The following is a 103,220-nucleotide window of genomic DNA, read 5'->3' as shown; positions in this document are numbered from 1 at the left end:
TTGTTGAGTTGATATGATCTTACTTATCACAAATGTATTTTGATTCGTTTAAAACATCTTAACAACGTCAGTGTGCAGTATTGTGAGACGTTCCCACGATGGAAAACATGTCTTTTCAGCACAGCGTCCATCTGACTAATCATGGAACATACATAACAGAGGTCAAAGACGGACAACCGAGGGACATTAAAACACACAGACATGTTTATTCTGTGCAGGGTTCAGCGACCTGCACCCAACACTACGCGCGTGTAGATCGGGAACCGGTTTCTCTCCATGTGAACAGGCCTTGTCGCTTGGCTCTGGTCGAACCTGTTTTTCCACTCTGACGTCACGCAAGGCCCCCGTGAGGATCCTGTTACCCGGAAGTCACCGGGCTCGTTTACCTGGGCGGCTCCTCAGGTGAGCTCACACGGCTTTTACGGACAGAAACGTCGACACGGGGAACTAATTGTTGTGGAGCTATAACCGCGGCTCCCTGTTGTATATATTCGACGCAAGTAACTCAGGGATATCAGTGGCTTTTCCCCCTAGGAGTAAAGTTGAGAAGCGGCGTCTTCGTGTAGCAGGAACACATAAAAAAGAAAGGACTAAACTGGTGAAAATGCTCGTCGGCTGGTTGGTTTCGGTGCCTTTGTTCTTTTTCGCAGCGACGGGTGAGTGATTTCGGAGGTATTTTCTTTTTAAAAGTATAGAAAAAGTCCACGCTCGAGAGTATTTCCCGTAACCCCTTTCAGCTGAACGACCGCAGCAGCAGCTGTGTTGTTTCCAGCTGCCTCACCTGCTAATCAACCTTTGAAATGTAGCTCGGCAAAACACAACGTCGCTCCTGTTCTTCTCAGCTCGGCACCACAATGCGGAGAGGACGTCCGTGGCCGTGAAATGGGATTATCTTTTGAAGTACACATTTTACCCGGCGTTTTGTTGTTTTATTGGTATAATGTATCTTTTAAAACGTAAGTACTGCAACGGAGCAGACCGTGGAGGCCTCAGTGGAGTTAAGAATGCTCTACAAATACAACACGTTCTTCCACAGTCCTCTTCCTGTAACTGAAGGCCTTTTACAAATACAGGCCACGGATCATAGAATAAGATATTTTAACTATAACTTACTAAGAAGTATTCACGGTTTGGGCTTTATACGCACTTGTTAGTGCAGTTGCTCTGTACATTTGTGTCTAAATAATCGTATACTCGCACTTGATTTGTAAGATATTTAGTGTCCCCAAATTAAACTGCCACTCATTATATGATCAGAGTATTTACAATTTTATTTCTAGGACTATTATTTTCCAGTGAGTAACCTCAAAACAAGTCCTTGTCATTGATAACAATGCATTTTTTTTTACAGTGTCAGGTTTCCATGAACACCGTGGAATCTTCAACATAGGGTTAGACTCTATTTAACAACAAACATTTGCATTAGTGAATGACATCACAGGCCTCTTGTGGATGAGGCAGATTAGTTAACAGGCCTTTGGAGCATTCCTTCCATCACTCGATCATCTGATTGTGGGACTGAGCAGAGAGATTTGCTCTTGTGCTTAAATTCAGTTCTGAACCTGAAACTCCCAAAGTATGCAAACAAAGAAGTCGTGGAGTGCTCTGGTTTCGTTTTACACTGGCGGCTTATCTCAAAACCAAAACTTGAGTGCGTTGCCTAATCTCAGGTGAGACTCCCTTAAGGAAGTCTGAATGTCATTTAAGTAGAGACAATATTATGTAATGCAATGTGTCTTAACAGACAGACAATTCTTGCTGTTTGTATATTTTGATCTAGTAAATTTGGGTGACGTGTGCAATGAATGACTTCGCACAGTTAATTATTAACTGGCTCTCGGTTGTTCCTTGTAATTAAAGCTTCTCTGTACAGCACAGGCTGGTCAGACAACAATGTGGTAGTTGTGTAACTCCCAACACTTTACACAATAATTTCAGTGTGGTGGGACGTACAGCTTTGCCATAGATAGACGTATAATATGATGGTGTGTCTGCAAGCATTAATAACTTAGTCTATGGTGTCTCCGTGGTAACAGCGCTGCTGTGACTGAAATGAAATGCAGTTTCTGCCTGATCGGTGAGTTTCACCGGAAGTTTAATGGCTCAGCGGACAGGAATTAGACCTCCTTTTTTTATTTTCGGCCACACCCTTATGACAATCAATGTCATTCTGTTGTCATCTTTTCATTTGTTGTGCAACTCCATTTGTTTCCCCTTTTAAGAACAGTTATTTGATGTAGGGCTGCTGCTCAGTGTCATTTTAAAATGTATGAATCTGCCTGTTATTCTGTCAATCAAGAAAAGCTTATAAAACATCATATTACTAAAATTCTGACATTTTTGGCGAATTGATTTATTCAAATTAATATTTTTTATCCAAACTTTCCAAAACTAAAATGATAATTGTTCATTCAGATATTTACACTGCCATCATTAAAGGATAAAAATCTATTTATTGTTTAAGAGCTGGAACCAATACATCTTTTGATTATTTATTATCAAAACCGTTTAAAATTCAATTTCCAAATTTAATGGCCTTTAAAAAAAAAAAATCAACATTACTACATTTTCTCCTAACAACCATCTTTTGACTTTTGACTCCTTCCGTGTAGTTGACAAGTGTACCCAACTCCACTTCTTCAAAGCAGGGCTCTTATGTTGGATGTAATTCTCTTAATGAGTGGATCTGATGCTGAACCGAATCGGCCTCAGTCTTGAAGTGTTCAGGCTTGTGAATGTTCCAGCTCAGACTGCTGATCCTCAATCGGCCTTAACTTCAAATGAGAGGGATCTAGGCCACAAACTGTTTGCAGTTTGCCTTCTCGCGCAATATACATTAGTCTTTCATTTAATATAATTTCATAATTGATTTCTCAATTTCCACGTCCACAAGAACCCTGTAGCTACAACTAGACTGTGTAATCCTGCCCCCCCCCCCCCCTCTCCACTCCAGAGAAGACCGCACAGTCACTGACCTAATCATATCCATCAAGACTAAAAGCAATAGAACCTCCACGAAGGAAGTGGCAGTTTAAACTGCACCCTTTTTGTGGTGATAAACGTTGCTCTTGGAAGTCTTTGGAGGCAACATTACACGTAAACTAATCGATATACGCTCATTGGGTTTGTATAGCCCAATATCTGTTTACCAATGAAAATTAGATGGATGTGTTGAAGTGACAGCATGTTATGCCACTCCAAATCATCAGGTGTTTTCTTGTGCTTTCTGTACGTCCAGGTGTAAGTGGCTTTACAGTCAACACCGACAATGCAAATGTGCGGGTGGAAGAGAATAAAGGTGAGTCGTGAAAATCCCAAAAGTTTTGAGCGTAAAGAAGCTGTTGTGTGCCATCTTTCTTTATATTTCACAGTACCGTCGCGGTACAGTCATGTCTTCATTCTGGATGCAACGTGGACTCTGTCATTTCAGGGGCTGACCTTACATGCTCGTATTCGGCCGACTTTGGTTCCAACCCCCGAGTTGAGTGGAAATTTAAGAACCAGAAAGGTTCCCAGATGTATGTGTTCTTTGACAAGCAGCTAACAAGTAAGTAGACGCACAATCTTTTGTGGCATCCTTTTGAGTGTTGAGAGGTTTTCATTTTTGCGCCGTAACTGAGGTGTAGAAGAAAAATAAACATTTCTCCTGGATTGCTTTGCTGGTCCACACAGTAGCCACGCAGGCACTGCCCAAGCATACAGATACATATTTTGAATGATTAAAAAAAAGAAAATGTTAGTTCTTGTGGCCAGTACTGTATTGCATAACACAATGTGGCAAACAAGTCTGAAATGTGTGCTTGCAATGCTTTTGTCCGTCTATTCTTCAATGGTGCCGCTCCTCCACAGCGCCATACGCCGACCGAGTGACTATGTACGGCAGTAATCTGAGATTCTCCAGAGTAACCCGTGAGGATACTGGCGTGTACTCCTGCGAGGTGTCGGCAAACAGCCAGTTTGGGGAAGTCAAAGTGACGATGACCATTCTGGGTAAGGATACTTTTGTGACGAACCAACACGTCTCTCCCATCTGCAACCTGCCCAAACCTAAAATATTAACTGTGTGAATGCTATGGAGGCTGTGTGGCGCTTCACACGCTGAAAATGTAATGTCCTGTCCCGCAGTGCCACCAGGCGAGCCCGTGGTCAGGGTCCCCAGCTCGGTGACCACGGGCCGGGCCGTCACGCTCACTTGCCACGACCCCGTCGGCTCGCCTCCGTCCAAGTACAACTGGTTCAAAGATGGCGTCCTCATGCCTTCTGATCCCAGCACGATTGCTGCCTTCAAAAACGCAACCTACAAGCTGAACACTGAAAAAGGCACCCTGGTCCGCTGCAACCCATTACTGTGCACCATCTCTACTGAATCTAATTTTCAAAAATGTAATATTTATCCTGTCTGTCTCTTCAGGAGTTTCCCGCTGCTGTCAAGATGGACTCTGCTCAGTACAGTTGCGAGGCTTTCAACGGCGCTGGGCCTGCTCAGCGCTCGAAACCCTTTGAATTGCGAATCCGTAAGTACTGGTCTCCTTAACGAAAAAAACGCTTTAGGCTGAGCCTGCGATTCAAGATTCTTTGAGACGCAGCTTCTGCAACATAAAGAATAGCAAACAGGTTTGACTGCAGTGATTGTGCCAATAGAAACCGCAATGCTCTTCATTATCGTGATACTTTTTGTTTTCACATTTCCAGTTGTCAGTTGAGCGTTGCAGCAGTTTGAGTTGCATTCATTTGTTTACGCTACATGCCATGGTTTTTGACTGTAATTCAAGTAATGAACTTCAACTTGTGACGTTTCCTTCTAGAGGACCTTAACACTGGAGGAATTGTCGCCGGGGTGATAGTGGCTCTGCTGCTCGTGGTCTTGCTGGTATTTGGAATTTGGTATGCCAAGAAGAAAGGCTATTTGCCCAGTGAGTAAAACCATCGTGTTCGCTGTCATCGTCAATATTCTGATATTCAAAGTTGACATTACCGGAGACCTTTTGATGTTCTTTAAAAATTCAGAGAAGCTGCTCACAGATATTGTTGGAAAAAGGTTTTATTGAGAAAGCAACATTTGGGTCGTTAACTCGCTATGAGAGAACTTCTTTATACTCCTGCTTAAGAGCTGAAATGGCTGGAACTTGAGTCCAATCACAAACTTTTTAATCACACCATCTACTGTTGATGCATATGTAAAATTACCCACGATGTGTATCCCGAATATAATAAATACTAAATGGGCCATTACAAAATAATTAAGTGTTCCTAAGACTCAACACAACATATTGTGATTTTGTGAGTCAGTTGCTTTATATTTATATTTACCAAGTGCTTCATCCCTCTGACGTTGTTTCCTTTCTTACCTTTACAGAAAAGACCGAAAGGTGAGAGGATTTGAAATTTAAAAAATACTAGCAGATCATCTGTACAACATTCATCCGTGAAACGCAGGTTTAACAAGTCTATCTTATTGCCCCTGCAGCAAACCAAAGTCCAGCGTGGTCTACCAGCCGGCCTCCTCTGTGTATGGTGGTGGTGGTGAGAATAACGATGTGAGTATGAGTGTTGGTGGTTGTTGTTTTTCCGAGCTGTAGGAAACATGCGTTTGGTACTGATGTTGTCTTTTTGCTTCCAGGGGGAATTCAAGCAGACGTCATCGTTCGTGGTATAGTCTTCATAAACTGCAGGAGATAAATGTCTCAGCGTGTGGATTTTTGTTTTTGCTCCCAAGTTGCAGTTTTTTTATAGACCAGTGTGATTGTGGATCCTCTTTAGTGTCTCGGATGCATCAAGGCTAGACGATAAATGTACGACGTGCCGGTTATGAGACCTACTAGAGACTCCTTTTAGCCTCGGACGTGTTCCCATCTTTATTTTTACAAAGTGTGTTTGTTACCTTCTGATTTTCTGTTCTTCCAAATGCTGCGGAACTTTTAAAATTATTCTGATGATGCATCTGCATGTAACCATATCAAATAAAGCCCAGTATTTTAAGTTATTTGGAAGGAAAATGGACTCCTAAGTCCAACAAAGCTTGATAACTTTTTACCGCAAGATCCATTTACTGACCCATCACCTTAATCTAGGACTGTTCTTTTTATTAGTGACTCTGTCTGTAAGCTCAACTGTGAAAGGACCTTGTAAAGCGAATATGGAACATAGATTGAGTGTCTCTTATAGGTGTTTTTCTTTTATAAAAAAACACAATTTAAGTAATGTACAATTTTTTTTTATTTCTATTAAAGTTTCATGTCATTTTTGTAAATACAGTACTGTTTTTACGCTTGCCCGAGTGGACATTTTAGGTACACGCTTTCTGGTTGTTTTATTTATCCGGTAGTGTTTTCTGGATATAAGTTCAGTGTTTCCCCGGCTACCATTATAACAGGCCCCCCCTCCCTGAAATGTAATATGAATGAATCTAATTATTATTTTTTTAAATCTTCCCACGCACGGTTGTTCCGCCCCGACATGTGGGTGAATATCTCTGTATGCATGGCGGTGGTGCCAGCTGACCGCGGGGACAGACTTGACCCCTTGTAAACCTTGGGGGAACACTGAAGTTTGTAAACCTCAGAACCACATTGGCTAATACGATCTGTGTTTAACACAGTGATGGATGAAAGATTAACTTTGGTGTGGCGAGTGAATGACGATGCACTAATGCATAAACATTTTTAAATGATTATGTTCAGAAGGCTGTGTGTGTAGCCTTCATCCACAAATTAGCAGGGTGTCTAAGTGGTTTAATGAAGTCAGACATCAATCATGAGTTAATGTAATCTATGGGGTACAATATTTGACAACGGGGAAACACTTCTTCATTGCTTGACAATTCTTCTGCAATAAATAGAGCTGATGAATCAGATGGTCATTGTCACTTTTCCTTATGTATTGGTTAATAAAATGTAAAACTGAGTCTGCTGTTGTGACAAGTAATGTCCAGCTGTGCTGAGTCACAGTTAAGCTACAGTATGAAATGTTTGTCTCTGTCCCTTTTTCAATTTTTCTTTTTGTGACAGTGTATCAAGTGACACTTTTACTAACAAAATCCTGCCTGGAAATTATACTTTGAAGTGTAATTGTAATAGTAATTTGAAGAAGACTGATAGGATATTCTTAAAATAAAATAAGCAATGACACACACACACACACACACACACACACACACACACCAATCGTTTATGTCCATATAGCATATAGAGCACCATTATGATAATAACACAGTATGACACGTTTATTTGACATCTTCCTTGCAAATTGCTAGAGGACCCGGTTAACCCAGTTAATATCGACTGTTACGGGCACCCAATTGCATTATAACCCTTCCTCTACATAATGCTGTTTGAGACCGTACTTCTATATGACCAAGCAATGGTAAATGGATTGTACTTTTATAGTGCTTTTCCGTAACACTGGCATTCATCATTCAGGGCTTCACACCCATTCATATGATGGCAAGACTAATGTTATCAGTTAAGGTAAATTATGTATATATAATATTGTTTCAATCTATAAATTCAACTCCGAAAATGTCAAAATCAAATGTTATCAGTACAGTAATCGGGTGCAAGAATTATTTTTGATACACAATTAGGTTTCCTTTTTGTCTTGTGCCCAGTTCATATGAAACTGAAAACAAAGATTGAACAGTTTGTCCCTACTAATAATGGGCAATTTTCATAATAAAATAACCACTCAATTGAATGGGCGAAAGATTTCGACATGTTTCCAAAGTTTGCCACCCATGAGTTGCTGTGGCAACTGAGGACGGCGTGCTGCTCGCTCTGATTTGCACTACGCATGCGCAAAGGATGACACCCACTTCTCCAGACAGGAAGTGAGACTTTTTCCACCGCCTGGCGTTACCTCCTCGACGCTTTTCATCTCACTGCCTGGTTAGTTTCGGCTCACGAGTTCAACAACAATGATTCAAACCGAGAAAATGTCGATATTGCTCTCAGGTTAGCCCATATTCCGCGTGAAACAACTCACTTCCGGTTCTGTCACAAATCCGCGTCCTGCCTCTTTAACTAAAGGGGCCGCGCAGTAAGAGCTGCAACGTTTTAAAGGCTGATCATCCGCCCACTCGGGATCCATTCATAAATAACACACCGTGTGGGGAAGGAGGCTCGCGCAGCATCTGATATCTTTTATCAATTCGCGTCGATCGCGTGCGCGTGTGCGGCGGCAGGAAGCGGAACATGTTCACCGCGGTCGGGGACCGTGAATCGGGGGCACGGCTGGGAGGGCAGAAGTGACTTCCCATGGCTGACCCCCCCCACCCCCTGCTGATGGTTTTGACTTCATGTGCGACCCGTCTGGAGGCAGCTCGATCTAGCTGCGAGCGTTTCCTTCGGGAGGTTCGGCGTTGTGTACATACTTCTGCCTCACTCAAAGCCGCCCTCGTTTGAACAGTCTTGCGCTTCCATCCCTCTTCTTCGTCTTCTTCTTCTTTTTATTTTTTATTTTTGAATAAATGAAAACATACCCGAAGAGTCTGCGAGCCGCCCGACCGATGGAGCTGTGAGTTATGGCAGCTAAAGAGGAACTGTACGCCAAAGTGACGCCGCGGAGGCAGCGGCAGAGCCGGCCGAGCACCGTGAAACATGGGTCCACTCTGGACGTGCTGCTGTCCATGGGCTTCCCCAAGACCAGGGCGTGAGTACACAGCTGCACTGTCCCAACACACACACACACACACATGCACACACATGCACGCACACGATGTGACACAATCTTATTGTAATGTGGTAGGACCGGGCTCCTCAGCAGCAGCAGCCCTGCTTGCATGTCTCTCTTCGTGTCTCTTCGCTGTCATAATAAGCATCTCTGTAGCAGAGGAGAGGAGACGTGTCTCATGGGGCCATGCATGTCAAATGACCCCATTAAAAAGTGATTGAAGTGAAGTAGTGTAACGCCGTGGGGGAATCCACAACCATGCATGCATGTATTGTATGTTCCGTCTACGACTCGATGTGTTTGAATGTTGTGCAGTAGGAACCATTTTAGAGAAGCATGAAAAGCTCTGAAAATACTCAAATAAACAGCAGTACTACTTAGTAATAAGTATGTAATACATTTGCTCCACTAATGTTACTGTTCACACTTTCCACCACCAATGCAACGAAAACAGAGCATTTGCTCGAAAAGGTGCGATGCCTTGTGCGTCCATATGGGTCCAAACGTTTCTTTTCTTTTTGGACATATTTCTTACTGCAAAGGAAACATATGAGACATGCTGAGGGTTTTCTGAGTCACACTTTTACTTTGCTAGCTCTCCGTATTTTTCAATGAAAACCCGATCCAGTGGGCATTCCTGCATCTTCGTCTTCTCATTCATCCGGGAGGCAAGTGTTGCCAGGAAACAAGCTCTGGTTCGTGAATGTAGTGTACGGATGATGTAATTGCATGGAAAATATGTCACCTTATGAACGTGTGCTGAAGCATTTGGTTTACACTGTGGTAGATTGTTTCCAATAATGTGTCTATTATCCATGCATATGACTGTAACCTGATCTTAGCCTATTTATATCCTGTAGCTACACCTGTTTAGCACCAACCCCAATCCTTTTACACCTAAATCTCTGGCGCTGAAAGGATTTCAAATTCTAATAGAAGTTCTGCACGCCTCAGTTTTCATATGTCAGTCTCCTTCAAATGTATGAACTCTATCTAATCACATGATCTACTATCATAATGTTCATTCTCATAGTTTGTGTTATCAGTGACACATTATATATATGTCTAGCCCGAGTGCCATCTCACACAAAAGCCTTTCTGTGTGTGCAGCATGCCGCAAAATTGTGCCCCATGTAACAAAGAAGCTTCAATTTGAGCCTCGAGGCTCCGTGATTAACCACCAGATCTATTGCAGTGTTGAAAGTAAAAACCTAGTAAAAGTCCTCCAGCGTTATAAAATAACTAATTGTTGGCACTTTTTTTGCCTACGTAGCTCCAAAATGTATCTCCTGCAGAGCTGGCTATGGTCATCCTGCCTCCATCGCTCCAGACTGCAGCTCTCTTTCTCCTCCTAACCAGACAATATGAGTGACTGTCGTTGGTTTCATTTGCAGACTAACATCTATTACCGCTGACATCGTACACTACGATCAAAGTTATCAAATTAAAATGAAGCCGAATAATTCAGCGCCATCCTCTTTGAGTCCGTGGAAACACAAAAACCACAAGAGGACGTAAAGACGGAACCCCGTACAGAGGGCTACGTACGCGGCACAGGACGGGCTACGCAATGTTCACGCACATCACCCTGACGTGTGTGCTGTTGTTTTTGGCTGGAGCTTATAGTAAAGTAGTTATTACAGTAGTAATATACAGAATTGATTGGAGGATGTTTGAAAATTGTCCATATTTGCGTATCCACAGAGAGGCAGAGGCAGCAACTAGCTGGTGGTTGTAGTATTTGGAAGCTCGGAGAGCCTAAATGGGATTATGGGAGACTCACCAGGTGCAAAGAAACTCCAAATAAATGTATGTACGCAAGCTGTTGTGCAAGATTTCATATGGTTCTAATAAAGAATCCATATGATCAATGAATATGTAAACAAGGGTTGACTTGGCCGGACACTCTATGGCAACTCTCAGTACCTGACAGATTTTCATACTTCGTTCCACAAAATCTATTTCTGAATCCTCTCGCCGATTGTCCGGTGCTATTCTCTATTTCAGCCACCAAACCAGACACAATGCAGTGAAACTTTAAAAATCAGATTTGCATGTTTTGTTATCGGCCCCCTTCCCGAGAGGAGGAGGAGGAGGAGGAGAAGGAGGAGGAGAAGGAGGAGGAGGAGGAGGAGGAGGTGAAGGAATAAGAGATAAATCAGTTATCACTCATGACTCCAGGGAACAAGGGATTCATTTTGTTTGACGAGTTAGTTTAAACCGGTAGGGAGCATGAATCACACACACACACACACACACACAGAGAAGCAGCCCCTTTAATTCAATTCGGGGAATTTCTAGCTGAGTCATTCGGGAGCCGGATGGACAGTGATCTCTTTCCTCGTTCTGATCGTCACTGACGGTCAGAAGCAAGTTTGAGAGCTGGACAGAGAGTTTTAATGCTTTTGTTTTTCTTTCGTTTAGTTATAGAACGCTGGGATTGGGAAAGAAAGTAAAGAGAGACCTATTTTGGTTGGACGATGACTTGCTTTGGCCTTTTTCACTATCCTCCTTCCTCAAATACAAAACGCAGACCTGTAAAATAAAGCATTGCAGTTCAATCTGAACATGCTGTAAATTCAATACACGTATCAAACCGTTTATTTGTTTTGACTTTTATGATGTTATACATCCTATTTAATGATTACTAATCAGATTTTCCCTTTGAATGTGTAAACTATCTTGCTATCTGACATCTCTTAAACTGCACTTGTGTAATGGGTACGTCCTTCTAGGGTTAAATATCTTTTTTTGTTATTTGTTGTTATTTTTTCCTTCATCACCCCCGACCTTCAAACGAGAAACGCGCAGTATGATGTCGTTACACGTCGATGCTCGGGGCGTCACTGAGTCACGCCTTAAAAATGGCCAGCGACACTTGAAAGCCTGAAGAGCCCCTGTGCCGGTTGGCTGAACAAACGAACCCAAATTACAATTGTTGTATTTTTGTACTTTTTCGCCTCGCTTCGATTTTAGACGAACGACGTGCTCAGCGGTTTTGAAAAGCGAGCTGATAACACCCAAATAAACCGCCAGTGTTTCCGCGGCTCCTCTGAGTCACCTGCAGCTTTGTAGAATACAAAGAAATACACACCCATTTAGTTCATATTTTGCAGGATACAGATTTGTGTATGATGATTTGTTTGCGCTTTGTTTCTTTTGTTATACAGAGGAATAACGTGCCAATTGTGAGCAAGGGAAACAGGAAGTCGATGACCAAAACGTAACAACCTCGACTAGAATGAGACCAATCTCTAGATGAAGGCATACAACCAGAGACGTTTCCCGCTAGGCTGTGCGGCAATGTCGTGTGATGTTTTAGACCAATGAAATATGTTCTCACAGTGATGACTGTCTCTGGAAAATGTAACCCCTATACTTTGGTGCTCACTTTAACCGTAACATTTGAAATTGGGGCTGGTTTTAGATTTATTTTATATGTCGGCATGTTGACATTTACCAAAAATATTATTTTATTTCATACTTTTAAAGCAGAAAATAATTAGGCAATACTAGCTGAAGCATAATGGCTTGTCTGTCGTGTTCGACTGATTATTGTAATTACACGCAGTAATTACAGATCAATCTGTTATTTTGAAATTGAATTGAATTTGTTGGGTTATTTGAATTTCAGAACATTATAAAAAGAGCCCACTTTGACACTAGATGCTTTTACCCAACCAACACTCCAATTGACCATTTCACAAAAAAAAAGCAGTAAATCCTCACATCAGAGGTGCGCTGATTTTATCTTCTGATGATTGAATAATTGACACCAGACTGCACCAATGATGGGGTCCTGAGGGACTATACCTAAGGACTCTAACACAACTGTGCCTGAAAAGTCTTCAGTGGTTTCAAGTGGTTTTAAAGAAAGTTTCTGTGATGTTTACCCAGAATTTAATTTCTAGAAAACGAGATATATATTTTATTCAATACAACAGATTATGGCAGAGATCACTCTCACTTTACGTTTCTGTACTGTGCTTATTACGCACAGATCGCCACTAATCTCTTTCATGCTTATTGTCGGTTTCGTCGTGCTTCTCGACTGAAGACTTCAAAGCCCCGGGGTTTACTGAGCTGCAACACATCTACCTTTGTCTGCGTTGAAGAGGAAGTCTGTGTATATGCAAAGTTTTTTTTCCCATCAACACCAGTTTCACAACCCCTGCCTCAACTACAACAACCATATGTCTCGACCCCGCTTTCACACAGCATGCAAAAAAAGCATCACGAGACACCATTTTAGTTTATAAAAAGGACTTAACTCAATGGCTATATACTGTACATACGTCATGCATGAATGTGACACTTTGGGGTCTACACATGCATCTTGCCAGAACAGAAGCTTGTACCCGAGACAGCCAAGAGGAAGTCGCCCATTTCCGTAGTAGCTTGTGACCTTTGCTGAGCGCTCTGCGGAGACGGAGGTTTGAGGGGCGGCTTCAGCGGGAGATTCACATGTCGCTCGCAGATAGGAAAATAACTTTGGTTAATACTCTGAGTCATCAAAGTTGTTCTCTATTAAAAGGCCGGAAGACTATAAAGCTCATACTTTTTATTTATCGGACGTAAATCATTTACGATGTCTAATCAGAATGGGGGGGGGGGAAATGATTCGGGGGTCATAAGCGTTGTTTTTTTTGGCGCCCACGTGCCTACAAACCAAGGCCGTCCAGCATAAGCTGTTCCCTTCAAATGACACATCCTGGGACTTCAAAGAGCGCAGTGAGACACATCCTTATTCTTGGCACCGTGCCTCATTTATTCTCATGAAATATTTTCTTTGTGCACTTTGACTCGTCTCTGCTGACGTCACTTGTTCAGCGGTAAAAATAGCACCCTTTCTGCACTTCATCTTTCGTCGGAAACCGAAGCATTACTTTGTTTTTTGTTCAACCTAATAAGCTTGGCGGACACCTGGCGAGGAATGTTATCATAAGCATCTTTGGCCACACAAACGCGCACACAGTTCGATTAATGGTGTCAATCTCTTACTTCCTCTCTCCTGTCCCCTGTGGACTGCTCGGCCTCGCTTCTGCAGAAATGATGAAGTGAGAAGAGGAAAAGAAGATTCAGACAAAAGGCTGCACACGGCGAGCTTTGTTGAAGACGTGCTGCTGAAACGTTGCTCTGTCAGCTTATGAGAAAGTGTCACAGTGAGTGTCACACACCAAGAGCTGTAAGGGACCCTGAACAAAATGCTGTGGTACCAAAAATTCTCACAACATTTCCACCACTCACTCCCACAGTTAACGGGAGTAGTTTATATATATAAATATATATATATATATAAATATATATATATAAAATATATATATATATATTTCCTTTCTTGATGAGAATTCGTCAAAAATAATAAGTTACTGCTAGCTGCCTGTTAGCTCAGTGTAGCGCATTGCTGGAGCTAGCTAGCCGGTCTGACCTTGCTAACGGCGGCTAATCAGCTGTATTTGAGCTGCACTGCTGTTAGCCAGTTCAGTTTTACATACATGTATCTTCCAATTGTCAAACTACTCTTTTTAATATTCACTCTTACTTAAGTATTGTTAATTAACAGTGGCCACAAATACGTAAGAGAGCGGCGTAAGAAGGAAAAGCTGATTTGCCATTTGCCGCGCTCAAACTAAACTCACTTCACTTTAGTGTTTTTAGTTATTTCACATTAAAAACATTGGTGGAAAGTTTACTTTTTGCATCCGTTATTGCCAGTTTTAGCTGTCTGGATTCTTGGTGGTAGCTTGCACAGGAGTCTGAAGTGTGTCTGCGCCGCCCGGGGCCTTTTTGACAGATACGTTAGGCTGTTTGGGACAGTACTGTTTCTAGTTCCTTCTTTTATACAAATCTACTGTGACTGTGAAGTCACAGTGAATGTGGCAAATGACAGAAGGCCAAAGTCAAATTCCGGATTTGAATGTTTCCTTTTTTCCTAGAAACATGAACAAGTGGAAAAATAGGAAAAGGCTCAAATATAGACTACAATACAATTTAAATGTACTTTTGCCAGCACAGAACAAGGTGTACCAAACATATGTGCTCTAAAATATGTTAATGTATTATCCGCAGACATTCACCTGCTCCAATATCAAATTATCTTAACTTCTTTTTAAGTATACTGTGAATAATGGGAGTTTATTTATTTAGTGTTGATTACAAAAGTGTCCCAACTACCAACGCTGTGCCGTTTCCCGTTATTACGTGAGTCAGTGAATGTTGCTTTACCGCCATGACTCTGTTTAAAACATTACAACTTGGCACATCCCCCCCCCCCCCCCCCCCCCCATCCCCCTGGTCTTTGTGTCCTCTACGCACACCCCCCCGAACAGATCTGCTGTAAAGCCATGGGCTGTTGAAAAGGTGGAGGAAGGCCGTGACGTCTGGTGTTGGCCTCGGCGGGGGCTCACCACCGGGCCCACTTCAGGCCAAACGCCACGTAGGGAAGCAGGTTTTCCGCTTGCTGACGGAGCTCTTCTTAGGGTGCAGTCTCGCCGCTGTTTGAGCGATAAGTGGTTAGTGGTGAGTGTTCGCTGTCGGCTCGTAAACAGGAAGTGTTCGCCCGCCCATAGCGCCGCGTCGAGGAGGGGCCTGTGGGAATATGTAGATGTGTGTATGTTCAAGCAGGGTGACATGGTTTTGTTAGCGTCAGTTCTAGATGCTTGTTTCTTTTGGCTTCTTTTTCTGGTTTCTGTTTTTTCCTTCCTGGCTTATACTTAGCTGTTGCAATGTATTCGTCATTCTTACCACAGTAAAGTTGAAACACAAAGTTTTACAGGAATATGAAGTGCTCACGCTCATGAGAGACTATGAGAAGTGTTCATGTTTGCTCAATTTAAAGTGACAACTTTCTCTAGCAGCCTGAAAGAAAGTCAGCCGTAATAACATTTACATACATGAAAAAACATAAAAAGCATCGAGCACATCTTATCTCCAGTGGAGTAAGATGTGGAAACAGGAACTGAAAACACTTTAAAAAATGGTGAATGTGCAAAAGAGATGAAAGCCTCGGACAAGGTAATTCATACAAAGTCCAGCTGACGTGAAGCCAAATCCAGAGTGACTTCTCGCCCTAGCACTGTCAAACCGCTTTTTTATTATCTTTGTCTTGCTGCAAACAGGAAATACAGTTTATAAATAACTCTCTCGGTTCTGTCTTGCTAAGAGCAGAAGAACAAGAAGAGGCCTGCGGGTTCGCTGCAGGGATCGAGGAGAGTCTCAACAATTGTGGAACATGAATACTCAGTTAAAACACCAACTAAGAACTAATAAAGATAATTTTTTGAAGTGTCAAATGGCAGATGTTGTATACAAAGAGGGGGGGGGGTAAACATGGACCGGATGGCCCATAGGAGAGAGATGGCGCCTGTGGAACTGCTCCCCGAAGCTGTCGCACATGTCAATTCTCCTGCTTTCTTTTGCCTCGAGAAGAGTAATCCAACATCCAACATCCAAACAGATGTTATTCTTGACAGGGTAAAAAGACAACAAATACACACAGCTGTTTCTTTTATGTGTTTAACATTTTTATGAGTCATAAGTTAATTATTGTTGGTGGAACAATGAATGGCTGAGGTGTCTTTCCAAAAACAATTTCGTCTTTTGAAATGACTGTGACTGTCTGTGAAGGCCACAGGTCTCCCGTGTGATTAAATTGCTATGTAGCTGTATTTACTGCCTCCCAAATCGTTCACACGAACTCTCTCTTTCTAACCATATGAGTAACAGACAACTCTAAGGCTGCAGCAGCAGCCATGCAAAGCCACAGTTAACAGGTTCACAGGAACAATTTAAAAGCATAACAATCTTTCACCGGTTTCTCTGCAAGTGAAAATTGGTGGCCACATTTCAAAGGTCTCAGTCTGCTATCGGACTCCTAACCCCATTTTTATCTTCCTGGAGTCGAGCAGACAAAAACCTAAACCTGGTTTATTTTAAGACCACAACAACAGGGCTCACGCACAGATGCACACATGTCCATGGAGAGGGGTCTTGGTCTTGCCCTACATTGGTCTTGATCTTGATTTTAACCCCTCAAAATCTTGGTCAATGCTCACTTGTCTTGGTCATGACGCGGACTCTCTTAAAGTGCTCTTACCACTACAATAAGCCATATAATCTACTTACAGGAGCTAAACCCTCCACACTCCTGTATTGCATTTCGAATCAATGAGTAAAGAATCGCAAGCAACGTCACACTTTATCTCCCGTTTGATTGAAGTATTATTATTTATGCCTGGAACAGGGTCTCCAGTCATTTTGACAACCCAAAAGCCGATTTTAAATTCAAGTAAACCTCTGTCTGACCATTTTCTATTATTTTATTTCTCAAGAGTGCCCTCTCATAAAATAACAGAGATTAGAAGGAAGCAATCCAATATTCTAGCCTGGATTGGATTTTGTGACGTCTCAGTCACATCTGCTTGTAATCCCGTCATGCTTTCTGGGGAAAAATCCCTTTCTTTTTCCTCCTCCACTGAGCACCAGGTGGAACCTCTGAATAACAGCACTGTCTGTCTCCAGCCTTCCACATGCCACAGTGGTTTATATTGTAGGTAAGTTTAGGAAAAATGCTGTTGGAGTCGGTTAGCAATTGTAGGCCGGACCACGGTGAGCAAACAGGAGACTTGTATCCAAGTTCTGTCTACTTTTATCTACGCTGTCACTCATTCTCGGCCTGCATTTATTTGCATGAGCAGTTTACAGAAGAAGCTCTCTGTGAGCCATCTGCCGCGCCCCGGGGGTTCAGGGACTGTGAACGTATCTAGGACCCTCTCAGTGGGGCAAATGTAAAAATAGCTCATCGACATTCGAAAGCTAGAGGGACGCGATGAACGGCGTCAACGTCGACACACATAGAGAACCGGCAACACGTCTTTATCACGCCGCCACTGAAGGCCAGCCAGATGCATCTGCAGAGGGACAGCATGCACTTTTCGCCTGTTTGTTTTATTTGAATATGGTTTCTGTTCCATGTTTTTTTTAGTAGGACAGGGGCAATAAGTTTAAACCTTTTAAACAAGACATGATTTGTTTCCACACGACGCAGCAAGGACTAAAAGGAGCTGGGATTGCGCGGCATGTCGTCGAGGCCTAATGGCCAGATGCTGTGGACACATTGTGCAGTCACTCAATGCTTCATATCCTGTTGCTCAATAGTGAAACGAACTTGTTGATAAGGTATCAAAAAATACATCTTTGAAGCGAGGTGCTCCTGTATTATTTTCTCTCACTTATTTATACTTCGAGACTCTTTAAAATGAAAGAACAGACCACAACTGTGGCCACAACTTTACAATATTAAGTGGAAGATTTAGCTAATGTGTGCTTAATCTTTGCATACAAGGCTTTACATGTTTTGAATAAAGTCTCATCTAGATACTCCAGTTATTCCTCTGGAAACTGAAGGAAGCTGTTGGAATCAGTGAATCCCTTCAGAGGCGCCCCAAAATACCACAGGTTTTTATAAAAAGACACTAATTAGATTTTGAGCACTCAAGAGTAATCAGGCAATCAGCTCTTGTTTCAGAAATGTTATGGTTTATGAAGTGACGCGGATGAATAAAGCAGCTGGGCTTTTCTTTCCTTGTCAATGTCCATTACACCAAAAGACGAAGCAGTGTTGTATTCTTCTCATTTTCATATCTATGGTGTCTTAATATTTTGACATTCGGCTGCCGCGAAATTGAGTCGTCAAACAAGACTGAGTGGATTCCCACTGTCCTCTATAGAGCAGCACTCCTCTACCGAAGTTGCTCGTAATGAAATTGTAATATTCTTTGACATTTGTTGCAGAGAATATTTTTCAAATCAGCATCAATGCTAATTTCATGGAACTCTGGCATGAAAAATGAGGTCCTGTCCTAGATTATAACTCAGCCGCTCTCTCGGGATGTTTGCGCTTTTGTTCGTTGTCACGAGGGAGCACAGCAATCTCCTCCTAATAAGCACGGCCCGGAAGAGAAACTATTGATTTTGTGACTTTGCTTTGATCGATCTCTCTCTCTGTTTGCAGCTTGAAAGCTCTGGTTTCGACAGGAGGGAAAAATGTCCAGGCAGCTTGTGACTGGTGAGAGCGACACACACTTTATAGTTCCACACTTATTGATGTCCGGTGCAAATGCAAACAGAAACCGGACTCGGTAAATCAAACATCCCCTGACCCAGTGAAGTGCGTCATTGTGCAATTGCAACTGTGTCACCCCCCCACTCCTGGGGTCCACCTATCGCTCACCACTTTGGGGTCTCCCTGTGTGCCGCTTCAGGCTCTTCTCCCACGTGGACGACCCGTTCTTGGACGACCCTCTGCCCAGAGAGTACGTGTTGTATCTGCGGCCCAGCGGCCCGTTGCTCCAGCAGCTCTCGCACTTCTGGCAGCAGTCCCGCGTCTCCTGTGGCAAGAACAAGGCGCACAACATCTTCCCCCACATCACCCTCTGCCTGTTCTTCATGGTCAGTGTCTGCGTGCGTCGGCGCTCGGCGTTTTTCTTTTCGCCGTTATGCAGCCGATGACCTGTTGTTTCTGCTTCTCTCTGCCCTCAGTGCGCCGACGACAAGGTCGAGGCGCTGACCGAGGCGCTCGTGACCACCGTGGCCAAGTGGAAGGGTCGTATCCCCATGCCCCTCCCGCTGGAGCTCTACACCTCCTCCACCTTTATTGGCCTCTTCGTGGAGGAGCAGATGGCAGAGGTGCTGAAGAGTTTCGCGTCTGATTTTGCCACCGAAGCAACAGCCAAAGCAGGTTCGAGACCCCCTTTGGTCCCTTTGAATGGAACTCTGTTTACATGGTTATTGTTGCCAAACCTGCTTAAGATTTCCGATATTGATATTTGTGAGCAGTATAAGCATATTTTGGGATATTTTGGGAGCTGCAGTATCGGCAGACGATACGTTTGCATTTTACAACTAAATATGAATTGGTGCACATTTCTCGTTTTGTCCAGATGTCCATGTTGAGCCTCATAAGAAACAACTTCATGTCACTTTGGCATACCACTTCCAAACCAGTCACCTCCCAACCCTGGAGAAGTTGGCCAAATCGGTGGATGTGTCGTCAGGCTGCGACTGGCTGGCTGTGCTCTTGTCTCGCGATATTCGCTTCGCTAATCACGAGGTTTGTTTACTTTCCAAATGACCGCTTTCTCTCAGTTTGACATTACGGGAAGGAAATGTTCCAATCACTATCTCAATTTTCAGGATCTGACCTTTCAATGCCACACTGCCTTTTGTCTAATGGCTGTTGACCATCTGCCTGCCCCCCCCTCTTGCAGACACTGCAAGTCATGTACCCGTATGTGCCTCAGAATGAGGACGAGCTGGAGCTGATGCCGGGAGACTTCATCTTCATGGCCCCCGCGGAGCAGAGCAGTGCCAGCGAGGGCTGGGTGTACGGCACGTCGCTGGCCACCGGGTTGTCGGGGCTGCTGCCCGAGAACTACGTCAACCGCGCCGACGAGTCCGACACCTGGGTCCTCCACGGGTAAGGAGGTGTCCATCCCCATGTGATGATGAAAGCAAAATACTAATTCATGATGATCTAGGGGTCGTACTGGGAGGTTTTCAGTTTAAAGACAAAAGTACACAAATGCGGGAATGTTTTCAAGCTGAATGGGAAGATTTTTGGGAAAGAAAAGATAATGAATCATCTTCTTGGTCTGCTCAGCCCTTTGACTGGTCGACGCCCACATCACTACACTCCCTGTTCCCTCCTTCCTTCCTCTTCATTCTTCTCGATACTTGTTAATCCACTGTTACTCCCTGACTTTGAACTGCGCCCTACTTTCGCTCCTTCGTGCATTTCTCCGAGCTCACATAATGTATGCTGTGTGTCTACGGGAGTTTGCTGTATGTCCATCTCCTTGTCTGTCTTAGTCCGTGCCGTGACGGTGTCGTATTTAAAGTGTTACGTGACCAAAGTCTCTGTGCGTGTACCGATCCTCAGGTCTCACTCGATGACCACCTGCACCTCTCCGTCTAACTACGGCAGCACCGTGGCTGGGTCCTTATTTGATGGGCAGCTGGGCGACAGTCTGCTGGACAGTTTTACGGCTTCTCCGGGCCAGGCTGGCCAGTGTCCTCCTATGCAGGTACAGGGTTTTTTTTTTTCCCGTTGGCTGCAGAAAAACAAATGTGTCATTAGGCTGCATCGCTGCTTCCAGCTGTAGCTTACGATTTCATATTGGGAAGGTCTCTGTAATGCTCATCTCTGCCTCAGGTGCCGGGGCCAACCAGTCAGTCGTCCCCGTCCAAGATGAGGCTGTTTGTGTGTCGCCATGGCGAGAGGATGGATGTGGTGTTTGGGAAGCACTGGATCACTCAGTGCTTCGACGCTAAAGGTTTGCATGGATGAGAGATTAATGGCACTTTTTTGTAAGACTATAAGCTTACATTGGACACTTTCTATGTGTAGTATTTCCCAACGTCTGTAAGATCTTTATTTATTTTTGCGTAGGCCGATACATTCGCTCTAATCTCAACATGCCATCCAGCCTGCCAGCTAGAAGCGGAGGTCACCGGGATTATGACAAGGATTGTCCAATTACTGTGTTTGGATCCACCCAAGCCCGTCTAGTAGGTCAGTACATTTTTATGTTGTTAAAAAAAATACAGTAATCACTTTAGGATTTAGGTTTTTAAGGATTATCACAACACATTGTAATACAGTGGAGATAGTATTTACACAAGGATTAAAATGGTATGATACTGTGTTTTGGTCCACTTCAGGCGAAGCCCTGTCCGAAAGCAACACAAGAGTTGACTTTGTTTACTGCTCTCCTTCTCTACGCTGCGTGCAGACTGCTCAGCACATCCTGCAGGGTAGGACCTCAGCACAACAGACACGTTGCACAAAGTATATTCAGGTTCTTCAGCTGCCACGGTTTACAGATGCATACATTACAAAAAGTTGCCAGTGCATGATGGTATTTGACCCTTATTAGTGTTGGTTTTGGATCGTAAACCCTCAGTCTGGTTGTATCAAGATATCTCTGCAGTACCGGGAGGCATCATTCGGTAACCAAACATATATGACAATGAATAGTTTTAACCGAAGGTCTTCATGTGAAGATGTATATAGACAAATGACAAAATGGATGTGGAGATATCTTCTTCTGTTTCACTCTTGTCAGGTCTGCAGCTGGAGGGAAAGACAAAGATCCGTGTGGAGCCTGGATTGTTTGAATGGACCAAGTGGGTTTCAGGTACATGTTTACCTGTCTGGATCCCCCCAGCTGAGCTGGCTGCCGCTAACATGAGTGTGGACACAACTTACAGGTACGCAGCATCCCCGGTGCTATAGTATCTACACGCTTGCACATGTGATGCTCCAATTTATTTTGAGCTTTTCGATCTAATATTTTGTCCCCAGACCTCATTTTCCTATAAGTAAGCTGGCGATCTCAGAGACTTACGACAACTACATCAGCCGGAGCTTCCAAGTAACCCGAGAGATCCTGGTGGAGAGCAAAAACTTGGGTAACTGGGTGTTTTAAATAGATTTTCAAATGAAAACTTCTTTTTTTGGGATTATTACATTTGAATGCTTCTTCAGTTAACTGATGTTTTCCTGCTCTAAATTGAATCTCTCGTGGCTATACAGTACACCCAAAACTAACCAATAATACAAATCTGCATGGATCAGGATCCTGCTTCACACAAAGAACATATACCTGACTTTACACACAACAAGCCCATTGTTTTCAGCTTCCTTTGCATCTGAAATCAAAAATGTTTCATTCGGACGACTTCCTGATCTCTATGTGAAAGCAGATGGATGAAGGATCCTTTCAAGCTTCCTATTATCGACTACTGCGTGCCGATAGACAGTATAGAGAGCTAATGGTATTGGTGGAATGTGGTTCCGTGTTCTCTGTACCTCTTTCACACAGGAAACACGGTGCTGATTGTGGCCCACGCTTCCTCCTTGGAGGCTTGCACTCGCCAAATACAAGGCCTCAGCCCCCAAAGCGCCAAGGACTTTGTTCAAGTGGTCCGAAAGGTCCGTTTACTGCTGCGGTTTCACCTTCCTCCTCCTCCTCCTCCTCATCAATTTCTTTAACATGAACATCTTGTCTTGTTGCAGATTCCTTACTTGGGCTTCTGTGCTTGTGAAGAAATGGGAGAGACCGGGGTGTGGCAGCTGGTCGACCCACCCATCCTGCCTCTGACACATGGACCCAATCACAGTTTCAACTGGAGGGAAATGCTAATGCAAGACTGAAGGATTGGCTGGCTGGCTCTCTATCTTTTGGCACTGGAACTGCTGAAAAAATATTTATTTTTAACCCACCCTTCTGCTATAGATTCAGCCCAACTACCAAAAATAAGAAAAAACACACAAAAAAACACGCCTGGCTTCCGTCAAAGACATCGTGCAAAAAAATGTTGCAAATGTATTCAGATGCACTGCTCAGGAATGAGAAACAGTTTGTGTTGAGATGACAGCAAAAATGAGCTACAAATGGGGCGGCAGTCGCGTTTCCCTCAACGTTCCACTTCTTTACCCAAAATGTAGAGGGGCTGCAGGATATGTGGACATTTCTTGATGGTTGATGATGAGTCACGTTTTATGCCACAAGAAGCTGTCAACTGTCCGTGGCTCCTCCTCCTCAGGCGGCCGCGTTGAAGTGTTTGTGAACCGCTTCCTTTTCACACACTGTGACAAGAAATAGATGAGAAAGACTTATTAGAAATATTTTTTACATGTGTCAAAAAAATTACTATTTAACTTGTAGCTACGAGCCTCCTGCAAAAAAAGCACAAAAGAAATGTTGACAATCAGAACAGATCATTGTTTCTGGTGCTGAGGTGGGTAGTTTACGATGCCTGTTTCACTCCTGTAAATGTCATACCATTAGGTGATTCTCCTAAGTTAAAATGAATGTGCACACATGAATTGTTTTAATCTTCCTTTAATTGAGTTTTGCTTGCCACCATATAAGCAACAAAGTAAATATGACTTGAACAAATTAATATAATTAAATGCAGACTGCTGTTGGGTGCATTGACTAAAACGTGCGTTCTTCACCATGAGCCTAAGATTCTTTAAGCCTGATAACCACACTGCTTTTCAAATATTTGGTTCATTTTATTTCTTTGGTTACGTCAGATGATTTAAGTGCTTACTGTCTATACCAATTATTTGTTGTGCGACTCAAACATCCTATTAATACTGAATAAAGCCAGGTTGTGGAGTTATGAAGGCCTATAAATATCAGGTGGTAACATGTATTCTGTAAAAACATATGGGAATTAAGGTTGCTCTGAATAACAATAACATTTACACAACATGCTCAGCTTACATTTGAATTGAGCCCCACATTTCGTCTCGTTTAGGTCAGCAGTCCGTCTTGAAGTGTCGATGACAGTGGATGTGGATGACAGAAACATACTAACCAATATGTTTGATTGACTATAACTTTGTACTGTAGTGAGCACCAGTTTCTATATCTGTCACATGCTGAAGAGCAGTGTTGAATAAATAAACGAAGGACAAAGTAATAGACGTTTCTCTGTGCGGACATTCGGACTCATAAAATGCTCAGGGAAAATAAAAAATGTCACACTGGAAAAAAAATAAAAGTATATTATTAATATATGCCAAGTCCACTAAGGGAAAGGCAGCTAGCACTATTCATCCATTTTCAACAAATACACCTGTATTTATTTCTCACATTTGCAAAATGACCGCTGGGTCTGTCCGGCCTTCGATTAAGGGTCGTGGTGAATCCCGCGTGTTTCATTTGGCTCATTTCAGCTCTCTCGGGCGAAGCTTTATGTTCTCTCAAGTAACTTAATGTGTGTTTGTAGCTGCTGAAATGTCATCGTTATCTGTGGACGCGTCAGCATTCAATTAATTAGTAGCTAAGGTTAACGTTACCCACCGGCAGGGTTTCCTGTAAACGTATTTCGATGTTGTTATCGTTAATTTCGAGGTATTTGAAACACGTGTAAAGTAAAGCTAAGTGTTAGCATACAGGGTTTTGTATGCTAACACTTAGCCTCGCACTCTTAGCATGAGAAGTGCTCGTGCTGCTAACTGCAGTGTAATTAAATATAGTGGTTAAAAAAAGCATAGTTCGATAATATGTGAAAACTTAAACGTTTTTTATGGCATCTTTCTTGATTTTCCTACTCTGACTGGTGAGTGCTTCTTGCTGTATTTTGTTTTTTAAAATATAACTTAAGTTAAATTAAGCTGTTTCCCAGCTGATGTCAACAAAAATGTAATCCTTTAGAAATCGCTGATTGTGATTTAAAGATTTCAGATAACCACATTAATTATATAGTGTGATATTTGACATGTTTTAATGTGGCAAATCTCCCTTTTTTACGCTTAAAGTTGGCAGAATGGTAGCAACAAACAAATGACTAATTTCACTTTATCAATACATTTAATTTATAATCTAACGTACAGCCACATTTTATGCCACTCACAGCTCTCCTGAAATAACTATACATTGAAGGTTCAAAAAAGTTTAACTAAATTGACCTAAAATACGACAGTCTGTCTTGAATACTTTAAAGTGTTAATTCCTTTCAGAAATGATTAAGAAACCTTTAGTGCACTGAATTGTTCCAAACCGTAAATTCTGCACTGCACAACCATTTCTAAATGGTATGAAAAGAAAGGATAAATAATAAACTTGTCTCACTCACAAACAGACATTGTGAACCCCACTAGATGGTGCTGTTTGACGCCCAATAACAGAATCGATCCTTTACCTCCACAGACACACGTGAGCGAAGCCATCAATTTATAAACCTTTTTTATGTTTGTCATATACAGTAAATTCAAGAAGTTGTTTATTCTTTTTTTCAGAGGTCACCAGTAATAATATGATTTTAAGAGGGGTAAAAAAAAAAAAATCAACAAACAAAATTATTTGTTAATCTAATCTGATTTTCTTTTTTTTAAATTGGTTAAGTGAGTGTGCATGATTGTTTTGAGAACAGACACATAACAACCTGCTAACAGAACCCAATGACTGATTGTCACTTACCAAATATAGTCGCATCAATGTAAGTTATTTTGTATTAAACATATCTTGTAAAGCATGTGCATGCACTCCTCTAAATAGTATGTGTAAAATAAGTTGGCTTGATGCTAACTGTTTATGTTGGTTTACACTTCATAAGTGCATTTCCCTGCAGGGGTCAAAGGGCGGTGGCAGCAAAAAACAAAACCTCTGCAGGCAGCAGGTAGGTTTTCTTTTTTTTAATTGTAATTGAACTCCTTTATTGGGATTGGGTTTCTGTTTCCAGCGTTCAGGAACCATGAAAGTTAGAAAGTGTGAGAAAAAGGAGCAGCCGAGCTGGTGATTTTACAAATTGGACAATCGTCTTTTCTACATGGAATATATGTAGTGAGTTAATATGCTACTGTTACCGGTATTTAAATTCAATAGAGGGAAGTTATCCTAAATTGTTTAGTTAATTTTCAAAAATCTGTTTAACAATTGATTAATTGTAGTGTAATTTCCATTGGAATATTCTTCAAACAAAAGCATATTTTAAAATTCTGGGTACTCCTTTTTTTAATACTTAAATAAGTCAAAAACATTTCTCAAAAAATGATTTGACAAATTTGTCATAATTCCCCATTTACCGTTTCTAGTTTTCTGTTTATCGAAGTACAACAATGCAAATATATAGAAATGTTGTGCTTAAAATGTAACAAACCCTTGTAAAAGCAAACGGAGCAGGAGGAACCTGGTCCTCTGAGCCGGCGCAGTACCCTCTAGAATAGATAAAAACCGATGACTATCTGATGTGTTCTGACATGACAGAACACATCTGTCATTTTTACTTTCACCTGCAGTGACTCGTTTTTGGCCACTTGGCAGCAGCACAACAAGCCTTAATAACAACTCGCACATGTTTCAGCCAATAGTTGATGGTGGTTGTACATATTCTATTTACACACAACATAAAACTCGTCATTCACTCTGAATGAAATATTCACTCTTCCTCTTGGCTTTGAACCATCTCCTGTGGGAAACACCTGGCTCTTTAGTTGGTAGACGCTCCCTCGGTGCTTACTTTGTCTCCCACTGTACAGTTTATTTATCACAGCTTTTATGGCTGAAAACTGCTTATCAATGAGAATCAAAACAGTAGAATTTAATCGTAAAGTGGAATAATAATTGGATCCTTTTGTTAAGAAAAACAAATATTGATTAGTGTTGTGTTTTTATGTAAATTATTTTGTATGTGTTTTTGCACTTATTTCAACTTGAAAGTGTTGACATTTAATGAATGTCAATTAATGCAAAAATGAATAAAATAAAAATACAGGATTAAGATACTTTAGCTAAATTAAGTAATTGTTCTCATTCATTCAAAATGTTTTTTTTTAAGTGACAGGGCTACTTGCTTTAGTAGCAGTCAAATATATAAATATGTCTGGGGATGGCTCGGATTATTTTAAACCAAAGTTGTTTTCTTTTTTGTATGACAACGGATTTAGACGTTGTAACAACGGAGCCACTCATCCTGACCACTAATACGGTTTGACTCCGCTGTCACGAGTTAGTGAGGCCACTGCGTGTCCTCGGGATCCTTAACTGTCTTCAGAGGGACGCGAACGCATTGCAGCATCGAGACGTCTGTCTGATAGTTTGGCTCAAATAGCTCCACTTATTAAGAGGCATGTTTTGACCCGATTTACAGGCTGAACTAATTTAATACAAATATATAATTTACTTTTTCGATTTAGTGAAAAAGATTCCAGCTCTGCTCTGACCCCTGTGAGCAGTGTTTGGTCTTTCAGAGTATTTCAGTAAGTGAGAGTTAGCGGAATCCGTTTGAGGCCGGCCTCTGCCCAGGGGAGGCATTGAGTAATGTTTCCAAAAGCCTTCGCGGGCCCCCTTGCCTCTTTTTATAAAACAGAAATTTCAACACCGTCGTGATGGGCCCCCTCGCTTGCCTGCTGGTTACGCTCCTTATCACTGTCGCATTGTTCCTCAACGTCGCTTAAAGAATCCTTCTGGTGGGAGAGTACCGCATTAGTTAAATCACCGCAGCTGTTTACTGCATTTTGCATTTCAGCATATCGTGATAGCTCTGTTCAAAATGAGCGTTGTATGCTCAAGCAAACAATCTCTTTTGAGAGCAACATCTGATCCTTTTAAACAAGTTGAGTAACTTCTAGACCCACTTGTAGAGCATCACAGATTCAGTTTCACTTCTAGTCTACATAGTAGTGTGTACAAAAGTATTGGTAAGGAAGAGCTGAAGGTCTGGTTACAGGTCTTATTCCCTAGAGCGGTCGGAGTCCTTCTCCATTCTGTCCTGGAGCAGTTGGGGAGAGAGGGAGGAGAGGTGGAGGAGGAGGAGCAGGGAGGCTGGAGTCCCACATAAGGAGAACCACCGGCAAAGGAGCCGCTTCATACTGAGCCGCTCTGAGCTGTCTCTGCCTCTCTGTTTGTCTTCGCTAGCAGTCAGCATGCACCTGTGTGTGCGTGTGCGTGCGTGCGTGGGTGTGTGTGTTGCACTTACTGCTCTCTCCCACTCCCACGGGGTTGTTTATCAATGCGGCCGTGTTCGCAGCCTGTGCAGAAATCAGCTGGCGAGGAGCAGAGCCGACCCGGTGGACTCCGAGTAACATGAACTCAGAGCAAAGGAATTGTGCTTGGAGAGTTTCTGCCTCCATCTTAAGACGAAACAACTTGGAGGAACACACTCGCCCGGCTGGAATGAAGGACTGTGCACGGGCAGACAAGCGTGGAAAGAAGGGTAAGTCACTCAGAGACCGTTTGAGTAACTCTAGTTTGTGTGTGTGTTTTTTTTTTACCAGGATCAATGTAAAAGTTTGTACCTCCTGGTGCTGCTGCTGTGGGGCCCTTTAGCTGTAATATTCTGATGCACTCATACAGTTGAGCTGTTATTTATGTCTTATGTGAACGTGTGTGTGTGTGTGTGTGTGGGTGTGGGGGCGTGTGTTGTGTTTGTTGGATTTTTATGATGTGTTGGCCGGTCAGGGGCTCGTCTCTGGATTAGACCCAGCTGCTCCGGTTCTCTTGAGGGTACGTCTTGTTTTCTTTTGTTCATTTGTTCAGACATCTCTCATGTCCAGAAATAGACACACACTTTCACACACAGGAAGCAACAGGGCAGTGTGATGTCTTCAGAGCAGACAGGATGCACTCCTGTTGCTTCTGGTAACAGCAGCCTGCTCGTAATATAATAATCCATACCTCTGTTCCGTTTTTGATACCATTAGAAAGAATTCCTCCAGTAAGGATTGTTGGTGGTAGATTATCTCAGCCTGTGGAGAGCTGGACACTCTGCAAAATTTGCCAAAAAACATATGAATATTTTTAGCTATTTATTACCAGTAGCCATTTATTTCTTTTGTTCTTTGAAATTGTAGCTTTCTCCTTTTTTAATTTTTTGTTTTTTGAATGATCTCACTTGCCATTCTCACGTAAAATGAATGAATGAATGAATGAACGAACGCTTAAGGATGATCACGAGCCCAAATGACACGATGGATGATCGTGTGCAGTAGAGAAACTTTCATGGTTCAGAAGGGTCTTTTAACGGTTGATGTTGGAATCTAGAGTTGTGGTTGCAGATTGGAACCAACGGAAACTTTTTCCGTGTGTGTGTGTGTGTGTGTGTGTGTGTGTGGCATTGTCTTTTTGCCACCAGATCCAGCTGAATGCTACACACGGCTCCTTTAAAGGAAGCGGTGTGGCACATTAAACGGATGCTGACAGACGAGGGCAGAAGTGATCTTTCTGGCGGTAATGAACAAAGCAGGTGGCAAATACTAAAGGTTCAAATGAGTATCATAAGTTTTGGGTGCGTTTTGTTTTACAAATGTTTATTCGAGCGGAGAATGACGACATTTCTGTTAAGAAAAGACGGCCTTGAGGCATCCGGAAAAATTAAATGTTGGACTTGATCAGACAAAGAACAGTGGAAAACCCACCTGAGCTGGATGTGCAAATTAAAGAGCAGCTCCATCTAAATAAAATAGACACAACTTTTTTATTCTCCGTCTTACCTCAAAACAATACTTTTTGTCTGGCAGTTAACATGCAATACATTTTGATTTAACAAAAGAAAGTCTGTTCCTGATTCAGGTCTTTGGTAACATTTAGAGCTCCTCCCCTTCTTTTCATCCGTTTGGGTTAAATGCATGACGTAAAGACGATCATGGAACAGAAAGGTGACTAATGACAAATAACCTTTAAGCAGGATGATTTCATTTTAAACCCCGAGTGGGCAGAAAAAGAACAAAACAACCTTCCATAGACACAACTCTAATCTATAAATCAGCCGACATAGAGCAACATGAGCATTCTTTTGGAGCTTGCGGGGTGTACGATTTACTATCTCTCTTATCCAAGTTATTGTCTCCATGAACTAAAAGGATCTGGATTTTAAGGTAACTAGATATGTGATTTTCTGCACCAGACGTAGGAATTACCAGACTGTGTGTGTGTGTGTGTGTGTGTGTGTGTGTGCAGTGGGATCCTGGATTTAATGTAAATGCACGCCACTCTGAACCGTAAATCTATCACAAAGAGAAACACAGGTGGTGTACAGAAGAAGCCAACACATAAAGCATACGTGGCGGGGTTATTGGGGAGCGATTGGCATGTTTCGGGCTCTGCGTGCTTCACATTCTTAGCTGATGACCTCTGTGAAAAATAACAACAGCCGGGCTTGAAGGTCACGCTGTCATGGCCACCGCCTGAGGCTGGTTCCTGGTACCGAACTGGATGTTTCTGAGCCTCGTGCTGCTCTGTGCTGTAATCGTGTGATCTGGTGGGGGAGATGTTCGGCACGGTGATTGAGAAGACATCGATTTTTAGTTTATTTTATGAGATGAGATCAGATAAACACAAAATAGCCAAATGTACAGTAAACGTAGTAAGAATTACTCTACAGAGCTGTATAAAAGAAGTTCACAGTTACATGGTCACCTGCCCGTTCTCCATAAGTGAGACTGAATAACCTAGAATGTACACGAGGCTCAACCCAAACACGCACCTTATTGCCCGTCATAACTTTTACCTCACGTTTGTACCAACCTTTCCTCGCGTCTTCTTGATTCATTAATTCATCAAAGAACATCTGTCTTTCTGTATGTGGTAGAGAATGAAGAAGGTAACAGAAATGTGTCGCTGCGGTGTGTCACCGGGATCGCAGGATGGATTATTGCACTGGAGGGGAATGGAAGGCCTTGGGTCCAAAACGGGGCTCACGGCGGGTGGAAACGTGTGACCGAGCGACGTTTTCCCCTGTAGCAGCTGGCATGAAGAGACACGACTCATTGCAATGATCGCACACCATGTCACTGAGCCGTTTTGGGTAATCGCAACACAAACCAAAGGTCGACGCGTTGGAGGCAGTGAAGGCGTCTGCTTGGCTGACGTGTGGAAGAGTCATCCCGCACAGAAGATAACTCGTTCTTCTTCTTGGACAGAAGCTTTTTGTCCCTCTGTCATGACGACGCACCTATGTGATGAAGTCAGTTTGCTTGCTCAGTGCGACAGTATATGTTTACATTATTTCCACTTAGAATTCCTCCAACCTTTTTATGTGATTGTGCTGTTGACTGTTTGGATGTGAATAATATTAAGAGAAGAAGAACACTTCTGGTGGGTCAGTCCACGAATACGAATCACATGGAGCGGGTCCTGCTAAAACCTCTTCAGAAACTTCTAGCTTTCATTTGACGGATTAGAAGTGTAAACCACACGTTTATTTATTGTGGCGGCATTCCTTTGTTCTGATGTTCCTGAGACCTGAAACCCCACCTGCAGGTGTCAGGACGCCCTGTTATATATAATCGCTGCATGCGTCACATGTATCAGGAATAATGGGTGACGGCGCCCAGTGCACTTGTGAATCTCTGTTTACATACGGATGGGTTGTATTAGGAGGAATAATCAGTATAGTATGGAGCCGTATCCTTGTGTCAAGACAGAAGGTACAGATGACCGGCCTGAACCTGCTCATTTTCTTTTCTTTTTTTCAGGTAGGACAGCCCCTCGTAAAAGAAACGACTGTAATAAACTAACTCCCGGCGTGCCTGCCAGACCACACGCTCGCTGTCGGCTGTAAAATATGACCAAGCTGTTTCCCCCTTTTCTCTCCTCACTCTCTACCCTTTTGACCCGTCCTCATATCTTATTCCCCCCCGCCCGCCCCCTTCTCTCCATATCCAAGAACGTTTCTTCTTTCCTTTCCGTCTGTCCCTGTTAGGCCTCCGTCGGCCTGCGACAGCTCGCCTCGCTGAAGGCTGCTTCACTCTCTTCCCTCTGCCTGCTTGTGCAGCATGTGGTAGTTATGTCATAAGTAGATAACCGGCGAAGCGTAATCGTTTCCATACCTCGGCACACGGAGCCCAAATGTGGCTCAATGAGTAACACAGCGCTGCGTTCTTGAAGTCACTACTAATGTACTCATCTACATTTTACTCCGTCAAAATGGTAGCAAATGGCAATAGATGGTTGGACTCTCGCTGCTTTTTCAGCTCTCTAGTGACCTACTGCCTTTTTTACGCTTTCACTACACTTGTATTCATGCTGCAAAAGCTTGTACAGAGGATGTTGAACTGAATCTGAGCCCAGCCGCCTTTCCTGTGAATGAAACTAAACACTCACGATGCCACAAAGAGGAGATATGAATTGGACTTGTTGACTGGTTGTTGTAGGTGAGAAGTTCTTCCGTTCGGATCTCTTTCTGCCTCGGCGGGCCCCGCGGTGTCAGTCCCAGTGACCCGGTGGTTGCTTCTAAGAAATCTGGCTATTGACGACCAGAGAACAGGACCAAAATAAACAACATACTGTGAGGGGATTAAGGGCCTCTAGAATTACAGCCCTCAGAACATACCCAGATGTTGCCTTCCTGGTGCTCCTCAGGTAACGCACGTGACAGAGCGGTGGTGTGCGGAGGAGCGAGGTGGTGGGACTGGAGGCCGTAGAGCGCCCCTCCGAGGGAAGCTCTCCCAGCTGGGCTCCAGCTGGTGTGATCAACCTGCTGACAGCCAGAGGATCTTTAACTGTTTACTTTCTAATGCAGCGAACAAGGAGCAGGGAGGTTTGAAAAATTGCTTAAATCTTAACCAAGATAACGGCTGTACCTTTAGGGGCAAATGAGAACGGGTATAGAAATAGAGATTTTTATTTATATTTTTCATTACGTCTAAAATTTCCGGACTAAAGTGATATTTAATATAGGGTTACAGTGGGTTTCTGGTGCTCCACCAAAGTCATTCAACCCGTGTATTTATTACGTTTTAAGTTGGGACCATCTCAGTACCCTTCGCCATCGGCCTGACGACGGATAAGCCAAATGTAGCCGGCAACGACTTAATTTGCAACTTAAGATGCAAGACTAGAGGATGAGAGACCTCATGTACGACTAGACTGGCCACGTGTTGCTAGTTTAGAAGTTCCCTTTTTAAACCAATAAAATCAGACGAAAGCCGGTGGTTTTCGAGGTTACATTTCGGCCGATGCGTTTCGCCTCTTTTGCTCTCCAAAAAAAGAAAACATGGAGGAGGGTTTGGTTTTTCAACCGACTCCCAGAAAGCTGCAGGTTCGAGACTCTCAGCTGCTTAAAATCATAATAATAAAGTATTATGTTTGCTGCCCATCTAATTAACCATCCACTACAGTATTATATTTGCTCTGCAACCTTCATTCTATATTTAGCCTGTTTATTGTTTAAATGTCTGTATTTTCTTATCCTGTTGCCTTCTGTTTATAGAGATAAAGATGGAGGTTACATGGCTAATGTTAGTTGGGGTGAGCTCCCCACCATGACACCAAGATCCCTTTAAAAAATATAGGAAATAACGTTCATTTGAAATTCAATGTTTTTAAATGTTTTTTATATGTTAACATATTAACTAGAAAGCATCATCTTTTTAGTAACAAAATTTCAAAAAGTATATAGCGTTATAAAACCTTTTCACAGGAGACGTTTCCCAGTACGCCAGTGATGCACAAACCCAGAACCCTGCAACCAAATCATTCTCCTGCATATCTGCATTTTTCTTCTGCTTTACTCCTAAATATTCTTAATATTTCTGTATCTTGTTTAGAAAAAAATGTTTCAGGCGGTTTTGGATGACTTCTTTCTGTGTGTGTACTGTATTATAGCCCCACTAATACTAATACTCTGTCGGCAGATACCAGTGTCGATAGACCACCATCTATAAAAGCATGACATTTTCAAGTAGAAAAATAAACTTTAATTTAATGTAATTAATTATACATACATATTTTTGTCACATCTGCACTGCAATTTGTTTCCTGTTGGCTGACATACACCGATACAATGTATTTGTAATGCGTTTATTACAAAATATATTGGTCCTTTCGATCGATTAGTAAGGCTTCTTACTACAACAATAAGTCAATAGTTGAAGGTTAAGACGGAAGAATATTTATTGTCCAAGTGACGGAGAATCAGAGGAATGTGGAGTGTGGTCACCGTTAAACTGAGAGACAAAGGAGAGTTGAAGTGAAGCCCGTTGCACTTTTTACATCGGCCTCTAGGAAGACGGATAAGTAGTTTCTTTTAGCACGATGGTGTTTTTGGTTTTGGGGGGGGGGGGGCTGCGTTGTGTAAATGTAGGTGCATCTGTACCAAACCGGCACATGCAGAGAATGATTGTTGTCATCGTAATTTTATAAAAGGGTCCTGGAACAAGTTAAAACTGTATAACCTGTGTAAAGAACTCTGTCTTTAGGAGTTAATCTTTTTTCTATGAACGTCATATTTCAGTGTTCTAGGTTATGAAATGCAATTTTCTCGTCAGCGGTTTCCCCTCTATCCTCGTTCCATCCCTTAAGCTAAGACTGCATTATGGGTTCAAGCAGCATCGTGAGTGGAATATAAAGCCCCTTTGGTCCAGGGGGGGAAGCCTTATATCTGCTTTCAATATGTGGAATATCCCTGCTGAGTTTGCATTTCCTTAGCTGGCGAGAGGGTCAGAAGTGTACATTTCTAAAGTTTCTCCTAATCTTGGACCGCATCCATATATGTCGTCTGATTTGCTCTGAAATTTGCAACTCTTTGAAGATCTTGTGTCCGACTCAAAAGAAGCACAATGCGAGCGAATGAGCCGAAAGGGACAAAGCCAAACACTTTGTTCTGCTCATTTGTTGCCGTGGTCACGTGTCCGACCCATTTATCTGAACATGTCACCTACACTATCTGACGTTTATTCAGGCTGTTCTCGTTCATCACACTATTCACGCGTGCCACGCAGACCGGCTGGGGGCATTCCAACCAGCGGACGCGCTTGGCTTCCGTCGCTGGTCCCGCGTACGCCGCAGCACGCGGCTTATTCACTCCGCCACCGGGACGTCTCTTATGTCTGTTTTTGTTTTTTTCCTGGACGCATGCATTTTAATGTGAAAGGAGTATTTAGGTGGTGTCTTTACCACACATGTGAGGCGGGGGCCTTGCGATGAAGTAGATCTTGTTGGTGTTGTAAAGTTTTGAGCCGTTTCGAACTAAATGTTGACGGATAAAGACGTACAGCTGCCGCGAGGCATTTAGTCCAGCGGCCAACACCCAACTGCACTGTGTGTGTGTGTGTGTGTGTGTGTGTGTGTGTGGCAATGAGCACGTTTTGCGCGCAGCTTTTAAAAGGCATCCCAGCCGGGGAAGCGCGTATACTGATGTACACCTGATTGATTTGGATCGTATCAAAGTCACCACCATTGCTCCCTTACAGTCTCTGAAGATGACTGTAGAAGCTGATATGGAAAACTGCAGTGCGCTGTGTTTTCTACCAGTATCCCAAAAAAAAGAACAAAAAAAAGATTTGAAGGCAAATGCTCAACAACCTTCCACAGTCACTGCCTCAGGTCAATGTTCCACAGCTAAAAGTACACTGTGTCCCGCAGAGCACATTTCCCCCTCACTCTCTTTGTCCCGCTTCACCAGAGCTTGTGCCACGGACCCAGTCAGCTTCAGTCCATCTGGAAGCTCACGTTGTCATTACCTCTCGCAGAGTGCTGCTCTGACTGTTGCGGCGTCGAATGCGTCTGATGATTTTGGTTTACAGTGGTGTTATTGTTTATCCTCATTATCAGGTTGATATTCTCCCCGGTTCCATTGAAATATCTCAACAAATATTGGATGCGCTCGTATTGAATCTAGTGCATTTTTAAATGTATGCCCCCTCCCCCTTCTAGGACAAATTATAATAACAGATGAACCCATAACTTTTCTTTGAGGGCCGTTATCACATCAAACGTCTAATCAAATCTTTTTTTTTTCTTTGCCCAAATGCTCGTGAGCCTCATTTCTACTTTCTGTTAAATAAATGATTTGAAAATGCAACGTAGGATGGTGAATATGGTAAACGTTACAGCTGCTTAACATTAGCATTGTAATTCTGCCTGACGCATGCTGCAGCCTGGTGTGTCTGATCTATTGTCGTACACATATCTTTCCTTTTGCTGTGGATTGGTTTTGTCTACACGTTGTTGTCCGTCTATGAATTTTAATTCTGTTTCAGATTTTGTTATAGCTAGTTGGACATGTGAGCCTCTCTGGCTCACATGTCCAACTAGTGATTGGTGTGCATTGTCCTTGCAAAATAAATAAAGGAGTAAATAAATTAGGAGCAGGTAAATATACCAAAAGGAGCAATAATCAGTCTGCTCTTTCTACCTTTGCCTCCATCCTTTTTGTCTCTTCCTCCTCCTTCACCACTCAGACTTGAGAACCCTCCGTCTTCTTCACAGGGTCAGGCGTATAGCTGCGGACCCTAAAAAACGGGCAGCGTGACAAAATACCATATTTTTCCTTAAGCGGTTGGCCGGTGGGCCTCATCCCGTTAGCTCGCACTGTTAGCATTTAATTGGCTTCAGCTGTTTTCCCTCTTGGCCGACGATAAGTGCCTCTCATCACATTGTGTGTTTGCATACTGGATTTCTCCAGAAGTCTTGCAGATTTGTCCATCTGCTTTTTCCCCACACATGTATGAAAAAGAAAAAAAGGAAAAAAAGGAACAACTAACAAACACACACATGCGCGCTGTACCTACCCACCGGTGAAGGGAAACCCGGTTCCTGTGTGTTTGACAGAGATTGACTTTTAGGGCGAGCCTCGCTACTTGGTTAAACAAAAGGGCCTCCGTGTTAGTCCTCTAGGTAAACACACTTTCCTGGGAAAACACGGACACGGTTACACTTTAACCTGCCCAGGGAGGCCACAGCTTCGTCCGCCTGCACAGCTCAGGTCAGGCCGGGCTATAGTTCAGACCCGCGGCGAGAATCATGCGCAGCACGTGAAATAATGCAGGCCTGTCAAACAATGGAGCCTTTGAAAGCCGTGCAGCCCCTCTCAGCCCCTCCCCAGTCTTCAGTACAGTCAGGGCACTGTCTCTCTAGGCCTTGGGTGTCACTCCCCATCTCTGTTGTGCTCCCCTGGAGCTGACCAGCTGGCCTCTAGGCTGTGGGACGTGAGAGAGCGGCGGCACAGAGGAGCTACAGTCAAAGTTCAGCCCGGATTAGGCCCTCAGAGTCCAAGTCCGAGCTATTTCCGCATGAATAGCCCGACCACGAGCCCCTCTGCTCGAGAGGAGAGCGAGTCCGGCCCTCACTGTCGGACCCGCCGAAGACAATGTCACCTCGGGTCCGACCCCCCTCGGTCCTTCTCACGTCACAACACAAATGTGTTTACACACGTAAAAAAGGGGGTAAACACACGCAAACACACAGTGCAGTATTAAATCTATGTAGACACAATATGCACACGTGTCTGCATTGTGATTTCACCAGCACAAAGGTGTGTAGTCTAATCTCTACTGTAAGCTTGCGGTCATAACTGGATAGTACACTAGATTTATTTCCACTTTAAGCAGATTTATGTTCATATAATTATACATAAGCAGCAACCGAGAGGTTTTATTTGGCATGAAAACAGTTTTTTTTTTCACGCTTTGTCACATACTTGTGGACGAGGTTTCAGGCGACAGGTGCACCACACGTGCGGCCTGCTGCCTCTCGGTTGTATCGAGATTGAGTTCGCTCCGTAGAGCCGTGCGTTTCCTCGGTATCTCTGTGCACGCCGAGCACAAAGGCAAAAGGAGGAAGCGTGGAGTACATCGCCATGCCGATGTTGGAGGACAAACAATGAGTTGGCTGTCTACGTTACTTAGTGAAAAGGCTGCTGTGACTTAACGTACAGTAAGAAGGAAGGACTCAATCGCAGCTAAAAGGCCTGAACACTTTTCAGCTCTTTGAAACAATGGCTCTTATCTCCTCGGCAGATGACGAACATGAACTCACGCAAAACGCGTTATCTGATGGTGCAGTTATGCAGAGCCGCCACCCCTCCTCCCCCCCCCCCCCCATCCCCCCCCCTCCGGGCGCAGCGGCGGTCGTGTAAACAGACAGCGCTGCGGAGGAATGCTGGACTCAGCGACCCCGCGCCCCGAGTGCTGTTACGGTGCACCGGGTTCAGCTGGGACGGCCCGCCCCTCTGCTGCGCCTCACCCTGCCTGAGGCACTAAACACCCAACACCGCAGCCTCCTTGCGTACACTCACACAAACACGAACAGATGATTGCTCAACTTGTGCCGGAGCAGCAAGGCCTTGTAGTCTGAAAAGCCTTTTACTCCCTCGTTCATGTGATCTTTTAGATTAATTCTTTTACTAATGGTTTCAGAGGAGTTCAGACACCCTTTCTTTTCATTGGTTTTCTCTTCTTAGTTACAAGTAGTTGGAGCTTGATTTGTGGTTTGAAAATACAAAACATGAGTTTTTTTTAAAGCATGTTTTAATCCAAAAGCGGCCAGGTCAGCACATGTTTTTCTCTGAGAAATGAATCTGTCACTGCCTGGAAGCCACTTTCACTTGGTGTAGTTTGAGAGCGGCGGCGCGTCGAGCAGACACTGCCCTCTGCTGGAGTGCACGTGGAGGGGAAATGGGCAGCTCAAAATGGATGGAAAGCCTAAGATGTGGCTCTGTGAAGTCACCAAACGCACAGCAGCAAGGAGGCACGGGGAATTCTTCTCAAACAGTCCACGTGACGTGAACCCTGTTCAATGAGTCGAGTGAGCCATCACAAGGATTTGAAGCAGCGTGGCTTTGAGTTGCGGCCGCTCACCTGACATAGAATCTTGAATGGATGTTTTATCATAGATTGCAGTGAAAGCATAATAATCCACACACACACACTGATGATCATCACTTTGCTGCAACTCCTCACTCAAGGGGCCTTACACACGTTTACATTGATCGTGTACACAGACGGGTTGAGGCCCACACACACACACACACACACACACACACACACACACACACACACACACATGCTCAGTCACACACAGACACAATCATGGTTAGCTGTTGTCTGAAGAAAAGAAGAGCTGTCTGGTGCCATAGCAACCAATGCGGATATCCCACCCTTGTAGCGCAAGAGAGACAAAAAAAAACAAACAGAAGTGGCAATGACAGATTGACAAGACCCTAATGAGATCCTAGAGACAAAGATGAACCCTGTCTGTCTGTCTGACTGTCTGTCTGAGTGTCTGTTTGTCACAGCGAGACTAAAGGAGGAAGTGGAAGCATCAAAGTGTGGCAATGTGGCGACATCGGGGAATACGAGAAAACGGAATGTAAAAAGAGCGAATAACAGCGCGCGATCGAGGAAAGGGGAGAACACAAACTGATGGGGGAGAAATCAAAGGAGGCAAGAAGAAAAAGGCTGACTGCTCTCTAGGGCACGTCTGTCTGTTACGAGCAGAGGGGCACAGCCTGCATCGGCCCCTTCAACTACAATCTCACATGTAATACTGTTATTATGGCCCATTAACCAGGATGCTTAACACTCCGAGCCAAATCCTGACCCCAATCGGCAAAACAGCCTCTCTTGCTCTGGTTAAAATAAAAATGTTGAGCTCAACATAGAAAAACTGTCCCCCATTGAAGCGCTGCCTGTGACGGCACCGGTTTGGGCAGCTGTACGTGTACGGGGCATCTATTCATCCGTGTCGATCTCTCCCGTAGGTGTCCGTGTCAACTCCGGTCTTGGATAGAAAAGCACAACCCGCGTTCCCACCGGTGAGTTTGCGTCTCACTTCCCGGGCTGACCTGCAGATGGAGGTCAAACCCGCTGCCGTGTGCGCGCCACACACAACACGGTGTACCGGCACCAACGGCACAAAGTAACCCCCGCCCGCGTTTCGTCCCTGTCTGCCCAGTTTGGTGGGATGAGACAACGCAACAGATTTGTTAATGGCCACTTGTGTGCGAGTGATGATCTGTTGTTGCACTGTGCGTGTGTGTTGTTGATGCTATTTAAGCCAATGCTGTATGGCGTAGGACCGCATGAATTGACTCTCAGCGCCGACGTGACTTGATTCTTTTTTTTGGGGGGGTCTTTGTCCTTCGCCAATTCTGTTGAGCTTTGATTCGCTGCCCTGAAGTGAGCTCGACGCTTGAATGAGACCCGAGAGACGCTGTGACTTTGACTAAAATAAAAACACAGTAGTGGATAACGGATTTGAGTTGACACGTCTCTTGTCCTACCATGTAGTGGCAACACCATTTGTCATCACAAGGCAAATAACCACAATCCCTCCCATGCGTCGTCCCTCTTTGAAGGAAAACCTACCAAGGGCAGTGACAAGCTGCCCCCGCTGCCGCTGTTACCTGGGACGGCCCCGAGTGCCCCCCGCCGCCGCCTCCTCCTCCTCCTCTTCTTCTGTTGGAGTGCAGCACCACCTGATGCACACATCTGCTTGCCCACTCATCCACGCCTTGGCTTTGGGAGGTGGGTGGTTGGCGGGGGTGGAGCGGGGTTGGAGCACCAGCCAATAACACTCCTTATCCTGACGGCATTCGAGTGATTTGACACATGTTTCCAACCAATCACAGAGCACTGCAGCAAAGAAAGCAGCAGCAGAAGTAATACAGAAAAAAAATAAAGGTGGAAAAAAAGAGAAGGGTAAATAGAGGGACAATTTATTCAAAGGGGGCGTCTTTGCTGTACTTCTCAACCAGCGTCCCAGCGTCCTGTAAACGACCGGTTAAGACCGTTAAGAATAACAATGTTAAAACCATATCTTGAATTACCTAAAAACGTGTCCAGTCGACATTAGAGGATTCTGTGCTATGTCCATGTTTCAGCATTATAAACTTTACGTGGAATTGGCCTTATAAGCTGCAGTCAATCTACCGCCACCTGATCACGCTATTGCTCTTGAAAGCGATAGCTAATTGAAAGGTAGCCTTGAAATGTCATATCTGTTCCGTGTTGAGGAAGACTTTTAGTGTTGCCTTTGCATTGCCCCTCACCTTGATTCTGAAATACAATCCTATGATTACGGGTAGCATAATAGATATGCATGACAGCCATTCATTCCGACAAGGTCAATGCTCCTCGAGAAGAGGGAGTTTCGGCGGAATATCTTGAAAGGGGGGAGGGGAGGGTCGATATCTTTGTACTATAGAATTGAGCCATGATGAACTTCCAAATATGTCATTAGCTACATATTCATGTGGCCTCATGTGGAGAGCCTTGTTGTTGCTGTTCTGTACTCAGCTGCGGGCCTTGAAACACAAAGCATCAACCCGGCAGGCGGCTTGTCAGCTTCAGTGTTTGTCATATTTACACTGACAGAATTCCTATAAAATGAAGTACTGGATTTTTAATGCTATTTAGAGGGAAGTTTGCAAAGAAGGGATTTTGGTGATAGCCCCATGCATCCCCTCCCGCCCTGTCTCGTGTCAAGGTTGTATTCCCAAAGGATATCCCTAAAAACTACAAATCAAATATCAAATGCAGCATGTGAGTGCAATTCAACCTTTTTTTGTGTCTGGCTATGATGAACCACGTGGCAAAGTGCAAATGTTGCCTTTGCACCAAGGATGCAGTGGTGGGCAGTACAATGGCAGACATTAAAGCTGCAGGTCCTGGCCAAAGAGATGCAGATGTATTCCACAAAACTACAGGCAAGGAATTCAAACCTGACCGAGAGAAGACTGGTGAGGAGGTTTTTATAGATGCGCTTCAGGTAGCACTGATGCTCTTTGCTCTGCGTGAGGAGATCATCGCGGCTCTCTGCGAATTGGACAGCTTTTGCAATCAGGCTCATTTGCATAGAAAAGAAAGATCCCTCGTTGTTTTGAATTGAGATACTCCGATTACTTCCACAGTCTTGTGATGGAAAAACCATGACGTTGACTTAGAAATAGCAACATACCTCTGGCACTGAATGCTTTTGGTCCTTTGGTTTTTAGATATTTCAAAACTTTGCTATTAATACATTTCAGCTGATTAGAAAAGTTCAGCAGAGGGTAAAGATCTTAGTATGGGTCCAAATCAGGGTACATGTTTTTTTTTAAATGTTTTTATGAATTTCTTAATAAATAAATATATATTGAAAGAAAGGCTTTTTTTACACATTTTTGCTATTTTGTTGCAAACTACTAAATATATATATATATATATATATATATATATATATATATATATATATATATATATATATATATAATAATTGTGTCAAAGACGTTCTGTGGAATTTTAATGCAAATCTTCATCCACCCTCCCATATATTTAACATTTGGTTGAATTGAAAATATTGACAACAATTGGATCCTGCAGACTTATATGTTCTCTATAAGAGCTTGCTAGGTGTTATAATCAATAATTATGTCTGCAGCATAAGCACCTTTAATTAAAAAACAACTATATTCAAATTATTAGATAATCCAGCCAGTTGGATCACCACCATGGGGAAATCTTCCTGAAGCTCTTTGTCGTCTCACTGGGTCGTTGTGTAGTAATCGTGAGCTCCAGGTGAGCCAGGTTCTCTGTGAGGGGTGGGGGGCAATGGACGGGCTGAACTTAGTGTGTATTTGCAATAAGAGTGGAGGAATAAACTCATTCACGTTTGAGGAAGCTGAAAGAGACAGTGAGTGTGTTGTGAAGCAGATTGCACACCTGCATTATGTTCAGAGGTAAAGGCGACCCGATGCAAAATGACAAAGACACAAACTGATGGATTCACATTGTTGAGAAGAGAAAGTAAAACTCCGCTTTCCTCCCAGTTACAACATTTAAAACTTGCACAGACCTTATATTATCAACTATATTGGAGTTTTGTAGCCATTTTAATGTCCTCACTAATTCTGAGAAATTAATTTCTTCCTATTATTACTTTCTGAGCAATAATAATATGCTCTTCTTTACAACGCAGTTGAGTAAATGTAATTTCACTTGGTGAATGGAAATGGCTTAATCAAGTTAAGTCTGGGTCAATAAATGATTCTCTACCAAACGGTAGAGCATAAAAGTTATAGGGTATTTTTTGTGTGGTATGAATAATAACGCCTCTTTATTTGTATTCATGTTGGCACCGAGGATTTTTTAGACTTTAAAGTGCTTTTCAATGATTGTCTTCATATCTCACCGTAAGAAAACTCAGTGATGCCCTTTACCTTCAGTTGACAAATTACCTTTGACCTATGATATATGCTTAGGAATCTGTAATATTATTTTGCTATTTGTCCTATTGGACTGGCAGTCGCACAACTGAGATGATTATTGTTTTTTTCTACTGTGTACGGCAGGAATGTGTCCGAATTCTTGTCCCACCATCAAGTGACCTGAATCGGACAATGAAGTAAACCAGCCTCATTATTCCCTCAAAAGGAAGTTCGACTGAGAGACCGCTGAAACATAGCGTGATAATTAGGCCATTGCATTTCCCCTCTCTATTTGAACCACTGACATGATTGGAGATGTCGGCAGTCTGAAACAAAGCTAACAGAAGCCGTTCTATGGGAGAGCCATCTAAGCGATTTCAGTTTTTGGATGTAGTCTCAGAATGATTTAAGCATTTAGTCTTTAGTATTCCACACATTGTCATTCCGAAGAAACTGAATTCATTTAATTCATTAAATTCCTCTTTCAAGAAGTTTATGAAAACACCTAATAAATATTGAGCCATGAACTTTTCAGATGACTAAAAAAAGATGATTCAAATAAATAAAATGTACTGCTGAATCATTCTGCCGGTCAGGGCAGGAATGCGATTCGCCACCACAGTTCCTGACTCACAATGTTGTTTGTGTGGGTTTGCTGTGTGATGTGTGTGTGTGTGTGTGTGTGTGCTTGCACTGGAAAGCCTGAGGAGCTGAACGCAGGGCACTGGTCTTGGTTGGATCTGTGGATCTCACACCCTCAACCACTGCACAGGACCACGACAAAAAGATACAGGGTGGATGGTTCCCGACAGCGCGTGCGGTAAAATGTGGTTGAGTGACCGGTTAGTTTCATGGGTCACTACGAGCAAAAGTTCAAGTGAGTCACAGGACAAACACAGACACAATAGAGCAGGAAACACAGCGGTGGCTGCACGCACACACTTTGATTGCTCAAAATTGGGAATTTTTGCTTTCCACTTTTCTGAATCATACGTTTGAAGGGTTTTTGGAAAGACGCACCCATCCTGATGTATTGCTTTTCAAATAAAAACAATTGCTCTATAGAGAGACATGCCTTGTTGAGTCATCTGAACTGATGAACCACAGATGGGAAAGAACACAGTGACACTAATTTTGGAGGGGAAACGGCGAATGCCAGCACAATGTGTATTAGTTGAATTTTTAGTATATTTCAGTCCGTGAATCCCCTGAATTAGCAGCTGCACGCTGTAAACGTTTTTAAATTGTTTGGGTTTCGATACAAAGTTGATTTGAAAAATAGCTGTTTTTAAAAAAAGCTTTAAACCTTAACGCTTATCAACTATAATATTTATATACACAACATTTTCTTTTGTAATAACGGGGACAATCTGGGTAGATGAAATAGATTGTTAATAATATTCTAAGAAAACAACAAGGGATATTAACTCCTTATTCTTGTTAGTGTTTGCATTAAGGATTTTATTTCAAATCGATTTAGTAAAAACAAGACTATGCATCTGTTTTGTAACATCTTAGAAACTAATAAGACTGTTTGTTTGTGGCTTTATAACTGTTCGTTCGTGCAGAGTTTACATCGGTAGTCTACAGTATCTACCGTCTACTTGCATTACGGCTTCCATTTTTTAACCGTCAACACTTCCAAAGGATAACTCTCATGAACTGCTGAATCTGCAGTATGTGCTCTGGTGGAATACTGCAGTCTGATTTGAGCCAAACAAAATTGCCCCTCAGCTTTGTTAAAGAAACTATAAATCAAATCTCCTTATCCAATTTTTGTAAACATTACAAAAGCAAATTAACCAGTGATTTACATTAAGACAGATTTAGAACTCAATCAATTCCCCTCACACCGAAGAAAACGGCCAATCCTACGGGAAAAATATCATTTCTGTCTAATATGTTCCATCTAGAGTTGGTGGAGCAGGATTCTGAGACCAAAACTTAAAAAAATGTAAAACTGATATCAAAGCTTGATTATCCTGGTCTGCTTCAATCAACAACTCTCCTTGATATTGGCTATGGATTCAGGACGATATGACCTTTTTGGCCCCTCGTACCTGTATTCATTTTTAGAATCATAAACCAAACCAGGAACGACCATTAATCGTGAAATAAACGGTGCCAGCGAGGGAGGATTGAGAACCTTTCACTGACATTTGTATCATGATGCAGGACGCCGAAGGCCCAACTGGAGGAGTTAAGCATCCAGCCAGTGAACAGCCACCTGAGAGGCTAATTGCAAAAAGTTCATTGCCACTTGTTTGTTGCACTAGACCGCACTCTGCTATTGGCCCTCCACAGCAGACATGTGTAACAGTCTGGTAGTGGCTCCGTAATGTCTGTAATGTTTGTTAAAATAACTCTGGTGACGCAGCTTCCAGAGAGTGATGTTCCAAAATGTAAAAGGGTGACTTGTTAGAGGTGAAAGGCGCTACCGCTGACTAGACGCCGCGAGGACGCAACGTCTGTGACGCATTTCTGAAAGGAAAGGACCTTTTCTTACGAGCCCAAATTTGGGTTTCCCAACCTAAAATGTGGTCAAAGCGGGCGGCAGTTAGGGAACCGGCTGCGAGGACTGTCAATCCAGTCCCGCTGAAAACTCCGGGCAGGTTTTCTTATCGTACCTGATTGTAATCCGACTCTTTTCTTTTGTTCTGACTTTAATGGATTGGATGGTGTTTATGGGATAATATGTGTGGAGAGAACACCTGTTTTGGTGGGATGGTTTAGACCGGACAACTGGATCAGAGACGCGTTGGGCTCATGTGTTCACCAGTTGGTGGAAACGCGACTATATCTTGCTCTTTGTATTTTAAGGAAAATCAGTCCGATTTTGCCTTGATGCAGCATTACGTGACCATTTTAAAAATGGCTGCTTGTTAAATGTGTGTCCCTTGCGTTTACTTTATTAATTTTACACTAGGAATCAATACAATTCCAAACTAAATTGCTGGATAATTGCGTCGTCGAATGTGGTTAGTTTGTCCTATTTGATTAGTTTAATATTTGGTAGTTACCCAAATGACCCTTTATTGTTTGTGGCTTAGTTGCAGCATATCTCTGGTGGATTGACTGAGATATATATGCAAATCAAGTTGCAACAAGTCAAACTCTGCCCCCTCAAATAGTGTATGAACACACCGATCCAAATTCAGTCTCTGTCAAGCATACTTAGCACACAGATGGAATGGCCTCTCCCTCACATGCTTGGCTTTTTGCCGCCTCTGCCTGCTGAGGTCCTGCAGCAGCGAGCGCAGACAAATGGAGCAACTACACGGCCGTCTGAATGGCCCGCTCGCCGCCGTCGCGTGCCTCGGCGATGCACATGATGGACACAAAGTGCACAACGTCTTGCTGAATTGAATATCTTGCATCTCGCCTGTCGTCACATGACAAATTCAAACTGGCAGCATCACATTTTATTATTTTTATATTGGTTCCTGCGGTAATATCTCATCATTCTGCATGTGTACTGTACTTTTGTCTAATCAACAGAGTATATTGTGAATGTGATGCTTCAGTAGACCATCCATTGTCCATCTATTCGCCCCCCCGTCTTTGTAGATCTGGAGTGTTTCTCGCGGCCGAGCCCACCATTAACTGGGGAATTAGAAACTCTGAGAAGTTGTTAATCACCACAGTCATTCGCATTCCACACAGACTCTACTCTGCTCAGGGGTATGGGACATGTTCTGGGGAAAGCTGGGCTAACACTATTGGATCCAATGGTCTTTAATTAGAGGGAGGGCTTGGCAGGGACTGATGGAGGAGAAAGGCTCTCAGGATGTGAGTCCAGGGTGAGAGGGTTCACACACAAAACACTGGCTTTTCATCACCGCATGACTCACTCAGTTTGTGTGCAAAGTGTTGTGCATGTGCGTGCGTGTGAGTGTGCGCAAGGGTAGAGCAAATTAGAAAATGTGTGTGCGTGCACTCGTGCTGTAAGCCTAGGGGTGTGTGTGTGTGTGTGTGCGTGTGCACAAGCGTTTCTTACCTCACTGCTCAGGCATTCCAGTAGAGAAAGTGGTGTGAAGAGAAAGAGTGGCTCTCACAGTGTGGGTATTCATGGATCTGGCCCCCGTGGGCCGGTCCGGGCTCCAGTGTTCACAGACAAAGCCTCTCCAGCAGGACCCAGACACACTCAAACAGAAAGGGGAGCAACAGAAGGAGAGGAACGCTGGAGAGGGGGAGTCAAGGTAACGGGGGGGGGGAGGGGGGAGAAAATGGAGAACGGGCAGGAGAGGGCAATGGTAGAAGGTCAGTGTGGCAGCTCCCATTCACCCGGGATTACAGGTGCGACGGGCTGTCCTCTAAATCTGGGCCCACCCAAACTCGCTCGGCTTTGATGCAAATTTCGATTGTTTGGAAGAAGAAAAAAAATCTGAAATCTCATCGTATTTAATCAAAGCCTTTCCAAATATCACGTCAAAGTCCAGACTCATGGGTTGTAATCTGGGTGGTAAAAACAGCGGTGCTTCACACTGCCTCACATCTGTACTGTAACTTTACTTTGACTAAATTGTTACCCTGAGAAACACCCACCACCACCTTTTTATTCTTGTATTTATTTTTTTATGTCTGCTGCTGCTGTAAGTTTTCGGCGTGGGGAACAGGCCCCTCCCTCTCTTCTCACGTCCACCATCCTGCCCGTCTCTTCCTGCGCTCTTCCCTCCCTCTAGCATCCAGCCAGCCGCTTGAGCTCCGAGGATTCCATGAGTTTCTTCCACTTGGCCGTCCTGTCACTGTTCCCCCTGCATGGCCCCTTCCCTCGATTGGGTAGCCTGGTTCACTGTGTCCTTAAACAACCCATGTAGAGGAAAGGGGCCCTGGAACGGGGAGGCCCTTTTCTAACCTTTAGTCTTCAGAGAGACGGCTTTGCACTGGAAATTTTTTATTATGTTATTACAATATATTATATTCAGACATATATCAATAAATCAAAATATATATACACATATATTTATATACACATTCTAAACAAAGGCCTCTTTTACAGTACAGCTTGAGCGATTTGGGAATTATTATCGCAATCTCACCTTTCGCTCCATGGACCTTTACGTTAACCGTCAGTTATGCAGGTTATGAAGATTCCTGGTATTTGAATAGCGGCGCCAGCTCAATAGAGAGAACAGGTTATGTCGATATAGTTTATCATGTAATAGCCTTCGTGATTCAGAGGCGCCTGATATTTTCATTCATTGACGCTGAAGTATTTATGCTGGCTGTTATGTTGGAATGTTTCTTCTTTTGGCACAGTTTGAGTAGTGACATACAAAAGATTCTGAAATATTTTCACTAATTCAAAACCATTTGTGAAGAATAAAATCCCAGGTTGAGCATGGCACATTTTCCTGTAATTATTACCTTGGATAAATCTTTTTTTGTTTAAGCTCCAGTGCTTCGCAGTGCGAGTCAATAAGTACACTGGATTCTATGTTGAGGGCTGTAATTCTAGAATATTTCATTTATAAATGAACAAAATCCAATTTTTTGCAAAACCAATACCAATTACCGGATGAAATTACAGATTCATTTTTAAAAACCCATTTGAAATATAATGAATATCTCACTAAAAGCACTTTTAATCTGGATACATTCCTAAGCAACAGTACCTTAACTGGCATACAGATCTCTGGGTACGTGCTCCCTTACATGGGAGGCCTGTCTGGTGGATGGATGCGTCCACGCAGGCACCTGCTAGGATGAAATTGATGGCCTTGTCCTGAAGCAAGACAGATTACGTCCTGTTTGAAGTTGAAGAACATCTGGTCGGAGTTGTGAAATGAATAACGAGTGTTGTGTTTGAAGGCCATGTTGAAAAGTTGCGTTAAAGTGAAAGGTTTACGTATTATAGTATATTTCATGTGGCTTTCGAATCTGTGATAATGTTTGCCAGCTAAAGCTGTGAAAGTAGAGGATAATGTGAGGGCTTCACCTCATGTGGTACGTTCATGCCAAAAGCGAAGCAAATTATTTGATTGTCGCAGATGAAGCAAATTTTAAACGGGCGGTGCCAAAGACACAAAGACGCAAATGGAATGAAATTAATCATTTTCGTCAAAGTTGAAATTTTGTCCATCGCTGTCAGCCAATCAGCGTTGAGATGCTCTGCTTGTCATCGCTGCCGTCCTACAGCCATCCAGACGCAGCTTGAGGAGAAGTGTGCAACGGCGTTTGTGGTACCGACATTTTGTGTAATTTCCACAACAAGTACGGAGCAGAAATAGTGGTTATTTCCATGGTGGATAGCGGAAATGATCACTGTCTTTACGAGACAAGCCACAGAGATAAGCCACGCCCCCTTTAGGGCGCGAATTAAGGCTAATTAACTACTAGTTGGGCAAGTATAGCGTTGCGAAAATTTGCTTCGCTTTCAGTGTGAAGGCAGTATTCGTCTCAATAAGTGGACGCACAAGCAGTGCATGGTGATACATGAAAGGTTATTGGCTAGGAGATAAAATAATATACAGTTTATTAGGCTGAAATGGCCATCTTTATAACAGTGAGGATCCCTATTAATAATGTTTGTGAGGAAAGAAATTCTTGCACTGAACTAATATATCAATCTTTCATTATTCCATTATTTCTCAAGGTTGTATCTCAGACTAAGTGCGTGAGTCATGAACTTACAAGAACAAACAGTGCCTTTTGATTGGATTTAATATGCAGACATTTTGAGTTGCACTCCAAATCTGGTTTTGAATAGTCTTAATACTTTTTTTCCTATTATATGGATGGATGGTGCTGCATATCGGCAGAATGGCAGAACTTTTGGAGGTCTCATTTAGATCGTCTCGGCACAGTTGAGCTTCATTGACTTGATCAATATGTAAATGAAGAACATACATGTTGTGTCTTCATTCTGGACATATCTCTGTCTGCCAACTTACATGAAGGGGATTTATTGTGATAAGTTTATTTAGACTCTTAACTCAGCTGAAAGGGCAATGTGGAGCGAATGGTGGAGATCTGAACTGTGTGCCCCGGGTCGATTGGTGATCACAAGGTCCTTTATTAAGCAGCACAGTATGAGAAGCGCTAGTGTGGATTAACAGGTGGCGAGCTTGGTACGCGTTGGTGTAAGTAGTGTTGCAAGACATTGCACAGCTACACCCAAACTTAAAGATTCAACGTATAAATTACAATATAGATTATTTTAGATCCCCCATCCGACCTTGTTGGACCGCGGATGAACCATCGCGGGTCATGGTCCGCCTTTTACTATTTACTGTATCGTGAATGAATGGCCATTATATGTGGGGATGTCGAAGGCACAGTAGACACACTGTCGTATGTCTTCATGATCCCTTTGACTCCCGGTCCCCTCCAATCTCTGGTGACCGAGAGGCCACGACCCCGGCATCTGCCAGCAGTGCCAGGAGGAGAGTCTCACCTACGGCGGACAGATGCTGTGGAAGATGAAGTCTCTGCAGTGAACCCGCCTCAGCTCACTAACGCTGAGTCTCACAGGGCAGGATGAGTCATATGACATCGATCCAGACTTTTTCAGCTCCAAGCAGTTTTCGAGAATCCCCCCATGAGGACTGTTTGGTCTGAAACAGCCACAAAATGGCTTGAGTGTAAAGCCATTTTTTTTTAATGCATTTGTAGTTTATTTATTTGTGGTGTCAGTGGAGCTGGTGTTTGATTTTTCACAAAATAGATTCATTTCTACTTCTTGGAAACTCTTTTTCCACAAAAGTCACATCCCATTAAATTGATATGCTGAGAACTCAATTCATGACTCGATCATCTTTCTAATAATTAGACTTGTGTGTTCAATAGAAAAGTGACAATTAGTAGATGCAATTTTATTGGAACTTGCTTTGTTTATTGCTCATCTTAATCTTTTCTCATAATTGTTATGTTATTCATTGACTTGGACAGTGTAGGGGGGCGGGGGCGGTGTCATAACAGTATAAATATAGTGCGAGCTTCTAGTCTTGAACAAAGCTCTCCAATGTACTAATTATCTGAGTGAGAATTTGTTGTCTGTGCTCCAAATGTGTGCAGCATTGCGCGCACGAGAGCCGAGTTTGATGCACGTAAGTGGAGCCGCTTGCCTCTTTCCTTCCCGTGTGCTCTGATATCTCCTTTGCTGCAGACGGTCTGAGGTGCAGAGATGGTGCGGGGTGTGGGGGAGGCAGGCGGCGGACATGGCGGCAGGCCAGAATCAATTGGCAGTGTAATGAGATGGCCCGGTGCCAGGTAACCATGGAGCTCCCCGCTCTGCCTGTCTACCAGTGCGGGGTTCAAAATTAAACTGAATGAATGAGAGGGGGGAGCGGGCGGGCGGGAGGGCAGGGAAATGAGGGTCTGAAGCGGCAGTAGTGGAGGGTGAGGAAAGCGAGCGAAATGGCGAGAGAGGAGGGTGGCTGGGTGAGGCACTGCGGGCTATTTCAAAGCTGCTGCTGCTGCTGCTGCTGTACAATTTAACTTGAGCCCTTATTTTTCGGGGATAGAAGACGGAGAGGGGTAAACTCATGACCTCCCCACCATCTTTGAGCTGGGAAATATCCGGAGGTGCAGTTTCTGTCCACGCATCTTGCCAGCATTGCAGTAGCGAACAAGTGTGCCTCACAAAGAAAGAGAGAAATGTCAACACCTTGAGTTTCCCCCTTTATGTAGAAGTTGAGCTGCCTTTTTTTTTTGTCTCGTGGCATTATTCGCTTTAATTTGCCTGTAAATCTAATTTCTTCATCCCCTCCCAGGCCCCACACTCTTCCTGCTGTCACGGAAGATGTGTTAATATTGGGCAATTGGCTGCATTCTTAGAGTGATTAGTACAAGCCAGTGGATCCTGCAGATGAATATAAATCAAGTAATTAATAGAGTAATTGGATCTTTTTCTCCTTCTTACAGCCTCACCCCCGCTATGTCATTGTGCTCGCTCATTTCTTAACTCTTCCCACAAAGACCAAGAAGCAGTCTGCCGCCAATAATGGAGTTTTACTCTGTCCCCTGTCCCTGTACTCTCTGTACTCTATGAATAAAATGTCCTGCAATGTGGTCAAACACTGCTGATTTGTAGTACTTACATGTTTAATACTTTTTTATTCAAATTATAGGCATGTTGAAATAGAAAGTATTTTCAATAGTTAAACGATATATTCTTTATATCGGTAGTTAATTGAAGTGTGTGAAGACGAAACGTGCAGTTAACCTAGATGATTATTCAGAGGGTTTTAGGAGAATTGATCACAATAATAAAGATCAGCAATCAAATCAAATGTTACGGAGCAAATTTCAATTTGAAAGGAAAACGTATTTTCCCTTTTTGTTCGAAGGCTTATTTTCATTTGTTTTACTTTGTTTTAAAGCTATCCTTCACTCGTCAAAGTGCTGCATCAAAAGCTCCAGATGGAGTTTAATCGGGAAGAGGAAACATTTCGTTGTTTTCTGAGTCGGCCTCTCCTCGCTGTCTCTAGAAACCGGTCGAAACGGGGCAGAGCCGGCCGCAAGCCGCGGGCCGGCCAGACCCGGCTGAGCCGAGCCAGCAGTTTGTTTTGTGCAGCTCTTCCTGCAGTGGTGAAAGTAAACGTGACACAGGTTGTGTACTGCACGTATGGGCTGCTTCTCCTGGTGCGACCTCCGCTCTGACCGGGAGGCCTCCTTTAGCTTTTAGCCAAGGCGGAGCGTGATGTACCGCCGGTCTGTCCGTACAGCAAGAAGCAACACTCAGCGGCCCGTCAAACACGGTCCGGCGCCCCGTGCTGAAACGGTCCAGACTTTTGAGGGTGTGGAGTGCACGTTGAGAGGGAGACGAGACACTGGGCCAAGACGTCTGTGGTGTGGATTAATGGGGAGGACCGGAGAAAGGGTGCCGCAGTCGTGCGTGAGCAGAATCTGCGATGGAGGTGGGAAGGGGAGGACGGGGGCTGGGGGGGAGACAGTGAGGGACAAGCAACTGCAGGAGATTGGTGAGATGAAGGGGGGAGGGGGAGAGAGAGAGAGAGAGAGAGAGAGAGAGAGAGAGAGAGAGAGAGGTTTTAAGAAAACGGATTGAATTGTCAAGAAGCAAAGCTGTACGGGCGCGAGTGAAAATGTACAGCACTAAATACGGCCGCTGTTTGGTGTCACTGCTGCTCTGCTTCAGCGTGGGGTTAAAATCTAAACAAAGGCCTGGAACATCCACCACAGTCAAGTTCAGTGATTACACATGTCTAAATACAGCACATGTGGGAGACATAAACCAGGGAGAGAATGAATAAAGCGCACTGCGATAAATCTAGTGTGCAGGATCTTTGGTTACATTAACAACTGATTATTCTTACTTTCATGATTACTTTGAGTCATCGGGACGATACAGAAATGTCATGTCATGATTGTCGTGGCGCAAATAGTTTTGATTTACTGTATTAGATCATCACCATCAAAATATGCTTAAAATTCTTAATATAATACTAAGACAAAGTGGAATTACTCACATTTTAAGGAACGAATATGTTTTTATTGCAGCAAAGTTGGGACCCGTGTTTTAATGAAGTAATTTATAACAAAAAATAAAAAAAATGGCATCAATGTGTGAGTAATTCCTGTATTTTTTAAATCAGGCTCTGTTTTCTGTAGCTCTATATCGTCCCAGGAATGAGTTGCACACCTGTAGCCAATTTTGATTTCATGAACTACATGCTTGTCCTCTCATTGTTCCTCCAGCAGAGTCTCTGGGAGACAGATGGGTTCCTCTTCTGCCCTTATGGCTGCTTGTAATTGTAACGAGCAGCAACATTTTGTCTTTTGTTTGACAAAACGCTCCAATGGCTTCCAACGAGTTTACATACACATCGATCCTTTGATCGGGATGTTGTGTTTATCGTGATCGTACGTTATTAATATAAACATTTTTCACCTACTGTACGTTCGGCCTTTGTTCTGCAGTCACAGCTCTGGTGGTTTTTAGAGGCTTTACCGTAGGTTGAAGTTGCTGCTGAAAGACAATAGAGCAGACAGGCTGGACTGTGGGTGGTTGTCTCATGTTTTGACATTTGTATCCAAACAATTAAAATCTACAGTTTTTCCTGCCTCCCCCTCGGATGGCACATTTAGCTTGCAGGTACAATGATTGTAATAATCTTTTCCCAGTACGCACACAGTCATCCGTGAATCACAGGCCAAACACAAAGGGTTGACACATTAAGGGGGTTGAGTTATTGTTGCTCTTCCTCTTCCATACATCAATATGAGAATAGTATACAGCGTCTAGAGTTTGTTTGATGGTTCCTGTTATGTAAACGCTAAAGTATACTTATAGTACTAGATAGATTTCTGCATTGGTTTTAGTCCACTGGCATCATTAAGATTCAAAAGTAGTGTTAGTACTGTTAAAGTTCAACTGTACTTTGAGTTGTTGTTTCTTTGGGTTGACAGTGTATACGATATGAAGACCTTTTAAGTAACTGCGTTGGGTTTATACATCTGTGGTGATGCATTCTGTTGTGTGCCTCTAAAGTGAAACCAGAAAGTCAGGACTTCACTTCAACACTATTTAAGTGAAAGTTCTGTTCTGTTCACTGGTTCATGTCCAGCACCCATACAGACGACACCATGACTGCAGATAGACAACAATAAGCACACATATAGTAATGGAGCACCTAAAACAACCAAATTCAATAATATGTATTTTTCTGCCTGATGCTACCTGCATTTACATTATATTATATGAAATCTAGTGTTGATTTTTGTCCCTAGTTGGTAGCTGAATCCCCACCCAACGTTCCAGGGTTAGAGAGGCTTTAAGGGGTTATGACCATGACCTAGATGCCCATGTCGCTCACTCTGTTTTTGGAGAGGTCTTTTTTGCGGCGCCCCTGGGACGGGGGTTCTTGGCTATACACTGAAAGTCAAATTTGTTCATTTAGATTCAAGTGGTGACCATGGAGCAGACAACGGCCCATTGGCATGCTGTGGCAAAACAGATGTCTAATATTTGTCCTTTTTCACAAAACTGACATGCTGATGAACATGAACTGATCTATATATGAACGGGGTTCCTGTATATTTTAAATACATTACAGCTCATTGTGCAACTTACAACTGTTCATAAATTGCAGACAAATGAGCTCATTGTTCCTCCAGATGCCAGAAGTCGGCATCACAATGGGTTATCATGTCTTCCTGAAGGGCGCTTTAGCGAGGCAGCTGCTTTCTGGTGTTTGGCTTCTGTGATTCTAACTGTACACGCGTGGACAGAAGCTTCTTCCAAATCTGAATCAGTGCCTCCGATGTCCGTGCACGTCACCTCACCGGTGGGTTTGTTCCTGAGTGTAGGATGGAAATATTTTGTAAATGAGCAGAGGTAATCCACGTCTGCATGCTCTAGCAGGAACAATAAATAAACTGTATGAAACAGAAAGCCCTTTGCTGTAAAAAAAAAAAAAGAACAGGATCAAATGTGTGGAAATGGAAAAAAAAAAATAGTGTGGGCAAACATAAAATAATCCCACCGTGTTGCATCAGTTCTTCATTTAATATGGAATGAAGAAGATATAATCCATAGAATTATGGATTTCAACACACACACACACTCGTATGTTTATTTAAAACTCACACAGTGAATTATTGATCTACATAAACATTACTGGAAAGCGTGCAGTCATCAGACTAGAGTCACACTAGAGACCACCGTCCACAGGACAACAGTGTGCAGCATCGGGACGAGGACACGTTGGGAGACACACACACACACACACACTATCAGACGCACCGGTTCCAGACGCCCCCCCCTCCCGCGTGGCGGGCCGAGCAGAGTTTCTCAGGGACTGACAACACAGCCGTACTCCATTCGCTCGGTCTGAAAGACGGCTACCGGGACAAAGGGCACGAGTTGAGGAGAGGGGGCGCGAGAGGGAGAGATGCTCGCTGAGTCTCCCAGCAGCCCTCCCCTGAGCAGGACGGGGAGCGCCGCTCTTCCTCCTAGCTCGTAGCACGCTCCCTCCCCGGCCCTCAGCCATTTTGGAGAGAGGGGAAAAAGTGGCTGCTTTTCTCTCTGCCTCTCTCTCGCTACGTGGCATAGCTGAGGAGAAGGCTGCAGAGAAGACGCTCTTTGCAGCTCGCACTCGGGAGATGTTTGCAGGGGGGGAAAAAAAATAACCTTCTTACAGCTTTTTTTTTTTTTTTTTTTCTTTTTTTATATATGAATTTTTGTTACCCTTGCATTCAGCCGCTAAGCCTCTCTCCTCTCTGCTGTGCACTTTCACTCATGCTGTGTCCTTTTCTTTCGAAAAAAAAACTTGCGCTCTAGTTTTTCAACTCCTATCCTTTTCCCATCTCTCAATTTGATTCGATGCAACCGAGTTAAAGACAAAGGAATATGTCCAAAATTGTGGCAGCACTAAGAAGAGACAAAGCTGCAGCCAAGAATCCTGCTGGGATCCAAAAAAGAAAAGCAGAATGAAGCACCAAAAAAAAAAAAAAGAAAAAAAAAAAAGAAAACACCACCCTTTCCTTTGCTTGGTCACAAATTCCACTTTCTCTGTAGCCAGCCCTGCGCTGCCACTCCTCCTCATCCACATCTTACTGCATTCAACCTTTTGCCATTTCTCTCTTGCCGTACATTTTTGGCATTTTACGGGCGATTTGAGGTTTTTACACCCTGGAAAATGGGCACCGGACAACGGGTTAGCAGGGCGTCATAACGAAGGGATGTTATCTTCCTACTTTTGCTTGTTATTTCGCTTTTATGTTTTTCTTTTTTTTTTCTCCCTGCCACTGTTATTCCTTCGTTGTTGTTGTTGCACTGCTTGTAGTTTTAGTCTCTTATGTGTTTTTCGGGTCTGCTCGGATTACCACGTGTTTGAGTGTGTGCTTTCAGGAATGAGTGTGCACAGGTATCTTTAGTATCTGTCGACGTTAGACTTTCTGCTCACTCAGTCATTTGCTGACCAGCATCTACATCTGTTTTCATAGGGATCTTGATTAATGCCAAAGCTTTGGCCTACACTTCTCCTCCAGCCTGACTCCATCTCATTCCAGAGGATGTCTGACCATCAATTCCCTGTTGGTATGTTTGCAATTTATGATACTTTCCGTTTTCTCTCCGTTAGCTCGGTTCACAGTTGTTTCCAATCCGCAACCCATGATGCGAACCTTATTCACTTATTATGGGGGTTCATCACAGGTGGTGAGGTCAAGGTCAGTGTTGTTGTCCAGTATGGAAATGCATAATGTATTAAATACCTGTATTTATAAACTACCAAAATTAAAAACCAGCGTCGTATTTTACCATTTTTGCGGCTGCGATTTAACAAGGTTTCACCGCCTTGTATAATTTTTCTCGAGAATATTTCCGGAGAGATCTGGGATTTCTTGTCTGTTGTAAATGTAATTGGTCCTTTTCTATCAAAACACAAATTGCAATGACCTTGGCGTATTCTTTTCATATTGCTGCATTTCATTTTAATCTCATACATCTCAAAATGCCATTCGACACAGCGCAGGTATCAGTCCTGAATAAAAAAAAATGTTTAACTTGCGTCCATTCCGCGTTCTTCTCTGCACACCTGAAACAACACACATCGTATTATTCTGTCTGACATTTGAAAAACAAATGTTGACCTCGGAAGAATGTGTGATCAGTAGGTTACGCAAACATCACGTCCATCTCACAGTCATGTGCTCTGGCCGTGTCAGTGCACAATGGTTTAGTTCCACTGCTCACAAACAGGAAATATGTTCGACATCCACGTGATAAAGATAAAAAAAAAAGAAAAGTACAACAACAACAAAAAACAACAGATCTGGCTAAACTCGTAAAACCCCGGTTTCTGATAGACGCTGTGTGTTGTTCATAGTGGTTATTTTGCTTGAACGCCCACTGAGTGGTGGTGTGTGGAACGAGTGGCGTTTACAGGATCACACGGTAAAAGGACTCGCTGTTTTTTTGGGGGGGGGGGATTCCGTCTTCCGTCTGCGCTCTCGGAGCGGTAATGTCAGCTGCCACAAACCCGTAGATCCGAACTTGTGGTGACTGGCTTCACAAGCTCGTGTCTATAGGTATGTGTCTTCACGGCGAACACCACAGCTGTCCTCTCGTCTATCGGCTAACTCAACTCAACGTAATCGTCTTCAAAGCCGATTCCATCATCATACGGAGTCCCAATCCATTGCAGTCTCCGGCCGTCCGGCGACTAATTAAAAACAACCAGCTCTCCTTGAGCCTGCGTTCCCTCACATGAGCACCACTGACCCGGGCACGCTGACCCAATGCTCTCCACTAAACCTGCCCCACACGGGGCCCGACCCCACCCAAACTATACGGAAAAATGACATCACATTGCAATGGCAATATCACGGGACTTTTAATCGGGATACAGTGGGCAGGTATATTTCTGATGATGCGTTTGATCCATTTTCGCTCCACGCAGCAGCGGTTTCCTCCAGTGTTCCGCAGGGTGAGGTAGTAGGTTGTATAGTTCAGAGTGACGCCACAGGAGATGACTGTACAGCCTCCTAGCTTTCCCTGAGGAAACACCACACGCTCCGCACCGCGCAGGGTTATTTTACCGAGCACCGGCCGCTTGTCTGCTCTCGGGCCCTTGTTGTAAATATGTTTTTGTACCAAGGCTTTTGAAAAGATATTTAGAAAATGTGTCCTGTTCCAGACAACGTCATCGGAGCAGATAGGAATACGTCTCGGCTCGAACTGGCATGAATATGGCAAAGAAAATTGCCGATCGTGGAACTGAAGGGAAACACCATACAGCCGCAGGGGGAAGAACACGGTCTTGGCAGCCAGTTATGTACAAAGTTCAGTTTCACTTCACCATAGCGATAAATTCCCTGTGGTAAAAGGAACTACTGTGATGAAAATAGTGAGTAACAACTTTCACTGCTTCAAACCAAGAAAACCCACAATCCACAAATTCCACCGCGTCCCTGAAGAGCAATGTGAAATGATCTGATTTATTGCTTTATTTTAGGCAGGTTGAATGAATATGAGATTTGTCTCAAGCCATGTAACTTTTAAGCAACCCCATTTTGATTTGATTTAATCATATTCATATATATTTCGTAGGTTTTTAATGGGTTATCAAGAGATCATGATTACACTGCTGCATGATTCCATCCCCATTTCCCCAAAAGTGGTAAAAACCAAGACTATTCCTGCAATAATCTCCACACACCATTAAAGCATCCGTTACTCTGAGCTCATGAACCAAACCCGGCAGCGGACGCCCTCCTATTTGGGGTCGACGGCCTCCCCCGTAGTGCGGTGTGCTGCTGTGTGCAGATGTGCAGAGCATGGAGCGGCGTGAGGATGAAAGACTGTTTCCACTTAAGCTCTTCGCTCTCCGTCCCAAGGCCACCGGGTTTGTCGGAGGTGGGGTGAGGAGCTCTGTGGGCCAGAATTGAGCAGGGGCCCGTAGTACGGGGGGGTCCGCTTCTGCAGTACGGGAGAGAGAGCGATTGTATTTTTCAGTGCACAATGAGCCAGCTTCCTCCTGCGTGTTTGTTCATTTGCCATGGGGTAGTGTGTTAGTGCATACAGCAGGAGGCATACTGTACAGGAGCTCTCCCTAGTGACCCACCTCCTCCCTCCTGCCCTCCCTCACACACACACACACACACACACACTCACACCACGCCCTCCTTGTGGAATTCAACTGTAGGTTTTTTGCAAATTTTCTGCAAACGTCTATAAATAGTCCTGTTTAGCTGTTCTAATGTTAGTTGTGTGTGTGTGTGTGTGTGTGGCCGACCCGTCGCGAGGAAACGAAAGTAACGAGATGCTATGTAGAAGTGAGATGAGGTGAACGGAGGGCATGTGATGTGTTGAGAGGACACGGCATGTGACGAGAAGGAACAAAATAGATTAAGTCAAAGCGTTTCCTCTTTTCATCGATGGATGTGTTGAAAGGACAGACCGTCCACCGTAGCTGGTGGAGGGACTGACGGTGGTAGTGTGGGACCACACAGGCCATTTTTCTGCTGTCACTGATCTCAGCCCATTGCGTGTTGTCCGTCAAAGGAGCCCTGCTCGGGCAGCTCCCTCGTCTCCCTCATCGCGCCTGCCTTCCAACCATCTTGTCCCTCGTCCTTCTTCTCCGCTGCTTCACAGCAGCTAATACCGATTAAGCACAAGACAACCACACCAGCAGGCTTCCAGTTACATTTCCTTTACCGCTCCCTGAACCGCGCTTTCTCTCTCGCTCGCTCTCTCTCTCTCGCTCTCTCTCTCTGGATCTTGTTCCCACCCTCCTTTTCCTCCATGAAGCGCTCGCTGTAATACCCAGTCACTCTCGCAGACACAGAGGGGGAGAGAGACAGAAACTGAATACCGGACTTGCCGACCGGAGAAGGAGTTTTTTTTTTTTCTTCTTTGAAGAAAAGGAGCTTGAAAAGAGACATTGTGAGATAGAAATGTCTTTCCCTTTCGTTCCCTTTCTCTCTTTCTTTTCCCTCCCCTGCTTTCTTGAACCCTCTGCTTCTTGTTCACTTCACCACTTTCTCCCTCGCTCTCTTCCTTATCTCTCCTTCTCTGCGTGCAGCAGGCCTTTATAGTGTAAGTGATTTGAGCCGAGGGAGGAAATGAATGAATGGATGACATTTTTTTTTTTCCTCCCTTTCCCCGCTCTGCTGCTGTTTTTTTTCGATGCTGTATTTAGCAGACGGAGGGGTAAGCAGAGCCTCTACACTACCTTTGCCCTCGGGACTTGAGCCTGCAGTCCGTGAAGCATGCGAGGCAGAGGAGGGAAGAAAATACAGAGACACAGACAGAGAGGTGTGATGTAGCGAGACTGAAGCGCCGAGCCAGAACAGAGAAAATGTGAGACAGATGGAGACAGACGGACGGACGGGGGGAAGAGGGGCAGTGGTGTCACATGGAGGAAGAGGGGCGAGTGGCAGTGGATAGAAGGACCACAGCAACAGGCGTTCCACATATTTTCCTGTTATCCACAATAATCTGGCGGTTGTAACCCATTTTGACAGCTTTCACAGCAGAAACATTCAGATGATAACAGTTTTTTGTCTTTTTTTTGAAGGTCTCATGTAAAACTGTGATTGAACACGAGAGAGGGCTGAGACTGGGCCCACATGTGCGCTTCATTGGATCGCATGTGGCCTGCATGCTTGGCCGAGGGCGTTTTTTTTATTTTTTATTGGCTTTCGTTTTATTAGTCAGCTCTGTATTGTACCTTAACTCATCTTGTAATTGTTCTGCTTTTGTTCAACACTTCAACCCTTCCTGTCTTACTTTCTCGTTCTTTTAATTTGGTTTCCTACTCATTCATTTGTCATTTTTGCACTGGTGGGCACGTAGCGGTGCATTGATTTGCTCGTCTTTTCCTCACGCATGCCATTTTTCTACCGGTGCCCATGACAAGGCATCTTCCTGCATACCAATTTTGTAAAGACATTTAGAGAATAGAATAGTTTTTGCTTCATCCTCTGCGCTTCCTGTTCCTGCTTTTTATGTGTTTGCTTCTTTTCCTCCGTAGTTTCAAGATGTACCGCTTGTGTGTCATTCGTCTGTATCGCTTTCTGGTTAAACGCTGTTTTTCCTCGTTCACCTAATTTAAACCTCGCTCCTGCTCTCCCTTTCATCTCTCGCTCTCCCCATCTCTCTCGCTCTCTCTTGGCTGCACATGGAATAGTCTTGCATGTCTGAGCAGCAGACGGCTAGACGGCAGCAATCTGCCACAGCAGCCTCACGTGCCAGTGCGAAGCACCCGTTCAACAAACGCCCGAGCTGGAAAGCACTAACGTCTCTGCCTAAGATCTCCAGCGTTCTTTGTTTTTTTGTCTTTTTTCCTCGCAGATCTCTCTCTCTTCGTTTTGTCTGGCCACGTCCTCCCCTCCTCTGTCCCTCTGCTGGGCCGACCGGCGCAGACACACACACAGAGGACTGCGGCAGCCTCGGCCATCACGGTCAGCTGGGTGAGTTCTTCCCTTCTCTCCTTCCTCGCATCTTGGCTCATCGCCCTGCCAACCTCCTTTTCTTCCTCCTCCTCCTCCTCCTTCATCTCACAGGCAGTCAGATCTCATTTTGTCTTCCTCATGAACAGGCTTAGCCTCCATGCAGCCCCGAGCCGCGTGATTGACAGGTGCGGTCCCCGAGGACCGACCAGCCTGCCGCTGTCAGGAGATGTGATTGCTCATAGGGAGAATATAAGTTGTAAAGAGCTTTTGGTATTTTTTTTACGACGGAGGGCAATTTTAATCCGGCTGTGCCGCTCTGCTCGCCGTCTGACTGGCAGCACTGCGCATGTGCATGGTGCAGCATTTTGTGTTTTTTTAAAATGTTTTTTTTTAAGTGGAGAATGAAATGTGTTGTGCTATTGATAATCATGCTCCGATTTGGCCGAGCAAGGCCGCGAAATACGCCACGACAGAGCCAATCTCCTGAGCATCATGCAATGATCAAATGCCATCCCCCTTGTTGTGTGTGTGTGTGTGTGTGAGCCCATCCAGGCGTGACTACAGCACACGTGCGTTCACTTGAAATAAGATGACTTGTGGTTAATGTTTGTATTAACAGCGCGTGCGATGTGATTCACGGTACGTATCGGTATCCGCCTACCCTGCAGAATACCGCAATGCTTATTGTCACACAACATGAAAATGTGATGCATGAAGTAACGCATGTACGGCGGGTGCACGCGGATCTGACCCACCAAGACCAGCGAGTGAACTTGTGGCTAAAGTGAGTCTTAGGTAACAGCGCAGCACAAATCCATGGAGAGAGGTAGCTGCCATTGTCTGCTCGAGTCTCAGCCATGCGGCACATTATGCACTCTGTGTGGCATATAGCATGGACCAGACCACAAAAGCAATCGGTACCTCTCTCATTCCCTGAGACCCTAACTTGTGACGTTTTGCTGTAATGTGCACGGGTTGGGTTCTTGGGAGCTGCGAGTGGCACTCACACTTCTCTCTTAACCTAAAGCAAAAGAAATAATTAAAAAAATGGAAAAGACTTAAAGTGGCACAAAGCGCCACAAAGACGGGGCGGCGTTGCTTTTTTAGCGAGCGTTCAAACAATCCACCAAAACAGAGACCGAGGGGCACGAGGAGGTAGAACATTGGGTTTATTTCAGGTTACGGAGGGGCTGCGATCCGGAGGCAGCCGCAGCCTGAGTGGCGCTGGGCGGGAGGAGAGGGAGAGGGGGAGAGGAATGTGGGGATGAAGGGCATGCGTCCGGGAGGGAGGGAGGGATGTCCAGACAAGATGCAGGCATGACATGACGAAACGCTGTCACATTTACAGTATTTTTGTTTTTCTTATGGGCGGGGACAATGAATGAATGAATAAATGACCAATGTATGACCGCGGTTACACCCACGGTGACTAATGTTACTCATGCTAACATAACCGAGCAGCACGCCTCACTCGGTTGTAGAGACGCTGCCCCGCTTCCACTGTGTAGACACACAGTCAACCCGCTGACTGTGTGCCACCGAACATCTTTTTCTGTGTTGTGTGCATCAAGTGTTTCAGCTCATAATATCACTTGGGCTGCAAAGCGAGAATGACATTCATCATGATTCTCCCGATGTCCGACAGCTCTTCCTGCCTCGTCTTGAGAGCAACACAAAGTACAGATGAGAGCGTGACACTGAAAGCTCGGTACACTTGTGTTTGACCTCATCAAAACGATCATCGTCCTTGTGATATGCACAGTGTTGTTACATCTTCTATCTATGTGTGTGCGTGTCCGTGTTACATGTCAATAGGGAAACTTGATGCATGGTTGAGGGAGAATTTTCGGATGCTCGTGTCTGTTTGAGGCAGGGCGCCGCGATCGGAGCGCGTTGCAACATTACAGTGAAAGGCTGTCATCGCGTGTACTGTGTTTGATTGGACAAGAGAGACCGTTTCTTCACAGTTCTCCTAAAACCAGCGATCAGCGCGTTGAAATGTATCTGCAGGCAAATGCCTGTTTCTGTAATTGGTCGGTGATCTGTGATCACAGTAACGGCTTCATTTGCAGCTCTCCCCTCCCTTCATCCACACCTCCAGAATGTAACCCTTTGCTCGTCTCCTTCTTCCTCCTTCTTCTTCTGCAGCCACTCTGATTCTCAGAAACATTTGAGCCGCAATGCCGTTTGATGTTTTGTCCTCATTCTTTCATTAGCTTGGTTACGATGCGATGCAGTGATCGTGTGATCTATTTTCAGCTCGGATTTGAAGGCAATTTTTAACCGTGTCAGCTTGAACGGTTAAAGAAACAGCTGCCATTTTTTTTCTCGTACAGTTGCTTCATGCTTGAGGAGTTCAGAGATCCGTAGCCATTTTTTACTGCGTGCATAAACATGGGCTTCTGTAAATGTGAAACTCATTAACATTGTCACATACTTCATATAATATTGGGAGTTTTGCTGCCCGGTCCAGAGAATGGACCCGTAAGAAAGGCCTCACAACGACTCCAGCAGGGTTTAATGCAGCTTAAGCCTTTTGTTAAACTAATAGCCCTCAAAAGGATTTCCAACACAAATTAACAACAGACAACATCTAGAACATCTACATCTAGAATCCACATTTTGAGCTGCCTTTGATCTTTCATTGGCACGGTCGGAAATACTTTGCTGCTGAGGTCTTTAGCTCCACGTGATTGTTTGAGTATTGAGCTGTAGGGGTTTCGGGTACATGTCATTGTGTTTTGTAATCGCTCTGGCCTTTGTATCTTCAATAGAATCAGAGATAAGAAGCTCTTATTGTCAGCATAAGTTCTACATCTCAACACATTTGGTTGCTTGTTTAAAAAACCCGTAGATGCGACGTTGTCTCACTCCAGTGGGGTTTCCTAATTAAAGCATTAGCCTGCATGATTAGGTCACGGAGTGAATCCACACACACCGTAAGGAAGGGGAAAAGAACAAGACTCAATATTTGTTTTTCAAATGTCACACTAAACTCTCACAAAAGAATAAGGAGAAATGACTGTGAGAGCAGCTAACTTCCCCAGTGTTCATTTGAAGCATTGGCATTGTGCTTTCATGACTATGTGTGTATGTGTGTTTGGGCGTGCATACGCCACATTACTAAGACCTCCCACTGCAGCCCGGCCCCGCAGCCTCTGCTCCATTCTTCTCCAACTTTTAAAATGGCCGACATTTAGAGGACTGTAGATCTTCCAGTGTCTCTCACTGATTTTTTATGTACTGTATATGCACAGCACAGGCAGGTGTAGCGCTCACAGACCCGATAAGGAAAAGAAAGGATTTACTAATATGAGCAGTTGTTGTACATCTTCACGGATAAGAGGAACATCCTCACTTCAGTAGGTGTTTTTTACACACATTAGCCATGTCTTTGTTGCTGTCAGCCTATTGTGGAACAAGTGATGAGGTAATGCTAGGATGAGCTCACTACAACGTAGTCTAAAGCAGACCTGTATTCATTATTGCCATTTGATTAATAGCAGGTTTAGTGACGTTTCTGATTGAAACACGCAACGCGGCGGATTACACGTCCTGTAGTTGACGTACGATTGAATGCACAAAACGAAGAGCTTGTCCTGCAAATCACGGAGTCCAATACTCAGACCTAAAACATAAAAGCAAAAAAAAGGTTGACTTTCATTTGAATGGATGAATAAACGCATCTGTTATCTGAGAGCGCGGCGTACGCCAGCGAGTGCGGTTTTGTCAGCTCCGCGTCGTCACTGGTTCTTGGCTTTCGCCGCCATTTCGCTCCGAGTCCTGAGGTGCCCTCTGCTCGCCGGATGGGAGGCCCGGGCTGACGTCTCTTTCCCGTCTGCTGCGTGTTCCAGTGGCTGCTGTTGCTCCAGCGGCAGGTGTGTCTGGCTCCCGTGCCGCTCCCCACAGCCCACGCCCCCTCCTTCCTGTTGCCTTATCACTGCAGTACTGCAGCTCCGTCTGGGAGCCAGCCCTTCCATTGTTCTCGCTACCCCCCCCTCCCTCCTCTTCAGCTAAAGGTACTCTTGTGGGTGCCGGCGCCGCCCTGCCTGCCCCAGCCCGTGAACGGGACCAGTTCCAAAATGGCTGTGTTACTTGGCACCCAGGTGCACCGAGCTTGTGGCGCTTGCAGCTTTTCTGTCTCCCATCTTCTCCCCGGACAGAGCTTTGCTCTCCGCTGCAGACCGCCGCCATCTTGTTACTCCGTGTGCTGCAGGTCTGCCGCCTCAGCTGCACTCAGAAGCAAATCGTGGAAGCCAGCCTCTGGTGTTTGCCGGCGTCTCGCACGGCCGTATTTTATTGGTGCACGGGGGCAGATGCACAAGCAACCTTCGTTTGACCCAAAATGGCTGTACAACCTGGAGGCTGCAGGCTCTCATCATGACAGCGTCTGTGCACATTTACACTTATCTATGTCACGGTCATTAAATGCAGTCTGTGGTGGTGTTTGTGTGAGCAAAACCTTATCGTAACTGTCACAATCACACGTCACACTACGCTCCAAACGCACCACTGGACTGGTGGTTATACTACTGATTTACAAATGATGGTACAAAAGGTGCCATCTCATTTATCTATGATGTGATTGGCGTTTTTGTTTTTTAAGCAGAATGATGTATCACAATCTAACCCTGATTTTGCAGGTTTTCCTGTTTATGGATCCCAGTATATGCGGAGAACATGAGCATACATGCCTATTTTATCCGTGTGTGTGTGTGTGTGTGTGTGCTAGAGAGGCAGAGAGGGCGGGTGGGAGGAGGAAATGGAGCTGTGGTAAGAAAGTCCTCATTCTGAATCTGCTTTGCACAAACTACGCTGTTTAACCCCATGTGCACAGAGCAGACACTAAATGGAAAATGCTCTCATTCTCACTAAACACACATACTAACAGAGTCAAATACAGGGTGCAAATATCACTGTACAGTATGGAAATGCGTTTGCTGTATTGAGAACTGTGCTTTGGTGAAAAACAAGTGGACGTGAGTAGGTGGAGACCAAATGGATACAGCAGTGAGCTCAGAAGGTCTTTAATCCTCTCTGACACTCTTCCAAGAAGAGACTATAAAATACTAATGAAATCATAAAGAGAAAGAAGAAAAACTCTGTGTGTCTCTGGAGTCTGGAGTATTCATCCATACATCTGCTGTTAATTTTAGCCTCTGTACATACATGCACGGTAGCTTTGCCAAAGGCTTCGGGGTTAAAATGTTGCTTTTTTCTGACATTTTCTTTTTCAGGTCAGTGGAGGCAGCCGCTCGGTCTGATCACCGAGTGGTTCAATCATAGCTATTACCAGTATGCAAATCACAATCCCATTTCATCTGAATGCGTTTTCTCAAGAGAACCAATAACAAAACAGCGAGAATTTCATTTATTTTTTATAGCGGCATCAATTCTTCTATTTTCTTACATTAAAATCTGTCTGTTGAAGCACTCGGGACTCAAGCACACAAGCTACCATCTAATGAGAAGTTTACAGACGTATCATTGATATGCTTCTTATGAGAAAGATCAGTTTAAACCCGTATAGTGTACTACTCAAGTATTTGTCATTATTGCATTGATGACATGAATTGACTGAGCAATGTAATACTCCATTGAGGCAGCAGACATGAAAATAAAGCAAATCATAGTATGCCAGAAATCAATGAACTGACAAACATTAGTTTATTCTGCAATGTAAATACAAACAATGCTGCAATTTAGGATTTGACAAAATGTTTTATATTTCAGGATTTGGCAGCTTTCATTGCATTACAATGTGTTATTTAGTACGAGAGGCTGTGGATTTCAACACCCCCGAAGTGTTACATTATTGAAGATAAAGTACAGCCTCAAGTACCTTATTGCTATAATGCGGTTACCAACGAGATTATAAATAGTAAGTAAATAGCTGCCTTTCAGCACAAAATAGTTGTGTATCTCATTTCAGTAGTCTAGAGAAAAATAGTACCCCGTACGTGCACATAAATTGGATCTCGCACCATCTCATTCATTCATGTCCACCTTAATTGTCAGTTTGCAAAAGCTTGCATTACCCAAAACCGCTCATTTGTGGGATTAGTGGGATAACACTTCATAAATGGATAGAGATAAAAGCACTGCAGAATCTTAGAAATTGTTAATAAGGTTTTTTTTTTTTACACATCTTCCAGGATGAATACTAATGATTTTTTGTGAGTTGGTCCAACTTCTCACGCAGAGTGATCAGCCGAACGTTTCACTCGCACAGTGAGATAAGCTCCTCCTCTATTTGATGGACTGCCGCATAGCGTTTGGTTGTTCCCCGACGATGTGTCCTTATGACCTCTGGACACAGTGAAGATGACGTTTCACGTCCACCATCATCGTCATCGTGGCCATAAATCAGAATCGGAATCAAAAACTTGACATTCCCATCAGCCTCATCTCTACTTGATCAGCACATTTTAGCATTCCAGCATACTTGGCTTCGATGAACAAAGTAAACATTATTTCTGCCAAGCATTTTCGTGAGCGTGTAAGAATGCTGACATTAGCATTTAGCGCATAGCACTGCTCTGCTTACTGTTAATGGGGCCCCCTATGAAACCGCTAGCCGAACTCTTCCACAGGTACCAATCATGCGTAGCAGAAATCTCTGATTTAAGTGTTAAGTCATATAAAGTTTTTATCATGTTTGTTTCCATAGCATATCTATTTCTCCTCCAGTACAATAAAGTTATTAATAAAGTCACTGATTAGCTATGGGTGGGCAAATTGATTTTTAGCTATCCCACCGTAACCGTCAACGACCCGTACAACTTTTTTATTGTGGTCTGAAATAAAATAATATGGAGTGTAGTGAATCATGTTCACTGCAGCAGAGTGGCCAAAGATTGCATGACATGGGGCAGCTTGCATGTGGAATGTAGAATGATTTCAGTGATGAAGGCCAGATGTTAGAAGTTATGCATGGGAAGTCACTCGTCGTGCAGTCGCTACCGGCTGCAACAGTGATGTGGGCGGGCGCTGGCATCTACTGTGTAACCCAATTTAAGAAGGTCCTCTCTCACCTTATGGAAACAATACGTGTTCTCGGTTAGAAAAACACAAAGTGCGTTAATGAAAATAGAAACATTCTATGAATGAGTAAGTGGGAAGAATAATAGCAACTAATCCCGTTTCTTATAAAGGGAGTCTTTACAGCCATTGGTTGATAACTAATGAATAAAATGAAAAAAGTGAACCACCACATTACTGCTGTTGAGTTTAGATTTTTTTTTACTCTCATTCATTTGATTATTTTTCATATTTCTCCATGGGAAGACCTTTCCAACAAGTTATTCTTTTAAAAACTTCCATATAAGTCACATAAGCTGAAAACTGTTTAGAAAGACAAAGTTTACACCCAAGGACAGAGACAATAAAATCAGTCCACTGCTGTGTTCTTTCAAGTCTTTAGAAGACATGCAAACGTATACACAGCAGCCAGCGGTACATTTGTACTCCTTCTCCCGCTGTAGCCCTTTTCCCTCCTTGCTGCTCCCTGCTTTTCTTTTTTACGTATCCATGCATTCACACACACACACATACACTCACAACCTGTCTCTGTGCTACACACCGTCTTTTGTTTGGATTCAGTCGGCATTGAAGGCAGATCCTGTGGCCCTTCTGAGGAGAATGTTAATTTGCCCGCTGCGTTCTCTCTGGGGAGGCAGAAAATGGACTCTCGCTGCTAATGCACTGTCACACTGGCCCTGCTCACTCTGCTCACACAGCAGCAGCAGCAGCACTGCGCCCTGTAACGCAATGTATTTCGCTTTGCGTATCATCGGGTTTTTTGTGCTTATGTGTCAAACTTACTCCACTTCCGTAGGTGTTTTGAGCATTCAACAGCATGATGTACTGTGGCTGCTGAGGCAGCAGGTCCACTTTCCTCATTGACCTAATCTAAAGATGTTTGAACCCTGGAGGTTAATGTAGAAGCATTACCGTTTGGTTTTCCCCAATGAATAAATGGAAGGTCATACAAAAATAAAATGTTGAGCTAAATTTAAGCAAAAGAACAGCTGAAGGGCTTAACGTCTTCAAAACATTTTTGCAAAAATATTAGAAATATTGTGAAATAATATATTTGCAAAAATGATCTTCTATTAATTCATTAATTCACTGATTTCATAAAATGAAAAGTTGCAGTAGAAATGTCTCAGCATGTTGGAAAGTCTCTTACTCTCTCATACTATAAAAATATAGCCAGGTGATCTTCAGATTTATACAATGGAACAGTTTTGATATTGATTGATTGATTTGATATTTTTCCCAAATATTTTGGCTTTTAGAAACTTAACGAAATGAAATTTTAACAAAAATAATCACGGGACAAAAAATGCTTAACTCAATAAACCGTTCTAACAATGACTTCATGTTACTGCAATCTTGTTTCACAAATTAAACACGTCTTAAATGTGCACACGTGTTATATTGTTCTGTTTCACAAATTAAACACGTTTGCATCCCAGCCTTAATATGCACACGTGTTATATTGTCCTGTTTCACAAAGTGAGCATGTTTGCATCCCGGGTTAAATATGCACATGTATTATATAGTTCTGTACATCTGCAGCCGTAGGGCGAGTATGCACCTTCATTTCCATAAACACAAGTTCATTCCAAGAAAGGGCTCTTGAGTGCATAAGACGTTTCAAACATTTGATTCAACAATCTCAAATCCACGTGTCCTTCCTTGCTTGTTCTGGAGCTTTTGACCTTTGGGCCCCGTCTTCATCCGCAGACGATGGGTCCCCGATACGCTCTCGTCTTATTTTCCAACAACTGTCACTAACGCATGAACCAAAAGCGCCAGGCAGGCAAAATACAGCACGAGCTGCAAACACCTGTAAACGCTTAGTGAAAGCTTGAAATGCTGTCGCTGGTGGTCCTTTTTAATAACCGGCGATACTCTTAAGTCTCAATGAACGTTCCTGCACTCCATTTTTCTTTCACTCATTTATTCCTTTTCCTTCTATTTCCCAGCTGTGGGCCGGGAAGAAATCTCCCCACCCCGTCTCGCTCCCCGTCAACCAAAGTCCTTTCATGATGAATGGCAAGGTACGATAATAGCCTTCAGGTTGCCATAGAAATAAGACAGGGGCCCTGTGTGCGATTTCTTTTTTTCTTGGAGCATAAATGACAGAGGACTCTTGTCAGGCGAACTCTTTTCTTTTTTTCCACCCTCACAGGCGGCTCCTCACTCTGCTTTCATCTTTTCCTCCTCTTGCATCTTTTCTTATTCAGCATATCTTCTTTCTTCTGCCTAATCTGATGTCGGGCATTAAAATCAGAATCTCGCGAGTTGAAACTGTCTTAGCTGCAATGAATTCAGCAGCTAAACCCGAGTGCCTGAGATTCAGCGCTCTACGATTGTTGCATCTGTTTATGAACCACCAACACCGACCCCACAAACAGTCCGGACAGGCCGTGCTCTCCGGGCTGCTGTGTGGCCGATTGGAGCGCATTTCCATCACCGGCACCCGGGCAACTTTTTTCAAAACTGGTCTGACGATAAAGAACTATCCGAGGCTTCTTTCGGGGAGCAGATGGATTTTTTTTTTTTTTTTTTTTTGCCAAACGAGGCATCCACCCAACCCATGTTTCCTCCCTGCATCGAGCATCTCCGTGCAGCTGCTACACGGCCTTTGAAACGGAGCTCTTGTGATCTTCGTTTCCCGCCAACAGCTGCTCTCAAGCTAAACAAAGTATTGATCCAGTCTGTCATTTTCACACTTGTATGTATGTATGTGTGTGTGGAGGTTGATCGTGGTCTCTCATGCGTTTGTATTTCGTGTCAAGGGGGGGCGGGGCTTATTCATAAAGGGATGAGCTCCAACCACAAGTGCATGTACAGGAATGTGCAACTGTATGTATTCATGTTGTGTGATGGATAAGGCAGAGTAACATATCAGCGAAATCGGTCATTGTTTGCAAATACAAATAAGACGACACGCAATGTTCAACCAAACCTTTTCATACATGTGGATTTTTTTGTTCAAAAATGTGACCTTGTGCTCTGAGAATGTGTGATGTGCATTTTTCATTCATTTATGACATTTGAAATTTTAAAAGTATAGAAGAGTATAGAAGGTTAATCAGAATAGTAAAAACCATTTGGGGGGAAAATAACTGGTTTTTAATGGTCAGGTACAGTAGATTCTATAGATACCGTCACTCCACTGACAACCTTACAACCATATATGTGTTATGCACTAGAAAAAATGAAAAAGCCAAATACAAATACGTTAATATTTAAGAGTTTAGTTGAGTGATTTAAGTTGTTGCCCTTACGGCCTCCTTTACTGTCCCTGAGAGTTGAAATCCATGAAACTTCAGTCTGTATCAAACTAAATGTTTATTGCTAAATAAGCAACAAATAGTGCATGAAATTAAAAAGGAAATTCTTTATTGAATCTGCTGTATTGTGTGTTTTGATCAGATTGAGTACATCACCCCTACTTTGTCAACTCAACATGTAAATACATTAAAATAAATAAAAGCTAGTGAGGGAAAACGTTTATGCATAAAGAAAGATTCTCATATCAGACGCGTGCTTCTTTCTTTGCTCTAGTAACCTTTACTGGTAACTTGTTTCCATGAACTCACACAGTCAGGTCACTTTTCTCCTCTTTCCAATACTAGCTGAACATTTTTGTCTGTTCTAGAAACCCTCCAAACCATTTCTAGTTTCAATTTGCAGTTTGTAAAATAGCAATTTGATTATCCTTCATGTGGTTTTGGAGTATTTCTATTCAAAAATATCACAAGCAAATTTCTTCACTGGCGTGCTAAAAAGTATCATTCAGTGTAGACTTTTTGATATCGCCACTCACATTGGCAGTCCTATTAAAACCCAATTAATCATGTAGATCTAATCTGATATCATTCTCTTATCCAGACTCAACCAGGGCTGAAATATCTTTAAGACTCTGAATTAGTAAACGTTCGTCAATTTCTTAGTTTTATTCTCTTGCCTGCTTTCTATTGTCAAATGCCCCTGAAAGGAGAGGCATGCAGTTACATCACTGCGGTTAAATTCCAGCGAATGAATGGAAAAGTCGGCTCCACAGCGCAGATGTCTCACCCCCACAGTGCATCTTTTTACTTACTTACAGAACTCGGTACATTAGTCTCTTGAGACCTTCAGACATTCAGATGAACAAAGGCTTTAGAAAAGTGACGTGTTTGGTGTCACATGTGGCTTAAAAAGACGTCCGCTTGAAGCTCTGCATCACACCTCCGGTGTTCATGGACGTCTTCCTTCAGCCATTCTCTAAAATGGTGTCCTGTACTCTGTTGCATTTCTGTGATTTATGATTTTCTGATTTCCCGATGTCCATACAGCTTGTAGCAGCACAAAACAAACAGCTTGCTTCCCCTCTTGGCTTTTCTCAGTATTTATTGACAAGCGCAGAGTAGAATCTGTCTTAACCAAAACAGACACGTTTGAGAAGAGTCATCCAATTATTACAACCTCTGTTTCCTCGATCACCAGCGCCATCCGTGCATATAATTATTTTTACCGAGCACTCAAAACTGTTATAAGAACGGTGCAGACTTTGGATATTTCGAGATTGATCGAACCACTTTGCGATTTAGAAAAGTTTCAAATTTAGCTTTAACAAAACCACGTCTCACGAAACGCTGGTGAATCAGGTACGACTCTTTATTTTTAAAAATAAACCCCCTGTGAAAAAACCACACTCGTCTTTTGACCTCGCCCTCTGACGCCCGTGCCCCTGTCTAACTAGCTAACAATAGTTACTGTCCGTCTTTTTCTGTCACGGAGCGTTTTTTTGTTTTTCCTCGCGGGCCTCTGTGGCCGTCGCAACCAGACGCCCCTTTTGGCCGAAGTCCACGTGGCACAAAAAGGCAGCGGCATTCCTGATGTCTGGTGGCTAATCTGCGGTGTCAGCTTGTGTTAACGCCGCACCGCAAAGTTTGAGGGCACGCGGGGCCGGGGGAATATTAACTCCCATCAGCAGCATTCCTCCAGAGGAGGGAGAGAGAGAGAGCAAGGGTCAGCTAAGGTTGAACTGCGGTTGTGTGTTCGAGGCGCTCGTACTGTAACGGTCTGATCCGGCGGGCCGGAGGGGGGAGCGCACTTCAAAGAGGGAGAGCGAGCGCCTCTCTCTCCTCGTCTGGCCTCATTGAAACTGGGCTAAATGAGCTTCGCGAGGGGCTTTTGTTCCTGCCGGTAGACAATTCACAGACTGGACGGAAGATGCCCGAAAAAAAAGAAAAAAAAAAGGACAGGAGGTCATGTGTGTAGTTCATTATCTGCCGCTCAAGCTGCCGGACGCTTTTCTGCACGCCACCCCAATTGACTTGTAAGGAACCATGAGATGTTGTTCTGCTGAATGCGAGAGGTCCAGCGAGTGGACGCTCTGACCGTTCCTACAGTGGCCACATGTCAAATTTCACACAGCCATGAGACGGAGACTTTGTACTCGAGCGCCGGCATTTCTCTCTCCACACATCCGACCTCGCAGCTTCCTACGCTAATATACAAAGAGTCCTTAGCAGCTCACATAATGGGCCGTGACATTAGCCGTGACTGATGACTGACGGATACAAACTCTTTTTTTTTCCGGTCTGCCGGAGTAAAACTAAGGCCCATACCTGCGCTCGGCCCAGAGGAACATGATAGCCGAAGAATCCGACGTATTCCTGGTTGTCTCAGGCCGCTGCGCAGACATGTAACATGTGCTCTGCTCTCCTCGGGTCCCACAGGGGGCATGGACAGGAATTCAGGGTCAGGGGTCAGAGAGAACATGTGCATGTGCACTGCTGTAGCTTGGCAACAGGTGCTGTGCGGAAGCCAATCAGCCCTTTAGGATTGCAGCAAACCTTCAATCTAATGTTTCCACATCCTATTTTTTTTACCTTTTTGTTATAGAATAATATAATATATAATGATATTTTTTTGAAATGACTGATTAGACGTTAGACAAGGCGAGCCGCTCGCGAGATACAACATCTGTGCAGAGAGAGAAGCTCGGATAGCTCAGAGGTGGTTAGTGTCTCGGGGAAATGATCGCTCTTTGCCAAGGTTTTCCTTTCCCCTCCTGAGAGGCCCAGCCATTCAGCACCGAGGTCAACGAGTACAGGCCGTTACCCACAATGCCCTTGAACCAGGGGGGAAAAAAGGAAAGAACCTGAATATGCAGAGCGGTTCCTTTAAGATGGTAAGACTGGAGCTGCGTGAATGCACTCCGAGGCAGAGCTGCAGCCAAGATGGGAGAGGAGACGAGAGGGAGGAAAGGGGGCCAGAGAACAGAGATCCTCTACTAATGTGTGGAACGATAAACTTGTGTTGCCCCTTTTTCTGCAGCAAAGCTCCCAAGTTGAAAGTATTCATATTGCAAAATTATGGGTGTCAGTTTGCTGATTGCGCCGCTCGACGAAAAGGAGTGTTGTTGCTAGGAGAGGAGAGACTCAGCCGTCTCTCATTGGCCACCAGGATACGTGAGATGGGCCAATGAGAGCCCTCCCCCTAACAGCAGCTATAGTGGAGCGACCCCCACATGCAGACCTGATTAATATGTCAGACATGTTTTATGGGTTAACGTGAATCAGGCTGCACGTATTGAAAAGACTGCAGCAGGGAGTGTGTGTGTGTGTGTGTGTGTGTGTGTGTGCGTGCGGGGGAGTGTAAGTCTGTACAGTATTTGTGCCAGGGGAATATGCCAGACTGACATATCACACACACTACTATGAGCTCCATCAACCATCTCAATTCTGAAAGCAATGTTCACACACGCACACACGCATGCACTGACTGTAGTGATGGACTAACTCAAAACAGACCAGAGGAAATAGGGAATAGGATTCCTCACATGTACATGATTATCAGGAGAATGCGGCGCTCAGAAGAGAAACCGGAGTGAGAAACTAGACTCTCTTTTAGTATCATGATGTGACTTTGAAGAGGACTGCGGTCTATTCTACTGTACAGATGATCATTTGTAACAGGCAAACTGAGCCTGACATTTAAAGACACCAACGCACCAAGGACCCACCTGGGTTTTGTTTAGAATTACGATGGTGAAGCTCTGAGGAGGTGAATACTTCGTAATTTGCTCGCCGGCCTTGTAACCGCTGAGCTTGAGCCGCGAGTTGATAGCGTAGCTTAGCATGAGCGCTTGAGCGCAGAGTAAGAATGATTGAAATCTCCCCAGTGAGTGTGGAGATCTATATCACATTGCATTGGGACGGTAACTCATTTTTGGTTGAGGGATTTGTAATGTACTGTTTTTTGGTGAACAGTCATTTCATATCATTTTCACCACATAAAGCAAACTTGTATTTCCTGTCAGTTACGTTGCATTGATGATATTTTGTATCACCAATCAAGACCTACTGTAGTGGATAACTGCTGTGAGTCTAATCGTTAAAGATGCTCTGATCTCCTGTAATGTCAAAAGTGCCGCACACAGTGACAAACCCACATGAAATTGCCACCCGAATGTCTTTGCATTAAAGAAAAGGAAAGTCCTTCTCCAGCACTCACGAAGGTTCCCCTTTATTCTACAGAAAAATACATTGTCCATATAGACAAAGTCGTTCCAGAGTAATTGCTCTTTTTATTATGGGTAGGCCATAAAAACATCTCCGGGCCCCGAGTGCTGTAGTGAGTGTAGTGCGGCCCAATAACTGTAGGGTTGAGGTCATAGTCTTCCTCCGATGGTTAGTGCAAACATTACACCAGCGATTTAAGCATGATTTAGTTTCCCCGTGATGTAATCTAACATGTCTTAAAACGCTCCCGCTGACTCCGGCAGTACAGATGTTTTCAGTGGGTTCGGACTTTAAACATCTTTTGGATTTACACAAACGGCTCCAGCTCGCCGACCTATTTCTATCCCAAACAAACTAAAAATAAATACTGTGCTTCTTACGCCACAGCTGATCACAAACAACTGACTGCTTCAATAGACGTTACAATAACTGCTGCTCAGTCCGGGCTTAATAAGAAAGTGATTGTTCACGTGCACGTGTGTACGTGGTTCTGAGCAATAAACACTCCTGTTAAATGAGCGGCACCAACGGAAGTGGATCAAAACATGAAGCGTCGTTGTGTTCACGTATTCCATTTAGATTCTTAGAAATCACTCTCATTCTAACATAGTGTCCAATCGGCAGTCATGTGGTCGTAACTATCGATGATAAAACTAAAACTTTGAAAGAACTAATTGGCCAGAAAGAAACCGTTTGATTTAGAGGTTTTCTCTTCAGAGTTTTGTTCCCGCTGCTTTAACCAGCTGTCAGGAACACACACAGAGGGTTTTTTTTTTGCAGCTTTTGTTCACTCCTCTATGGAAATGCGCATCTGTTCTCCGGCCACACACGCAGGCTGAAAAGTGTAATGGGAAGCTGCAGTTAGTCTTAATACGCTGTTTCAACTTTGATCTATTCCAACGTTTTACATCTTTTTAGTTATTAATCAAGTATTTCCTTTCCTTTTTTTCTTCTATTTTTACATTTCACCCTTGGATGGCAGAAACCTTTCTTTTCTTTGCATTCTGTCTTTGTTTTATTCATATATAAGTGAATACAGATGTGTATTGGACCACAGATTGGGACATCATCCCTCTTCAGGGTCAAAGCCAGGCTCCTCCAGTGTGTTTTGAGGAACAGGATGGGTCGGCACGCGCAGGCTGTCCAGTTGTGAGAAGGTCGCAGGTTCGATCCCTGCTGTATGGACTGTTTATCCCGTCTTTCTCTAGAGCCTGCGGCCCTTCAAGTGTTGAACGGTTAAGATTGTCACTGCAGAACAGGCTGCTGCTGACGAGGGTTACAGTTGCTTCTCACAAACCCAAAGACACAAGCAAGATAATGTATCACACAAGTCATTTTCGTTCAGCCTTTGTTTTTCTATTCTTTCTTTTTTGCATTTTTTTTTATTTCAAAGTAAGTAAGTTAATTTCCCGACTCTGCAGATTTAGAGGGACCGAGGCGGCTGAAATGCAATCTCGTGTTGCCCTCTAGTGGATGATGGTCTCACAGCAGCCAAAGAGACAAAACATTAGCAGCACAAAGTTTTATTGGTTTTCACATAACACATTAGTTTCAGATCAGCTTTAATCCGCTTTGGTCCACTTGTGACTTACACAGCGATTAAAATGATTTCCCCGGATATCCTTTAATCTTAGGAATAATATATAAAAGGAATATATTTTGGGTTTGGAAAAATGTCTATATGTAATTCAATTATACATAAAGAGTGAAAGCACCTAATTTACGCACAAGTTTAAAGTCAGTAATATAAATACAGTATGTAATATATGCATATAAAACCTTCTAATAAACCTTAGTAATGACACATGTTCCCAACTCAAGACTTTTGCTCAGAAATTGTTACGACTGAGAGAAATCAAGTGCCTTCGCAGTTTTCATGTGTACATTACAGTTTATCGGCATAAGAAAATTCTCAAACAAATGTCTTTAAAATTTGGAGCATTTGACGTTGAGATAATATTTGCATTGGTTCATTTTCTGTTGCAGAGCCGTTGTCCTAATCCTAGACTCACTGTGGATAAACCCATATTATGAAACACAACTATTTCTGCTGATTTAACTCTTGGCCCCTGACAATATTAAACAATATTTCGTTCTGAATTTAGAAATTTCAAACTTCAAATTTCAATTTCGAAACCATCTAGGAAAGTTTTTGTTTTCAATACAAAAAGTATAACTTTCCATTATTCTTCAGTACAATGCATAAAAGGGAATATCAGTAAGTTATTATTAAAGCATTTTTTAAATGTTATATCTGTTTACATATAGATGCACCACAACTTTGTAAACTCACTTGACAGCTCAGGCAATTTTATTGACACATGAGTATAAACTCTGTAAAAATACAATATACAAAACAATGTGTGAATGTGTTAAAAAAAGGTTTGTTTGACACTTGTGGTGGTTGAAGCATTGCGTAACCTGAAAATCACAAGTTTGACGGCCAACGTATAATAAGTCAGAGTACGAGGTTGATATAAAAGTATTATAAAAATAGTTATTAAAAATAACAAGTATCTTGGAGTTCATTGTACCATTAGTCTACGGTTTAAACTTTAAGGCCTTCCACCCTAATTAGAAGAACGCATCTCTGCCCAAACAGCGTGTACGACGCTTAACCACTGTGCAGGGGCTCTTTTGTTTGGTGGCCATTGAAAGGATTCAGCGGCTCATTTAAGTTTCTCACGGTGACGTCACAGCCGCTTAACGCGCCGTTGTTACGTTGTGATCCGCTGATCCCTACTGAGCTGAGGCAACACTTTCCAAAGTGAAAACGTGTAGAGGAAAAGGACCCGGCGTCATTAGTGAGTCGAGTGGACGCCTGGCTAAACGGAACACTGCACCTTTCTTAATATATCGCAGCAGAGATATAGTACCATCAGGAATACAGTGGTTATAGTGTTTTTGTACGTATTGCTGCTACTACATTCATTAAAGAAACACTTATATGTAACAGAAGCAGGGTTATGCAGAGGCGTCGAAGGTACCATGGAAGCCATAAGCCATGTTAACAGGCACATAAGCTCTTGCCAGTTCTTCAAAGCTCTTTGAATCCAAAACCAAGAGGAATGCTCCTTTATCCTGGAGAGAAAATAGATCCAAACATCTTATTTCACAAGTTTGACATCTGTGGCTCAATGAGGCAATTAAAATGGACGGGTCAGAAACATGCTGCAGTATATTTAAAAACAAGAGGCCATACATAACTGGATTTTATCGATTATATTTTTAGTCTTGTCTGCACTCTCTCAAAGTTACTGATTGACAGTAGCTGCTGATCACGACATTTTAATTTAAGCTTTAATTCCTCCTTTGACATTTGATTGTTTAAGAAACCGAAAGAATTCTGTCATCAATACATGTTTAATCTCCCTTATAAATATTGATGAGTGTTATGTGGCCAGTTAGTTACTTGGATGGATATATATATATAATGTTATGAAGTGGCACATATTGACAGTGATGTAAAGACAGTCATTTCTAACCTTTATTCCCATCATGTAGACTCTCCTGTGAAACCGAGTCTTACCTGTGAGGGGCTGAGAACCACCGAGAGGATGAGTCCTTCGTCCTCTTCCACGGCATCGGGCGACGGCACAAACGCAGGCTCTGAAGGGAAGAAACCCTTCTGCTGCCACACCTGCGCGCGCACACACACACACACACACACACACACACACACACACACACACACACACACACACACACACACACACACTTGTGTATCATTTTCACAGATAGTGTTACATAATACCTTTAACGTGATTATTTTATAGTAGTTGATGTAAATTATGAAACTTCAACTAAAAACCAGTGTTAAGAGCCGTGCATTTTGATTTATTCATTATTTTAATTATTTGTCAATGGGAGAATTGTGGATGTTGCTCAATTTTCTAGCATGAAATAGACAAGGCGGATGCTATTTTCTATGATGAGGATGATTTCATGTTGCTATTCCTACACACACACCAACCAACCTTAAATGTCTTGTCCTTCAGGTCCATCTTGAGCAGCGAGTCTCCCACCAGGTGTCTGAAGCCACAGCCATAGAAGTAGCGGTATGGCCGCGTGTTGTTTCTTCCATAGTTGATCTGAGGGAACTCAAGGCCTCCGTACTGGTGGAGCTCATCTCCATGGAGATCCTCGTGTTGGCAGAACACCTGTAGACAGAAATGAGACAGTCTGCTCTCCTTTTTGATCATCAGGGTTTTTACAACATACTGATGAGAAGATGGACAGAAGCTAAACAGACTTGAGAGGTGAGGGGAATGAGCTGTAATCAGGGGGCAGATTAAACTGGAGAAGCAGGGAAAAGGGAAGCGGTGGAAACACAGAGAGGAGTTTCTTCTTTTAGGTCATCTGGGTCCTGAGCCGGTGACTCATCTAATAACTCATAACTCAATCACAACAACCTTCTTTTATTCATCCACCTGTTGAATATGATATGTGTTTAAATCCTTTTGAAACTCAATCATGGTTATACGGTTTCCTTTCAATTTTTGGTTGCAGTATAGTTTTATTTTTGAAAATGATTTTATTAATTTGTCTGTGTGATTCTTGCTCCTTGAGGTTAAAATCATTTTTCTTGGTTGGACTGTGTGCGTGACAAATAAATGTTGATTAAATTAAAAAATGTGGTTTAACTGTCAGTTACGACTGACGACTAAAGTTACTCTGTGACTGTTAGTTAATCATTAGGGAAACCATTTAGTAAGATATGGAGACTTGTATCATTTTTGTGTCCACTTCCATATATACGTATGAAAATTAATGAAAGATAATAGTTATATGTATATATATACTTACGCATTCCATCACATACTTAGGGGCTTACCTTCTGCATATAATTAGGTGTATTTTACATATTCAACAAAAATGTTCAGAGTCTTAATGCATCTGTAATAATATAGTTAATATAATCATAATGTATTTTTACATTACAGGTCATTTAGCAGACGCTTTTATCCAAAGCAACTTTACACTTTAAACCCATGGCTTTTACATTTTTGCCCAGGGAGCAATTAGGTGTCTTGCTCAGGGACACTTCGACTTGAGACATGGGGAAGCCGGGACTCAAACCACCAACCTTGCGGTTCCCAGCGCACCCGCTCTACCCCCTGCGCCACAACAACCCACCTTTTGTATTGTATTTTTCACTATTGGTAAGGCTATTTTTTTACACCGAGGTATTGCTACTTCTACCCAAGTAAAGAATTCTTCTAATATTATATGAGCTTGTCCGGACGCATTTAGGAACCACTCACCTTGTCGTTGCTGACTTTGACACACGTCGCTGAGCTGGAGAGCCGCGTGTTCAGGTTCTGGTCCGTTGGAGTTTCACCGGTCACGTTGAGAGGAAGAACAAATCGCCGAGGGAATACTCTGCCCATGGTGTTGTACACCTGGGAATGACGCCACACAAGCGCAATGGATTATGGGTGGAATTTAGAGGTTCCTCTTTTACAGTATGTCTTTCTGTCGTTTGGTGCATAGAGGAGATTTAAAACAGCTGCACTGGAAAACATAAATGGATTATTAAAAAAAAAAAAAAGATCTAAAACTATCAACAGACCGAATGCAGAAAAATAATTCTTGAGTATTAAACACAAAATATTTTCAAAGGAATAAAAATAAAGAACGCCCATGATGCTGAGAAAGTATATGACTTCATCTCAGGGTGTTTTTTTCATTAGTTACTGCACAAAAGAGGGTTGAATAATGTCATTTTATAGTGACCTCATCTAAGGCGTCCCCCGACTTGCGTAGGTTCTGGATGAGGTAGTTGTTGATGGCTTGGCCGTTGTCTGAGCAGCACAGGTCGATCATCAAGAATCCATCTTCCTCGAAGGCGTTGATCTGATGGAAGGTGGAGATGGCTTTGGTGTGGTACTTCACCGAGCTGACCTGAGGTACAGAATAAATGATTAGACTCCGGATCCAAAGTATTTCCCCCGAAACCCCGTCAGACCTTTTCATCGACTTTCCTATGAGTTTCCTACAAAACGAAATCGTAACGGTCACATCCCACCTCCCCGTTTTTCTTGTTGACGACATGGAAGACCGTTTCCAGTTTCGGATCCCAGTAGATGCCGTCACTCATAGCCTTCCCCCTCAGCTTGCATGTGACTATCTTCATCAGGTCCATCTTGATCGGCTGCTCGATGAACACCACGTAGTTCTCCGACATGGCTGCAAGCAGCAGGAGGGTTTCAAAGGGCTTTGCAGCTGAGGGCGGCAATCGCATCACCCACAAACGATACGTCCGGGAAGGTTGGCTTACCAAAGCTGTGATAGTAGGAGGGATGGGACTTGTTTGCAGGCACAATAGAGCAAAGTATTTTGGTTCCCTGAAGGGTGTCTTTGGCATCTGTCTTCTCAGGAGGCACTCTGATGATGTTGTACAGGGCTCCTGGAACAGCCAGGATAATGTCCTGTTTTAATCATTTATTTTGCTTTTTCCCATAACAGAGGACGACAGACAAAACCTTAACGTGGCCCTTATGGACGATGGGACCGACCTTTGCTTCCATAGGAGTTACCCATATTGTAGGTGGTGCCGTCGGGGTCATAGTGTGGGTGGGCGGTGGCTCCATTTACAGCAATGAATTTGCTCCAGTCTACCTACAAACCATGGGGGAGAAAGAGAGCAAGGTGATGATTACGTGGCTGGTACAACAGATGATGTGTTTGGATATGAAATATAATTAACGACATTGACATTAACATCTATTACTCCATGATGATCATGATGGTACCTTTTCCAATGATTCTAAGTTCTCCGGGTTCACTCGGTGCATAAAATTAGTCTCTGTGCTGACAAAGTAGTCACCCTTGTACTTCACAAAGCTCACACTCGCATTGTCCGTGGGCGCTGTAACACAGAGAAATACAGGATTATTGGCCTTTAGTGGGAGTCGGCCTCCTTTAACAGAGATCTAATTCAACTTCTATGTTAGAAAAGTCTAACCGAATATGAACATTTAGTCAAAGCGAAGCCCCCATTTCTTCCCCCACTGGTTCCCATGTTTATATACGACACATCGTACTTTAGAGGCTGGCCTCAGTGCAGGGTAAGCAAGACAGAGTTTATGCAAACATTTGACCCAATCTTCTCTCTGGCTCAAATAACTCACAGTGTTTCATTTATATTTCATTTAAAGTGATTACATTCTTCCCCAGTGAGACGACTAGTCCATTATTTATTAATACTTTATTCCCTACTTTCTTGTTCAGTGATGTGGTGGAAAAACTATAGAACAGTACGGTGGGAATCCTATCATACTGAAGTAAAGCAACTTTATGAAAGAAAAGTTGAGTATTTATTCTCTTTGTAAAGAAGGTCCGATGGTCGTGTAGTGCAGGCAGTCGGCACAGGAAAAGAACCAGGACTGCAGGATCTGTGCACCTTATCAACGGATGGAGCACAGGGTGGCTGTCGGACGAGTCAAAGACATCTGTTTAACAATTGATCAACCATATACTCTCCCCATTCAATCCCCTGCTGTCCGAGCTGAGCGGCCATATCGACACAGACGCTTTAACGTACCTCAGAGCACTGACCAAATGAAACGGCCCAGTGTAACTTTGCCTTCACGGTGTACTCACTTATCATTTCAAAGCGAGACAGGAAGCGCTGGAAGACGTTCTTACAGGGGTCGGGCATGGCCAGGGTACCAAATTCCGACATCACAATGCGGTCCTTTTCGCGATTGTTCTTGTAGGCATCGCTGTCCAAGAACCGACTCATGTACGTCACCTGACCTTCGTGGATCTTGAACTGGTGCAGCATGGCCATCCCATCGAACCAGTGGTTGTAGCTGTGACAAAATATACACTTAATCACATCTGATGGGAAACTGTTTTGTTTGTGTTGTGCAGGGGCACTTTGCGGGGCGTCCAACTCACTGTGTGTTTCCAAACTCAAACTTCCCCGGGCCATTGCGGAGGAGTTTGCCACTGATCCAGGATGGGATGGTACCTTGCACTTCAGCGGATATCGGCTCCGGGGTCTCTTCTACCGAGCGCACCAGAGGCTCAATTGTCTCTAGTCCCTTCAATGCTGAGGTAATGAATTCCGTTGCCTTGCCATTGTCAACAGGCTTAGCGTCGTCTGTAGGAACAGAGAAATATTCAGTGTCACACCCACAATACTTTTACCTAATCCGGACGGACACTAGGCAGATGGCGATCTTTTAACCATCAAACTATCCGGCACTATTTTGTGTGGGCACCTAATGCATTGAAGTGTGTCAGAGGTCAATGTCAGTGAAATACAGTATACACTGCACCGTACACAATGTCCTGACCTCTGGCACGGAAACGACTGTACGGCAAATATTTTCAGCAGTAAACACGGCGGTTTAGCATCTCTCCATGTGAGGGAAGGTGAGACCAAAGGTCCCTCCCTCAGAGGGAGAAATAACAATAAAGGCCTCAATATCACCGTGACTTTGTGTCGATTAAAGTCACTAAAGTGTTATTCATACAAACCTGCTCCACAACTTTTCGACACGTAACTATAATAACTCTCAGCTCCACGGAGGGAGTAAGACGTCCCCCGGTATCACACCCACGCACAGTGGCAGTACTGTTGGTGAAGCTCAGCAGTTAAATTGGATCCAAATTCAATTTAAGAATTGGGTCCTATGAATGACTTCTACTTTAAAAAGAAAAGCTGTATGGTCCTTATTATGTATGAATCACATTCCATTTGTTCTCAGATTCACATGCCGTATGAAATGAAGACAACTAATGAAAAGTGTAACAGGGAACCTTTAGGACTTTATAACAAAATACTGTTATTTAAATATTTGAGGGGGAAGTTGCCCATTTATTTTATGTCCCAAAACATGTCTGGATTGGAAGTTCTTAGCAAAACTATTAGCAATGCCCAGACAATAAACTCCAACGTGAAAGGCACCATGTGTTTTCAAGATGTGTTGTTTCATAATGGCACTTTATTTTTAAATGGGATACTATTGCATTGTCTCTCTTCACATGCCAACAATGCCCCGCTTATCACAGAATGTGTTATGAATCTCTAAACAAACATTTGTAAAGAAGACCAGAGTCTTCCGGGAAATGTCTGATGCTCGGCGTTATGACTGTACACCATGTGTATTGCAAATATCACCTACACGTTGGCTGTTTACATTGTGATTACAGCATGTGGTCAATGGTGAAACGGATCAAAAACCAAGGGGTTGCAGCCTGTTTACATGAACTATTAAATATGAAACCTGACTCCGATTTCAACAGGAACAATTTGTCCTGCCAACATGAACTGAGCCATATCTTACTGCGCATCATCGCGCTCTGCCCCGAAATAACACTGAATGCAGATAGAATAAGAACGATAACAGCCCTTATGCTTCAATTGTGTAAGGAGACGAAATGCATAACGTGCATGTGGCACATGGCTCTCAAAATGTCCCATCTGTGCAATACCAGCGCTCCAAAACCACCACCAGGTGAATACTGCTCCTTTTTTTTTATAACGTCTTAATGTCACAGCAGTTAAAAAAATATATACACAAAATAGATGAGACTTACCTGCCGTCTCGAGCTTCACAGGAGGCATCTTACCGGTGAACGAAGGCGGAAAATATAACTTTCCAAGTCCAGGATCATAGATCTGCGCTATACGCAGGCAGCAGCGCTCTTATGTAACAGCGTAACGTAATACAGGTTTGGGCATGCGCAAAGCACATTTTGAAGCTCGTTTGGAGATGCTGTTCTGAGTTATCCCTGATTCGACTCAGTGGGTGACAGGGGAATTCATCTGATCGTGCACAAAGTAATCATGTAAACTTCCACTATGTTCGATCGTGCTACACCTGCCACTGCGTTACTCACTGCGACAACTTAAACTAAGGAAGTGCACGTGAACGCAGCAATCAGAGGGAGACGCCCGAACCATAGTGTGTGAAAGAAATGAAGAGGTTTATTATGGACGTATATTGATGATGGCAACAGAATGCCACGCGGATCAGAGTATTTAGTTGTGGATGCATCTGCAGCTACATTTGAGCCAGCAATATGGGTTGACATGATTTACACTCTTAATTCTTTGAATGCAACATTCACAAACTGAAGGGAACGAGCAGCATTTTGCTATGCCAATATTCTGAATTGCACTTCCTCTAATGATGGAGGTGGTACGTAGAAGTAAAAGAAGAATCCATCAAAGTCTGCTGAATACAGGGAAGGAAGTAGCCTACAAGCAACTGCCTAATAAGGAAATAGACAGTAGACTGCGGTCAACCGGACAAATATTTCAAAATGAAATGTACCTCTATACAGGGCGTTACGGTACCGCTTGCACAGCCCACAAGGCTCTAATAATCATTTCTCAATCTTTCAACTGTCTTTAAAACGGATGCTGAAAAGGTTACATTTTAATTCCATTTGATTCCTGTTCATGAAGACCTCCTCTATGACCCTGTAAATTGTCATGATATTTTACTGTACAGTTTTGGTGCAAGTGAAAGATAAAATTAGTAAATAATGATCAATAACCTTTGGCTTTTTCTTTCATTTTCTCCAAAACTGTAAATGACAGTTCAAAGATGAGAGAATGGAAGAGGGAAGAGGGGAGACATGATGAATAGAGTCTTTTTTCGGCTGGGAAATAAAAGCATAGTCGGGTTCATGTCGTCAGAAAAGTACATTAGTGGAAGCAGGCGGTGTTATTGGGAGATGCTGGTGTGAAGGTGAACGGGGGAGGCAGGTGGGAGAGGCTGCTGCAGGTGTGAGGATGTGGAAAAGAGGGGAAGTCCAAGGACATCTGGTGAATAGGAAAATGCAGTGAAGGGGACCGTGAAGGGACACAGTTAAAACATTTATTATGTTATTATTAGCTGACAATCACAAGAGATTGCCATCTGTCAGGTGAATTGTACAGCCAACAGTTAGTAAGCTAGCAGCTAGTTAACTAGCAGCTAATTAGCTAACAGCTGATTAGCTCTCCTTATGGGCCGTATGTCTGTCTTCACTTGCAGACTGACCCACATAATCTGTTAGAGGATTACAGTAATGTCCCGGTGGAGGAGGACGCTCTAGACTGCTTATGTCTTTGTTATAAAGCTCTTACAACCTTCCTGGTAAAGTATTTTTACTGTCTTGCAGTTGGGACGGAATATTCCTAATAATTACAGTGTCATGTCAGTAGACTGTAGGCTAGCTGCATATGCTAGTGGATATTAGCCCCATACAGTAAATTTGTAAACTAACCGTTTTTTCCTCACAGGTTTGTTTACGGATTGTCACCTCATGTGGTAAGACTTTTTTTTATGTGACATTGCAGTTTAATTAGTTTACTTTGACCATAAACTGTATAAAGTATAACTTCCGATTCAAAGTAACAGGAGTATCGCTAACTGCTTAATATACCTTGTAGAAATAGGACAAGGATTCTTGTACACTAAACATATTTATTTATTTACGAGTTATGGTTACTAATCGCTTTTCAAATGAATATTTGACATTGTCAGGTTTCAATTGTCCCACGTCGACCACAAATCCAACTAATGATGTCTTGCTTTGCATATTTATACTTTACAAATAACAATCACCCGACAGCGTATTGGTCCAGTAGCTTTAACAGTAGCAGCCACTCTGCATCATGAGTAGTGTTTCCCTGGTTGGATTACAGCTCTTTACAGGCCGAGGGGGGGGGCGAACTCCGTCTACCTGATAATATTAGAATTGTGCGGATTATGCAGAGGCAGAAATGACATGCACTCATATACACAATGTAAGGCTTCAATGAGAAAAGTAACCTTAAATTACTTCTGTTGGGACATCTGTCTATTTGATCATTAAATAGCAAAATCTGTAGAACAAGACACCCAAGTTCTCTGGTTTTGAGGGCTTTACAAATATGAAATGATAAATTGAGCAAAAAGTCTGATTAATAATGAAAAGATTTTCAGCTCCAAACAGGGAAAAGTCCCATCAGTGAAGATGTGGAAACCAAGGTCCCTTTCTTAACAGTCTTCTTACCAACAGGACACACGACACCAGCTGACCGGCTCTGAGCATGCCTTCCACGGCGAGCTCGCCTCACTGGCCTCTATCCGAGTTGCTCGGGCAGCGCAGTCTGCTGGGCCTCGGAGCGCTGCTGGCATGGCTCGTCCTCTTCCATCTCCTCGTGAATGTTTGGCTCCTCTGCGTCTTCACCAGTCTCTTGGTGGTCCTCGGAGGTTGGCTCGGGTCCCGTGCCGCGCTGGACGCAAACAGCCTCCTCCACCTGGAGCACTTTTTGCCTCTCGGCAAAATGAGCCCTCCCGTGCATTCGCCTGAACACGAGTGGCGGTTGAACCACGAGATCCACAATGCCGTTCACAAAGCGGTGCGTGACTTTGTGTCCTCGTGGTACCGCACTCTGCTGCCGGAGGAGGAGGGGGAGTTTGAGCGTGCGGTGCGTAACACCATGCTGGAGTCGGTGATGGAACTGAAGGAGCGAGCGCGGCGAGTGGACCGAAAGGCGCTGGTTCAGCGGCTGCTCGAGCTGTACGGCTGTCACCTGCAGAGCTACATGACGGCCCGGCAGATACAGTCGACGCAGAAGCAGAGCTTCAGCCTCTGGCAGCTCTACAGCCAAGTAGACGCCCCTCACCCGGCTGTGAGAAGTGCTGCCGCCGAGCTCTGCTACTCGAGGGCCCTGGTTAACCTCATGTTACACGTGCTTGTTCCGTACCCCCACATGGAGACCAGGACCGGAGGTTACATGGTTACGGAGCTCATCACCTGCAACGTCCTGCTGCCGCTCATAAGCAGGGCGTCCGATCCTGACTGGCTCAACCAGACCATTGTGGACGTCATCGCCAGGTCCAGAGAACCGCAGGAGCTCCCTCCTGCGGTTGCTCTGTACGGCTGTCAGATCCAGCACGAGTCCTGGACCACCTGCAGGTCCCTCTCTTCTTCTGATGCGGCCAGCTTCAACAGCATAGGCACCTCCGACCTGGACGACCTGCAGAGCCACAGCAGCATCTGCGAGAAGGACTCCTCACCGAGCAGCACGGTCAGCCTGGCGTCCGTCGGGAAAGTAGAGGGTTGCCACGGAGGTTCGCTCACGCCGTGCAAAGTGAACTGCTGCTCCGTCACGTCTGGCCGCTACTCCCACTCACCGGATCCCAAACGGATTTCGTTGGACTCCTTGATTCAATCGGACTCCGAAGACGACCTGACGGGAGGCTTTTGTGACTGCGGTTCTCCAACCGACATCTGCAACGCGATGACTTCAAAAGAAGACGAGGCGTTCGGGTGCTTCGGTCCTCTGAAAAACCTCGGGCCTAAAATGGGGGTGCCCGAGGACTCCCAGTGGCCAGCGGGCATAGCCCAAGAAAAATCTCCAACATGTTCCCCACGAAGACTCCGCCTAGCTTCCTGCCCCTTTGACACCCACAACATCCAAGCTGCGCCTGTGAACCTCCACAATGTGCAAATTTCTGGCACGGTCGCTGCAAAAGAACAGCGTGGCACAGGCACACATCCCTATACTCTCTACACTGTGAAAGTAAGGCCACCACCCCCTATACTTACTTATTTTTTATTATTAGCTGTTGGTCAGCACGCATTAACCTCCACTTTCTGGCTTACAGTTTGAGACCCTCGCTACAGCGGAGAACGGTGAAGCTCTGCAACCTGGGTCCTGTCGTACCGTTAACCGGAGATACAGCGAGTTCCTCAACCTGCAAACACGTTTAGAGGAGAAGCCCGAGGTTAAGAAGGTAATCAAGAGTAAGTGACTATCATCTTCTTTAATTGACCATTGAACGTCAGTGTAACGTGAGCTGGTGCATCAATGCGGATCAATGTTGTGTGTTTCAGATGTCAAAGGGCCAAAGAAGATGTTCCCGGACCTGCCGTTTGGCAATGCAGACAACGACAAGGTCGAAGCCCGCAAAAGCCAACTGGACACGTTCCTTAAAGTACGCATTGGAGCGGCAGCGTCTGTCATGCATTAGTTTGTGGGTGACAGTGGTTGAGAGGAGAGCACGGTCGTCCTCCAATCGGCGGTTCCTTTCGCTAATCTGACTGCTGTGCGCTGTGTCTGGTAGCTTCTGTCTTCAGTGTGTCGGGTGTGAATGATAACATTTAGTGTAAAAAGTTGTCATTCTTTCTCTTTTTCTCTTTAAGCAATTAAGCTCTATTCCTGAGACATCCAACAGTGATGACATGCAGGAGTTCCTGGCTCTCAACTCTGATGTTTGTACATATTTTGGAAGAAAGCCATTTGTCAAGTCGAGAATCGATAAGGTCAGAAAGACTCTACGTGCTGTATAGCTTGTTCTTGTTATTGTAAGAAACCAAAAAGTAGCTTGTCACCTCTCAGATGAAATGACACTCTTGTGTTAGAAGAGAAGATTGATTGCTCATTGATGTCTGCGTGAACATGACTACATAAGACTGTATGGAGCTGAAGCCAGCAGCCGGTTAGCTTAGCTTAGCTTAGCTTAGTTTAGCATGGACTGGAGGGGAAGGGAACAGCTACCATATAGATTATACATACAAAAGTATGTTCTATGTATTTGTTTTGTGGGACTTTTAATTATCTCCTGTCTTCTCTGTCGTTAAAGATGATGGAAAATGCTTTAGACACTTTGAAGACGGCTTTCCCTCATCCTGAGCCGCTCAGCCCCACAGAGGACCTGGAGGGAGATGCAGACGGAAGAACGACGGACAGCAGAAAGTACATGTGAGACTTCCATATCAGCACGTTGAGAACAAAATGTCGTCCACAGGGACCTTTTCATAATAAAGAAGTGCCCTCTTGTGACCCGCCATCACACACTGTTAATAGATCGGGTATTTGAATACATTCATGGGCCTTCAACATTATCCAGGGATTTAGTAGAGGAAAAAAACACAGCACACTTATCTATTCTTCTGAACTAATTAATAGTAATTATTATTTTTGGATTCTTGTTTCTTTCTCTTTCATGCATCAGGAGGCTTAGGTTCCAAAGCAAAATTTCCCCGTCTCTCAACATACCTGACCTACACCCCAAAGTGACATACTGCTTTAGTGAAGGCAGCGCTGTAAGCTACCACACCGTGTTCATCATCTCTGATTGATAGATGTGTGTATGAAAGGGGATTTGGACACGGCAGACATATTTGCTCTACTCATTTCAGATCCTAAATGGCATGTCGCTGTCAGGCCTGGAGAGCTTCGTCAAAGAGCAGGAAGTACTTTTATGTGAGCGGAATGGGAAAGAGACATCCAAGCGGAGCTGGGTAAAGCCTGGCATGGACAGGAAGACGTTAGGAAAAACTCACAGCACAGGTTGAGAAGTGTATTATTAGATTGTGTGTGTGTGTGTGTATATATATATTGTTGTACCAGTCTCAGTTGTATCCCTAAATGTCCGTGTGGAATGTTTGCTTAATGCAGTAACTCAGCATCACCACTAGGGCGCAATAAAACTCCATCAATGAGTATTTTTCTAGTTGTCACTTTTTACCATTGATGCATTGTGTCTATACAGATTCATATGTGCATTTAAGTGTTCCTGTGAATTCATTGTGTGTCCGTGTTTGTTGTCTGTGCACTGCAGACACAGCCGTGGCGGATGTTGCTTTGAACATTTTGTGTCTGCTGATGAAGGACCAGTGGAGTTGGCTTTGCACTGAGAACATACAGAAGACCATTAGGCTGCTCTTTGGCACCTTCATTGAGAGGTCAGTGTCCCTTTGAGTCGTTGGTTACTGCACATACAGCTCATCATGTCAATAACACAGTGTCTGCATCCCAAAGAAGGCAGGAGTTTGTGCATTTTGTAATTAATTAAGTAATCAGTAATCCCATATTTATTGTTATAATTATTATTATTATTATAAGATTACTGCAGCAATACTACTCACACACGAATATGTTGTGACTTCGGACCTATTTTGCTGGCTCGTGACATTGTGGCTTTCTTTGCCCTTCATACAGCTGAGCAGCCAGATGTTGGCTTCTTTTCTCGCAAGCACTAAGTGGTTTGTGGCACTCGCAAGACATTCTCCCGGATTCTCTCAGATTTCTATGTAAATATGACTGTTGCCACATAGTCTGTGGGAATTGTTCTTGACTAACCTCTGTCATTGACTTGATTTTACGCCTCCATTTTTTTAACTTAACATACGAGCATGTCAGTAAACAGTATGCACGCTCCTTCAATGGTTCATAGAGATTTAAGAATACTTGTGCATGTTGCTTCCCTTTGTCTGCACATCTTTGTTCCCTCCTAATCAATCAAAGCACGTTTGCATGTAAACACAAAATTTTTGTACATGTATTTGATGATATCTAGTAGAAAAAGCACTGCTTCATTAAACTACTGATTCTGCTTCAGATGGTTGGATTTAGGCGTTGCCCACCTCACCAGTGCCCCCTGCTGGGTGATTTACCTTCAAGTGCTGCAGGAAGCTGTGTGGCCGGGGGGCACGCTGCCTGCTCAACCACGGCCGGAACGCAGTGCGGCCGAAAGAGAGGAAACCAAGGAGCAGTGTCTGGACTGTCTCATGCAGCTTCTGCCAGGTGCACAGAGGCTGCTTCCTGCGGCAGCTCTTTGAATGGCCGTCATTTCGATTTTCAAAGGCTCCTAAAACTAGTTGACTTTCGATTTGCCTAATTCCTTTTGGCAGAGCTTATCGCTGACATGTTGGGAAGTGAGAAGTACAGACTGAGCTTGGAGACCATGCTGGAGTCTTTACAGGATCATCAGATAAACAAGTGAGTCAACAACCCAGGTGTCGGGTAAACACACGTCTTATTTTGCTGTTTTAACACGAGTACACTCAGAGCTGGGTAGAAAAAAAGCAGAACTGGCTTTGGCCATATTGCAGGATTTTCTTGAAAAACTTTTTAGAATGGGAGGAGGCTCAGATTAATGTCAAGCTGGTACAAAGTGTCAACGATGAAATAATTAATATGTACCATAATGCCTCAGTTTGCTGACTTCAGTATAATAAATTCAATACATCTGCTCTATTTAATAATTTCATATTACAATATTGTCAATACACGCATCTCTATTTATAAATCTCCTTCACCCTGTTTGTGTGCAGGCATCTAATCTACTGCATCTGTGACCTGCTACTCGACTTTCTGATCCCTGAGTCGTGCAGCGCGGCCTTCCAGGGGTCTCTGCTGCAGAGCCTGGGCAAAGACACAGAGAGGGAAAGTCCGCTGGCGTGAACAGCAGTCCCTCACTCAGATGAGTGGTCTCATGATTGCTATCGTTAGCAGAGCTGCCAATGAAATCAGCTGTGCTCTAAAAGACAGTGATGGCTTACACTATATCTGACAATAACATGATATTGTGTAGTTCATCAGGTAACGGGCCAGTTACATTATGACGATTGATGTTGAGGAGCCAGAGAGGTGGGATTTGCACATTTTGCCGCTCAGCTGACCTATTTTCATGTGTGTTTTCATACTCAAGACCATTTTTCATTGAAGCACATATATTTTGCAGTAAAATATTCCATAGTGAAGCATTAAGATTAAAGATGTGTCAACGTCCTTTGTTCTGGCCGTCTATTGGAACCATCCTTGAATGATTCACATCTCCCATGATTCACCTGAAATCACAGACTGAAATTTCATCCATGAAAAGGGCAGCATGATCAGGCAAACGAAAATAATGACAAATCCCAGTAGAGTGCAAACATCATCTCCTCTATATAAAAATCAATATGCTTCAACCCCAACGTTTGTCTCTCAATGAGATATTAACAGTTGAAAAGGCGTACACACGTTGGTGAAGTATATCTTTCTGATTTGGCATCATCCTGCAAGCAGCAGATTATGTCATTTATTATATAGCCTGCATGTTGCACATCACAACATGCCCACTAACTGTGAATGTTTGATTGTTTCCAGACCCTCTAAAATGCTGAAGGAAAACTGATGTTTCTGCCCACGTCAATAAGTCACTTTATTGAAAACCACCTCAGAGAATTCCGGCTGAGTTGGAATCAGATCAAAGCTCACATTTCTTTGTCTGTGCGGAGATTACAAACCTGGCAGTTTGCGTTTGCCGACCATATGAATGCAAAACACGGGGCCTCAATGCAGAAAATGCAATCTCTGTACAATGCCACAGTCTGTAGTCTTCAAGAAGCTTGAGTCTAAATGTGCGCTGGTTGTTTACAACTTAATTTCAAAAGTACTTGTCAAACTGTATTTTAGGAACATTCAGAACAACCCACTTCCTTTCACATGATATCATGAGCTGATACTGGCGGGCTCCCGCCTGCTGTCTCATGCTTTGGGACTTTACTGGCAACCCGATGGTGGCCCCATCCGGTGCATCTGTGCCTCTCTAAGCTGTAGCGGCTGTATTTTTAACAGAAATGTGATAAACATCTGTGAAATTTCACAAATAATCTCTGACTGACATGCAGACGGCTTCAATCTAATGATACTCGTTTGGTGTCTTCTCTGGAATGGTTGCTTGTAGGTTTTTTTGGCGGGTGTAAATACTTTCCAACCAGTTCAGTGTTAATTTTTAAACGACGGACCTGTATACAGAACCATTGACCTTCTCTTCCACTCAGCAGCCACTCGGTTGCTGAACACAACAAGCCCGATGAAACCCTTGAATGACATTGCAGCGACGCCAGTCCACTTGGTGGCGGTAAGGCACCTCGGATCGCCAAACACCAACAAACACACAATTTTGAAGAAGAAGCAGAGATCAAAGCAGCATCAGAATCAACAGGACAACAGGACCACAGGGTCTTCACATGCCAACGAGCGTCAATATAACAGAACACAGAATGCCAGTATTACACAGAAACGTCATTTCTTGGGAGAGATTACGCTCAACTTCTGCAAAAAAGGCATCAACCAATCACCTGAAGAGGAACATACTAAGAATGAGACTCGTATTGCACAGCACACACAGAGGCTGTGGGGACCAAAACCGAGACGGCAAACTTCATTACTGCTAGGCTGCATAACGGCCGCGACTTAAATTCACCGAAAGCATTTTGCAAAAGAGTCAACTTAATGAAATGGCTTACGCTAGCTTAAGTTGTCCAGCTTTTCGCTAGAGGCAGCCTGCCAGACGCGCCTCGAGGTCAGAAGGATCGGGGTAGTTGGTCCTTTGCCGGCGCAAATCTGGTCCAACCTTTAATTGAAAAAGACTGTTGGAAATTTGCATCGCTGCAAAAGTATTGGCAGTTTTTTTTCCATTTTCCTGTTGTTATTCCGTCACACGTCTCGAACTTTCAAGTAAACAAACACAATGTGCACTTTCTTTCCCGTCCCACCTCTGCTGTGAATTGATCTCCCTGATGTTGCCCTATTGTCTGTCAGCACTTTTAATAATTATCAATCCTATATTTGATAATCCTGTTTTTGCACCTTGGATGGAATAAGCTCTGTGACGCTGTCGGCCCTGATCGCTGACGTAGGCTACTTTTTTTTACCGTTTTACAATGACTTTCATTAAACTGAGTGAAGCTCATCCACCGCAATTACCCGGCAGAACTGGGAAAGGACTCCACTCTTTCTTTACATGTAATGGCTTTATATTATATTACCACACAGATTAAGTGATACGACAGGGCCTGTTCCCCACAGCCAGTTTCACTGCACCCAGGGGATTCTCTCTGTTGATACTGGTGTCTACTTTCCATGCTTTTGTTGAAATAACCACATATGTACTGAAATGCCTGCAACCAGTCCCATGTTGCTGCTGCATTAGTTTCATACAATGCAAATTAGACATTGTTTTGCCGGCGGATCATTATTAATGACTTCTGCGTTGTGTCTCCACACTCCACAAGTGTTGACGTGGCCTATTTAATCACTGTCTGCATTCAGGCCTTAAACGTCGTTGCTGCTGTTTTAGGACGTTGCTAGAAGTGGACGTTCGGCCTTTTTGGGTTGAGTAAAACGTAGTTCCTCTGGACGAAGCTCTGCTCTTGATGGTGAGATTGATTTAAACACGATGACGATGATGAACTGGATTCCTGATGACTTCTCACGGTTCCAAACAGATGTCTGTACATGTGTTATATCTGGGGTGTCAGCCAGAGGCTACACTTTGCTCACTGACCACAGTCATTCCCACCCTTTTCAAACCGTTGCACAACAGTCCAACTAAAGCAGACCCACAGCTGAAGTATCATGCAGGGAGAAGGTTAAATGGGGAATTCCATCTTAAACCTACTCATTCGCATTTGGCGCAAACTCCCAGATGTAGCAGTTACTCAGAGCAGACAAGGATCCCTCGCTGAGGTTGAGTGTGTATGTTTTACTTATGAAAGTCTGTTTTCCATTTAGCATTTTTTTTTAAATCACAGAACGTATTTAAAAACAAGAATTTAATCTGTATCCTGTTAGTGTGTCGTGTGCTGCGATGTACAGATGTACGGTGAGGTCGTTTGGGGACCCTCAACACCCCGCCTTAGTGCTTTATCTACTCGGGCTGGTTGGACTCTCCTCTAGTGTTTTATTTATTTGTCTGGTCAGTTGTTTGGCTAAAAGAGAAGAGGTGTGTTGACCCGTGTGTTCAGTGGTGTTTTAAATATCAACTTGCTTTGAGTAGAGGGAGAGACATGTTAACTGCTTTGGCCAGAGTTGACCTCTTACTGACCCCACTTTGGGTGGTGACCCCAACCGTCTGAGTCAAACCGTCCGTCATTCTCAGTTCTGCTTCTGATGACTCTTGACCTCTCAGCAGGTTAATTGATGGTTTGATCGGGAGTTAACGGGAGGTCAACATGATACGTCTTCTTCTTTAAAACAATTTTCACTAATAAAAATATATTTTTTGAGTCTGGAAACGGTACAACACACACAGTGTTGTTACCATAACGTGGTACTTCATTTCCTTGCAGCTACAATACGCTTGAATAAACCGTATCGAGCCAGTTTATTCACACTCAGGGGCTCCGCAACCAAGACTTTACATTTGATTGGTAAAGTCTCGCCCATCATCAGCTGATCATTACAAAATGACGTCTATAACTCAGCTGTTATTTTAGCTGGTAGCTAAATGTTTAAATCATCGGGTCTTAAAATGCATTGATTCCTTCTTCTGTCTGGGGAGGCCGAGTTAAAGGGAACCCGCACTTTGCTTGATCTACGGCCACCAGGGTGCCGTAGATCACCGGACGTTCTGGGTCAAATTATCAAAATGTTTTACTCTACTCTAAATCAGTGGTTTGTACTGTCAGCAGTACTGAAACCGAGCGGAGGAGGTTGATCGTAAGACGTAACTCTGTTTCTGGCCTGGTTCGGCCTTAATAAATGTACTTGATATATTTCATAGTCTGCTGTCTGGAACCACTGAGTCGGTCTTTACAAAAAGTATTCTATATGGATTTCAGAAATGTCAGACAAAGAAATTTGTAGATCATAGAAATGTTAAAAACCGGCCATAGTGGCAGGTGAGGAGAGAAAATACATTTCAGTATTATTTATAGGCTTATTATACTATATATTGAATAAATGCTGTACCACACAGGAATACGGCTCACAGTTGAGTTCGGTTCCTGCTGAATAGTCACCTCTTGAGCATCAACGCAGTTCACGACAAATTTAACTGATTAAAACATTTTTTTTTCCCCACCATTAAACACTGTTTGGTGCTCAACAAGTTAGCGCCACGCAAGGTATTGTTGAGCCTCTCAGTGAAGCTGAAGGGAGCTAAATGGCCTCTTTAATACCAGCATTACACATGTTGGATAACTGTAGAAATAGTAACATTAATAACATAATAATAAAATTCGTGCCCCTCGGAGCTCTAATGTGATTTTTCTTTGAAAACCTTATGGGAAACAAATGTGTTTTGTAATATCGTAGTGACATCAATGTCTGTTTTTTTAATGTGGTCTTTTTGACTGATAAGATAATGTCCAAAACCAAGCAATGTCTTTGTCCTTCATCCCATGAAGGGTACATTTTCAGTCCTTCTTTTCACATCCGCTCAGGTCAGCAGGTGTGTAGCTGCAGAGGAGTTCAGGGTCTCCGAAAAAGACACTTCAGCGGGGCGACGCTTGCTGCCACACATATTGGAAGCATTGCTGAGTCCGGTTGAGACTAAACATACGGCTCCCTACTGTGCTAACGGCCCGTCAAAACATGGAGACATTTTGACGGACGTTTCTTACCAAGGTCAACGTGCTCTTCTTGGTATGTCTTGAGTTTGCCTCCACCACAAATTAACATGTCAGACCTCATAAAATAGTGCAAGTTACAACAAATTTGGTAAAAATATTTGCAGTTGGAACTGTATATTCACTGCTCCCCTTGTACGGTGTGGCTGTCACCAACGTGATTTACACTCGCACAGTGCAACAAACACACCTACTGTTCCCACTTTCTTAGGGGAAACAGACTGTGCCGCTGGTTTTCGATATTTTTAATTTCTGACCCTTTACAGCCAAGCGGTGTCTGACCGCGTCCCCTCGTCACGTGGTGCACAGAGTTGCGTTGGCGTCTGACAGCTTTTACAGTTCTGAAGAGGGGAAACTCTCCAGTAAAAGAGAAAAAGTGACGGAAGAGTCAGAAGGAATAAACACAATTTTGTCTTGCTGGATTTAGTTTTCCACCTTTTAACCGTTCTAACCAGATGTATCTAGCAGATGACCGCTGGACTTTGCAGCAGCACATACAGACATAGAGCACACTTGCAATCTGTATTAGCTTGTGATGGTGAACCGATGACTCGCTCATCTGATCCCTTCTCCGGTATATTTGCTTCATCTTTAATGACTGCTGCCAAATCATTTTTAGAGAATCGTGATCAAGCTTCTCTGCTATTTTGTCCCGTCTGCCAACAGGACGTTGGAGGGTATTCTGTCCCACCTGTGAATGGATGATAGGCGAGCCCCCTCATATTTCAATATTGTGCAACATGCTTGTTAAGTTTGTTCCTCCCCCACTGTACACCTTCTCTACATGGCAGTTACAGACTGCACCTCAAAGGAAGTGTAAAAAGTGACAGCACCTGTCATTTTAATAAGAAGCCTCTGTGAGCCCTCGGCGAAGGCCTGGCTCAGGCTCACCGCTTCAACGCGTACAACCCGGTAATAAGGCTGCCACTGGGTTTATTCTCCACAGCGAACTCTACAGGGCTCCCTGCACCACTAACGGCCAGAGAAGTCATCGTTTTCAATGTGCTGCATGTTGTTTGGTGGAGTTGAGAACGCTGTGTAGTCCACTCTTACTGACTCATGGCCGCTGAAGGCGTGCGATGGAGTGGAGATGTTGTTGGATGGTGCGTGAAATCATCCATTTTTCATTCTGTGAGGAGTCATGAGGTCATTGAATGAGGAGTGTACAAGAAGCAGATCCTGTATCAGTCACATTTGACTGGTATCCAGGAATCAAACCAAGCTGTCATTAGTTATTCTGACCTCCACACAGGCGAACGGCGGGCGGAGGTATGTGAACAGTGCCTGTAAATAAAGCCGGCTGGGTCCAGGGTATCATCATGGAAGAATGCAGTTTTGCATTGTGCCAGGTTAGCAATTTAATATCAGCCACATGCGGTGCAGGATGAGATGTAATGAGTAAGTGTTGCACAGCGCTGGCACAGGTTAGGATTGTGTGCATTTTGGTTTGATGATGAAATGCCACTATGGTTCTAAAAGACACCGATGCAGCCAGAAAGCACCTGCAGGACGGCTCTGCCCCGTAATTTGTTTTAAAAGGCATCTGTGCACATCGTGCCGTCATTACCCAAAACTAATTCAGGGGGGACATTACTTCATAGTCTGAGCAGATGTGAAGGTCCAAAAAAAACCTGCAGTGTTTGAACAATAACAAAGAGAAAACTGCAGTGAAATAAGAGTGCTGGGTTTTATGTAAAGTTGTCAGTCAACTGTCAACTATTGCCTTTGTCCGAGGTCATAAAAACCAAACAAATCCTGATTGTTATTATGATTACATTCACCTGATAAAGTCAACTGAAGTGAAAGTGACCCTTGGGACATTTTTTGTACATCAATAACTCAAAAAAACACTGTATGCAGTATTTTGCATTTATTTTGACTGATGATAAGTTTGACTGCTCATTCTAATGAGGGAGATGTAGACGTCTTGCACTCTAAGTGGAGCTCTCAGTGCAGCTCTCAGTGCCAGGTGTGCGTTACTCAGAGCTGACTGGAGTGTCGGAGCCATTCAGAGTCATTGAAGGAGCAAAAACCACAGAAGAGCTTACGCCGCGTCTGTAGATCTTCCCCCTTCTTTCTTTCTTTTAAAGCTCTGTATGAAACTCTAGCAGGCAGGTCTTCGCTCCTCTGTTTGTGTAGTGACTTGTGTGTAATGAGGTCTGATGGCTTTATGGGGGTTTGGGACTTCTGGGAAATGGCTGTAATGCGATTAAGACTGTGACTGCTCTCCGAAAGACAAAAGCCATGAAATACCAGCGTTTTCTCGGGGCAGCGGTGCCACCGGTTCACCGAGCCAGTCGTTGTTGACACGCGACATTCACTTTACAACACAATTAACACTCAATAAATGTCTTAACCATCTTGTTAAAGCTGAATGAGTTCACAACAAAGGTGTGTATGAGATTTCGTGTTGTTGTTTTTTACTCTGATATGTTCCAAAACATCCACAGGACAATTAATTGCATTGTTACCGTAATAAGGTTATCATATGATTTGTGGTCTTGTATTTGAGTCGGAAAAGTCTGCAAAAGATGCAGACTGCAGCTGCATTGAGTCCACTGATTTAGTGCTTTGCTCTTATGACAGATGAACAAAGGCGTAAAGGAGTAAAATAATGTATTGTTTTTGTGCTGAATTTGCTTATTGTTTGTCCACTTTCAAGAATTTCACAACCCAAGGGAATTACTTGATGAATAAATAAATAAATAAATAAAAGATGTTTGGATCCGTCTGTCAGAGGCCTTAAGGGGGCACTGCAGTGAGCCAGATCAGTCATTGTTCAAATAGCGCGTGTGTGTGTGTGTTTTCGTACCAGCTTTACCACATTGCCGAGGTTGCATGTTCTCTTTCTGAGAACATGTAGTGCAAAAAAAGGAGCTGGCAGGGTCTGCTGCTGCGATAGTGGATGCATGACAGTTGACATACAGAACAAGCACACTGTAGGACTGCGGTCAACTTATTATTAATAGAAAGAGATTTGCACTTATTGCAAATATTTGTAATATAGTGCGTGATGTTAACCTGGTGTTCTCCCCCTCTGACTTCACTCAGCTAGAGCTCCAAAGAGAAGATGATTGCATCATCTTTTTGCTTTACATTGTGATCGCATGCATCTCCTGCCAGGAAGAGAGGAACGATATTTCTCTTGTGATTTGCTATGGAGAGCCGGAGTTGGCTTCGCCTCCTTCGCTGTCCCTGCAGTGAACACTTGGCTCAACAGAGAGGTACTTTCTCAAAGTTGTCTTGTTCTTTCCTCGCATTAGAGCGGTCTTAGAAAGCAATGGGATCTGCACAACCCCCCCCCGACCCCTCTTTAACGTTATCGAACAGACATCCGCTGCTCTTCACTCTTTGAGTGTCTCTGACATGTTGGCATCTCCTTACGATTGGACTGTGATTGCTGGTAGAGGATATCATGAGCTCATATCACCACTGCACACGCTCACGTTGTGCCTTTCATTTATTTAACTTTGTGTTTGCATCACTTTTTCCCCCCTGTGTAAGTCACATATTTATGTTGTTCATATGGAAACCACAGCTGGTCCACATCTTGAGCTATAACCACAGTTTGAACCAGAATTTTTCCATACCTGTATTTGATAAATCCAACGTATGAAAATTCACTGGAAACCCATCGTTCTTATGATGTCATAATAGCAATGACAACTGCCAAACTTTTAGTTATAATTGCTAAACTCTTTTTAGTCGGTAAAGTTAACTCATCGATACGATGCTCACGTGAGTATCATTGAGCTCGTGAACATGAACCTGTGGTTCTGAGCAGCATTTCGTGTCGACAACATATTTGATCTCTGTTTTCATCTGGCAGTGGAACACCTGTACGAGTCCGTGGAGACGTTCCGACCCTGCGCCAGGCCTCCACCCGAGGCAGCTCTGTGTTTGGCGTCAGTAAACCCCGGCTGGGTTGTGTAACGGGAGAGGTCCGGTGATTTATTGTACAGGTGTTGGGAGGCTCGCAGCCGGTGGAGCCGCCATCGTAAAACAACGCTAGGGGCATGTTCACGGATGAGCGGGGCCAAGACGCACATGTGGACAGGTGGAAACACACGGTAGCCTTCTTTATATGCAGATGGAAGCGTTCACACTGACTTTAATGCACACACGTGTATTTGACAATTACATCCAGGACATTGATGTGTACTCTGTGTTCCCGCGCCAGGTGTTGTGGGGCTATAAAAGTATGTATACTTGTATTTAATGAAAGACGAGGCCTGAGGCCTCTCTGCAAGTCTCAAATCTCATAAATCTGAGACCCAATTGTTTCCATAATTTTTATGGTCTACAGACGGTTTAGACGTTTTTAAAGCAAGGTGGCAGGAAAGATGTATTTTGATATTCAGCTTGAACCATTTCAGTAAAACTCTTTCATTATTTCGAGACTGTTGGTATTGTTCAAACAAACTGATATTACAAAGCAGAAACGTTACACATTACAAACTATTATTTCAAGTTCTTGAGTGATGGTAATGAGGTGAGATCTCTTATCACTGATGACTGAATTTTCTTTATAGAGCTCCCTAAAATAATCTGTAGATGTATTTATTAAGATCTTCAGCAGGAGAGACAGGGTTTTCCTGCTGATGGGAGGTGTCG

At 43.7% G+C, this 103,220-nt stretch overlaps 4 protein-coding genes and 1 long non-coding RNA gene across 10 annotated transcripts; 4 read left to right on the top strand and 1 right to left on the bottom strand.

The window, feature by feature from the left end:
- The first annotated feature begins 218 nt into the window (after window positions 1-218).
- Window positions 219-6,851, top strand: f11r.1 (F11 receptor, tandem duplicate 1). Its single transcript, XM_078105168.1, has 10 exons — window positions 219-656; window positions 3,239-3,298; window positions 3,431-3,547; window positions 3,850-3,990; window positions 4,126-4,328; window positions 4,412-4,514; window positions 4,806-4,913; window positions 5,357-5,369; window positions 5,468-5,537; window positions 5,621-6,851. Exons 1-10 carry the CDS (start codon window positions 605-607, stop codon window positions 5,654-5,656), a joined length of 903 nt encoding a protein of 300 aa, XP_077961294.1. The 5' UTR covers window positions 219-604; the 3' UTR covers window positions 5,657-6,851.
- An 854-nt stretch (window positions 6,852-7,705) lies between these two features.
- ubash3ba (ubiquitin associated and SH3 domain containing Ba) lies at window positions 7,706-24,162 on the top strand. 2 transcript variants are annotated; one of them, XM_040181723.2, is made up of 14 exons: window positions 7,706-8,646; window positions 18,680-18,733; window positions 18,930-19,116; window positions 19,207-19,405; window positions 19,608-19,777; window positions 19,935-20,143; window positions 20,606-20,750; window positions 20,879-20,999; window positions 21,116-21,238; window positions 21,388-21,480; window positions 21,792-21,936; window positions 22,031-22,137; window positions 22,551-22,660; window positions 22,745-24,162. In XM_040181723.2, the coding sequence occupies exons 1-14, from the start codon at window positions 8,519-8,521 to the stop codon at window positions 22,880-22,882; spliced, it is 1,929 nt and encodes a 642-aa protein (XP_040037657.2). In that variant the 5' UTR covers window positions 7,706-8,518; the 3' UTR covers window positions 22,883-24,162. The 2 variants fall into 2 exon arrangements, with proteins under 2 accessions (XP_040037657.2, XP_077961293.1); XM_078105167.1 differs by lacking the exon at window positions 7,706-8,646 and adding an exon at window positions 14,991-15,186.
- Window positions 24,163-28,212: 4,050 nt separating this feature from the next.
- On the top strand, window positions 28,213-81,998 carry LOC144410194 (uncharacterized). 2 transcript variants are annotated; one of them, XR_013468081.1, is made up of 6 exons: window positions 28,213-28,398; window positions 39,664-39,717; window positions 56,998-57,091; window positions 70,944-71,018; window positions 79,986-80,740; window positions 81,496-81,998. It is a non-coding gene; the product is annotated as an uncharacterized LOC144410194 (long non-coding RNA). The 2 variants fall into 2 exon arrangements; XR_013468080.1 differs by lacking the exon at window positions 39,664-39,717 and having other exon boundaries at window positions 28,260-28,398.
- On the bottom strand, window positions 78,762-86,342 carry LOC120822014 (carotenoid-cleaving dioxygenase, mitochondrial). Its single transcript, XM_040181270.2, has 12 exons — window positions 86,034-86,342; window positions 84,387-84,591; window positions 84,087-84,298; window positions 83,237-83,352; window positions 83,000-83,102; window positions 82,762-82,890; window positions 82,510-82,670; window positions 82,218-82,385; window positions 81,746-81,883; window positions 80,459-80,641; window positions 80,011-80,121; window positions 78,762-79,562 (listed from the first exon to the last, which is right to left on the bottom strand). Exons 1-12 carry the CDS (start codon window positions 86,059-86,061, stop codon window positions 79,446-79,448), a joined length of 1,671 nt encoding a protein of 556 aa, XP_040037204.2. The 5' UTR covers window positions 86,062-86,342; the 3' UTR covers window positions 78,762-79,445.
- A 1,139-nt stretch (window positions 86,343-87,481) lies between these two features.
- On the top strand, window positions 87,482-93,997 carry snx19a (sorting nexin 19a). 4 transcript variants are annotated; one of them, XR_013468079.1, is made up of 14 exons: window positions 87,500-87,583; window positions 87,730-87,757; window positions 88,491-90,000; window positions 90,086-90,224; window positions 90,315-90,415; window positions 90,624-90,743; window positions 91,064-91,176; window positions 91,436-91,526; window positions 91,623-91,773; window positions 92,045-92,168; window positions 92,425-92,516; window positions 92,825-93,009; window positions 93,117-93,204; window positions 93,540-93,997. XR_013468079.1 is itself a non-coding variant. In XM_040181266.2 (13 exons), the coding sequence occupies exons 3-13, from the start codon at window positions 88,522-88,524 to the stop codon at window positions 93,667-93,669; spliced, it is 2,727 nt and encodes a 908-aa protein (XP_040037200.2). In that variant the 5' UTR covers window positions 87,482-87,583; window positions 87,730-87,757; window positions 88,491-88,521; the 3' UTR covers window positions 93,670-93,997. The 4 variants fall into 4 exon arrangements, 2 of the variants coding, with proteins under 2 accessions (XP_040037200.2, XP_077961292.1); XR_013468078.1 differs by having other exon boundaries at window positions 91,064-91,182; XM_040181266.2 differs by lacking the exon at window positions 92,425-92,516 and having other exon boundaries at window positions 87,482-87,583; window positions 91,064-91,182.
- Window positions 93,998-103,220: the final 9,223 nt, after the last annotated feature.

The sequence above is a fragment of the Gasterosteus aculeatus genome, chromosome 7 (assembly GCF_964276395.1).
Source record: "Gasterosteus aculeatus chromosome 7, fGasAcu3.hap1.1, whole genome shotgun sequence".
In the NCBI taxonomy this organism is placed as follows: domain Eukaryota; kingdom Metazoa; phylum Chordata; class Actinopteri; order Perciformes; family Gasterosteidae; genus Gasterosteus; species Gasterosteus aculeatus.
Note: the sequence above shows the minus strand (reverse complement) of the source record. Positions and strands in the feature narration are given on the sequence as shown.

Coding starts and splice junctions, on each gene's coding strand:
- LOC120822014 (XM_040181270.2), bottom strand. CDS start 86,061: ATGCCTCCTGTGAAGCTCGAGACGGCAG. Junction 83,353..84,086: donor GTCTCGCTTTGAAATGATAA/GTGAGTACACCG, acceptor TCTGTGTTACAG/CGCCCACGGACAATGCGAGT. Junction 82,386..82,509: donor TCAACAAGAAAAACGGGGAG/GTGGGATGTGAC, acceptor TCTGTACCTCAG/GTCAGCTCGGTGAAGTACCA.
- snx19a (XM_040181266.2), top strand. CDS start 88,522: ATGCCTTCCACGGCGAGCTCGCCTCACTGGCCTCTATCCGAGTTGCTC. Junction 90,001..90,085: donor ATACTCTCTACACTGTGAAA/GTAAGGCCACCA, acceptor TCTGGCTTACAG/TTTGAGACCCTCGCTACAGC. Junction 90,225..90,314: donor GGTTAAGAAGGTAATCAAGA/GTAAGTGACTAT, acceptor TGTGTGTTTCAG/ATGTCAAAGGGCCAAAGAAG.
- f11r.1 (XM_078105168.1), top strand. CDS start 605: ATGCTCGTCGGCTGGTTGGTTTCGGTGCCTTTGTTCTTTTTCGCAGCG. Junction 657..3,238: donor GTTCTTTTTCGCAGCGACGG/GTGAGTGATTTC, acceptor CTGTACGTCCAG/GTGTAAGTGGCTTTACAGTC. Junction 4,329..4,411: donor ACACTGAAAAAGGCACCCTG/GTCCGCTGCAAC, acceptor CTGTCTCTTCAG/GAGTTTCCCGCTGCTGTCAA.
- ubash3ba (XM_040181723.2), top strand. CDS start 8,519: ATGGCAGCTAAAGAGGAACTGTACGCCAAAGTGACGCCGCGGAGGCAG. Junction 21,481..21,791: donor TGCTCAGCACATCCTGCAGG/GTAGGACCTCAG, acceptor CACTCTTGTCAG/GTCTGCAGCTGGAGGGAAAG. Junction 22,138..22,550: donor GGTGGAGAGCAAAAACTTGG/GTAACTGGGTGT, acceptor TCTTTCACACAG/GAAACACGGTGCTGATTGTG.